Source organism: Miscanthus floridulus, chromosome 2 (assembly GCF_019320115.1).
Source record: "Miscanthus floridulus cultivar M001 chromosome 2, ASM1932011v1, whole genome shotgun sequence".
Lineage (NCBI taxonomy): Eukaryota > Viridiplantae > Streptophyta > Magnoliopsida > Poales > Poaceae > Miscanthus > Miscanthus floridulus.
In genome coordinates, this window is record NC_089581.1 from 167,111,725 (window position 1) to 167,254,230 (window position 142,506).

The window sequence follows — 142,506 nt, forward strand, 5'->3', positions numbered from 1 at the left end:
TGACTTGATTCATTTTCCATGTAGGATTGCTTCCTTCATAAAGTTTATTATAGAGAATCACTTTCATTCACAAAATCACATACCCCCTCTCTCCCTAAAAAAATCTATTCTAGTTTTATGCTAAGTCAAACCCATCTTAAGTTTGACTAAAGTTTTATATATGTAAAAATAATTTATGATACTCCCTCCGTTTTTATTTACATGCCACGTTAGTTTTGTCATAAGTCAGACATTATTATCTTTGACCATCAATTTTTTTTAAAAATTATTATAGTTTCACAACATATGAATTATACATTGTGGAAGTATTTCTCGTAGTGAATCCAAAAATATAAATCTTATGTCATTCACCTACATAAATTTTTTGGATTTTTTTTGCTTTGAATTTTTCCCTGATGAAATACAACAGTAAGAAAGGGAACGTAACGTAGCTCACGACGTGGCATCAAAAATGCACCGTGCCATCCAGTTGGCATATCTTGCTAGTCATCATGCCAAGTCATCCACCAACGGTCCTAGCTGGTTTATAAATCTCCTGTCTCCGTCGGCAACCTTGTTGGTTCTATATAAACACCACGACCAGAACACGTAAACTAACCCAAGAAAAAACTTTCTCGGAACAATGTGCGGAGGCGCCATCCTCGCGGAGCTGATCCCGCCGACGCGGTGCGTGGCGTCGAAGCCGGTGACCGAGGGCCACCTCTGGCCGGCAAGCTCCAAGAAAGCCGGCATCGGCAGCGGCAGCGGCAGCAACAAGAGGCACCACCACGAATACGCCGACGACGACGACTTTGAGGCCGCCTTCGAGGAGTTCGACGACGACTTTGACGCGCACGAAGACGACGAGGACCACCCCGACCACTTCGTGTTCTCCTCCAAATCCGCCTTCTCCCCAGGTATGTAATTCCGTCCATTCGAGGGTGCAAGTGCAATAATCTGTATGGACAGAATGCTATTCACGCGCGTCCTTAATTGGGTTTATTTGGGCCTGACGTTAGCAAGAACTGCATGCTAGATTGCTAGTGTAATCTCAAGGGAAAGAACTCTTGTGTATAGCCCACGACGGGCGCGGTGCGCGGGCGGCGGCGAGCCAGAGGACGAAGCGCGGCCACCGCCACTTCCGCGGCATCCGGCAGCGCCCCTGGGGCAAGTGGGCGGCGGAGATCCGCGACCCGCACAAGGGCACCCGCGTCTGGCTCGGCACCTTCAACACCGCCGAGGACGCTGCCTGGGCCTACGACGTGGAGGCCCGCCGCCTCCGCGGCAGCAAGGCCAAGGTCAACTTCCCCGCAGCCAGCGCGCGCGCACGCCGCGGCAAGGGCAACCCAAGAACCGCGCCGAAACCGCAGCAACACCATGCTGCTGCAGCACAGGCACAGCCCACTCTGCTTCTTCGAGGAGAGAAGGGGCAGGAAGGGGTTGCCGTGAAGCCTGAAACTATAGACACGTTCGACGTGGGCAGCTTCTTCGACATGACCTTCCCCACCTTCCCAGCCGCACCGCCGGCCATGGAGAGCACCTTCGCCGGCAGCAGCGCCACGTTGGAGACCGGGAGCCCCGCGAAGAAGCTGAGATGCGAGGACGACTCGTCCGAGGGGAGCGTGATGGGTGGCTCCGCGCTGGAGCTCGCTGACGAGCTGGCGTTCGATCCGTCTATGCTGCTGCAGATGCCCTACTCGGGCGGGTACGTTTCCCTGGACGGCCTTTTCGCCGCAGAGGCCGTGCAGGTGCAGCAGGATGTGAACAACGACATGAACGGAGTCAGCCTGTGGAGCTTCGACGAGTTCCCCGTCGACGGCTCTGTTTTCTGACGTACCCTATCTATCAGCTGTACTTCTACTTGGTTGTAAGCATCTGAATTCATCACAACCAATTCACCACGCTTTCTGCTCCTTATTGCGTTCGTCTACTCGATCTCCCTTTGTCAGACTCTGTTTTCTTGGTTCAGGAAGGACGTTGGTGTTCAACCAATCAACCGGACGATCGATGCGGCTGATGGCGACTTGGAGACTATTGCTTACTACTAGTTCTATTTGCTGCCTTGTGTAATCATTATGTGATGGTACTGCTTGTGTGTTTGCTCGTTGGATTCTGCATGTGTACTGCTGCCGGCCTCCTGACCATCAGATTGTACTCCACTCTGAATATTTGTACTATATACTGGTTTGGTATTTCCTACTGTTGGTCAATAATCCTATGAATTTGACCATGTCGGCTATGTTACTCTATATTGTACGGTTGTGATTGTTATGTCAAATAAGCTTGTGAACCTGGTTCTATATATGGTATCTTGTTTATGAGTCACCTAGCCTTCCCCTGCCATGTTTGAGTTGCAGTACTATACAAGGGGATCATAAGTTTCTGAATCCTGTCAGAAGTTGAACAATTTTGCTTTGTTGGGCTACACTGCCAATTTTGCTTTGTTGGGCTACATCGCAAATTTCCCTATTCCTTCCGCTTAATGAAATACTGTGATTGTTATGTCAAATAAGCTTGTGAACCTGGTTCTATATATGGTATCTTGTTTATGAGTCACCTAGCCTTCCCCTGCCATGTTTGAGTTGCAGTACTATACAAGGGGATCATAAGTTTCTGAATCCTGTCAGAAGTTGAACAATTTTGCTTTGTTGGGCTACACTGCCAATTTTGCTTTGTTGGGCTACATCGCAAATTTCCCTATTCCTTCCGCTTTCGCTTCTCTTATAATCTGTCTTTTTCAGCTTGTTTTTTCAGCCGGATCAGTGTTTTTTTCTCACGACAAATCAGCCGAAACAATGTTTCGATTTGTTTTTTCAGCGAAGCGAACGGGCCAGTACCTCGTGTTACGGTCAAGGAAAAAAACAAAATTCCCTATTCGTAAACAGGGGGAAAAAGCATCACACTATCTGACATGCCAATTAGCACGCCTAATTCCTGACGGAGCTCAGAGAACACAAACAGAGTGTTTTTTTTCCTTTTCATCAGACGAACAGACATACAGTATTCTAATGCACTCGCAACTGTTCTTTGCCAGTTCGTTTAATTCGATGACACATAATGTTGACTTCCCAGAAATAGTTTTCGGCTGGTTGGCTCGTCTTTTTTCCAGCCGAAACAGTGTTTTTATCTCGTAAAATTCCCATATGAACAGTAAAATCCAGCGTGAACAGTGCCCATTTCAGTCTAGCCGAACAACTTGCGTCTTGCGACGGGTGCGAAAACCGCCTCGCAATCCGGTGGGCACCTTATCGGCACAGCTAGTTTTCGCAATCCGGTGGGCACCTTATCGGCACAGCTAGTTTTGGACTCCTGCATGGGTATAATTTAGGCTGCAAAGTTGCTGAAAAGAAAATAATTTAGGCTGCAATTTGCACATATCTTGTTTGCCTCGGTATGTTAGCGACAGCGACCTGGCTCAACTACGCTCCAAATTAAGTTGAGTTGCAGGATTCTCAAGCAAAGCATTGAAATATTCACAAGTGGTGGCGAAAAGGCAAACGCCTCATGGTCATGGGGGCAGCTCGCCGAAGTCTTCTTCAGGCCTGCGTTTTTTTGGCTGCCACTGCCAGTTGAGCGCCACGCCATTATCACTTTATCAGTCGGCAGCAGCGTACGCTACCTAATCTGACCTTCAGAAAAACTGCCAGTTGCGCCAGGCCGGCCATCTGCATAATGGAATCTGCCCGCCATCATTGGCCCGTTCGCTTGGTCGTATTTAGTTTACAAGTCATAGTTTATCAGTCAACGAATAGTATTTTTCTCTCACACCAAACTAGTCAATAGTACTTTCAGCCATGGCTTATAAGCCAAACAAGTCCAAACGAACAGAGGATGAGGATTCTCCCAACACATAGCTGTCTAGGTCCTGAATAATTCGTTTGGCTACTTCCACCTGTTCCATTAGCTAGAGGATGAGGATTCTCCCAACACATCCTAATCCTATGAAAAGAACAGAATTTGGTCCTTGTAATTCCTACTTGTAATAAGTTTTCTCCGCGAAAAGTTCGTGGCACGCTTATCCTTTCCTTGGCAAAGAACTTGCAAGATCAATAGAACCATGCATCAATGATTAAGCATCTCCTAGCTTCTTCAGACTACTGCTACTTGTCCATGCATGTGGAGAAAGAAAAATGCGATTGACTGTTAACAAGTTTGCCTCTAGGCAAGGATTGTAGCCTGTGCAAGATATTTTGGATGGTTCCGTAATTGCACACCCGGAAACGCTTCTGATTGATCAACCATTCCTTGGAAGTAAAGCCTGGAAGAGGCAGGACAGGAGCATGGCTTTTCTGAAGAATTTGTTGCGTCGTAATCTGAACTGGCTGAACATAACAGCATTCACCTGTTCATGTGGAGACGACAAAAAAAGAAACAAGTGCAAGTGATCCATCACTTACATGTAAAAGAAGGGCTCAGGGGCCTCGCTAAAATCGCCTCTTTCTGCCGAAACCAATACAGTCGATGCAGCCAGTTCTTCAGAGTTGAGGCGTCATCAGCTTGGACAGGGTTTCACCTGACAACTGACAAGATCAAATGAGGAAATGTACATGGCCCTGGATGCTATAAGTAGTAATGCCACGCCATGTGTGTACGCATCAAACCAGCACTTTCTGCAAAATGGAGTAATGACATGGTCTTATAGAAGTGATGTGGGGATGATGCACCTCGCGATTCCGTTCTTTCTGCAAATAGCTGTAGGTGATGCAAGTGTGCAAGTGGCAAGTCTGTGGGAGGAGAAAACCCAGGGAACTCTCGGGACGCCTATGGCCCGTGGGCCGAAAAGTGGGTGCCCATGGTATTGCCAGCAACGATCCGACCAAACCACCAGACAGTGCCACAGTGGCGTTGCTTGCTCCCCTCCCCTCCCCTCCCCTCCCTGACCCCTCGTTGTTCAGCTCGTGACTCTGTTATGTCTGCAAATAGCTGCAAGTGATGCAACTAAAGCATGCAAAGTAAACGGAAAGGGTCTTGCTACGGTACTTCTATTACTTTGTAGAAAGTAATAGCTAACATGTGTAAAAAAAAAGTTAACATCTGTGCTCCAATCAATTTCCTTCACGTTCCAGGCATAAAAAAGCTAACATTCTCTCTAACTAATCTAATCAAAACAAGTAACGTTCCAAAGTTCCAAAAAAAAAAAACAATTGTCACATCCAAGAAATCACGCATGCAACAATAAGATCTACATGAAAATTTTTCTTACATATAAATAAAGATTTTCTCCTGTCTATCCTATTCTATAAATATTTTTCCTTTTTTTATCTTATTACCTCCTATGAGTTAATATGTGATAATAACTATCCAAATCTAATTAAATAGATGGCTTACGGTTATTTGGGAGTACCATAGCGAAACCCAAACGGAAAACCATGGGACTCCCGCTCCCAGACCACCTACCTTCGGCTAAAAAAAAGACCATGTATGGTATCACTATCGAATAAGCAATTAAAGAAAAACGGGGAAAGTGAAACGCTCCAATCGGTGTTTTTCGTGACAGCTTCTATCTTCATTTCGACAATCACATAATTTGCAAAATGTTGCTTATATATTTAGTGACTAAATTGCATCCATGACTCTCCATGGCATGGCTCGATCTTACGGGCGAAAGAGAGCTCTGGTTTGAGAGGAGACATGATGCTTTGATCTACCCACGGGAGTGGAAGTGGATTTTTTTTTTAATAATGGAACGAGGTTGAGCCTCTACATCGTTTGACGACATATTAGTGGACTTGGATTTAGGAGGATTTAATGGGATCGTCGACACTCACAAAATTTGTAAATTCTTTAATAAATTATTTTCCAAGTTCAAGAAATATTATATTGTATAATAAAGTTGGATCCAATAACCCGCCACCAATATAATAGTGTAATTTATGGGGATTTGAAGTCTCCTTTGACTCTTTGGCTCTCACAACCTATATCTTTTATCTTTATTATAGTAGATTTTCTACATGTTGGCATGTTGTTTTTTCTCGCAAGGGAGTGGTTCCACTTTCCATGTAAATCATGGTTGCATCGAATATTTCTGGGAAAAAAAGATGGATTTGAAAGAGAGCGAGCCCCCTCCCCACGCCCCGGCGGCGGCCGCCCGGTCGTCGTTGGCCACATCCCCCTCGGCAGTGGTCTCTCGACCGTCGTCGACCCCCACCCAGCTTGTCGCCCATACCCCCATAGAGTTGGCAGCGGCCTCCCTGCCCATCCCGACCCCACCCTGCCCGACTGAAGAAGCTGAAGAAGTGGAGCCGGTGGGTTGGGGAGATGCAGACGACATTGAAGACGAGCCCCAGCCCGCCATTGATGAGGAGGAAGCTGAAAAGCATACCAGTCTTGCCGCGGAGATTAACCCGATGACCTCTGCTCTGCTTCCAAGGGCGTCATCGGTCTCTGCGGTGGGATCTGCCGGATCTAGTGACGACAAGATGGAGGCGGCCTCAATCCACCTGCTCCACGCCGGATCGATGGAGGACGCCTCGATCCACCCACTCCACGCCGAATTTGATGACGGTACGCCACCAGCCACCTCGATCCGCCTCCCTTCACCCCCAACGGTCCTGCCATGCATGAGCGGCCCGAACTGCTACACAGTTGAAGCTAAAATTGGTCTTATTGCTGCCTGATCGGGAGCCACCGTCGCCCCTCCGTCATCGCAAGCCGGTTTGGTGCTGGCTAGACCTAGCGCACTCCACCAATTTGGGATCCTCCTTGAATGCGGCGTCTTGCTCCAAGCGGCCGTCCATCCTGACTTGGAAGGGCCTTAACTCCAACCCTGGCGGTCGATGGGAGCGTGGAGAGCCGTCCCATGTTAATGAGCTGTAGATTAAAGACCTTTCACTAGATTGGCAAAAACTAGAAAAAAGCATTGGTGGAGGTAGTCTACACCTCTAGAGCAAGACGGCGCCATGGTCATGGCACGTAGGAGAAGAGATGAACGCGTTGTGAGTGCCCGCAAGGCCTTTAAAAGCCAGGTTGCTGGCCGCTGCTTTCGATGCCTTGCCTCTGACCACCGAGTTGCCTAGTGTAGAGATCTCGTGCGATGCCTCAAGTGTAGAGGGCTCGACCACATCTCTCATGATTACTGAATCCTCAGCCACCACCGACCAATCTCCTGTGAACTTCAGTCTCACCTAACCTTCCCCCTGAAAACATCCACAGCCGAATTACCTCTCCCCTCCCCCATCACTCGGCCGATGTTGCGATGCCCCTGCCTCCACCCAAACCAACGCACCCACCACCTCCTGAGCCAACCCACCCAGAGTCCCAGCCGCCTTTGGAGATGGAATAATACATGCTTGGGTACGCCCTCAACTGCCCTGCACACAGTAGTGTAGTCTTGGTTGCCACTGACGCCATAACTAGAGAGGCCTAGCAGCTAATGCTGCATGTAGTGACCATCATCATGTCGTTAGGGGGCAACCAGGCTAGCACACTAGAGATGACTCACGCCTTGAGCAGGCAGTTACATGTGCCAAGACATGACATCACCATTAGCCGCCTTAAGCCAGGGGAGTTCATTGCTGTCTTCAAGCTTTCCCTTAAGAGAGACCATGCACTGTGCAAGGGCTCCGTTCTGGTGGGTGAGACTGTCCTCCCACTTTGCCCTTGGCGCCCTACTAGGGGTGCCATGGAGACTACATGGTGGTTCCACGCCAAGATCACAATGGAGAATGTCCCCTAGAGGCATGGAATGAGGATGGTGTCAAGTTGATCCTAGGAGACTACTGCATCCTTGATAGGCTGGACAGCCGCATGATTGCACATGAGTCTTCCAAGTTCCTCACTTGCTGGGCATGGATGGAGGATCCAGACGACCTCCCTAGGCTCATGGGATACTCCTTTGCAGAGCGTGTAGGGCAGGCTGTGGAGATTATTGGGTTGTCATCGCCAGCTCTAGTCCCATCTACACCCCAAAAGGGGAAGATTGGGGAGAAGGAGATCCTGATCCACCTCATCGGGTGTGAGGATTAGCGTCCCTAAACTCCGAGTGCATTGAGTTTAGGGGCCTCCTTTGGAACGGGGAGCACGGTGCCAACTTTCATCCCCTTTCCCTGGACGTTTGATGTACTAGATGGAATCAGCCGGTGGCTGATAGGAGGTGACCCTAGCCCTGTTGTGCTCTAGTCCCCTCTCCGAGGCATAGGGACCATGACTACTGAAAGGATCAAGATGCCCAAGAGGGGGGGGGTGAATTGGGCTAATTCGAAATTCTCTTGCAATAAACAAATCCTACGGATAGCCCAATTAACCCCTTGTGCCTAGAAAAGTGTTTCTATCAAACTAATGCACAACGAACTCACCACCTATGTTCCAACCTTACTCAAGCAAGCAATTCTATGGATGTAAAACAAGTATTGAATTGCTTAAAGTAAATACTCAAAGTAAGTGCTCAAAGTAAATAGGGAGAGAAAGGAACGCGGCGATGTTTTGCCGAGGTATCGAAGAGTCGCCACTCTCCACTAGTCCTCGTTGGAGCACCCGCGCAAGGGTGTAGCTCCCCCTTGATCCGCGCAAGGATCAAGTGCTCTTTACGGGTTGATTCTTCGACACTCCGTCGCGGCGAATCACCCAAAGCCGCTCACAACTTTGAGTTGGGTCACCCACAAGCTCCGCCGGGTGAACACCAAACTCCCAATCACCACCAAGCCGTCTAGGTGATGGCGATCACCAAGAGTAACAAGCACGAACTCTCACTTGACCACGCGAAGACTAATGAGACGATGGATGCACACTTGGCTACTCTTGATTTGCTAGTGAGGCTACTCTCTTGGATTCTCAAATCACAAACACCTCACTAGGAACTTGCTCTTCTTGGCACTCACAAACGTGTTTCTCAGCTGTTGGAATGAGCAAAAGTTACTCCACTCATGAGTGGAGCTTCTATTTATAAGGCAGCCTGAAAAACTATCCGTTATGAGCTTCTGCGGGGTGACCGGACGCTCCGGTCGTGATGACCGGACGCTCCGGTCAGTTCTACCCGCGAACCAGTAATTAAAGAGTCGACCGGACGCTGGCAGGGTCCGGTCAGCACTGACCGGACGCGTCCGGTCGCATAAAACCCTTACTGGAACCTTACTGGACTCGACCGGACGCTGAACCCTCAGGGTCCGGTCGCACTGACCGGACGCGTCCGGTCACACTTTTCCAAGTCTGGACCCTTACTGGAGTCGACCGGACGCTAGCTCTCAGCGTCCGGTCACACGACCCTCCAGCGTCCGGTCACAACAGACTTAACCACCTCAGTCAAACAAACTGACCGGACCCTGCGGCCAGCGTCCGGTCGCACCGGAGCCAGCGTCCGGTCAGTGTTTGACCCTCCATTCACTTTCAACTCTCGATCATATGTGAATGAAGTTTGCTCCAAAGGATCTTAGGCATTCATAGGAGCTACCTAGAGCTAGTTTTAACAAGTGTGCACCACACCTAACTCACTAGACTCAACTAGGTCAAGCTACCCGTTCATACCCCCCTTCATAGTACGGCCAAAGGAAAAACAAAGTCCTAAACTACTCTAAGTGTCTCTCCAACTCCAATCGACACTTAGAACTAGTTATCCTTAACCTTGTCGTCCATCCTCTGAAAACCGAAACGATTTCCATCGTAGGGGCATGACAACCTCGATTGCCCAATCGATCTCCATTACCATGACCTAACTTAATTGCCTCTGCAAAACACACGTTAGTCATAGTAATCTTGTATTGACATTAATCACCGAAATCCAACTAGGGGCCTAGATGCTTTCAATCTCCCCCTTTTTGGTGATTGATGACAATACCACCTCGAGTATGTTATGGAGTGAGGTTTTTGACGGGCTTGGTTCATATAAGCTTTTGTCAATAAGAACAAAGAGTTAGTCAAGCTTATATGACCCAAGCCAACACAATGTACTCAAAGGATATGAATTAAGCATGAGTACTAATAATAAAGCTCAATTGCTTCGAAGTATAAACGCGGAAGCAAACGCAAATGAGCATTACACAAATGATATGACATATAGATAAAGCAAAGTAGAAATCACACATGTCAAATATCACAATCACGTAGATAACACTATCACATATATATAATAGTATGCATGAAAGTAAACACACGAATGCATAAGTAATAGTGTATCACACAAATAAAACTCCAAATGTATATAATAATCTAATACTAGATAACTAGCTCCCCCTAAAGCTCGCTCCCCTTGAGTCTACATACTCAAAACCATAATCTAATACTAGATAACTAGCTCCCCCTAAAGCTCGCTCCCCTTGAGTCTACATACTCAAAACCCTCTCCCCCTTTGGCGTCAAACACCAAAACCTAAGGGTCGGTCGGCGGGGCTGCAGCGGACGAGTCGGGCGCTGAAGTACGTGGAGCAAGATGGAACTGGGCGCCATCATCATCTGATCCTGAGCTCTGAACTGACTGACCCTCTGAAGCAGGAAGTGTCGCTGAAGCGGTCTGGGTCTGAGCTGGGGCTGGTGCTGCCTGTGATGCTGCAAGTAAGTCTGTCGTAGGATCTGACGAGGCGACAGACGAGGGGAGCCTCTGAGTGGTCATGATAGGTGGAGCTGCTGTAGATGGTCCGGCAGTATGCATGTGAGGCGGAGTAGGCATGCCGGTCAACTCGCTGAATGATGCTCCAAGACTCCTGGAGACTGACGACTCAGGCACAAACAGCGAGGAAGACTGCTCTGGTGTAAAGCCCGTCTGAAAGGGCGTGAACTGCGGGGCGACACCCGGTGAGGCTAACCACTGGGACACCTGTACTGGAGGTGACGTGAACTGAACTGGAGGCTGTCCCTGACTCTGAAGCCCGATGGGCTGTACTGCTGGAGTCGTCGAAGTGGTAGGAGGCTGTGCAAGCTGGGGCGAAGTCTGTGGCAGTGGAATCCCAATAGCCGTCACTACATGCTGCATGAATCCCATGAGCTGCTGCTGCATAAGTAACTGCTGGTGCTGAAGGAGCTGCTGCTGCCGCTGAAACTCGTCCTGACGAGCCTGAAACTGTGCAAAGTTGGCAGCTGTCTCCTGTGCCTGTCGTGTCTGATCCTGCTGCATCCGCTCAAGAATAGCAATGAGAGCGGGGTCTGTCTGTGGTGCAGGTGGAGCAGAACTGGAGCTACCGGCCTCTGCATCGTGTCTGCGAGGAGGCATCTGAGGTATAGGCTGGTAGTCGTCATCGGAGCTATCACTGTACTCGCTCACCTCCTGCTGTGCCTCTAGCTCCGCCTCCTCAGTAGCTGCAATCCCTCTGATGATCTCATCCTGCTGAGCTGCAGACTCTGGTACGTCGGGGCGACGGCTAGGCTGACTGGGTGCCTGAGGAGTGGCGTGTCTGATCCTCTGTGACAGGTTGTAAGCTGGGAACTCTGTGGTGGCAGCTGTATACTCATCCATCATGCCAGGGGGCTTATCCATCACAACTCTGCGAATAAGGAAGGTGATCCAGTGAGCATAGGGAAGCTGCCTGCGACCCTTGAATCCCTCAGCGATAGTATCCTCCATCTCAGAAAGAAGGAGGTCCCAGATGTCAAACACTGTCATCTGCATGATAGCATTGAGAAGCCAGAGCTGTAAGCGAGTCAGGCCCTCCCTGTATCCCAACCTGGGAAGCAGTGTCCTCCTGATGATGGCCTCTAGTATCCTCGCTGTAGGAGTCAAGTCACTGGGGTTCCTGCTCGACCCCTCACCAAATGGCTCCTTGAAGCAATGCCGCACTAAGTCTGTAGGGGGTACCAACCCTCCATGGGGACGCCTGGGAGGTCCCTGCTGTCCATAGCAAACCTCATGCATCCTTATAGGTTGCTCCTGTAGTCTCAGTATCTCCCTGGCTCTGCCACTAGTCACTCTATGGTCTTTGCCGTTGAAGGCAAAGTGAATGAATCTGTGATGAGGATCAACATAGAGCGAGGCATAAAACTGACGGACCCAAGATGGTACATATATCCCCGTCCGTCCAATCAGATCTGACAGTCCTGGCAAATATGACAAGTATTGCCGAATGCCCTCTCCGGCTGCTGCCACAATGGACTCTATCTGACAGACCCTCTGTGATCTGAACACTGCCCCACTGTTAAGATATGCATTGTAGAAATCCTCATGCAGTGGCGTGTAGAACCCCTCAGCTGCTCTCTCATCCCTCCTCGGAGGAAACCAGACCTCAAACTCCACAAACCGCAGCTGCTGAACCTGCCTGGCTGTAGCGGCCCTCAAGTCGAGGTGAACCACTGGAGGCGGACCCTGTGAAGGACGTGAACCCCTGCGCCGTGTCACTGGCCTCGGTGGAACTGCAGCACTGGTACGACTCGAGCGGCGTAGCTGAGGTGCCGGCTCGGTCTCCTGACTCTCCTGAGTCTCCTGGGCTGGCTGAGGCTCTGCTGGTGGGGGCTGCTGCTGTGCTGACGGACCCTCCTCAATGGCAACCCGTCGTCCTGCCAACGTGGCAGTCCCAGCTGGACTACCATGACGACGCTCAGCCTCCTCAATCGCAGCTCTGAGTGCGGGTGAAACTGGCTGATCTGCAATAACAACTCCGCTGCGGGTACCACCTCTCTCTGCACGCTCTGCGGCCTCTGCAACAGCTGCTGCTCTCGCTGTCTCGGCGTCGGGGTACTTGCGCTTCTTGGATGTTACTTGCTTGGTTGACTTGCCCTTGGATCCGGCTGGCTGACGAGGCGGGGGCCTCCGATCATCATCGCCTGGGCCACCACCAACATTCTTGGTGCGAGCCATCTGAGCTGACAAGATGGTGAACTGTCGCTGATGAAGATCAACTGTCAATCTGCCGCTTTCGAGGCTTGGCCTCGATCCTTACTCGCGAGCTTGGCTCCGAGTTTACTGCCAACTGCCAGACGAAACACAACGGAACCGACTCGCTGCACGATAGAATAGATGGATATACAAATAAATACCATATATCTAATAGTTGCGAAATCCTAATAGAGAAAGCAATGTAGATGCGAAATTGAATCGTATGGCTTTCTACCTGACGAAACGCGAACCGAGAAGAGGTAAGATATCACGCGGGGGATTCTCGGAACCGGGCTAGGGACAGCGGCGCGGGGTTCGGTGGCGCGGGACAGCGGCGCGGGGCTCGGTGGCGCGCTAGGCCGGGGCACGACGGCGCGGACGCGAAGTGACCGGCTATGGCGGCGGCTCCGGCGAGGCAGCGGCGGCGCGGCTTGGCGAGGCAGCGGCGGCGCGTGCGCGAGGTAGGGCGCGAGGAGGTGGCGGCGCTGGTTGGGTCAGAAGAGAAAAAGGAGATCCGGATTTATAACCCCCAACACGTGACAGAGAAGGAAACGGGAAAAAGAGTCCTTAAGACGCGCGAGATCCATTGACCGGACGCTCCGGTGGTAGCGACCGGACGCTACCACCCAGCGTCCGGTCGATTCCAGAGAGGTCCAAATCCTCTGGAATCGCGACCGGACGCGTCCGGTGGTCCTTGACCGGACGCAGGCAGGGTCCGGTCAGTACAACTTTGTCATCCTCCGATCGACCGGACGCTGAACCCTTTCTGACCGGACGCACAGACGCAGCGTCCGGTCACTCCTTCAACAGCAGTTCACCTCCTGTGAACTGACCGGACGCTGGACAGCAGCGTCCGGTGCAGCGTCCGGTGCACCTTTTTCAGCAATTCTTCAACATACCTTCGCGCTACCTGTTCCCAATCAAGTCCCAACTTGAATAAGATCCAAATAAACACCAATTGGGACTGATGTGAGTGACCTCTCTCAAACCCTCATATTTTTCAAAATATTTTGCCTTAGGCTATAATTCTTTTTAAGAAAGTAGGCAACAAGAGGGCAAATGGAACAAAACGACAAAACAACATTCATGCAAATGTAATGCTTGTAAGTAAATCTAGTTGCTTGTCAAGTTTGATCCAAGGTTAAGCTTCTTCACACGCTTTTCGGCGGTTATCTTAACCATGTTAGACAAGCCCTATATGCATTGCCACAAATTAAACATGTTGTATTTTACAATGAATGCAAGGGACAACACAAGCTCAATTTTTTGTGAAGTTACTAAAATCAAGTACATTGAGCTCGTTCCGCAATCTACAAAATGCAGCTTCATCTAGCGGTTTAGTGAAGATATCCGCTAATTGATCTTCGGATCTTACACCTTCTAGTGATATATCATTTTTGGCTACATGATCTCTTAGAAAGTGATGGCGGATATCTATATGCTTGGTGCGAGAGTGTTGAACCGGATTATTTGCAAGTTTTACCGCACTTTCATTGTCGCACAAAAGAGGTACTTTCTCTAGAACTACTCCATAGTCTAGTAAAGTTTGTTTCATGTATAATATTTGTGCACAACAAGCACCCGCGGCAATGTATTCCGCTTCGGCGGTGGACAAAGCCACACTATTTTGTTTCTTGGAGGACCAAGACACAAGAGATCTACCAAGCAAATGGCACCCTCCGGATGTGCTCTTTCTATCAACTTTGCATCCGGCGTAGTCCGAATCGGAATAGCCAATTAATTCAAATAAAGCTCCTTTGGGATACCAAAGGCCAATGCTTGGTGTGTGCTTAAGATACCTAAGGATTCTTTTTACGGCAATTAAATGTATTTCCTTAGGACTAGCTTGAAATCTAGCACACATACACACACTAAACATGATGTCGGGCCTAGATGCGGTTAAATATAACAAGCTACCAATCATAGAACGGTAGAGAGTTTGATCAACCGAGTTACCTCCCTCATCTAGGTCGAGATGTCCATTTGTAGGCATTGGGGTCTTGATTGGCTTACATTCATCCATCTTGAATCTTTTGAGAAGATCTTTTGTGTATTTCTCTTGAGAGATGAAGATGCCTTCTTTCATTTGCTTGACTTGAAAACCAAGAAAGAATGTAAGCTCACCAATCATTGACATCTCGAACTCCTTAGACATCAATTCACCAAATTCTTTGCATGAGTCTTCATTTGATGATCCAAAGATGATATCATCAACATATACTTGACAAATGAAGATATGCCCATCAAGCTTCTTGGTGAATAGTGTGGTGTCGACCTTCCCAATGGTGAAGCCCTTCTCAATGAGGAAGTCCCGAAGGCGCTCATACCAAGCTCTTGGGGCTTGCTTAAGCCCATATAGTGCCTTGGACAACCTATAAACATGATTAGGATATCTAGGGTCTTCAAACCCGGGAGGTTGATCAACATAGACTAGTTCATTAATAAAGCCATTTAAGAATGCACTTTTCACATCCATTTGATATAGTTTCATTTCATGATGTGATGCATATGCAAGAAGGATACGGATGGCTTCTAATCTTGCAACCGGTGCAAAGGTTTCTCCAAAATCTAAACCTTCAACTTGAGAGAACCCCTTTGCTACTAGTCTTGCCTTGTTCCTCACAACAACACCTTGATCATCTTGCTTGTTGCGGAACACCCACTTCGTTCCAATGACTCTTGCATCTTTTGGTCGCTCTTCAAGATTCCAAACTTCATTGCGAGTGAAGTTGTTCAACTCTTCATGCATGGCATTGATCCAATCCGGATCTTTAAGAGCATCTTCTACCTTGGTAGGCTCATAGCAAGAGACAAAGGAGTGATGAGCAATAAATGAAGTAAGTTTTTGAGATCGAGTCATCACCCCCTTTGTTGGACTCCCTATGATGAGATCTTGTGGATGATCTTGTAGGAGAGGTGTATTTCTTCTATTGACCACTTGAGGAGGAGGTTGTGGAGCATCAACATCTTGTGCTTGTACCACCATTTGCTCATGGGAGATATGAGTATCTTCATTTTCTACTCTCCCAACTTTTTCACCATCTTGTGGTACATTTGATGAAGAAGGTTGGTTAATGACTTGTACATCATCTTCATCATCTTTTGGCTTGATGTCTCCCACCGGAATGTTCTTCATAGCCTCCCTCAATGGTTCATCACCTACATCATCAAGATTCTCATGTGCTCCTTGGGAGCCGTTAGATTCATCAAATTCTACATCATATGTTTCTTCAACCAAGCCGGTGGCATGATTAAATACTCTATATGCTTTGGACTTCAATGAGTAACCAACAAGAAAACCTATATCACAACGCCTTTGAAACTTCCCTAGGTGTTGCCGCTTCTTGTAGATGTAGCACTTGCAACCAAACACCCTAAAGAAGGAGACGTCCGGCTTCTTCCCATTGAGCAACTCATATGGTGTCTTGACAAGGAACTTTTGAAGAAATAGGCGGTTGGATGCATAACATGCGGTGTTGATTGCTTCCGCCCATAGAGCTTCGGGGGTGTTGTACTCATCTAGCATTGTCCTTGCAAGAGTGATCAAAGTCCGGTTCTTCCTCTCAACTACACCATTTTGTTGAGGAGTATAGGTTGCGGAGACTTCATGTTTGATTCCAACTTCATCACAATAAGCTTCTATATTTGTGTTGTCAAACTCTTTGCCATTGTCACTTCTTATCTTCTTTAGCTTCACTTCAAATTCATTTTGAGCTCTCTTGGCAAACTTCTTGAAACATGATGCAACTTCGGATTTGTCATGAAGGAAGAACACCCATGTATATCTTGAATAGTCATCCACAATCACAAGACAATAGAGATTTCCTCCCAAACTCTTGTATGTTGTTGGTCCAAATAAATCCATGTGTAGGAGTTCTAGCACTCTTGTGGTTGACATGAAAGCTTTGGTTGGATGAGTGTTTGCAACTTGCTTGCCGGCTTGACATGCACTACAGAGCTTGTCCTTCTCAAACTTCACATCCTTCAATCCTCTTACCAAATCATTCTTCATAAGCTTCTTGAGTGAGCTCATCCCAACATGAGCAAGTCTTCTATGCCATAACCACCCAAGTGTTGTTTTGGTGAATAGGCAAGTTTTCAAGTTTGCATCTTCGGAGGTGAAGTCAACTAGATATAAGTTGTTGTATCTAAATCCATTGAATATCACTTGATTGTCATCTACTTTGGATACAACAACCTCCTTTTCGGTGAATAAGCATTGAAATCCAAGATCACACAATTGCCCAACGGATAGCAAGTTGAAGCTCAATGAAGCAACATAGAGTACATTGGAAATGGAATGATCATTTGATATTGCCACTTTGCCCAATCCTTTAACCTTGCCCTTTGAATTATCTCCAAATGTTATTTTCTCTTGTCCATCTACCTTTTCATCTAGTGAGGTGAACATACGAGGATCACCGGTCATATGTTGAGTGCAACCACTATCAATAACCCAATGACTTCCACCGGTCTTGTAGTTCACCTACACACAAGAGATTCAAGCTTTAGGGATCCAAGCTTGTTGAGGGCCCTTCACCTTCTCAACAAGTGACTTAGCCACCCAAATTTTCTTAGGCCTACTCTTGTTGGGGGGACCTAAGAACATGACTTTCATCTTTCCACTCGAATCTTTTCTAAGCATGTAGTGAGCATTGAAGGCAAAGGGTCTAGCATGCTTGGGCAAGGGTTGTGGTGGTGGAGTTTGACACTCATGAGCAAAGTGGCCTTCTTGTCCACACTCAAAACATCTCTTTGGCTTTGGCTTTGGCTTTGATTGTTGGTGTTGAGCTTGAGCCTTCTTCTTCTCTACACTTGCCATATATCCAATGCCACTTCTATCCATCTTCATGACGGTATTCATGAGTAGCTCACTTTGGAGATGCTTGCCTCTAGCAAACTTGCTCAATCCCACCTTGAGATGCTCTTTCTCCATCTTGAGCTTCTTATTCTCTTCCTTGAGAATATCATTGTTCTTCTCCTCCTTGAGTTTCTTGATTTCTTCTTTTAGCTTCTCATTCTCAAGGATCACCTCTTTGTCATGATCAAGAGTTTCTAGCACAATGGTGTTGTGACTTTTCATCTCTTCAAGATCTTTCATGAGCTTCTCATTTTCACTCTTGAGCTTGACAAACTCATCATAGTCATTGCACTCAACCACTTGCTTGCCCTTGCTACTAGATCCATGCTCAATGCTTTCATCAATTAAATCATCACATGAGGTAGCTATATCAATCTTAACAACATGGTTAGTAGCATCATGTGGCTCATTTGGTAAGAATTCTTGTGCAATAATAAGAGTATCATAATTGATCTTTAGAGTTGTATATTCATCTTTTAGCTTATTGTGACTAGTGATAAGCTCATTGTGCACCCACTCAAGTTTATCATTTTTATCTTTAAGCTCTTTCTTAGAAGATTTGAGCTCCTTAAGTTTGGATGATATGGAATCATTTGTTTCTTTGAGCTCATCATTAGTCTTTTCTAATGTATCACACTTAGCTAAGAGTGAATCATTTTTAGCATCAAGTTTTTCATTTGTAGCTCTACTCTTTCTAATGATCTTTGTATATTTTCTTAGTATTTTGACAAGATCATCATATGTAGGTGAGTCATCATCATCGCTATCACTATCATCATCACTAGCATGTTCATCATCACTACTATCATCACTCTTAGTTACCTTGCGTTCACCTTTGGCCATAAGGCATAGGTGTGTAGAGGATGATGGCGATGGTGGTGGTGAAGATGCAAGATCAATAGCAATGGCGGCCACCTTTTCATCGTCACTCTCATCATCGGATGATCCACTTGATGAATCAATGTCCGTGAGCCAATCACCGACAATGTAGGCCTTGCCACTCTTCTTCTTCTTGTAGAAGTCCCTCTTTTTGCCATCTCTCTTCTTGTATGGCTTGTTCTTCTTCTTTTCATCTTCATCACTTGAATCATCTTTCTTGCCCTTGTTCTTGAACTTGTCTTTCTTGGGCTTTGTGCATTGATGAGCTAGATGGCCAAGTTCGCCACAATTGTAGCAATCCATCTCGGAGATTGGCTTTCTTCTTGAACTTGTGAAGAACTTCTTCTTCTTGCCATCAAACTTGATGCCACTCTTATTTAGCCTTTTTAGCATCTTGGTGGTCTTCTTCACCATGAGGGCAAGACTTTCTTCATCATCTTCATCACTTGAGCTCTCATACTCAAGTTTTGCTTTGCCCTTGTCTTGGCTAGCTTTGAATGCTAAGTCCTTCTCTTTCTTCTTTGTAGAGGATGAGCCGTCTTGTGGTGTGATGTGCATGTACATCTCATGAGCATTGATCTTTCCCAAGATTTGTGTCGGTGTAGCGGTGGAAAGATCACCTTGATGTAGCACGGTCACAATGTGCCCATATTTGTCAATGGGGAGGACACTCAAGATTCTTCTCACAACATCGGATGGTGACATTTGAGTAAGTCCAAGCCCATTGACTTCCTCTACAAGAACATTTAGTCGAGAATACATCTCATTAGCACTTTCTTTGGGAAACATCTCAAAAGAATTTAGCTTTTTAATCACAAGATGATAGCGTTCCTCACGCTCACTCTTGGTTCCCTCATGGAGCGCACAAACGTCCGACCATAGTGCATGGGCGTCTTTGTGGTTCCTTACACGATTGAACACCTCTTTGCAAAGGCCTCTAAAAATGGTGTTGCGAGCCTTTGCATTCCATTTTTCATAATTTACTTCATCGCCTTGAAGTTGGGCGGCATTCCTAGGTGCGGGGAACCCTTGGGAGGCGGCTCTAAGAATTCCAACATCTAGAGCTTCTAAGTATGCCTCCATGCGGATTTTCCAATATGGAAAATCATCTCCCTCAAAGATAGGAGGAGGACCATCCCCGTGAGACATCTTGCTCTAAGCGATTAAGCTTAAAAACGTGAGCACGAGGCTCTGATACCAATTGAAAGGATCAAGATGCCCAAGAGGGGGGGGGGTGAATTGGGCTAATTCGAAATTCTCTTGCAATAAACAAATCCTACGGATAGCCCAATTAACCCCTTGTGCCTAGAAAAGTGTTTCTATCAAACTAATGCACAACGAACTCACCACCTATGTTCCAACCTTACTCAAGCAAGCAATTCTATGGATGTAAAACAAGTATTGAATTGCTTAAAGTAAATACTCAAAGTAAGTGCTCAAAGTAAATAGGGAGAGAAAGGAACGCGGCGATGTTTTGCCGAGGTATCGAAGAGTCGCCACTCTCCACTAGTCCTCGTTGGAGCACCCGCGCAAGGGTGTAGCTCCCCCTTGATCCGCGCAAGGATCAAGTGCTCTTTACGGGTTGATTCTTCGACACTCCGTCGCGGCGAATCACCCAAAGCCGCTCACAACTTTGAGTTGGGTCACCCACAAGCTCCGCCGGGTGAACACCAAACTCCCAATCACCACCAAGCCGTCTAGGTGATGGCGATCACCAAGAGTAACAAGCACGAACTCTCACTTGACCACGCGAAGACTAATGAGACGATGGATGCACACTTGGCTACTCTTGATTTGCTAGTGAGGCTACTCTCTTGGATTCTCAAATCACAAACACCTCACTAGGAACTTGCTCTTCTTGGCACTCACAAACGTGTTTCTCAGCTGTTGGAATGAGCAAAAGTTACTCCACTCACGAGTGGAGCTTCTATTTATAAGGCAGCCTGAAAAACTATCCGTTATGAGCTTCTGCGGGGTGACCGAACGCTCCGGTCGTGATGACCGGACGCTCCGGTCAGTTCTACCCGCGAACCAGTAATTAAAGAGTCGACCGGACGCTGGCAGGGTCCGGTCAGCACTGACCGGACGCGTCCGGTCGCATAAAACCCTTACTGGAACCTTACTGGACTCGACCGGACGCTGAACCCTCAGGGTCCGGTCGCACTGACCGGACGCGTCCGGTCACACTTTTCCAAGTCTGGACCCTTACTGGAGTCGACCGGACGCTAGCTCTCAGCGTCCGGTCACACGACCCTCCAGCGTCCGGTCACAACAGACTTAACCACCTCAGTCAAACAAACTGACCGGACCCTGCGGCCAGCGTCCGGTCGCACCGGAGCCAGCGTCCGGTCAGTGTTTGACCCTCCATTCACTTTCAACTCTCGATCATATGTGAATGAAGTTTGCTCCAAAGGATCTTAGGCATTCATAGGAGCTACCTAGAGCTAGTTTTAACAAGTGTGCACCACACCTAACTCACTAGACTCAACTAGGTCAAGCTACCCGTTCATACCCCCCTTCATAGTACGGCCAAAGGAAAAACAAAGTCCTAAACTACTCTAAGTGTCTCTCCAACTCCAATCGACACTTAGAACTAGTTATCCTTAACCTTGTCGTCCATCCTCTGAAAACCGAAACGATTTCCATCGTAGGGGCATGACAACCTCGATTGCCCAATCGATCTCCATTACCATGACCTAACTTAATTGCCTCTGCAAAACACACGTTAGTCATAGTAATCTTGTATTGACATTAATCACCGAAATCCAACTAGGGGCCTAGATGCTTTCAACTACGATGATGACAACATGGGACCTCAACCATGCGACAATGACAGTAAGTCCTCCAGAGTCCGACAGCTTTTCCCTAGAGGATGCTCCTCCGAACGTGTTGTCAAGGTGCGCACGTGTTTGCCCCTAACCTATCCCTAGGCGGTGATGCCGGACATGGAGTAGCTAGATTGAGGGCATTCCTAGACTCGCTAACCATAAAGGTCCATGCACGGCCGAGACCTCCTCCAACAAGCTGCCAAGGACTAGGAATGTCGTTGTTCCTGCTCACCGGCCACCTAGGGATGATCCGGAAACATCTTGACCACCCTAATGATCTCCTACTCGGTGAGTCCGGACCCATTGGTTGAGCTATGTAGGTTTCCATCTGTGGCTAGGGGCTGCCACTTCTAGGAGGAGGACCCAATGATCTAGGAGTCCCTCTTCTCCTAGAGGGGCGACACTTCCAGCCCCTGCTACTCACTAGACGATGACAGGGATGTGCCCAGGCCCCAAGTGTATGAGCCAGTCTCGGCACTTTGGATCACGGGCAACATTCTTTAGGACCAACACACAACCTAGCAGAAGATCTATTTTGGGCCTAGAGTTTAGCTGATAGAGCTCTGAGAGTAGCTAGGCTGGATGGCTCGCCAGGAGAGGCATCTTGGCCTAGAAGCCCAGCAGGCAAACTTGACTAGATTATTAGACGATAGCCAGGTCGAAGACATCTTGGCCTAGGACACCAAGATGGACATGGATCCTGCCTCTGCCCTAGCGGGTGTTGGTGGAGGGTCATCGGTGGGGGACAACCTCTACTCCTTGGCCCTTGAGGGAGGGGCAGTGGACGACTACAACACCTAAAGCAATCCCCTATGGAGGAGATGTAGGACGACCGCAACCTCTATGCTGACCACTTGGATGGGGCAGACTCTGGGCGCAACTTCTATTGCTCTGTCTTCAAGCGTGTCCCTACCCTGGTGCTTCCACGCCCGACGTCTACAACCCCCAGGACAAGACTCAGCCATTGCGGCAAACTACGAAAGAGCATGGCTGCCACCCCACTCAAGACTATGACTCATGGCCCGCCCCTCGTTGGTGTGGGTGGCTGAACACGTGCAGCACAAGCTCATGTGCAAGCTTGACTTTGTCAATGGCAAGTCTCGGCATCGGATGCGGCAGTGAACGTCTACATTGACATGTACAAGGACAACCTCCTAGAGCAGGCGGTCAAGGCTCTGAGGGCCACCACATGCCTGGGAAACAAGAAGCTTGCCAAGACTCTGGCTACAATCACGTAGTGCTCTGATGTGGCAGACATGGAGGTCCCTTGAAGACTTAGAGGCAGTCAGCGATGATGTGTTTGAGTGGTCTATGAACCATGTATCATAGCTTAGTGCCAACACCAACCGGTCTTCTACGAATCAAGTTAGGATTGCATGTGTCTGTGACTTATGTTAGAATAATCTACTGCTTCCTTGTGTGAACACACAGCAAGAGAAGACGGCGCCGAAAAGGCCCCTTGCTGTGGTACTATAGCCACTGTCAGAGGCAGGCGCTGAACGGCTCACCTGCCGCACTATAGACATATGCAAGGACAGGCATAGAAGTCAGTCCTACTATGTTATCTAGTTAGTGTTACAGCATATGCGCTGTACTAGGACTAGATGGATAGAGTTATATAGATAGACTTCCACGGTAACTCAGTAAAGAGAGTTCAGATTTACCATCTCTCATACAGGGCTTCGACCAACGTTGGTGTCTTGTACTATGTGTGTATGTTCTGTTCTTCCTCTTCTTCAACCTCGAGCTATAGTGTGTGGGGACAGACAACGCTTGTTCATGGTCGGCTTAGCTAGTGGGTGCTCGGCAACACTAGCGGATGCTCGGCAAGACTGGTGAGTGGTTCACTCACCTAAGCCAGTGATCCTATGGGCCAATAAGTGGTATCAGAGCCGTACAAGCGCCGTCATTAGACTAACCGCTGGCGATGATGGACGGCTTAGAAATGGGCGACAGCAGTGGCACTGTTGTGGCTACCCAACCATGATCGAAGGTCGTTGTTGGCATGGTGTGGGAGGTCAATGGCACCAATTGGCCGACGCTGACTCACACCAACTATGAAGAGTGATTGGTGACCATAAAGGTCAAGCTCAAAGCCAGATGGCTCTAGAATGTTGTTGATAAGGGCACCGACAATGAGGAAGATGACATTTCAGCGTTGGAGGCTATTCTCGCTGCTGTACCGATGGAGTACAAGGAGCTGTTGGGGGCGAAGAGCTCGGCTAAGGAGGCGTGGGAGGCTATTGTGGTGATGCGCATCGGTTTCGACCGCGCAAAGAAGGCGATAGCCCAGCTTCTGAAGTAGGAGTACGCCAACCTCAAGTTTAAAGATGATGAAATGGTGGAGGACTTCTCCCTCTGTCTATAGATGCTCATCAGTAAGCTAAAGAGCCATGGCATCACCATCGATGAAGAGGAGGTGGTCTCCAAGTACCTCCACTCCATGCCGGTAAAGTACATCCAGATCGCTCTCTCCATAGAGATGATGCTAGACTTGTTCACCCTCACCATTGAGGATGTGATAGGCCATCTACAGATGGTGGATGAGTGCCTAGAGCAGGCGACATCAACAAAGGACAGCGGTAAACTGCTGCTGACGGAAGAGGAGTTGGCTGCTTAGAGGAACTTTGGGAAGGTAGCCTCCTCCAGCCATGGTGACGATGGCAAGTACCACGGCAAGGCTTCTTTGGAGAAGAAGAAGCAGATCAACCCCAACACCTATTAGCGCTGTGGGAACATGGACCATTGGGCACGGGAGTGCCCGAATCACAAGCAGGAGAAGAAGGCTGAGGCTCATCTGGCGTAAGTTGATGACGATTATGAGGCCACTATCCTGATGGTGATGTTCTATGCACTGCACAACGTCGAGGCCAAGGAGAGGGAAGAGGCAAAGATGGTGGAAGGACCTGGGAAGGCCCTGAAGGTTGTCAACCTCGACGAACCATGCACCCAAGTCCACCTCGGATGTGTGGGCGCCGACTAGGAGCAACAGTGGTATATGAACTCTGGTGCCAACAACCACATGACGGGCTCCAAGGCATCCTTCTCCAAGCTTGATGACGATGTTATCGGTATGGTGAAGTTTGATGATGGCTCAAGGGTGGCTATCCAAGGGCGCGACACCATCATCTTTAGGTGTCAGAATGGAGAGCACCATGCACTAACAGATGTATATTATATCCCACAGCTACATTCCAGCATCATTAGCATTGGTCAGCTAGATGAGCGAGGTACTGATCAAGGACAGAGTCCTTAGGATTAGGGACTAGGAGCAATGACTTCTCGCCAAGGTGAAGAGGTCCTTGAACTAATTGTACCTGCTCGACCTGAAGGTAGAGCAGCTGGTGTGCCTAGCAGCAAGGCACACTGAGGAACCATGGATGTGGCATGCCTAGTTCAGACATCTCAGCTTCGACACGCTTGGTCAGCTGAAGAAGATGGTTTGAGGGCTACCCCACATCAAGCATGGAGGTGAGGTGTGTGACAGTTGCTTGGCCAGGAAGTAGAGGAGGCTACCATTCCCAAAGGCAGCCAAGTATCGCTCAAAGGACGCTCTCGAGCTCATCTATGGTGACCTCTGTGGGCCAATCATGCCAGCTACAAATGGTGGTCAACAGTACTTCCTCTTGCTCATGGATGATTGCAGTCGCTACATGTGGCTGCAACTCTTGATGAGCAAAGACGAAGTGACGGCGGTGATCAAGAAGTTCAAGATGTGCGCGGAGGTCGAGAGCGGCAAGAAGCTCCGTGTGTTGAGGACTAATCAGCGAATTCACTTTGGTGGAGTTTGTTGCGTACTGCACGGATTAGGGTATGGTGCGACACCATATCGCGCCGTACTCGTCACAACAGAATGGCGTGGTGGAGCGACAAAACCAGACGATGGTCAGCATGGCCTAATCCATGATGAAGGCCAAAGGCATGCCGGCAAGGTTCTAGGGGGAGGCGGTGACCATGGCGGTGTTCATCCTCAACCGTGCTCTAACTAAGGCCCTGACGGGCAAGACGTCGTCTAAAGCTTGGTATGGACGCAAGTTGAGCATGTCCTTCCTCTAGACATTTAGCTGCATTGGTCACGTCAGGAAGACGAAGCCAGACCTCACCAAGCTAGAGGATAGGAGCACACCCATAGTGTTCCTAGGCTACGTAGAGGGTACCAAGGCGTATCGGCTCTACGACCCACGCGGAGACAAGGTGCTTGTCTTATGCGACGTCGTGTTCGACGAGAAGGTGGCTTAGGACTCGAGCAGTCCAAGCACGGGGGAAGCTAGCGGCTTCACCAGCACCTTCATCGTTGAGCACTTGGTCTTCCACGGTGGTGGAGACACTAGGGAAGAGGTGTCGAGCACTCTGGAAGGGGTGCCGAGCACTCCAGCGGCAAAGCTAAGCACTCCTAGGGTAGTACCGAGCACTCTAGGAGGAGTGCCGAGCACTCCTAGAGGGATGTCAAGGATGCCAGGAGTGGTGCCAGGAGGTTCTGTAGTGGTGACGACCACTCCAGGACGGGTGATGAGCACTCCTGTGGCGGAGCCAAAAGGTCATGCAGTGGTGCCGACCACTCCAAGACTGAGGCTGAGAACTCCTACAGTGGCGCCGAGCAGTGCAAGAGTAGTGACAAGCTGTCCAGAAGTAGTGCCGAGCACTGCAACTAGGATGCTGAGCATTCCAGGTGTTGTGTCAAGCACTCCGTCAGAACAGGGAACTCCATCGACGCTGATCGAGTTCGCCTCACCTCCAAGTGACATCACTGAGTTCGTGGATGCCTTCCACGAAGGTGAGGAGGTGCGGTTCCGCAGGCTAGACGACATTGTCGGTGGCACAGAACCCTCAGCACTGGCTGGTCGGCTGCTCAATGATCAAGAGTTGCCACTTGTTAGCGTAGAGGAACCACCTACGTTCGTGCTACCCGAGCAGGACGAAAACTAGCGACGCTAGAGGAGATGAAGGTGATCGAGGAAAATGAGACATGGCAGCTCATCGATCCACCTCCAGGATGCTGTCCGATCAGCCTGAAGTGGGTGTACAAGGTCAAGCAGGACGAGCTCGGTGCCATCGTCAAGCACAAGGCATGCCTCATCACCTGAGGCTTTGTTCAGCGCGAGGGCATAGTCTTTGAGGAGGTCTTTGCGCCAGTAGCACGCATGGAGTCGGTCTGTTTGCTACTAGCCTTGGTAGCAGCAAAGGACTGGCGCGTCCATCACTTAGACATTAAATTGGCCTTCCTCAATGGTGAGCTGGCGGAGACGGTCTTTGTCAGGCAACCTCCAGGTTTTGCCATCAAGAGAGAGGAGCACAGGGTGCTCCGACTGCGCAAGGCGCTCTACGGGCTGCGGCAGGCCCCACGAGCATGGAACGCCAAGCTTGATGCCACGCTGGATGAGCTTGGGTTTCAATGGTGCGCAACCGAGCACGCACTCTACACATGGCGATGGGGGAAGGAGGAGCTCATCATCGGCATGTATGTAGACGACTTGATCGTCACCGGCGCACGCACAGAGGACATCAACAGCTTCAAGCGCGAGATGGCGGCTCGTTTCGAATGAGCGATCTCGGCGCACTCTCCTACTACCTCGGCATTGAGGTGAGACAGGAGAAGGAGGAACTCACGCTCGGTTAGAGCGTTTATGCCTCAGCTGTTGGAGCGGAGCGGAATGGCTGAGTGCAAGCCATGCGTGACTCCGATGGAGGAGCGGCTAAAGCTGACGAAGGCCAGCACCGCGACGAAGGTGGATGCAACACTCTACCAGAGCATCGTCGGCGGTCTGCACTACCTAGTCCACACGAGGCTGGACATTGCGTTCGTCGTGGGCTATGTCAGTCATTTCATGGAGGATCCCAGAGAGGATCACTGGGCTACGGTGAAGCGGCTACTGCACTACGTCAAGGGGACGGTGGATCAAGGGATCATTTTTTCCAAGACCGACGGGAATAGGCTGCAGCTCACTGTGTTCAGCGATGCAGATATGGTGGGGGACATCGATAGACGACGGAGCACCTCTGACGTGCACGTCTTTCATGGTTGTCACTGAAACATAAGGTGGTGGCGCTATCTACGTGCGAGGCAGAGTATGTAGCGACGGCCACAGCGGCGTGCCAAGTTGTGTGGTTGCGCAGGCTACTGGGCGAGCTGACCGGCGTGGAAGCTCACCCACCAGCACTGATGGTGGACAACCGGCTCGCCATCGCCCTCGCAAAGAATCCGGTTCTGTACGACCGGAGCAAACACATCGACGTGAAGTTCCACTTCCTCAGGAACCTTGTCGATGAAGAGCAAATCGTCATCGAGTTCGTCGAAATTGATCGGCAACTCGCGGACGTCCTCACCAAACCGCTCGGATGTCTTCGACTCACGGAGCTGAAGGAGATGATCAACATGAGAGGGTACAAAGGATATCAGTAGGATTAGGGGAAGATTGTTAGAATGATCTACTACTTCTTTGTGTGAACACACAGCAAGGAAAGGCGACGCCGAAAAGGCCCCCTGCTGTGGTACTATAGCCGTTGTCAGAGGCAGGCGTCGAACAGCTCACCTGCCGCACTGTAGCCACATGCAGGGACAGGCGCAGAAGTCAGTCCTGCTGTGTTATCTAGTTACTGTTACAACATGTGCGCTGTACTAGGACTAGATGGATAGAGTTGTATAAATAGACTACCACGGCAACTCAGTAAAGAGAGTTCAGATTTGCCATCTCCCATACAGGGCTTCGGCCAACGCTGGTGTCTTGTACTGTGTGTGTATGTTCTGTTCTCCCTCTTCTGCAACCTCGAGCCATAGTGTGTGGGGACGGACAACGCTTGTTCATAGTCGGCTTAGCTAGTGGGTGCTCGACAACACTAGCAGGTACTCGGCAAGACCGGTGAGTGATTCACTCATCTGAGCCGGTGATCCTGTGGATCAACAACTTATTCCTGGGAGCTGTGGACAGTTTGCTGGCTGGGAGACAATGGTGGAACTATAGGGCTATCTCCCCTAGTTGAACCTATTATGATGGTTGTGTTGTTGTGTTCTTTTGGTTTTAGAAACAAAGTTTGGGTTGCTGGCCAATTCTTATATCTATTATTTCATTGCCTGCGATTGGTGTCACTGACAGTTTAAATGGATAGTGAGCCTAAGCTCCTGAACTAGAATGTGAGGGGATTGAACAGTGCATCAAGAAGGGAAGCAGTGAAGATGATAATCCAACAAGCTAAACCAAAAATTGTATGTCTGCAAGAAACAAAGTTGTATAGCATATCTGATCACCTAGCAGCCGAATTTTTGGGCTACATCTGCTGAGGGTATGAATACTTAGAGGTAGATGACACCAGAGGTGGGATATTAGTGGCCAGGGACTAAGACTGGATGTCAGGAGAGCTGCCGGTCAAAAGGAGGTTCTGAATTTCAATGAAAATGACCATCAAGCTAAGTAACATCTCCTTCTGGATCACTGTAGTATATGGGCCAACTGAGAACAGCGAGAAATCCCAACTTCTATTCGAATTAATAAGTTGCCAGCCAAGTGAAACGACCCCATGGTTATGTCTAGATGACTTTAACCTCATCTGTGAAGCTAAGGACAAGAATAATAACAACATCAACAGGAGACAAATGAGAGATTTCAGGCGGGCACTTGATGCAAGTGAGCTGCTAGAAATAAAGCTTATTAACCGCAGATTTACCTGGAGCAACAGTCAAAGCAATCCAATGCTGGTTCACCTAGACCGTGTCTTCTGCAAGAGCTCTTGGGACAAAGCCTTCCCACAGCTAAGCCTGACAGCCCTCTCCAGCTCACTCTGTGATCATTACCCATTATTCCTTTTCAATCACCTGCTTTCGCCTAAGAAAGCAGCCTTCCGCTTCGAGCGGTTCTAGATGCGAGCACCAAACTTTTGTGAGATTGCTGAATCAGCATGGAGACAACCAGCTAGAGGCGACTCGGAGATGATGAGATTGCATAACCACCTCGGTAGTACGGCGCAGGCTCTCAAACAATGGAGCAAATCCTTGTTCAGCAATGCTAAACTGCAATTTCAAGTTGCCAAAGAGATCATCCAGTGTCTGGAAACGGCCCAAGAAACACGCGTGCTGGACGCTGTGGAGTCCCAACTACTCAGAGATCTAAAGCACCAGGTGTTGGGGTGGGCAGCCATAGAAAGGTCACCAAGAAGACAAAGTTCAAGGCTTATCCACCTGAAGGAAGGTGACGCTTGTACAAAATTTTTCCATGAGAAGGCAAAAGGGAGGAGGAAAACAAACATGATTGCTTACCTGAAGACTGATGATAACAATGTGGTATGGAAACATGAGGAAAAAGAAAATACCGTGTTCCAATACTTCAGCAGAGCCCTTGGTACTAGAGTGGACAGAGGTTGTACCTTTGATTAGGACCGGCTCAACCTATCCAAGAGAGATGATCCATCTATGGACGCTCAGTTTTCACAGGCTGAGCTCACCAATGTCGTTAAGGAGCTACCGGCAGAGAAGGCACCGGGCCCAGACGGATTTACGGGATCCTTCTGCAAACACTGCTGGCCTTTCATAAAAAAACGACATCATTGCTACGATGCAATGCTTCTATGATCTTCGAGCAGGTCCGCTTGAGAAGCTAAATAGGGCATCCATTGTTCTAATACCGAAATCGGGAGTGGCTGAAAATTTGAGAGACTACCAGCCCATTAGTTTGATACACTCATCTAGGAAGCTAATTACCAAGACAATGGCTATCTGCCTCTCCAAGCACATTGACTGCTTGATCTCCAATGCTCAAGGTGCCTTCATAAAGGGACGTTGTATACAGGATAACTTCATGTACGTGAGAAACTTGGCAGTGGACCTACCATAGGACAAAGACACCGATGCTCCTATTCAAGCCGGATATCTCAAAGGCATTTGACACCGTATCTTGGGAGTATATCGTTGAGCTTCGGGAACACAGAGGTTTTAGCCCAAGGTGGAGAGATTGGTTGGCACTGCTATTCAAAACATCTCATTCTGCAGTCCTGCTAAATGGAGTTCCTAGGAAAAAGATCAACCATGCCAGAGGCCTAAGACAAGGTGACCCCTTATCGCCATATATTTTCATCATGTCCATTGATATACTCCAAAGGGTTTTGGAGCTTGCAACTATGGATGGCGCCCTTTCCCCGCTGCGAGGTACAAATGCGAAACTGAGGCTGTCCCTATACACCGATGATGCGGCCATCTTTTTGAATCCCATACAGAGCGAGGTCCGAACTCTATTCACAATTCTAGAGAATTTTGGAGCTGAAACTTAACTTACAAAAGCGCACGGTGGAGCCAATTAGATGTTTGGAGCTCAACTTGGCACAAATCCTTGGCAACTTTATGGGACAGCAGGTAGGCTTCCCAATAACCCACCTAGGACTACCACTAACATTAGGACGCCTAAAAGTTGTGCACGTCCAGCAGGTCCTGGACAACACAAGAAATAAGCTAGCAGGATGGCAAGGAAAACTCTTGAACCCAGTTGGAAGGAGGGAATTAGTAAGATTTGTGATGACTGATATCCCCATATACCTCCTAACATCGCTAAAAACACCCAAGCAGTTGCTAGAGGATCTGGACAAAGCATGCCGACGCTTCCTTTGGGCAGGCGATAAGGAAATCTCTGGAGGAAAGTGCAAAGTAGCACAGCCGTTTGTGGCCAAACCTATACACTTCGGTGGTATAGGCATCCTAGAACTGGAAAGGTTCAGCAAAGCTTTGCGCCTGCGGTGACTTTGGTCTGCTTGGAGCAACCCGGACCAGTCATGGATTGGATTGAAGCTACCTGTAGACTCGGCGGATTTGGCACTGTTCTCAACAGCCACAAAGGTTACAGTGCGAAATGGTAAAAGGCTTCATTCTAGAACTCTAGTTGGCTTAATGGCAGATCACCAGCTAGCTTGTTCCCAAGCCTTCACAAACACAGCAGGCGAAAAAAACAGGACAATAAGAGACGCCATCGAAACATTGGCATGGATCAGCAGAGACATAGCATACAGCTTGAACAACGAGTTGATCAATGATTTCAAAAACCTCTGGAACGCAATTCAATCAACGCAACTTAACCTGGAGGACACTATAGAGGATGAAATAACATGGATACTAGAAAGCTTAGGACAATACTCAGCTAGCTCAGCTTATGACATTCAGTTCGCCGATCAGATTGCCTCGAATTTTTCCAAACTGATTTGGGAAACCTGGGCACCGCGATGGTGCAAATTCTTTTTGTGGTTGCTACTACAAAACAAGATCTGGACAGCAGCGCGCTTACAACTTCGAGATTGGAAAAATAACTACTTCTATGCACTATGCAAAAGGAGACTGAAACGGCTTCATGGAATGCCCCTACTCAAAGGAAGTCTGGTGCCTCGTTGCAATTTGGTCTGGCAACCCAAATTTACATCCTTCGCAATGGAATGATGAACAAAGACATGGGGGAATGGTGTCGTGGGGTCGGAACCGCGGCAAGCATTGTTGTTCGAGTCGGTGTCAGAGTACGTGTCTCCGATGGCTCGGGTGGACTCAAGAACACAAGAATCATAGAGAGGACGCAACGGTTTATCCTGGTTTGAGCCAATCGGTGCCCTACGTCCAGCAGCTAATGATCCTTATACTCAAAAGCACCAAAAATTGGAGGGTTAAAATAGGGTTGTAGAGAGATTTGGTAGGAGGTAGCTCGGTGTTAATCCTAAGGTTGTCTCACCGCCGGTGGACTCTTCCCCTCGTCGGAGAGGAGGAAGACGACGGGATGCGGTGGAGGAGCTCTCGGTGCCCGTCTCTGGGTTGCCTTGCCCTCGATGTTGAGCAGAGGCCAAGGAATGAAATGGAGTGGAATGATCTGTCTTCTGATGATCGTCCACCCTAGGTCCAACCTTATCCCTTATATAATGACATATGTCGGGTACATGGCGGTTTAGGGGAACTGGTCTATGGTCTACATGCGCCGAAGTCCTAGGAGGGCCTTGTAGCAACGCGTTGTGGACCATGGCGGTGTCGTGGAGCCAAAGAAGCCTTGGGCATCGTCCGGCTGCTCTGTTCTAACACTCTGCGTGTCAGGCTGTGTAAGCTTGGACTGGCCTCCCCCAAGTGGACATTCTGGAGTCTTCTTAGCGGTAAAAGAGGTAGGCTTGAGGGGCTGACGCGCGGGCCGGTGGTCTCCGAGCCCCTGGAGGCCGCTAGGAAGCTTTGTCTTCTTATGTCATGCCCCGTGCGTGACCTTGTTGGGAAAGTGGCCAGCAATGCCGTGCCCAATGGGCAGCGTTGGGGAGCCCCCGAGCCTTGGTAGCTCGGGGCGTGTATTCTTGTGCCCGAGCCTTGGCCGGCGTCCTTGGCGAGGCAGGAGCCAAAGGTCGGGCCGAAGTGTTGTCGTAGACCGGGAGCCTCAGGGCTCGGGCAAGCCTCCGAGCCCCAAGCGGAGGTCGTGTTGGAGTCAGGCTCGGCTGGGCTTCTTCTCGAAGGGTGCGCGTAAGCGTACCCGATGGGTATAGCCCCCGGGCGATCCTGGAGGGGTCGGTTGGGGGGTCTTCATCGTTCGGAAACCATTGGACCCGAGGCTTAACATACCCATATGTTAGGATCTCGTCAAATGGTTCTACCGACTGACCAATGCAGGTACCAAAAGGGCGCATACACTAGCATTTCTGACAGTCTGGTGCATTTGGAAGCAATGAAATGCGGTGTTTAGGGAATCAAGACTATCGGTGTAGGCAATATTCACCGAGATCAAGGATGCATGCTCCTTCTAGATTGCTGCAAGGGGAAGGTTCTAGCATTTCATGGTAGCTCAGTAGTTAGTGAGTAGTCAGCTTTGTTTCTCAACCTACGTAGTGCCACCGTGATAGGTTGCGCCCCTCGCTAAAGATGGCAATGGGCGTGGTGCCCGCGGATACTACCTTCTTACGCCCGCGCCCGTCAGCTAAATCTCTCGCCCGTGTCCGCGCCCGCGACCCGCCATGGGCAACAAACCACGCCCACGCCCTCCATCCGCGGGCATGAAATGCCCGCGGGCATGCCCGTGTGCCCGCCAGGTTGAGTATATACATAAACTATAGTGCATTACAAGAGATACGAAGATACATATTCACAACAAATCGTGTATATATACATATATTTGTTTGTAGGTCCCACATGTCAGACCTGTGGAGCGGGTCTGGCGGATAAGCGGGCGAGGATAGCAAATTTCTTTGCCCGCGAAGAACTATCCTCTGGGTTCAGGATGGTGCTCGCGCCCGTGCCCGCGGGCAAAAAGTGGTGCCCGTATCCTTGCCCATCGGGTTCCATGCCCGCGGGCATGCGGGCATTTTGTGCCCGTTGCCATCTTTACCCCTCGCGCATGTAATTGACGTTATTAATGCTTCTCCCTTCTTATTAATATAATGCCGGACGACCGGATCTTTCAAAAAAAAAACTTCTCTTTAGTAAATTTCTTGCTGAGGTGTTGTTGATTATGATCATGGTTGCTATTTGTATCATTTGCTCCAGTTAGATAGTTTATAATAAAGTTGCATACATTAGTTCTTTGTTACATACTTGCATACGATGGGGATTGATGTTCTAATGAGCTCATCCTTGCAAATATATTGCTTATTGTAAAGTTCGTACCACACTTTAATTGAACTATTGTTAAGCGGCAATTTTGTTATATACACATAGTTGTTTGATGAAACACATGTACAGTGATTATGCTGCTAGTTTTGCCCATAGAGTCATATGGCATCTATGGGCACGTGATCTGTTCATCGTTGAACAACTCACGACATGTTCACGTTCACCCTCGCCACGTTGATCTGGACCATGACCGTTGAGATAGGGGGAAAATAGTGGGAATAATCCTCACAATCACAAAGCAACTCTGGGTATTTGCCGTGAATTTATGACACGCGCCTATGTACAATCATCCAACATTGTCAAAAACACTTTATACATAGGTGGTGTATCGTTACGATCTTATACATACGATGTAGAAAACCTTCGTGCCTGATTTGGAAGTAAGGGGAAGACACATCCAGGGATGGAAAACTCTTCATAAATAACTAAATGGGTTATTCAAATAATATCTTTATGGAATTCTCACCCTGAAAAATGTTATGGATTTTAAGGGGATTTGAGGTTCCAAGAGGGGCCTCATAGTTGCATCACCTAACTATGCAAGTATCTAGGAGTAGAAAATCCATAGGATTAAGGATTCTCAGACCTTCTATGACAACCCATGGGCTGGTATGGCATCTATCAAGGATCAACTTCATATAGTAGCAATTGCTTCCCCTTACGGTGGCTGCTGCATCATCGTCCGAGCATTCGACTCGGAGCCCATAGACTGTGTGCGCCCACAATATTTCTGAGAAACCGGTGCGGGCTGCGCGGTGCGACGACGAACACGAGCCCACGGCCTTGGCCGGCCTACCTCACCTGGTTCCTCTATTTTTACAGTTCACACGCGTGCGACTCCCCGCCTCCCCTGTCCCTCTCCCGCTGTACTGCAGACCGGCAAACTTCGGCCAAGACGTCGAAGACGAAGAGCACGGGGAAACGATCGAGACGACATGTGCGGGGGAGCGATCCTTGCCGAACTCTTCCCCGCGCGGGTGCACCGGCCGCTAACCGCCGCCACGCTCTGGGCGGCGGCACTGAGCGGGACCACCACCGGCGGCAAGCGGAAGGCCGATGCTGCTGCCGTGACCGACGACGACGACTTCGAGGAGTTCGAGGCCGAGTTCCAGCTTTTCGACGACGCCGAGTTCCAGCTTCTGGACGACCAGGAGCCGTCTCCCGCAGCCGCAGCTTCGCTTGAGGCCGGCGGCTGCAGCTGCAAGCCGAAGGCTGCCGTTGCTCCTCTTGCTGGTACGATCAGTCAGACCACCAGTACACTCCAACATGGAGCGCGCGCTTTCCTGGCTATTTTCCAACCGAGCATCACACGCGCTCGCGGTTTTTCAGGTGCCTCCGCTTCCACGGATCCGACGACCCGACGCTACAAGAAGTACAGGGGCGTCCGGTCCCGCCGGTCAGGCAGGTGGGCTGCGGAGATCAGGGACCCGCGGCTGGGGCGTCGCGCCTGGCTCGGCACGTACCGCACCGCCGAGGAGGCCGCCCTGGCGTACGACCGCGAGGCCCGCCGGATCCGCGGGAAGAACGCGCGGCTCAACTTCCCGCTCATCCCGCAAGAGGGTCCCAGCCGTCACGCGCGCACGCCGGTGGCCATCGACCTCAACTTGCCGCCCGTCTCCGACGATCTCGACGCCCCGGCTCCGGCTGGTGACGACGATGGCACGACGGATGCCGACGGAAATGCGGGCCATGCAGGTAATATCTCGTGACAGCTTCCATCCATGCTAGCTTACACATGAGCAAACATATTCATGCATGCCTTGGCAGAGATGGCCAGTGTGAGCACGCTCCTAGCGCGGGTCAAGGAACTGATCGCGCAGGGACGACCTCACGACGAGCGGCTGGCGACGATCGTGCCTGAGCTGATGATGCACGGGAGCAGGGGCGAGGCTACAGCGGCCGGGGCGTCGCGGTGTGCGGCGTTGATCTCCGAATTCAGCCGTCAGATGGAGGAGATTGCTGCCTTGCGGAGGGACCTTGAGACACGCGAGAGGCAGCTTGTTCAGCTGGTTTCTCGAGTGCTTCATTGATCACTCCCTCCGTGATGTCTCAGCTCCATCCTCGTGCTGAAATGCTGGTGTTTGAAGAATTATTATTTGATTCCAGTGTCGTCGATGGATTATATATAGCTGAATGATGATTGTGAAGTTTGAACAATGTGTTTGTGAGAGAAGAGCACTAGAACAGTCCCAGTTACCTACTCTTACAGTTACAGCTCTGTTTGCAGCTTATTTCTAGAGTTTTTTTTTTTTTTGGAAGCTGGCTCCTAGAGAATCTGTCGGCTAATGGCTAGAGAATCTGAGTGTTTGGCGATCTGATTTTCTATAAGAAGGTTGTCTGTTTTGAGTGTGAAAGGACCTGAATGCTCTTGGAGGCTCGAGCGGATAATGTCTTACTTGATTGCTGAATAAAGGCATATTGCATAATTGGACTACTTTTTTGCATTTAGTTTAATAGCTTGGCTCTATCATTTCCCTTTTTTTAGATTATAAAATCCAGAATGATTAGCTCTTCATGCAACATTCAAAAATGTACATCTTGCGGTCAATAATTCACTTTCCCAATAATAAAAAGATTATTTCAGTGTCAATAAAATCAATCATGGCTATCAACATCTTGCAATTGCATATATGCACAAAATACACAAGGGATCAAGTTACTACCAAATTGATGAAGAACCAAACATATTAAAGAAAATACTACAAAATTTATGCTTTTCCCACCAATCATCACCAGCAATAATACAATTATTACTTGTAGGATCACTCTAGGCCAAATGCATTTAAATCGAGTGTCTTCCATGTTAGATTGTTGTAGAGCAAAGTGCATGGCCGGTCCCTAAACTTGTTGGGGTGTGTCAAACCGGTCCATAAACTCTCAAAACAACTACTTAAGTCCATAATCTATGTTTTTGTGTCGTTTAGGCCCAATCCGCTGCTGACCTCGTGGACACTGTCATCTCGTATTGCAATTAGCCCCTCCCGTACGTCAAACAAATCAGCCCCCTCCCAAACTATTCTCCGTCCGTTCCTGTCTGTTCGTGCTCCTCAGCGGAGGGCGGCGAGGGCATCGAGGGGCTGCGGCTAGAGGATCGATGGTGAGTTGGGGTTGTCCGTGCTAGGAGCAGGAGACGTTGGAAGGAAGCAATCACACTGGAGCCGTCTTCCGTCGCAAGATCGAAGGATGGTGGCGACGTTGCAGCCGAAAGGGGCACCTCCCCCTGTGTACGGTGAGTTTGATCCGTGCCTCCTCTCATTGAATCGTTGGATTTGGTAGGCTAAGATGTTGCACATGAGGTAGAAAGACAAGACTTTGCCATGTCTGGTCGTCGATTTGGAACAAAAGTTTAGGGTTTCGTCATTTTTGTTCTTCACTGCAGGGCACCTTATTTGGTCTATTTCTTGTCCAATCTATAGGTGGTTGTAGAGACAAATTCACAATCGAGATTCACCGTGGTGGTTTTTTCGTTGGTTCGGGGCATCTTAAATCATACATCGATGAAAGGGTGTCTTGGTTTGATCGTGTAGAGACAGATACATTCTCTCCTTTGTGGTTTCCAGATTTTGCACAGCAGCTAGGCTACCAGAGCAATGAAGACTTGAAGGTACATTGGCTGCTACCAGGGAAGACATTAGCAGATGGTCTTCGTCTCATAGTTTCAGATACTGACACCAATGTAATGGCAACATGTGCAGAGGATGTCAAAAATCTGATAGTATATTTTGTTCATGAGGATATGTTCAGGGAAGTTGATTGGGATGATGTTGCAAATCTAGTGACTGAATTGCCAAAGGCCATCAGCCCAAGCAAAGTGCGGAATGTGGAGAAGAATCCTAAAGAAAAGTTGCCTATTTTCTACACAAATTTGGATAACATAAGGGTGGATCAAGCTGTTGACAGTGAAGATGATGTGTTGTGGGACAGTGATAATAAGATAGAAGAGGGAGATGCAGATATGTTTGATGACCTTGTAACTTCTCATGTACAAGTTAAAGAGCACAAGAAAGACAAAGGCAGCAAACTAAAGACACTGGAGATATCTAGACCTGTACAGGGAAGTGATGAAGAGGATACAGATGATGAAGGTTTAGACCTTCTAGAATCAGATGGGAAAGGTGATGTGAGACTTAGGTTTTCATCTTTCAGTGAGGAGGATATGCAAAATCTAGCCTTTCATGTTGGCTTAGTGTTTGCAGATGTCCAGAAGCTTAGAGATGCCATCACTGAGTATAGTGTTAGGAATAGAGTTGAAATTAAGATGCCAAGGAATGAGAAAGCAAGGTTAAAGGCTCATTGTGCTGAGGGTTGTCCATGAAACCTTTATGCTTCTTTGGACAGAAGGACCAACTCTTTTATGATTAAGACTTACTATGGGATACACAATTGCCAGAAGGAGTGTGTTCTTAGGAGATGTACTGTAAAATGGTTGGCTACAAAGTACATTCACTCATTTAGAGCAAATGACAAGATGAGCATTACTAGTTTTGGAAGGACAGTACAAAAGTACTGGAACCTTACACCATCAAGGAGCAAACTTGCTAGAGCTAGAAGATTGATCATAAAGGCTATTCATGGAGATGAGGTGTTACAGTTTAATTCCTTGTGGGATTATGGAAATGAACTAAGGAGGAGTAACCCTGGGAGTTCTTTCTACCTTAACCTTCAGGGTAGCCTCTTTAGTAGTTGCTACATGTCACTTGATGCTGGCAAGAAGGGTTTTCTTGCTGGGTGTAGGCCCATAATTTGTCTTGATGGGTGTCATGTTAAAACCAAGTTTGGTGGTCAACTTCTTACAGCCAGTTAGTATGGACCCTAATGACTGCATTTACCCTATTGCCTTTGCTGTTGTTGAGGTCGAGTCATTTGCTACATGGAAATGGTTTTTGGAAACCTTGAAGGCAGACCTGCAAATTGACAACATATTCCCATGGACAATAATGACAGATAAACAAAAGGTATTGCTAACATATGAACACTCTCATTTCTCATTAATTCTGATTTTGTTTGGGTTACTAACTAAAATATGTTAACTAATTTTGTAGGGTCTAATTCCAGCAGTGAACCAAGTGTTTCCTGATTCAGAACACAGGTTCTATGTCAGGCATTTATATGCTAACTTCAATGAGAACTATAAAGGAGAAATCTTGAAAAAAACAGTTGTGGGCATGTGCAAGGTCGTCTTCAGTTCAACAGTGGACCAGAAATATGGAGAAGATGAAAGCTTTGAATGAGGATGCCTACAAATGGCTAGAGAAGATGCATCCTAACACATGGGTAAGGGCTTACTTCTCTAAATTTCCCAAATGTGACATTTTACTGAACAACAATTGTGAGGTCTTCAATAGCTACATTCTAGAAGCTAGGGAATTGCCAATACTTAGCATGCTGGAAAGGATAAAGTGCCAACTCATGACAAGGCACTACAACAAGCAGCAAGAGTTAGGAAAATATGTGTTTTTGCTTCACCATCAGGACAGGGTGTCTTCCAAGTGCATATAAAGGATTACCAGCACATAGTAGACATCAATGCAAGGACATGTGATTGTAGAAGGTGGCAGTTGACAGGTGTCCCTTGTTGCCATGCTATCTCATGCTTGAAAAGTGAGAGGATCCAGCCTGAAAGTGTACTTGGTAACTGTTATTCTGTGGAAGCTTTCAAAAATGCATATGGATTCAACATATAGCCTTGCAAAGACAAATCTGAGTGGGAAAAGGTAAATGAACCTGAGGTAAAACCACCAGTGTATGAGAAGAAAGTGGGTCGGCCACCAAAATCTAGGAGGAAACAACCACAAAGAAGTTCAAGAAAAGAATGGACCAAGGCTATCTAGGCATGGTGTGGTCATTCATTGCAAGTATTGTTCATATACTAATCACAATTCTGGTGTCTGCAAGCTGAAGAAGATGGGTTTCGGTTCAGAGGATGCAAAAAAAAATTAGTGGCCACAACACATACTACATTAGCACAGGAAGCTGAACAACAAGCTGCACAGGCAACCAGAGACCAGTAGCCAACACCAGAAGAGCAGCCACAAGAAGATCTCCCTATCAACCAAGAGCTGAGACAAGAAGGACAGACTGAAACCATGACACAAGCTAGTCAGATGTTGGGGGAGGTAATTTACAGAAACTGGATGCATATTAACAATGTTTATGTTAGATTATGTGTTAACTAGTAATTTCATGCATGACTCTCAATCCACATCACTGTCTCAGCCTCAAGGTTCACTGCCAGATTGTGTCTTCATAAGCTCTAATCAGCCTGTACCAAGACCTACACCACTGACGACATGCACAAAGGCAGGCAAGGCCACTACAGCAAGGAAGAGGAAGGAAGCAGGACCAAGCACCAGTGAAGGCAAAAGAGCACCTGCAAAGAAGAGTAAGGAAGGAAAAGAAGCAGCAGCTAATCTGCCTTGATGGACAGGAAGAAGTGGCGGCAACTCTTTAGAAATTTTAGGAAGCAGTAGCTAAGAACTTTTAGCTAACAAGCTGGTTTAGATATTTTGCTTTCTTATGTGATGCCTGTTACACTTGCAAACATCTAAACAATTTCTGGATGATGCAATGATGTTACACCTTTTGTGACTGCTATGAAATGCAATATCTATCAATTACATGCATTTCGGCACTGAAATGCCAATTACATACTTTTGGCACTGAAATGCAATATCTGTAAATTACAATTGCTGCTAAAATGCAATATCCGTCAACTACAATTACTGCTAAAATGCAATATATCCGTCAATTACAATTATGGCTGAAATTTCAACAAGAGCACATTACAATTGATGCTAAAATTTCAATTGCTGCTGAAATGCAATATCCTTTTTACATCCTATAGAAAACAAATACATTCAACTACAGCAATGACATTTTCAGAGATGTGTCTAGCTCCTAATGCCGCACTCTGAACCTCCTTTGCCTCTAGCTGCTTGTAACAAGAGCTAAGTATATGCACTGGAATCATGTTCCTTGATTACTGAATAAGCTGCTATGGTGAACTGTCAGTACAAGCCTGGTGCCTCCATTCTAGAGCGACACTACATTCTGCAGGGACTGCAGCCTATCTTGGTAGGAACCCGTGCTGTGAGACCAAAACCTCGAACGCCATCATCTTATCGCCTCGAGCAAAGCCGTTGCGGTCGTAGGAGACCTCGGAGATGCCCAGTCGCGTGGTGGCCGGGGAGGGACTGACGGCAGCGGTGTGGTGGCCAAGAGGGGCGACGACAGCGTTGTTGTGGCCGGGGAGGGGGCGACTGCAGCGCCGTGGTGGGCGGGAAGGGGGCCACGACAGCGGCGTGCTGGCCAGTGAGGGGGCGACGACGGCGGCGGCAGCATGGTGGTCGGGGAGGGGGCGACTGCAGCGTCGTGGTGGGTAGGGAGAGAGCCATGGTAGTGGCGTGCTGGCCGGCGAGGGGGCGACAGCAGTGGTGTGATGGCCGGCGAGGGGAGCGACCGCAACGGCGTCGTGGCCAGCGAGGGAGCGACGCATCGGATTGAGCTCTCAATTGCATCGGATTGGGCGTGGTACCAATTTAAAACAAGGGAAATGGACATAGGGGGGCTAATTGCAATACGAGGTGACGGCGTCCACGGGGTTAGCAGCGGATTGGGCCTAAACGACCTAAGTAGTCGTTTTGAGAGTTTATGGACCGACTTGACCCACCCCGAACAAGTTTATGGGCCGACCATGCACTTTGTTCATTATTGTATCTCAAGGTGTTCTATCTATTTTTGAAATGCCAAGCAAGAATAGTCCTCTTTTGTGCGTGCACTGAATTTGGCCTACAGGTTAGTGAATCGAACTCTGTTAAGATACTCTTGGATCTAATATTACAAGCAGAAGTAGCTACTTCTTTCCGAACAATATCTATGAAAAATATTGTTATCCTGCGTTGCATCCCACACGCTGCTATGACATTTTCCATCTACAATTTTACACATGCATGTTCAATGCGGAGTACAAAGGTAAATAAAACACGTATTTTGTTCTTATTCATAACAATTGGGCCTGAACTATTTGGATTTTAGTATTTTCAATGTATATTTATTCTAAAAAATATGTTTGGATAACTTTTTGATTTTTTTTATATTTTTTATAAAGTCTAATTGAACTTCCTGAATTATCACGAGAGTCCGATTTACCTCCTCCGTGGATGAGTTGGCACCACGTACACGACGATTGATGTGGCATCAGTCAGTCAAAACCAATCAACCTATTCGGTTGGCTGGTTCGTATCGTTGCTGATTTGTGAAAAAGTACTACTGGCTGATTTGTGTGAGAGAAAAATATTGTTCCGGCTGAAAATTTACGATCGTTTACGGCAAGCCACAGCCAAACGAACAGGCTGAATATCAGAACCGCCTAGGGAGGTAAATCGTTGATGGAGTGTCAAAAAAAAGTTTAAGGCAAGGTGACCCATGTCACCCATACTATTTAACATAGTGGTTGATATATTGACCATACTAATTGCCAGAGCAAAGGAAGCAGGGCAGATAGAAGGGGTTATTCCCCATCTAATTCAGGATGGCTTATCCATTCTTCAGTATGCGAATGACACGGTGATCTTCATGAGCCATGATGTTAAAAAAGCTGTTAATATGAAACTACTGCTAAGTACTTTTGAGCAACTATCTGGCCTAAAGATAAATTTCCACAAAAGCGAAGTCTTTTGTTTTGGACAAGCTAAAGATCATGAAGAGTTTTATTCGCAGCTGTTTGGATGTGCCATTGGTAAATACCCATTTCGCTACCTGGGTTTACCTATGCATTTTAGGAAACTATATAATAAAGACTGGAAGTGTATAGAAGAGATAATCGAGAAAAGACTTAGTAGGTGGAAAGGGAAACTACTTACAGTCGGTGGTCGTTTCGTACTCATAAACTCGGTGCTATCCAGTTTACCGATGTTCATGATGTCATTTTTTGAACTGCCAAAAGGGGTGGTGGAAAAAATTGATTGTTTTAGGTCTCACTTTTACTGGCAAAATGACCAGCACAAAAGGAAATACAGGTTAGTCAAGTGGGAAGTTATGTGTCAGCCTAAGGACCAGAGAGGTCTAGGGATACAGAATTTACAGATTTAAAATAAATGTTTGCTCAGTAAGTGGTTGTTTAAGTTATTAAATGAGGATGGGTTGTGGCAAGAATTATTAAGAAATAAGTACATTAAAAATAAGACTCTTGGAAGCTGTGAAAAGGAACCAACGGACTCGCATTTCTGGAAAAGCCTTATGAATATTAAAGATAACTTCATGGAGTTAGGACATTTTAATGTCAAAGATGGGACACAAACCAGATTTTGGGTTGATACTTGGCTGGGCAACAAACCTCTCAAAGATAGATTTCTTGCGTTGTTTAATATTGTAAGAAGAAAACAAGACACTATAGCTACAGTCTTGAGTTCCCCGGTACTAAATATCTCATTTCGGAGACATTTGGTGGGTGCGAACTTAACAAATTGGCATCGAATTGTAGCTTCTTTACAACATATTAACTTACTATAGGAAAGAGATGTGTTTGTATGGGATTTAAATGCCTCTAAGGCTAGTCTATGTATGCTGCATTAATTAACAATGGGGTGAAAGTGTCACAAGATATTTGGCAAACGAAGCTGCCAATGAAAATAAAAGTTTTCATGTGGTATCTAAAAAGAGGAGTGATTCTAACCAAAGACAACTTGGCTAGGAGAAATTGGAATGGAGACAAAAGTTGTTGTTTCTGCCATGTTTCAGAGACAATTCACCATCTCTTTTTTGATTGCTTTTATGCTAAATTTTTGTGGCGCTCTATACATATACTTTTTGGGATATCACCTCCCACAAATATAGATGATTTGTTCTATCATTGGTCTAAATTGGGAAACAAAAAGTACAATACATTGTTATTAACAGCAGCTTCCGCACTTCTTTGGGCAATCTGGATAACAAGGAATGAGGTGGTTTTTGACAAATGCAAACCAAAATCTCTTTTGCAGGTACTATTCCGAGGAACACACTGGCTTCGTCATTGGGCAAACTTACAGCGGCATGAAGATCTTAAAGATCAAATGATCTCTGTAGCACAACACCTAGAGACGTCGGCTTTAGATTTCTTTGGATCCAATGGTTGGCTTTCACAAATGCATGTTGGTTTTGTTTAATCAAAAACTTTTTACCTGTTCCGTTAGTCATGTGTATGGTTGTAAGTTTTACTTCAGCTGAACTTTGTGCCCAGGTTTAGAGTCTGTAATAATTGGTCTGATTCTATCCTGGATAGATGAAGCCGGATATTTTATCCTTTATCTAAAAAAAATACTAGTTTTCTAATTGTGGGAGGTAAGTCAAACTTATGTAATAGTTGAGTGAGGTGAAAAGGAATTTTTTTCCCATAGAACACAGAAAAGGAGTGTGTATTTGTTGCAGACTCTAATCTTGCAGCGCAGAGAAGAAGAACGGGTGGAGATGGGCCGTCCAGCCGAGAAAGGAAAAGAATCAACACAGGCGTGCCTTCGGCAACAGCTCTTGCTTCCGTCGCATACGCCTCTCCTCTGGAAACCCTTCTATCGCCTCTCCTCCGCCGCGCCGCCACTTCCCTCTCCCGTCGACTCCGACTTCCGCGCGAGATCGAGCTAGCGTTGGGGGTTCTTGAGACCGGCTGCGATGGCGACCGAGCAAGCGGCGGAGAACTACACGGTGGAGGACCTCGTGGCCCTGAACCCCTACAACCCCGACATCCTCAACGACCTCGAGAAGTTCGTCAACGAGCAGGTAAACCCTAACCACCGGGATGCTCTTGTCTCTGCTGGTTTTGCTTGCGGGGTTTTTAGATTCCGTTTTTAGCGGTGCTTGTAAATAGCGCCTTCTCATGTTTGCGTTTGAACGGTGGTGAAATCATGGGGTAGTCAGATGCTAGATTAACTGCAGCTTTAGTGCCAATCGTTGTATTTCGATGATACCGGGAAATTATGGATATTCTACACCTTTCTACAGCTTCAGTGGCTCTATTACTATCAGAATGGTGTTCGACTGTGTTTACCATAAGTGTTCAACAGGAGTTCCAAGAAAATAGATTAACCTTTTAGGTGTACTATCTAGGGGTTCTGTGGTGAGTGAAAAGGAATATTATTCTGATGATCATAATAGGCAGGTTTGGTTTGCCATTGCTGTTATAAGATGTTTTCAGTTCTATGATATGAGACAAATGGTATTGCTGTTGCAAAATGAAATATTTGGTGGATGATACCCATAAAATGAACCTCTTCAATCAATTCATTGACTGACAATTTTCTTTTAGGTCATAAGAAAACACATGCATTGTATTTTGGATTTTTTTGCAACATTAGTTTTGCCTAATGTTTTGATCCTTTTCTTTTGTCCTGTTTAGGTCTCGTCTCAAACATATAACTTGGATGCATTGTATTTTGGATTTTTTTGCAACATTAGTTTTGCCTAATGTTTTGATCCTTTTCTTTTGTCCTGTTTAGGTTTCGTCTCAAACATATAACTTGGATGCAAATCTCAGCCTTCTTTGCCTGTACCAGGTAACAACGAATCTCGAGGGAGATCATTTTACAAGTATCATGGCTCCATTCATATGTTTTCTTAGTTACTGGTTTCCTTTTGCAGTTTGAGCCAGAAAGGATGAGCATACAGATTGTGGCCCACATACTGATTAAGGTTGGAACATTTAGTGGCTACATTGGTTTGATTGATCGGTAGCATATCTGAGTTCACTTCTGACTATTTTTTGGCTTTGCCCATGATGTTCTGTTTACAGGCTCTCATGGCAATGCCGGCCCCTGACTTCAGTCTGTGCTTATTCTTAATCCCTGAACATGTGGTATGAAAATTTACATCCTGCCCTTTTAGTTGAATAGTATCAGATATGCTTTGTAGACCTAGAATACACACTATTTAATTATGGCTCATGCTTGATGAGTGCGCACAATATCCAATATTTATAGATATTTGGTAAAGAAGCCCCCACACCCGTGTTCGAATATATATTGTGCTCTGTGAGTTTGAATTTTTGCATGAAACAGACTAGTCTTGCAAATGTCACAGATGCAGAGATTCCATACAAGAGCTGTCCTGTTGCCTTTACATTTTTTGGCTACATTATTTTGTTAGTATATGTTGAGTTAACTTGTCTGTGTCTTTGTTTCAGCAAATGGAGGAGCAATTCAAGACATTGATAGTTCTTTCTCACTACCTAGAGGTACATACTTGGTCTAACTTATGTACACAAGTAAAAACTAGCGAGGGATCTATAGCTAACGTAAGTATTTTGCTTAAAGACTGCTAGGTTCAGTCAGTTTTGGGATGAAGCAGCAAAGAACCGCCACATATTGGAAGCAGTTCCAGGTAAATATATTTCTTGAGCCATTGAGTCTGAGATGTGCATAGTCTGTTAGATATTGTAATGTGAGCTTGTCGCATCAATCTGAGTCTTATTGCCCAGAGTAGTTATGAATGTTAAAGTTTTAATGTTCACACTGGATTCCTAGTAGAAATTTGAAATGATGTTCCAGTTGGGTAGTGCTTTTTGTCACTGGTGTTGACTGAAGTGTTACATTGTGTATTCGTGCCCAAGTAAATTATTTTGTGTATCTTCCCTGTTCTGTCACTTAGTGTTTGATATCTTTTATTCTCCTAGTCATTAAGTTTTCTTACTTATGTTAACCTCATTTTACCTTGGTTGTTTCAATGGGATGGGAAGAATGCCTGAGGGCTAGAATTTTCGGTGGATTTATTCAAACATAATCAGCAGCTGGATGATATTTTAGGCCAGGTGATATGCATTTTAACCTATGTCTTTATTTGTCCTGACTCTACATAATGTGCAGGTTTTGAACAGGCAATCCAATCCTATGCGATTCATGTACTTTCCTTGACATACCAGAAAGTTCCAAGGCCTATTCTTGCAGAGGTAAGACGTAATCCATGTTTAATTAATGTTCAAGTTCTTCAGTAAGTGCTGATGCCACATGAACTTGTTTTTTATATTCATATGCTTGGTAATGTTAGAAGCATACTAGACGGTTGCTGGGAGTATGCTTTATGTCAATTGTACCATAATCATTAATTAATGGCCATCCAGGTTGTGCTAGGTTTCCATGGGGTATGCTACATGGATGGTTTCTTGTTGATATTAACACACTTCTCTTTACAGGCAATCAACATTGAAGGTCTCGCATTGGACAAGTTTCTTGAGTACCATGCCGCGAACTCAGGTTGGGTGATTGAGAAGGGTGGGCAGTCTCAAGTGATTGTTCTCCCGCGCAATGAGTTCAATCACCCAGAGCTCAAGAAGAACACAGCTGATATCGTTCCGTTTGAGCACATAACACGCATATTCCCTGTCCTTAGCTGATTCAGGCGTACTGAGAGGTTTATATAAAACTCAGAGCGAGTGAAGCTTCTCTAAGCAGTTGTATCGTCTGTTTCGTAGTGTGCCGTATTTTGAGATTTCGAGATTATATCTCGGTATACCTGTTCTTTTTTATGGCTGAATTGGTACCTGCAACTTTATGATTATTACTACTCTAACGAAATGATCAGTTATGAGATTGGAATGCCCTAAATCCTAGTGTTTGCAAGGCTGCTGAACTGCTGATATTTCTGAGAAGACTGATCCTTTAAAGCGTAAGATCCATTGTTTGAGAATGTGTGATGGGAATGATAACGCAGTGGGGCAACCTTTCTAGGTGCTTTATTATTGGCAAAATTAGTTTCGATAATGCTGGGAAGCGGCTCAGTTGGTGGGCCGCGTCGCCAGCCTAATAACCTCAATCTTCTTTGTTTCTCAAAACTGCTTATTTCTATCCACTTGTTCTATCGCTCCTATCCGCTCGCTTGCACAGCGCGACATTTTGCTCATCCACTTATTCCTGTCCAATCTGTTCGTTTTCTTACCCCTCTTTTCTCTCCCCAATCAGCTCCCTTGTGCGCATCGAGCAGCGAGCAGCGATGGTCTGTGATGTGCCAGTGAGCTGTAGAGTGGCAGCGCAGAGGCAAGAAAACCCCAGCGACATACGGTCTGCGCAGTGGCAAGCTCGCGTCGACGCGGAGGCAGGTGAGCCCTGGCGGCAGTCGCTCGTGCACGACGACGCGAGGCCAGCGAGCCGTGCGGGCGACGGCGTGGAGGCAGGAGAGCTTCGCACAGAGGCGAGCACGTGGCGGTGCGGAAGCAAGCGAGTCCTGATGGCAGCCGCTTGTGAGCGACGACGCTAGGCCATCGAGCCGCTTCCGAGGCACAGCGCTCGGCCGCTGGGTCTGCTAGGCGCTCAGCGCTCGGCTGCCGACCCTGCTAGGCGTGGCGTGCTGCTGCCCTCTCCCAGTCATGCGGTCGCTGCCTCCCAGCCGCGTCGCGAGGCCGATGCCTCCCTTCCGCGTCGTGCAGCCACTGCCGCTGGGCCGCTGCCTCCGGTGAACTTTACACGCCGATGAGCCTCTATTTTTCCGAGCAGCAAGTAGATGTTGCGTTGCGCTGAAAGTGCATGTTGCAAGCATATGTTTCATATGTTTCAGGAGTATGTTGCAAGTACTTCATACGGATGTTGCAAAATTAGATCGGGAGCACATGTTGCAAGAGTATGTTTTAAATGTTTCGTCTGTTTTTAGTCTTATGTCGCAGTAAGTGTTTTCATGTTGTAAGTTGCAAGTGCTTCATGTGGATGTTGCATATGTTGCAGTGGCTATATATGTTGCAAGTGTATTGTTCAAATGTTTTAGATGCTTCAGACGTATGTTGCACGTGTTTTATCTAGGTGTTGCATATGTTTCACGCATATGTTTGGAAGTGTTTCGTTCGGATGTTGCATATGTTTCACGCATATGTTGTAAGTGTTTTATCTGGATGTTGCATATGTTCTGCAATGGCTACACACGTGTTTCCCTGGTGTTTCACACATATGTTGCAAGTGTTTCAATTAATTTCAGATGTTTGTTGCAAGTGTTTCATATAGATGTTGCAAAAGTAGATATGATGTTGCACATGTTGTAGTGAGACCTATCTATAGTAGCCACCTGCTGCAGCTGCTGGGTCCGCCTGCATGCGCGTAGGTGTAGAGGGGGCGCCACGGTGCGGGCGCAGGACATGATGCGCGCGCGGGCCACATGTGAATTTAACCTGAAGATTCTTTTAGTACCATGTGATTTTAACCTCTATTTTGACATCAAATATTTGTATAGCAATATGAAAGACTTCACAACAAATTTTGCAAATATTTCAAATCTAAGCATAGTTTAACAAGTTGCACATGCTTAATCAACCATCGGTGAAAGCCATGAGGGTTAGGATAAGGTCAGTATCTTCTTCTATATTTTCTGATTTTTTTTAACTTTTTCTTTAATTCATTTATCGGCCTTTAGCTAATTGAGTCTAGAACGTGGGCGCACTGTGATTTTGATTTTTTTTTTAAACTCCGAGTGATTGTCCAATGTTTGTGAGGAGCTTTGCATGACCAATACTTTTTTTTTTTTGCAAACATGTAAAAGCACAATTTTCATTAAGAAAACATATAACAATAAACTGTAGTAAACCTAGGCTTACTCAGCTGCGGACCAATAAAAGAAAATATAAGAACATATATCAAGGATAATACCTTTGCCCCAATGCATATGTTGTTATACTCATTCTCTTCTCATTAACTTGACTGTCAAATCAAATTTCATCCTACTTGTGCATTTAATCCTAAGACATAAGCTAAGGCGGGGCATTGGGAATGACCTAAGAGATAAGGTGGTTCTTATCATTGAATTAGCTAGTTCAGAGTAGGTATACACCGTCTTTTACGACCCTCGTTGAACGACGATTTTGGGAAGAGAGACATATTCATAACGTTTTTGTAGAGATCCGTGGCATGGACAGCTCTTCCAACAAACAACTAGGATGCAGCGAAATTTGGAGATAGTCGGATATGACTTCAAGTTCGTAATAATCAATCTGCTTGTGTTGCAAGACTTCCCTCATATACTCGATCCCTAGCTTTGTCAGCCTGCAAATTATGAACCAAGATAAAGAATTATATTTAGGCGATGGAAATATCAATAATTCTATGTATGCCATAGAATATCCCTTTCAATCAGAGTTTGGTTTTGCCAAGTGAAATATTCAGAAAAATATAATAATTGCTAATAAACTGCTTGTCAAGAGGTTCTGATCCTTTTCTGTGTTGGATCAAAATATTTGGAGAAGACAATTAGCCCTCTGAAAAACATGGCATGAAATACATGAAAACACGTATTCTGTTGGACTTCGTTACCTCAAATGCGAATAGGACCCTGGCGACACTTTATTTGAAAGATTTTAATAACACAAATCAAAGTGGATGAACATTTATTTCTTTTGGAACATTAAACCTACTGCCACTTTTTCTTGCCGATAAGCAACTAGTTAACGTTGACTATATGCTCCGATTAGTGACCACTCACCAAAAAAATATTGCAAATTAAACAATGGACCAGGTTATATGTTCCTGACATTATTTACCAAAATTAGTGAATTGGGCCTTCTATTTTTCTTGAGATTAGTAACTAGTGAACGTTCACTAAATCCTTATATTAGCGATGATCACTTGCTAAAAAAAATACAGCAATGTTTTTCAAAAATATTGAAATAGGATTCAAATATCGTTGACATGATTACCAAAATTATTTTTTTTGAAAGAAACATGATTACCAAAATTACTAATATAGGTTTCACTATTTGTTCACAAGTTCCAAAATTTGTTGAGCTAAGTTCAGATTTTCTTGCCAGCTTTTCAGAAATTAAAGAGCCAATTTTCAATAAGGTTGATGATGAATAATTATATAGCAATATTCTTTTCAGAATCAGTGTCTATATCCTTTGACACACCAAATAGGTTTTTTCAACACCCAACGCTAACTTGCTAAGGGATTAGAGAGAACCAACAATATTTACAATTTAACAGAGAAAGGAAAGCAATTGTCTCTCGTTTGTAGAAGTAAAATGATATGGAGAAGAAGCATAAAATAAAAGAAAAAGGAAAGAAGAGCCTACCATTTTCCGCCAGTTTGTCATTGCAGTGATGACTGATAGGAGAGTGACCTGTGTGGCCCCACCAGCTATCATGCCAATCCAAAACCCAGCTCCTCCTAGATGCAAAGCAAAACCGGCAACAAGCCCCACAGGAATGCCAACAAGATAGAATGCGCCCAAGTTAACATAGGCGCCTAAATGCTGCCAACCACAGCCTCTAGAAATACCTGATGAGACAAAAATAATTATGAATCAGGCCCTTTATGTAGTTCTCTTATTTATATGCAGGCCCTTTATGTAGTTCTCTCATTTATATGATGCAACTGAGTGACTGACAATACATTATTGTTGGTATAGGTACCTGAAAGGACTCCTTGGAGGTTGTCAGTAAGAACTGAAATTGAAAGCAATGGTACCATTCTGGTGACATAATTTACAACCTCCTCCTCATTGCTGAAAGCAATTCCGACGAAATGGCGCAACGATAGAAGAGTTACGCTCAACAGAACCGCCGTGCAAATTATAATGGATAAAGCGATAATTACTACTAAGCGGGCACCGTCTGGGTTCCCTGCACCTAGTTCATTTGACACACGCACGCTGAAACATGGACACAACAGATATCAGGTTAAGTACGCAGTAGAGAGCGATATAATTAATTTGATAAATGATGGTAACAAGATATGCTTACTCCTACCTTGCAGCTGTTCCAATGCCATATGGGAGATTGTACACCAATATTACTGTAGAGATACTGTTAAAAAAGGACATTGCCTTTTTAGATGTTGTAGCACATGATTAAACGGCTTCATACATTTATGATTATGCTTACCATATAGAGAGCACAGAAGTTTCAAGTGCTGCATTTGGTAAGATCCCAGAAAGCAGAACAAGCAGCTCATATGACCACCATTCAAGACTGTTATCAAGAAAATTGATTGATATCACCAAGAAAATAAGAAAGTGCAAGACTAGAAGCTTACGAGATCTAAAACACTTTTTAGGTTACTCTAAGTACATGCACAGTACTCAAAGTTTATGAAGAAGAGTATAAACAGGATGTGCAGTCTGAACTGTAGAAACTGTCAAAATGAAGGCATTGTCTAAATGGAAATATGAGAGTAACATTTACTTACCAAATCATAAGAGCCGAAGGTACAGCCAACCGCATGAAATTGCCAATCCCTTGAAAAGCTTCCCACGTGAATGGAGCACGAGTTTTCTCACAAGAAGGTGATAACTTAATGTAAAGACCAAGAACCGTGACTTCAACCCAGTCACAGATGCTGACTGCAAAAGCAGCTCCAGCATTACCCATCCCAACTTTGTAAACCATGAACCAGCACAAAGGAATAAAGACAACGAGTGTAGTCAAGGAGCTCAGAACCATGGGAAAAATCAGGCTCTGAGATTGCAGGAACTTTGAAAGGCATTGAGCTACACTGAAGGCGAATAAACCAGGGATAAGCCACAAGGCATACCTCCCGGCCTCGCTCGCTATTTGTGGATCCTGACCTATGAGAGGAAGTACGTCTGGGATGAAAACCCATATAATGGCCATGGGTAAACTCGCAATAAGGAGTACAATTATAGACCTGTAGGTATATAAAGCTACCTTATGATACTGTTCTGCCCCGAAGGCCTGTCCACAGATAGTTTCCAATCCGGATGCCAGTCCCATCTGATTGAAAGAACAAATGTATCAGTATGAATCTACGGAAATATAAATATTACACAGGGCAAGTATAGAGGCAAATCATTGTTTGATTCAACTTTTGTCAGCCTGGTCTTCAAATTGGTTATTCCATCCGCAGGTATGGTTTTGTAGTTCAAAATCGGAGTTTAGCGACAGTTGAAGGGCTAAAAGGGATTTGGAAGCACAATTGTCAGTATTTGTGGTACAGTTACCGTCTGATCGAACTCCAACTACTCAGGTTCTGTAAAAAGCTAGGCTACTAGGATTACTGACTGTAATAAAAACAAAAGAGAGTACACAACTCTAAAAGTCAGTACAAAGCTTACTCGCATTCTCCAGTTTGGCAACAGATCTGTTGGCTGTTTGCAAAGGGAGGGAAAGGGTCCGTGTTCCAAGTTGGGGTGAGCTGTTTTGGGTTCTGTCAAATCTGCGTGGCAACGGGATCGGCTAAACTTTGGTGACCATCACGCTCCGCGTGCCTTTGGACCAAGTACGCCATCAGAGCAAATGGGATTAGACGTCACCGGATACGAATATGATCCGGTCCGATCAGTGGGCATCGTCATTCGTAAAATGTGAAGCAGCAACAGGACCGTGCATCCCACAAGCATCTAGTGGTACCAGGCCGCACTCTGCCAATGCGATCGAGGCACAGGGGGCTACAGGCTACAGCCGCTAGACTTGGTGCACCTGTGTGCCACACGTTCCAATCAGAGGAAGACGCGCTCAAAAGCAAACGGCATCCATCGATCGGCGAGGACCCATGACGAACGCGGCTAGCGGCTACGGTATTCGGTGGTAGAGTACATGACGAGAATCGAGAGCGAAGCACGCACCAATCGAATCCCCTTGTTTTCTCCCCGACGAGATCGAGCTTACGGCCAAGAGTTTTGAATTGTTTTTTTTTTTTAAAAAAGGAAACGAAGAACAGCCCAACCGCCCGAGGGAATTGAATCGACGCTTACGAGGACGCTGAATCCGGAGACGTTGGTGAGCGAGTTGGCGATGGCGGCGCCGGCGAGGGGCACCTCGCCGAGGTGTCCGACCATGATGGTGGAGATAAGCTGCATCATGAGCTGCAGCAGCGCCACGGCGATCATGGGCGCCGCCAGCGCAGCCAGCCGCCCGGCCTCCGCCGTCGCCTCCGCCCACCACCCTTCCGACGAAGCGCCGCAACGCCGCCACCACCAGCAGCAGCGGAGGCGGCGCCGATCTCCCACGTCCGCCTCCGGGTCCTCCTTCCCCTCGCGCGGGTGCGCGAGCAGCAGCGGCGCCTCGGAAGAGCCCATGGCTGCTGTAGCCTCTTCCTCGCGCCGGCTAGGTCGGACCTCGCGGGCACGCCGCACGCCGGCACGCACGACCAAGTTTGCAGGGCTGGATGTTTGGTGGAATCGTGGAGACTACCCGCAGGGTGTATGTAGTGTCCAAGATTTAAGAATGGATTTGCCGTGGAAAATGAATGGAACGCGAGACAGTTAACGGCCGGGCCGTGCAAGGAAATGCAAGGGATGAGATGACGCGGGATCCGAAGCACGCACCAAGTGTGGAGGGTCAACAGGGCAAGGGAAAGGGAGGCTGCTACTCCGGCGTTAAAAAAAGCTTTCCTTCCGCCGGCCATGCGTCTGCTTCTATCCCTGTAGCCATGAAGAAGCGTTGCGTCGAAGTGCTCCTGAATCCTGAGACCTTCTATCTGTGCAGACGGTAGCTACAGAGACTGTTGACTGGGACTTCCTCCATCACAGATGTAATTGTTAATTCCCAAAAAAATTAAACACGTTCAAATTTGATCAAATTCATATAAAAATGCTAATAGTATTTATAACACCAAACAAGTATCGGTAGATTAGTTCTAAAATATATATGCATACGAGACCAATTTGGAAATATAAACATTGATATTATTTTCAATAATTTTGATTAGATTTGAAATTTTAAAAAAATGATCGACTTACCTAAAATTTAGAATTGTATTTTTTGGGGATGAAAGAAGTAGTATTAACTCAATGTAATCCTAAGCTTCCACCGAGTCAAAAAAATTCTCAAGTTCAAATTTATATAAAAAATATATATCAGTGTAACTATATCAGATTTGTATTAGAGTAGTTAAAAATCATTGTTCAGATATTATTAAGTTTGAATTTTTATATGCGTGTGCGTCTTATAAAATGAACCGGAGAAAGTGTTTTCATATTGCAAGTAAAGAATCACATCAAATATATGACACACCGAAGTTTTAAGGCGAAGGCACGTTCTTGTTGCGTTCACTTGATCACTTGATGCTATGTCCAAACATCATACTGTTCTTGTTTTCATGTAATATCGGTATAAATTGTTCACCGCGCTTGCAAGCGTATCTCATCTCCGGTCATTGGAAGTTGGAGCAAGGAGCAAGGGCCCTTGGCAGTACTTCAGCTGAATAAAGGTTACCAAGGCCGCGTTTAGAAGCCAAAATTTTTTGGTTTTGGGTACGGTAGCCCGTTTGTTTGTATTTGGTAATTAGTGTCTAATTATGGACTAATTAGGTTCGAAAGTTTCGTCTCGCGATTTCTCACCCAACTGTGTAATTAGTTTTTTTTCATCTACATTTAATACTCCATACATATATCGCAAGATTCGATGTGACGGGTAATGCGCAAAAAAAAATTGGAAACTAAACAGGACCTAAATCGATAGCATAAGCTGTAATTTCATTGGCTACGGAGGAGCCAGAGCAGCGCGCTACCGCTACCCATCTAGCTAGTCTCGCACAGTCGCACGGACCTCAGGAAAGCTCCCTCTCTCTCAGCTTTGATGATCTGCCTGCGCTTGCTGTTTTTTTTTTCACCTCCTAAACTTCAGTTGCTGTCCTATCGAATATTTAGACACATATATAGAGTATTAAATATAGATTAATTATAAAATTAAATATATAGATTGAGATTAATTTGCGAGATGGATTTTTTAAGCCTAATTAGTTCATGATTTAACAATATGGTGCTACCGCAAACATGTGCTAATAACGGATTAATTAGGCTTAATAAATTCGTCTCGCGGATTACTGACGGATTATGTAATTTATTTTTTATCAGTATCCGAACACGACACCTCATGTGACATCCGATGAAACATCTCTTAAACTTTACTCCCCGCATAAACACCCTTCTTTTAACTTCCACCTCAGCTAGCGATTTGGAATTTTCGTTGAGGACGCCCAAACTTAAACGTCAATTGAATAAAGCCTATCAGCATTGGATGTAGATGGTGTCGGTATCAGGACTACTTCAATTACGGCCATGTTTAGGTCGCCCAATTCAGCGTCAAATATACTGTACCATCATGTAGCGCACTGTAGTATTTCGTTTGTATTTAATAATAATTGTCCAAACATTGACTAATTAGGCTCAAAACGTTCGTCTCGCAAAGTACAACCAAACTGTGCAATTAGTTTTTGATTTCGTCAACATTTAGTACTCCATACATGTACCGCAAGTTTGATATGATGGAGAATCTTTTTTTTGAATAGTGCCAAAATTTGGATTTTGGTGGAACTAAACATGGTCTACCAATGAATAGACAATAGACAACCTGACAAATCACTCAAGTATATATAGAAATAAAGGTCTGTTACCGAGATGTAGCTTGGGGGTACTTAATGTATTAACTATAAAAGGTACTCCCTCCATTCCAATTATAATATGTTTTGGTTTTTCTAGATACATAGCTTTTGCTATGCATATATATTATATCTACATAAATAGTAAAAAAATGTATTTAGAAAAGTTAAAATGTCTTTTAATTTAAAATGAAGGAAATAGTAAACTAATGAATTATTTCTTGATACATTTTGAATCAATGGCTTCTTGCAAAATAAAAGTTAAATTTGTCATCACCTAGAAAGATAGTTAGATACTCCACCGGCTTTCGAGCAGCGGATGATCCCATCTCCCCTTATTACCCATGAGAAGAGATCTACTTTGTCATTCAGCTTTCAAAGGAATGAGGGTGTTGTCAAATAGGAGCACCTAAATACTCCCTTTGTTTGTTTCTATAATGTGTATTAGGATTTAGAAAATGTCTTTTATCAATATACTTTGCCCACCAAATTCCTTTTTTAATCGAGGGTGGCCCTCAGTTAATCATATAATATATCATCGCTCATTGCAAAAAATACAATTTATATACTTAAAAATATGTAAGAATAGAATATACTAATATTAGTTTTATAAAAAGGGTTAAGGTGCTTTCGTAGAAAATGGATTATGGTGGGCTTTGGATTCCTAAATTGGATATTCTTTTCAAAAGTTTTTTTTTAGAATTACACGGTACAACACAGACGCCCACAATACGCACGCACACTCACCCCTATGAATACACAAACCCTTCCCCGATGAGTACTTACGAAGGACTGAGCCGGCTGATCTCGTGTCTCGCTGTCGACGGGGACGTCGCCTAGCATTGAAAGCATAGCGCCGTTAAATCCTAGAATAAATCCAGAAAAATACGAGCACTCGTACCAAGTCAAGGACCCCGGATGGGCAGGTTCCACCACAAGAAACCTAACTACCTGATCTATGGCTTTAGAGTAGAACATAGGAGTCAAATAAAATCAAACAGATAAAAGTGTGTAAATTAAGTTGGGGTTAGATGTGAAGCGTGTTTTTTTTTTTTTTTGAATTCATCGACAACTTAAAATGGGTAAGTCACAATCACCAATTGGTGGCACAGGCTGCACGTGCATCACTAATGGACCGAAATATATAGTACGGAGTAGATGGGAAACACATAGATAGGCCCATATTCTACAACGGCCCAACAGGCATCACTACGTCTCTACCGAAGCTTTCCTAGGGTTTTTGAGGCGTCGCAGATAAGAGATCCCCTCGTTGCATTCCCCCCGAGCGCCGCCACTCCCGACAAAGAGCCAGACTGCCCGACCCCGATCCGGCGATCCCTCTCCTCCCCTTCGTTCGCGCTGCCAGCCCCAATCACTCACATCCCCATCAACCATGGCGGCAGCAGCAGGCGGAGGCGCGGTGCGCGCGCTGTCTCAGAAGGAGCAGGACATACAGATGATGCTCGCCGCCGACGTCCACCTCGGCACCAAGAACTGCGATTTCCAGATGGAGCGCTATGTCTTTAAGCGCCGCACCGACGGTACGTTCCCCCCCCCCCCCCCCCCCCCCCCCCCCTCCGGGCATGCGAATCCATGTGGATGTAGACAGCAAGGAGGCCGCTGGTGCTCCATTCTTACGGTTCCAGGCTTGAATATCCTGCGTAGATGGGCTGTGAACTTGTGTCGTCGTATTTGTAGTTTATGCTATGAGCTTTAGATTGTTCGCAGTAATAAGCAGAGATGTATTCTTAGTAATTCAACTTCCAGAAGGCTAGTGCTATGGCGGCATGAGGCTTGTAATGGGAATCTAGTAATTAGTTGTAAACTGTGGTGCAATGTAGCAGCTTAATAGCGCTTCACCGTCAAGATGAATTGTTTTGCGAGATATGCATTCCTGCTACTGTTTTTATCAGGCATCTACATCATCAACCTTGGCAAGACATGGGAGAAGCTCCAGCTCGCGGCGAGGGTTATCGTTGCCATCGAGAACCCTCAGGACATCATTGTCCAGTCCGCCCGTCCCTACGGCCAGCGTGCTGTCCTCAAGTTCGCGCAGTACACCGGAGCTCATGCTATTGCCGGGAGGCACACCCCTGGTACCTTCACCAATCAGCTCCAGACCTCCTTCAGCGAGCCTCGCCTGCTCATCCTTACTGACCCAAGGACTGACCACCAGGTGAAGACAATTTCACTTTCAAAGTTCTGAAATATGCATTGAGTGGACAGTGCAGTGTGATGGTGAACTAATTGTTATGCTGTAATTGTTTGCAGCCAATCAAGGAGTCTGCTCTGGGGAACATCCCGACCATTGCCTTCTGTGACACTGACTCTCCCATGCGGTATGTCGATATCGGCATTCCAGCGAACAACAAGGGGAGGAACAGCATTGGATGCCTGTTCTGGCTTTTGGCCAGGATGGTTCTGCAGATGAGGGGCACTATCCTCCCTGGGCACAAGTGGGAAGTCATGGTATGCTAGCTTATGATGCTGTTCAAAATGACATAGGACATGCAATGTGCATACTTTTTTGGTATCCTTTGCATTCTTATATGATAATGTTGTCTGCAGGTTGATCTGTTCTTCTACAGAGACCCAGAGGAAGCAAAGGAGCAAGAGGAGGAAGCTGCCGCGGCCCCTGACTTCGCCCCAATCACTGATTACCAAGGAGCTGATCAGTGGGGTGCTGAGCAATGGACATCAGATGTGGCTGCGCCGCCTGTTGCTCCTGGTGCTGATTGGGGTGCTGCTCCAGGTAACCTGCTTATAAAATTTCCTCATCTTTGGTATGAAACATGTTTAGCTGGCAATATTGTGTTTAGACGAGAACTATGACTCAGACATTTTACTTTACACCGAGTTACTCTTCTGCAATTTCATTGTGGTAATAACATGAAGGATTCTCATTTCTGTTGCAGCTCCGGTTCCTACCGGTGATGGCTGGGATCAAACTGGGGCCCCAGTACCTGCGGATGGCGTCGTTCCTCCAGTGGTTGCTCCGACTGGTTGGGACCAAGCAGCCCCGCCCACTGCCCAGGGCTGGGAGTAGACTCGGACGTTTTCTACGGCTTCAATTCAGTATCATTCCAAAGTCAGACGGCATCTTTTGTAGCTAACTAGTTATGCTTTCTAGTTGAACCTGTGCCCCTGTTATGTTTTTAAAATTGCTGCTATGAAAGAGCTTATGAAGATGTGGTATAAAGAGTCCTTTTTGTTTTCTGTTGATCGCATTCCATGTATTGGTTTGACGTGTAGTTCTATATGATACTTCCAGTTGGTTGAGAAAATGTGATTTCCATGGATCATATATGGATATTACTACACCTTTTGTCCAAGTTTGATTTAGTAGCTGAGAATGAGAGATGTCCTGCAGCTTTCTCAATGGACTGGAGGCATCTGTATTAAATATCGTCCTACAAACTCCTTGTCCGAGAAGATGATTTTCCGCGGCCGATAGAGTGGCTCTGGTGGGCAAGGAAAATGAGTTTCAGTTTCTACATCGTTCTGGTTCTCGCTGTTGGTTACTGCCCTGTTCGCTTGAACAGTATTTTTCCGTTGAACGAACGGTGTTTTCTGTCACGACAAATTAGCGTAAGCGTCTTGTCTGTGTCACTGCCTTTATCCCAAATTATAAGTTATTCTAAAAATCTTGAAGAGCGAAAGCATCTCAAGTTGTACTAAAATTATAGAAAAAATTACAAAGATTTATGACACCAAATAAATATACTATAAAAATATAATTAACGAAAAATCTAATGACACCTAGTTGATATCATAAATGTTATTATATTATCATATAAATTTAGTCAAACTTAAGATGTTTTGATTCTCCAAGATTTTTAGAATGACTTATAATTTAAGATCAATGGAGTACTAACCATATTTCATTGGTAATATTTTAATTATATTGTTTTTTATAAGGGTATGTCTGTCGCGGTTTCGCGAAAGAGGATCTGTCTTTCACTGTTTAGGCTTCGTCCAGGCGTGAATACTGTGTCCTGTCCAGTCACCCAGGGCGTGTTTGATGTCCTGTATCTGGCAGGCCTGGCCGGCTGGCCTAGCTATGGCCAGCCAGAGCTAGGTCGAAATGGTGCTAAGTGTCCGTGTTTGGTTACATGTTCCTACAGAGGCGAGCTCAGTTGAGAACGTGTTTGGTTATCTGTACCGAAGAGTATGGTGACCCTGGACTTAGAGCATGGTAAGGTTACCCCTAAAACATTGGCATTGGCATTTCATCGAACACATGCAGGTCGTCTCCGCGTTGGCAGGCTTCCTCTCCGCGGCGCGCGCGGTGTCGCCTAAGGTGGTGTGCGTGATGGAGCAGGACGCCGGCGACAACGTGGCCGACCTCGCGGCGCGGTTCGAGGAGGCGCTGCACCACTACGCGGCGGTGTTCGAGGCCCTGGACGACGCGGCGGCCGGCGAGGCGCACCGGGCGCGCGAGGAGGAGCGGGCGGCGGTGGATCGCGTACTGCTCTGGGAACATGACGCGGCGTGGTGGTCGGCGACCACACCAGCCCCGGCGGCGCCGGGAGCGCCGTCGAGGTGGCCGTCAAGAAGTTCTCCCACGCCAGCACGCAGGGTCAGAACGACTTCCTCGCCGAGCTCAGCATCATCAACCGCCTCCGCCACAAGCACCTCGTACGCCTCCTCGGTAAGCTAGCTAGCCCCACATTCTCGCTGTCCTCCGGCCGCCGTCCTGCTCTGGGAGGAGGTGAAGGACGTGCTGGCGCGGGACGGGTCCGAGCGGCGGGAGCGGCACGAGCGGCTCCACCAGTGGGCCGCGTGCATGGCGGGCGCCAGGTTCGCCGGCGTGCCGCTCAGCTACGTGGCCAAGATGGAGGTGGACGCGGCGCTGCGGAGGTGTGGGCTGAGGGGATACGAAACCAGAGGAGTGGAAGGCGGCTGCCTCCTCCTGTGCCGCCATGGATGAAGAAGAGCCGGGGAACGAAAGGGGGCGACGAACACGGCGCCGACCGCTGGTGGTGCGTGATACGGTGAAAGCTGCGGCGAGGGAGAGGAGGTAACGCTATCCTCAGCGTGGAGGCTCAAGCCAGCCAGGCCCAAAAGAAACGGCCCTTTTTTTCCGTTTCCTGGGAGCCAGGAGAGAGAATGGAATTTGCATCGTGGGAGCACGGCTCACGAGTGGGCCAATGCCACCAAACACGAGCACTGCACCCTGGGAGCGCAGCCAGGCCCATGGGCCACCCTTGCAAACACGCCCCCAGTCCCTCTCCCACCGTGTAACCTGTTTCATTTGGATGATCCCTCCGAGGTCCGAGCCTTTGATGGTTGTCTGGCCCTACGTTCTTTAATCACATTGGTATAATAAATCTTTAATCACATTGTTATAGTAAAAAAGGCGCCAGACTATTCAAAATCAGCACTGAAATTTGAAAAAAAATATAAAAAATCAGGAACCATCCCCCACCGTACTGTGAGATAAGAAATGATTTGTAAACTATGAAGTTATAGTAAATATGGTGGGGTGGGGGGATTCAGTCATGCGCATACATGAACATCGTATGACTTCTAAACACACTAGTCGAAAAAAAAGAGACTTCTAAACACACTTCAATAATTCTACATGCTTATGACTCCTCAAGCAGCTAATTGGACAAGTCTGAATGATGTAAAACTTGATAACATATAATACTAGACATGTAGAGCACAAAAACTCGTGTCATCTTAAACTTGATATTACATTTTACATAAATAAATATTCATCTTTGTTGGTCTTAAAAGTGCATCTAGCCCTTTAATGGGTTTTGGATGATTGAATGACAACGTGATTAAAGGTTTAACCCGTTTGCTAAGTGTGGACAGGTAATAGGTTATCTCACCAGTACTTAATGAAAGCCAAAATGATGTGTTGTTGTATAAACAATCTAGTTCAAGCACAAGATAACAATGCAAATAGAATTCATACAAAGGCTTACTTATTGTGGAATTTTCATGTACTATGTGAAAGCAAGCTCATAAGAATTAATTAATGAGACATAAGGGATTGCATATGGAATGGTCTCATATTTGATGCTTGCTAAATTGAAATAAAAAAGATAACAATACATGAATGGATGATTCAACACAAGATGTGACTTGATGGCTTGAGATGGTGAAGATAGCAAGGAAAGGCTTCGAGGTACTAAGCAAGGGTGAAGGGCAAGCGACGGCTTGGCGGCCGAAGAACCTAGTTATGGTGAAGAAGAAAGTACTTGCATTTAGTTGAGGTACTAATCAAGCTATGATGGTCATGTCTATGTGGAGGATCGAATCACTATTAGAGTGTTTGATGGAAGTGACTTGATACATTTGGGATTATTCAAATTTGATGACTGGAATCAAGTCACGTGCTCAAGATGGCTATGCTCAAGTGAAAAGATCAATATCAACATGTTGGCACCCTCACTTGATGAAGAGTGGAATACACGGCTTCGGTTGAAAGAAATCAACTCAAAAGATTAAAATTCGTTATACTTTTAAATTTGAGTTAATAGAAATGTCGTACTGTTAAGAGGGATGCATCATGTTGATAGATAATGTTTCATAAGTGCTCAAGCCAACCCATATAAGTTTTTAGAGTGTTTGAGAGACAAAAGAGCTAACTGATTTTTACTGGTCTGGTATACCGGACACGCCCGGTATTTGCCCAGCAATGACAATATTGTTGATCTCGAGTTGGTTCGTCGGGAGTTCCGATAATGGTCGGGAGTTTCGACATCTCGTGCTTAACTGACTTGGAGAGTTCACTGTAGTGGTCATACCGAACGTGTCCGGTATGGACGGCCAGAAGCCAACGGCTAGTTTTCAAATGCCTTGAGGGTCGGGAGTTCCGACGTGAGTCAGGAGTTTTGACTGTCGGAAGTTCTGGCATGAGTCGGGAGTTCCGATACCTCACATACTTTAACTCAGTTACCATAGTTTTCAAATGTGTTGAGGGTTAGAAGTTCTGACGTAAGTCAGCAGTTTCGACGGTCAGAAGTTTCGGCACTCATCAGGAGTTCCGACGCTTCACAACGTTACTGTAACTCAGTTACCATTGGCGCAGTGTAAGGGCAACGGCTATATAACGGCTAGTTTTTCTAAGGGGGCTATAAATACCCCCCAGCCTCCACCTTTAGAGGCTGCTGATTCTGCTGATCCTCTAGCACGTTTTTGAGCTTTGCCAACTCTCTCAACCCTCTCTTAGTGAGTATTTGATCAAATTTGCCAAACCAAATTGTGGATTGAGTGAAATTCAAAAATAAAGCAATCTAACCACTTGAGCACTTGTGCATATTGTCAATCTCATGATTCGCATTAGTTACTCTCGGACTCTTCGGTCCTAGACGGTTAGGCATCGCCGGAGAGCACCTGAGAGATTGTGGCGTGCCTCAGAAAGTTTGTAACGGTCAATTCCGCCGCCTCAGAATCAACTAGTGGAAGGAGGAAAAAGAATTAGAAAAGACTTCAGCTAGAGTGACCTTCATGGTACCCTCTAGGGCTGACCTTTGCGGGGTTGCCCATAGCCCCCTCAACGGAGAGTAGGACTCGAACAAGTCCGAACTTCGGTAAAACAAATATTGTATCTCAATTTGCATTTCATTTGATATTTGTGTTGCTCCAGCTCTTGTGCAGGTTCTCTATGTATATTGTCATCTCTGTAGGTGTCTGTAGTTTGGTTTGAAGATAGAAATCGAAAGGAGCAAGTTTGGGGCTGATCTACAAAAATCGTGTATATCGGGCACGTCCGGTATTAGAGCTCAGGGATGAATATTATTTGATCTCTGTTCTAACTTTGTGTTGCAGGGTTGTAGCTTCTAGATATATTCTTTATACCTTATTTACTCTGTGGCTAATTTGTGAGAGGTGGTATTACTCTTAATTTAGAGTTTCTATTTTGGAAACTCTCTTTTCTAATTGTTTCCGCATTTAAAGATGTTAATTTTCAGAAATACCTATTCACCCCCTCTCTAGACGGCATCCTAGGTCCTTTCAATTGGTATTAGAGCAAGGTTCTCACCTAAAGCTTCACCGCCGTGAGAAAAGGATATCGACGTCTATCGAGTTGGAGCCGATGCTTCTCCAAAATGATGGTTCAAACTTTCTACCTTGGTCAATTCATGTACTCAATGCTTTTAGGGATATTAGTCCTCTTGTTGAGCATATTGTGGATGCAAGCATAACTCTTCGTATAGTTGATTGGAGCAACTACAAAAATTTATCAAAAGAGGAAGAGATATGTGTGCAACTCAATGCTCAAACTATTAATATCATTTTGAGTACATTAAGTGTAGTGGTTCAAGATGAGGCAATCTTCAATGGACAACCACCTCCAGAGAGTGCTCATCTCATTTGGACTAGACCTTTTGATTTATACGGAAAATCCAAATATGATGATGCACTTGAGATCGAGTCAATGAAAAGTATGTCCATTGTGTCTTCATACAGCGAAGAAGCCTCATAAGATCTCGAGAGCGCCGAGCTGGAGCAAGAAGTGCAAGCAATGCATGACTTGTTGTCTGCCTACACATACCGGATGTGTCTGGTATGCCTACCGGACGTGTCCAGTATGGCCGAGGTAGCAGAACAGTAAGCAGCTATTTACAACGATGCTCAAACCTGGTGGCAACCAAGTGATGAGTCAACCTTATTATCTCATGATACTCATCACTTATGTCTCATGGCCAAGAAAAGCAAGAAAAAGAGTAAGAAGAAAGATAAAAAAAGGAGAAAGCACAAGTAGATGATCAAGATGAGAGTGATATTGAAGTTGAAGACAACTACAACCTTGATCATCTCAACCGCAAAGACAAGTTCATCATTATGAAGATAGTTGAAAAGAATGGTGAGCTTGAAGAAGAGATTGAGAAGCAAGAGCAATCACTTCAAAAGCAAGAATTGTTTCTCATCTCTAAGATGGAAGAACTAAAGGCTCTAAGTGAAAGGTATGAAAAATTGTCAATTGAGCATGCTTTAGTTACTAACTCCTCTTCTAGTGTTTCACAACTAGAGAAGGAAAACTTTGAGGTCAAGGAAAGGCTAGATGAACTATCAAGCAAGTATAATGTGCTACAAGCAAACTATGTTCATCTAAAGTGCTCTCATGAGAAAGTAGTAGAATCAAGCATCATGCTTGAGGTAGCTCATGAGGTTGTGATCACATCGGTAAAATTTTCTCAACCTCTCACACATTCACTCACTACTACACCATCTCAATTAAATATTTCTTGTATTAATGAGTGTGCTCCTCAAGCAAGCCAATCTTCAATTGAGCTAAATCTTATAGAAAGCATAGAGCTCAAAAAAGAGGTGAAAAAGTTAAAGAAGGATGTGATTTGGTTGAAGGGTAGGGAGAAAGCACAACCTTCTCAAGATAACCATGATAACATGGTGAAGAAGCTTGAGAAGTGTTCAAACCTTGTTTCCTCCAAAGCCCAATAAAAGAATCACATTTCAAGTAAGGCCAACACAACCAAGAGCAAGAAACATGGAAAAAGGTTATGCTATGGTTGTGGATTATATGTACATGAGTAGGCAATGTGTCCACATAAGAGTTGGGCCGACAAGTGTGAAGTGACCAAACAAAAGGCCTCAAACAAGTTGGCCAACCAAAAGAAAAGTGATAGACAAAGCGCTTGTCTCATGAGCAAGAAATTGGGGCATCCTACCAAGAAATGCCCAATGTACAAAGAGGCAAGAAATGAAGCCAAGTTGCAACAAGAAGATGCTATGGATGCAATGAGATGGGCCACAAGGTTGATAGATGTCCATACAAGCAAAACAGACATAGAGCAAACAAAGGCCGCATATGTTGTGCTTATAGAAGAAAGGGACATCTAAGCTATGAATGCCCAAATGGTAACGCTCCTAAGCCGAACACATTTGTTTATAATGATAAGCTTAGGAAGACCATAAATGGAGTTAGCACTAGCAAGGTGATGTGTTCACCATAAACTAGTGCTAAAGCCATTTGGGTGCCTAAGCACTTATTGACTAACCGAAAAGGACCCAACAAGAGTTGGGTACCAAAGTGTGTTTAGGTTAATGATGTAGGTACTTGGTGATGAGATGAAGGCTTCGGGGTGGTTGAGCAAGCAATTTGATAATATTCACTCAATCTATCAACCAATTCTTATCATAATCTCTTATATGGTTGACCCAAAGATAATTCATTAAATATATCATATATTTCATCCTCACCATTGGTAACAAGTACCTAAACCTTATAGGATAGCCACCTTATTCATTTTGTGTTCAATAGTTCATAAATAGGCATATTTATGAAATATTGAAAGTGGATAATTAAAAAGTATTTTATTTTGCCATATGATGCTTTTAATGGCTCTCTAGTGGAGCAATTTATTTGTTGAGATGCAGGGCATAAAATAAATACTATCGCTAAAATGAAGAATCACAAGCAGTGGGTTATTTGCTTCTGTCCTGCACCTATTGGACGTGTCCTGTATTACTATCGGACGTGTCCGGTATGGACAGGGACAGAAAGCAAGTGTTTCTATTCTGCGTATTCTGGACGTGTCCGGTATACCTACCAGACGTGTCCAGTATTGTAGGAACCAGAACACTGATAGGATTGCAACTGAGTCTTTGATCCATATATTTTTATATATCCTTAATTTACTCAGAAGCTTGTGGTTTATCAAAACTAAGTGGATTGTGAGCATCTCTTAAAGTCAAATTTAAATTTGGAAAATTATTTAGTTGTGGTTCAAAATAGAAAATTGACTCCCAAATTCGTAATAGAATAAAGTGCTAGTTAAAAGTCATTCAAATTGCTTAAAGCACTTATTTAGAGAGAGCTCAGTTTCTATTTTGCACCTTGTGGACTAACAAATTTATCTAGCACTCTTTGTAGTCCTTTGGAAGAAAAAGTGATTTCGTATCTAGCATGATTATTTGGCAATTAAGGTCAACATAAAGATTATCATGCTATGTATCTTCTTAGTGGTATTCTTGTGGGCTCAAGTCAAAGGTATGTTTTTACATACATGTATTGTAAGTGCATCTAAGGCCCTTTATATGTTAGAATGTGCATTTGTGTGACATAGGAGAGATGTTTTTCAAAACTCATTACTAGCATGTGTAGGTGGTGTGAATTTGAAAAACTATTTGAATCTTGATCTTTGTGACCTAACCTTGTCATGTGATAATTATAGCTCTCCTTGATTGTTTGATTAGCTAATTACACATGACATGGCTTTCTTAAGTCCACAATCTACTATGTCTCACAATCTCTCTCTCAAGTGATCAAAATCTATATGCCAAATATTTGGAAAAGAGAAGTGCTACTCATGGCATTTGGATAAGAAAAGTATTTACACCTTGTTTGGATCAAGGATATACATGTTTTGGGATCAAGAAATGATATAGAAGGGGATTGGAATTAAGTAAATAAAATTTGGAAAAAGATCAGCCAGCCCGCAAATACCGGACGTGTCCGGTATGAGTGGGGCTATAAAAACGGCTGGTACCCCTTTGGCCCTGATCCTCTATCTCTCTTTTCTCTCCTCCAAGCCGACGCCACCACCTCTGTTCCACCATATTGGCGATCGAATGATTCCACCGTGAAAAGGAAGAGATGGAGATTGGATCGAAGGAGATTTGCATCAAGATCGAAGACTCTGGGACTTGGATTTCTAATCGTATCTTTATTCACTCTCACAAGGTACCCTAATCCCGGACCTCATCCGATCTAAGCGATTAGGGCATGATTTTGGAATTCCTTTGGTAGAGATGCTACATTACCTGTCTAGAAGCAATGCCTAAAGTTTGGATTGGATTGGTTGAAGATTGAGCGAAGGACCCTGGTTAGGGTTACTGTCTGCTCATACCGGACCAGACGTGTCTGGTATGGGACATCAGAGCATATTTTGCTCCCTTGTTTCAATCTTCTCGGTGGTTGATTCTTAGGACTAAGTGTAATTGTCTATTGTGTTTTGTGAATCTTTTTGACCTAGTTTGGTTGAGATGATTATAAAGCATAGGATAATTACTCTTATTTCTATGTTTCAACTAAAATAAGCTATCTTTTGGGCATGTATCTAAAATTCATTGCAAATCTTTGGATATAGGACAACAGCTATGAGCGGGAGACAGGAGCCTAGGTCCAAGCATAGGCATGATCCAGCTTTGGAGAAACACAAGAAGCCAAGATAGGAAATGCATCCTAGATTCAGTCAGCAGAAGCAGGACAGTAGCAGGAGACCCTCTAGAGCCACTAGGGGCACTCCACAGTACAGAGAGGGTGGTGATGGTGATAGCAGCCCCTCTTCTGGTGATGAAATTGAGGATTACAGACTTGAGCACAGGAAAAGGAAGAGCACTGATAGAGACTTAGACAGAGAGTTAGATGATGGTGACAGTTCTAAGGAGATAGAGGAGGAGCGGCAGGCACCTCTAGTGCACCACCTAGGTCAGGGCATGGACTATGGCCTTCTTGAAGTACATGCTCCTGTTTACCCAACTATGTTGTTAGAGTCAACTACAAAGGAAAGGGTATGACTATGAGAGCAAGAGATCAGAGGAGGATTGATCCTAGGGGTTTACCTAGGATTCAGTATGATCATTGCTTTCACACTATGTTCCATCTGGATTATTATACTAGTGTGATACTTGCTAGAAATCCTATGGTAGCCAAGTCTCAGTGGATAGATTGGAAACATGTCAGAGAGCTATGGAAGTCCTCCATTAACTATGCTATTGCCACTTGTCAGCGCACAGGTGTATACATGCTCATGGAGTTTGTGCATGATTGGAACTCTGAAGTCATTATACAGTTTTATGCCACTCTATTTGTGGAAGAGGAGCTGAGGCGTATGCATTGGATGCTTGAAGGCCAGTGGTACAATGTTGACTATGATGCCTTTATAGCTTTTCTTGGCTTCTCAGAGGAAGACCTTTAGAGAGACTGGATGCCCACAGAGTAGGTGTTACCTCCTAAGCAGCTCGCCTACATGTACCCACCAGGAGGTGAGAGAGAAGCAATGGGAAGGTTCTAGGTCTTCACCCTACCTACAGATACCTAGACATGATATTTAGGAAGACCATTAACTACAAGAGAGGAGACAAGGGCAACATTATAGATTATTCTAGGAACCTACTCCATAGGATGGCACCTAATGCACAGCCATTCAGTGTGTTTGACTTTATTTGGTCAGAGATCAGGAGTGTGGGAGAGAGGCCCCTCAAGGGCTATGGATTTGCACCTTACATCATGTTTATGATTGAGAAGGTCACATGACACATATTTGAGTATGACAAGAAGCATAAAGTCTTAAAGATTATAGATGACTTGACAGAGATTGGGGTACCTCCAGTAAGACCTAGGAGGAGGAGGAGCAGCACCAGAGGTAGATTCACCTATAGGTGGTGCAGCAGCTAGATGAGCTTCTCCTCTACCACATGCTCCTTCACATTCTTCTTCATGTCGCCACAGTCTTCCTTCTCCTATTCACAAGATGTTTAGTGCTATCTTTGAGATGTGCAAGGACATATGGACCTGTCAGTAGAAGGAGAGGGAGGCTAGGAGGAAGGATACTCAGACCTTGAAGCAGATTGCTTCTAGACTTGAGCTTGATCCTCCTAGGTCTCCACTATCAGATGAGGCAGCTAGTGAGCCTGAGACTAAGGAGCAGCAGTAGGGCAGGTACGACATAGAGTTTGTTGAGTTCCTTCAGCGACAGCAGCAGGCACCAGAGCACCCTAACACTTTACCACTATAGGCTCGTGTGCCTACTCACTCTCAGCCACGTCCTAGTGCAGTAGACGAGTATGCTTTAGACTGGTAGAGTGACCTCATAGGTAGTTTCGGCTACTACGGGTCTGGTGGCTATGACCCGTCTGGTGTGGGTGGTTCTCGTCCTTCCGGTGCTCCACGCTCAGATGATGAGGATGTCGGTGGAGATGAAGATGATGATGAGTGATCATAGCTTTTAGAGACAGCTTGCAGCCCCTTTGTCCTTAGTATGTCATTGTTGGACCTTTATGATGATAGATGATAAAGGGGGAGAGAGACTGATTAAAGCTTCAGGATAGTTTCATTTGCTTATCTTTGTACCTAAAAATATGTACTGCAGGTTGTAGTTTCTTGAGATTCTTTTTAAATTATGAGCTTTATCTATGTATCTCTTGAGACATGATCTTTATTTATATTATATTAGTGGCTCATGGACTTGAGAAAATGTGAAATGAGTGCTATGTATGACATACATGTGTTGTATTTATTTTCATAAGGACCATGCATGCTAGAATGAAAATATTTGATGTGATGCCTTTATATTTATTTTTGTGTGATATATCTTGTCATATGCATCACGGTTTTACTTTATCACACACACATGCACCCCATGGATGTAATGATTTAGGGGGAGTCTCCCATATGCTTTAGTATATGCAATTGATATTTGAAGTCATTTTGTGAATTCTAATCATAAGCACATATTAAGGGGGGCCTCTCATAAATCATTGAACCCAAAAAGCTTAAATGTTTATATTCTTTGGTGAGCTTTAATTAAGTTGTCATCAATCACCAAAAAGGGGGAGATTGAAAGTGCATCTAGCCCTTTAGTGGGTTTTGGATGATTGAATAACAACATAATTAAAGGTCTAACCCGTTTGGTAAGTGTGGACAGGTAATAGGTTATCTCACCAGTACTTAATAAAAGCCAAAATGATGTGTTGTTGTATAAATAATCTATTTCAAGCACAAGACAACAATGCAAATAGAATTCATACAGAGGCTTACTTATTGTGGGATTTTCCATGTACTATGTGAAAGCAAGCTCGTAAGAATTAATTAATGAGACATAAGGGATTGCATATGGAATGGTCTCATATTTGATGCTTGCTAAATTGAAATGAAAAAGATAACAATACATGAATGGATGATTCAACATAAGATGTGACTTGATGGCTTGAGATGGTAAAGATAGTAAGAAAATGCTTCGAGGTACTAAACAAGGGTGAAGGGCAAGCGACGGTTTGGCGGCCGAAGAACCTAGTTAGGGTAAAGAAGGAAGTACTTGCATTTAGTTGAGGTACTAATCAAGCTATGATGGTCATATCTATGTGGAGGATCAAATCACTATTGGAGTGTTTGATGGAAGTGACTTGATACATTTGGGTTTATTCAAATTTGATGAATGGAATCAAGTCACATGCTCAAGATGGCTATGTGAAGGGACCGTGACGCCTAAGAGGGAGGGTGAATTAGGTAACTTAAAAGTTCTAACTCTAAACTATGGCCTCTTTTTCTAACCTTAGCAAACCTATGCAAAAGATAAACTATCTAAATGTGTAACTACGGTTTTGCTAGTGTGTTGCTATCTATATCGCAAATGTAGTAAAGTAATCAATGTAAATACGGAAGCTAAAGAGCAAGGTAGAGATATGCAAACTCCCATCGACGACTCCGGTATTTTTACCGAGGTATCGAGAAGCGCATAAGCTTCCCCTAGTTCTCGTTGGAGCCTCTCGTAAGGAATCCCTCGCAAGGGCCAAGCTCCCGATCAGGTAACTCCGTGGATAGCCTCGGGCCTTCCCCACGCGCAAGTGGGTCTCCGACGTGTCTTTTGGCAAGCCTTTCCTGGATGCTCCCCGCCATCTTCACTATCAAGCTTCTGGCCAAAACGCCGCGGGCCTTGTTCCCTCCAATACACAGTGGCGGCCACACCACAAACGCAGTTGGTGTGATCTCGCAATACTTCAAGCCCCTCCGATGTACAACAATGGTGCTCGTAAGCACCGGGTGGTAAGAGGTATGCAAACCTCACTAAACACTAGGCCTAAACCTAGAGCAAGCGCATAAGCGGTGGTCTAATCAACCTAAGCACTTCGTAAAGCACTTACGCTAATCACCTAATGAAACACTAAGCACTATATAAGTGGAGATCACTAAAATAGTGTATCAACACCCTTGGTATGTTTTCTCAGCTCCACACACTTTAAATAGCCGGTTGGGGGTCTATTTATAAGCCCCACCGAGAAAGTAGCTGTTGGGGACAAAATCTCGCTTTTCTGCTACTGACCGGACTCTGACCAGCGTCCTGTCAACACTGACCGGATGCGTTCGGTCACAAAAACAGCTCTCTAGAACCTTACTGATGTTGACCGGACTCTGGCACTCAGCGTCCTATGCAGCGTCTGGTACAGCTCCTATGCATCGGAGCGTCCCGTGCAGCGTCCTGTGCAGCGTCTAGTGCAGCGTCCTGTGCATCGGAGCGTCCTATGCAGCGTCCTGTGCCCTCTGTGAGCTCGTTTCTTCGCGATCTTGCGTCCAGCTTGGTTCCTATCTTCGTGCTTGGACTTTGCTTGATATCTTGTGTCTTTTCTTGTGCTCCTAAGGTCTTGCTTATGGTGTTGATCATCGGATCATCACGTCGCCTTCGTCCAAGTCACGTCTTGCACCCTATTAAACTACAAAACAAACACTTGCAAATTTATTAGTCCAATTTGGTTGTGTTAGTCATCAAACACTAAAATCCAAAGTAAATGGGCCTAGGGTCCATTTTTCTTACACTATGCTCAAGTGAAAAGATCAATATCAACATGTTGGCACCCTCACTTGATGAAGAGTGGAATACATGGCCTCGGTTGAAAGAGATCAACTCAAAAAGTTTAAATTCGTTATACTTTTAAATTTAAGTTAATAGGAATGTCGTACTATTAAGAGGGATGCATCATGTTGATAGATAATGTTTCATAAGTGCTCAAGCCAACCCATGTAAGTTTTTAGAGTGTTTGAGAGACAAAAGAGCTAACTAATTTTTGTTGGTCTGGCGGTATTGATACCGGACGTATCCGGTATTTGTCGAACAATGACAATATTGTTGATCTCGGGTTGGTTCGTCTGGAGTTCTGACATGAGTCAGAAGTTCCGACGATCGGGAGTTCTGACATCTCGTGCTTAACTGACTTGGAGAGTTCACTGTGGTGGTCATACCGTACGTGTCTGGTATGGACGGCCAGAAGCCAACGGCTTGTTTTCAAATGCCTTGAGGGTCAGGAGTTCCGACGTGAGTCAGGAGTTCCGACGGTCGGAAGTTCTGCCATGAGTCGGGAGTTCCGACACCTCACATACTTTAACTCAGTTACCATAGTTTTCAAATGTGTTGAGGGTCAGGATTTCTGACGTAAGTCGGTAGTTCCGATGGTCGAAAGTTCCGGCACTCATCGGGAGTTCTGACGCCTCACAACGTTATTGTAACTCAGTTACCGTTGGCGCAGTGTAAGTCATACCGGACGTGTCCGGTATGCAGGTATGGTAACGGCTATATAACGGCTAGTTTTTCCTAGGGGACTATAAATACCCCCAAGCCTCCACCTTTGGAGGCTGTTGATTCTGCTGATCCTCTAGCACGTTTTTGAGCTTTGCCAACTCCCCCAACCCTCTCTTAGTGAGTGTTTGATCAAATTTGCCAAATCAAATTATGGGTTGAGTGAAATTTAAAAAGAGAGCAATCCAACCACTTGAGCACTTGTGCATATTATCAATCTCGTGATTCACATTTATTACTCTTGGATCCTTCGGTCCTAGACGATTAGGCATCGCCGGAGAGCACCCGAGAAATTGTGGTGTGCCTCGGAAAATTTGTAACGGTCGATTTCATCGCCTCGGAATCAACTAGTGAAAGGAGGAAAAGGAGTTGGAAAAGACTCCGGCTAGAGTGACCTTTATGGTACCCTCTAGGGCTGACCTTAGCTGGGTTGCCCGTAGCCCCCTCAACGGAGAGTAGGACTCGAACGAGTTCGAACTTCGGTAAAACAAATATCGTGTCTCAATTCGTATTTCATTTGGTATTTGTGTTGCTCCAGCTCTTGTGTAGGTTCTCTGTGTATATTGTCATCTCTGTAGGTGCCCGCAGTTTGGTTTGAAGATAGAAATAGAAAGGAGCAAGTTTGGGGCTGATCTGCAGAAATCGTGTATACCAAACACGTACGGTATTCATACCGGACACGTCCGATATTAGAGCTCAGGGCTGAATATTATTTGATCTCTGTTCTAACTTTGTGTTGCAGGGTTGTAGCTTCTAGATATATTCTTTATACCTTGTTTACTCTGTGGCTAACTTGTGAGGGGTGGTATTACTCTTAATTTAGAGTTTTCATTTTGGAAACTCCCTTTTTCTAAGTGTTTCTGCATTTAAAGGTGTTAATTTTCAGAAATGCCTATTCAACCCCTCTCTAGTTGGCATCGTAGATCCTTTCAGATCTTCAAATCAACATCAGCATATATTGTGACTTTTCCTTGTTCTCTTAGGCAATATATCAATGTATGTATTCAGATTTCAGTTCACTGCTTTGAACTAGTGAAGGATCATGCTCTAACATATGTTAGAGTATATATATGGTTGAATGAACTTTTCTAACTCTGACTAAAATTATAGAAAAATACATCAATATCTATAATCCAATTAGTTTCATTAAAATCTCGACCAAACATATATTTTGGTTGTGTGTTTATTTGAACTTATGCATGTCAATATATTTTTTCTAAAAAATTAGTCAAAATTTAGTAAAGTTTTTGACTTTGTACAAAGTTAAAATGGTAATAATTTGGAATTGAGTATGGTTTAAATGTGTTATGATAGAAGGCAAAGGTTCCTAGCAGACCTGAGAGTGCTTAAGTCGGATGGTGACATTCATGTGCTACTTAGAATGGACTGGATGACAAGCATAAGGGTTTGATCTCCATGTGCTGCTCACCAAGATCAGTCACCCTGGGCACCTATGACCTATGTGGTATACGGAGTACAAATCGATGCCAGTCATAGGTTAAAGGAAACTGTGCTTCACGCTTTGAGAGCTAAAACAGTAGCAGAGTCCAAGAGTACGTCGATGTATTTTCGAAAAAGTTGTCATGAATGTTGTCACGTAACCATAAATTGAGAGCCACTTTGGAATAGCTACACTTCTTGATTCTTATGGGCAGCAGGTGAGAATCGATCAGTACTGAAGTGATTTGTGTAGCAAGTGAACGGGGAGTAGCGGAAAGCGTGGAGAGTGGGTTTTTTTTAAGCTGCCAGCTCGTAGTGTAAATAGAGAAGTGATTCTCGTTAACTTTCCACCGAAATCCAGTGACATTTTAAGCGTTTAGCATGGCTCCGTAGAAGCCAAGAGTGAAGCTAGGGCTAGGAGCTATACCAAAAATGCACTGAGTTTGTAATCAATCTAGTCCCTAAAACTAGTCCGATACCCAAGAGTCCGTACATAATGGCATCCCGCCTGTCGATGAATCAAGAGAACTCAAGAAACAACACGTCAACACGAGAGAACATATTAAATAAATTAAATCTAAATTAAGTTTAGCCTATATCAACACGTAACATATAATAAATTAATTAATTAATGAAGAAAATCTAAATTACTCCCCTTGATCTATGTCAAGATAACCCCTAAACTAATATTTGGCTCAATTTATTTCCTCCAACTATTTTAAATAGTTGATCTAATTTATCGCTTAACAGGATTTGTTATTTTGTTTCCCCATGTATAGGTTGAGTTTTAGTATCAAATTTTTTTTAGATATAGAGGACGTCAAGCTATGTTAAAAAAATACATCTTAACTTTTCTCCTTTATTTTGGTAGCTTAGGAAATTTAACAATAAATTAGCACTAGAGATACAATATCACACAAAACACATATAATAATGAAAAGTTCATAATGTTTTTCTAAGACAAAATATGATGTCCTGAATCGCCACACAACAGTTTTGAAACTAAATCACAACGTCGCCCCAACGTGACCTGTCGTCAGCAATCGTAGACGAAGAGCGCACAGAAACAATTATGAACAGACACCGCCAGGAAACCGAACAAGTACCAAATATTTATACTTCTTTAATAACATACTAACTATTTACAACAAAAGTATTCTTTATCTATGTGTTTTTTCTCCTTTTTCTAATAGATTTTCCATTTTTTTTCCTTTTTGATAATTTTCTATGAAGGGGAACGGGTAAGCTAAACTAAAAGAATCAGATATATTTTGCCTATTTATTGTCTAAACTATGGTCAAAATTTTCACCATAGCAAATTGAATCCTGTACCCAATCCAACCACCAAAATCTCCATCCGACGAATATCAGCGTTCAAGCGTTCAAGCCTTCAAGTGATCACAACCATGCCGATGCGAGCCTTCTCCCATGTCCACCATCTCTTCCGCTACGCCGCCTCTGCAGGCAGATGCACCTAGCCGTCAGCCATTTTCGTCTGCTCTATCCGCTAGACATCCATTTCCTGCTGTGTCACAAATTCTACTGAGCTGTCACCAAGACAAAAGTCCAGGGCCTAGTAGCAAAGCATGCCTCCATTCGCGACCCAGTGCGCAAAGCGGTCAGAATAGTCCCGAACGTCTGAGAGCTGGCTGCTCGAACGGGAAAGATCGGTGTCATCCCTGCCCTGGTAAAATGAACAATGTTCACAGCATAAAGTTTAGATCTGAGGAAAGCCGAGTAACCAAAAAATCAGTTGATTATAATTCTCATTGCATGCTCAGATAGATAGCTCCGAAAAAGAAGTTCAGATAATGAGGCTAACCTCATCAATGTGTCCTTGTTCACTGTATGACGTAGATGATTCAACACTGATCACATCCATAGGTGAATTGATCAGTGATGACCTGCAAATCACGGATGTGATACATCTTAACAGTGCAAGGAGAGTAGTAGGATATGCAAATTACTAGAAGTCTATTTATGTTACCTCTCAAAAACTTCCTCGTCACACGAATTCCCTGAAGATGACAACAAATCAAGGTCAAGGAAATTTGAAGAATGCAATTCAGGGTAACCTAATCTTTTCAAATAACTCTGCCGCTCTTCTGACATGGAGTATCTTCCAGGCACTGTGCCATAGTTCATACTGAATATATATAAAAAAGACACAATTAGCTGATTAGCTCATATTGCATTCATGTAGAAAACAAATTCCAGTGGCCCACCAAATTCATGCAGGTAATGACGCACCTGGAGCACGGGTTAGGTTCGCATATGGAGATCTCTGGCGCAGAATCAGAAGGTTCTCTAATATCATCCAGCTGTTGCATTGGGAGCAATTCTGTGTTGTTTGATTCGTTGTTACAGTTAGTTATAGGCAAGCTGTTCTCCAACAGTATGTTACCATCTGATAGTGACCTCTTTATGAATGATCTGGTTAAACAAGATGAGGATTGATAAATTAGAACAGTCTAAAGAACCAGTACAAGAGTAGCACAATTGACAGAACTACCGGCTGAGTCTAGACTGCAAAAATATCTAGTTTTTGCTGTCCTAAGTTCTTGTTGCCCTATATTTTGCAGTTTTAAACAATATCCAGTGTTCCCAAGCATTACATCAGTTGCATAATCATTTTGACAGCTCTCATGGAACAAGTGGTTCTTCTTGAAACAGGGTAAAAAAAAAGTACTTTTTGTTGCTCTAAGTTCTCGAGGCCTTTAGATTTTGTACTTTGAAATAAGGTCTATCGATCCATGGTCGATACATCAAAATCCTAGCTAACTTTTTCATGTGGAAAAATGTGATTTTCACAAGTAGAGAAAAATGCTTGTGTTAAGTAGTAAACTATCATACTAAAATGCAAAGTGTATAAATAAAAGGTGAATATAAGATATAGACATTTCAAGAAATATTGGAAGCTTGTAATCTGCACCTTCCAATCTCTTCTTTTAAAGTTCCTTGCCTCCCAATGTTGTAATGCTGATCTGAGTCCAGCTTCCACAATGCAGGTTTCCCTTGCTGAGGTTGGAAATGACCTAAGAACCTGCATTTTTTTAAGGACAGGTAATAAGCTATCTTGTGATGAACATACAAATATCAATGCTTTCCACTGGTTCAGTTATTCCTACAGATATTCTTTTGCAATATATTCAGAAGCATACATGTTTATAGCATCCTGCTTCTCGTGATCAGTGTAGGCATTATTGTAGTAGCGTTGAAGGGTTCGAAGGAACTCCTGAGATTGGGTTGCTGCCTTCCATTGGCCCCTTTGCTCACAGAAGATCTATGGCAAATATGAGTAACATGACATCAGACTGATATAGTTCAACAAAGATATTTGGAACATCAAGTGGTCTTTTTATGACTAGTTGACTTTGACTTTCTTGGTACAAGAGAACCACTTTAGAAGAAAGAAATGTAGACATAGTTCAGAGCATTTTACATATCTGTCAGGGACCGTTTGGATCCTTTCATTTTGGTGGAATTGGAATCTATTTAATAGATTAGGCTATTTGGCTTGGAATTTAAGATTCCACAACTTTCCAAAGTTCACATATAAGCCTATCTCAAATTCATAGGGTGGGAGCTGGAAATTGATTCTATAAATCACCATTCTATGTTTCTATTCTTCAACTTATAGCACGCTCTACAACTCGCTTCTCTATGGTAGAAACACAACATATAAGCATCTCCCTTGCATGGCTAACAATACTATACAAATATATTGGGAAAATTCCGTGCATGCCACTGAATGATTCCACAATACCATGGAAGCCACTGAAAAATAAGTCTGGACATGAGTGCCATCGAAAATGTTTCTACGTTCCACGAGTGCCACTGCCGTCAGAACCGTTAGGATTCCCTGCCGTCAACGAGAGCAGATTGTCTTCCTTTTTTCAAAAATCCCCCAACTGCCCTTGCCATCAGGAATGCGACATGCAAAACTAGTTGGGGGCCGCGTATTGTTCCTGGACACCTGTTGCTCGCGATAGAATAGAAAGAAAAAAAAACGCAAACTCGAACCGAGGCGGGGCAGCGGCAGCAGATCCAGGCGGCTAGAGCAGTGATTCCCCGGCAGCGGCGGCGGCAGATCCCGGCAGCGGCGGTTCCCAGGCGGCTCGCGTTTTCCTGGCGGCGGCGGATTCCAGGAGGCTCGTGGCTGCCAACGCCGCGTGGATCTCGGTGCGCGGCAGCCGGCGGCGCGCGGGTCCTGGCCTCGGCACGCGACTCCATCTTGCCAGCACGCGGGTCCCCGCCGCAGCACGCAGGCACCGGAGGCGGCGCGCGTCCAAGCGGCGACGCGCGAGCGCACAGGTCCAGGGCGGGATGGCTTCACCGGAACCTGAGCCTTGTCGTCCAGATTGGCTTCTCGACGGGTCAGTCATTGTGCTCCCTCCACCTCTGTGGCTCTGTGGTACTGTTGAACCCTAGATAGCTATAGTTTTGATATTGTGTTCATCTGTAGGATGGATCCGAAAACAAGTTTCTTCCTTGATATCCAACTGTTTGGTAACAATACTAGAGTGGAGGGTGGCTGGTATAGTTTCAGCAAGGTTGTAGACAGTGATTATACTAATTTCAAGGACTTCGTTGATGACATCTTGCATTCCTACCCTAGTGGCTACAATGATGTTGTCAAACTATTCTACCTTGCTGATGAATCCCATGTAGAAATCAGAACAGACCAAGACCTGCTTGCAATGTTTGCTAAGCATGAGAGCTCTAGAGTCATCCTCATGTCCATTGGCTACTTCGATACTAGGAAGCCACATGTTCCTATTCCTGATTGGAACATATCCAATGCTATCATCTCTGATGTTGTGCCTTGTACACCTTCCTTGCCACAAATCCTCCTCTCAAAGCTATCACACAAGGCACCCAACCTACAGAAACTGATTCCCATGCTACCCAACCTACTCAAACAACTGACGACACATTGGAAACATATCTTGTGAATCCTTTCCCACAAAATGAGCGTGTTGGAGATGATGATGATGAGGTTGAATATAGTGATCATGAAACTGCATGTCCTACACAGCCAACAACCGAAGCAGACTATGTGCCCAGCTCTGAATCTGAACTAGAATCAGGCTATGGAACTGATGATGCCTCATCTGATGAGGAGCAGCAGGACCCACCCCAGCCTATAGAACCAGAAATTGTTTATGATGTTAATGACCCACCAATGGAAGTAGGCAGCATTTATCCCAATATGAGTGTGTTTAAGTTGGCTATTGCTCAGCATTCAATCAAGCATGAGTTTGAATATAACATTGAGAAGAGTGATCCAGGGAGGTATAGGGCACATTGCTCTTCCAAATCAGAAGGGTGTCAGTGGAGGATCCATGCATCAACAATGGAAGACAAGGTTGCAGTTAAGGTAAATCATACCGATTTTTATAAATGCGAGTCCTTTCCATTTATTTTACATGTTTATGATGCTAATGACATTGCTGGCTTTGTTTCACAGGTGAAGAAAAACCCCTATGGTCATGAATGTGGTAGTACAAGGAGGAGTGGAAAGGTGAAGCAAGCCACTCAGTTTTGGGTTTATGAGAAGGTTAAGGATTGGTTAGTGGAAGATGCCAGCATTGGACCTAAAGAACTGCAGAGAAGGATCAAAGATGAACATAAAGTTGTTGTGTCATATAAAAGGGTTTATTATGGTAAAGAGTTGGCGCTGAAACAATTGTTTGGTGATTGAGACAAAAGCTTCAACAACCTGTACAGATTCAAAGCAGCAGTTGAAGAGGCATGTCCTGGCAGTTTTGTCATCATAGATCACTATACCATCGAGGAGAAGATCAGGTTTAGAAGGCTGTTTTTTGCACTAAAACCATGTGTCGATGGTTTTCTTAGAGGATGTAGGCCCTATTTGGCTGCTGATAGCACATTTTTTACTGGTAAGTTCAAGGGTCAGCTAGCAGTAGCTTGTGCAGTAGATGGGCACAACTGGATGTACCCAGTTGGACTTGGAGTGTTTGACTCCGAGACAACTGAGAATTGGAGTTGGTTCTTTCAGCAACTCAAGGATGCTATAGGCACACCACCAGGATTATCGATATGCACAGATGTAGGTCAAGCAATCATGGCAGGGGTAGCAGCTATTTTTCCAAATGTAGAGCATAGGGAGTGCATGGTGCATTTAGTTAGTAACTTTAAAAAGAGGTATCATGGGAAGGTATTTGATAAAAACTTGTGGCCTGCTGCATATTCTTGGAATTCATACTATTTTAACAAGCATTGGCATGCAATGGCTGAAGCTAAACCTGCTGCAGTGAAGTATCTATGGCAAAATCACACCAAATTGTGGACCAGAAGCCAGTTTTCAACTCTCTCCAAGGTAGATTATGTCACTAACAATCTAGCGGAGAGCTTCAACAACTGGATCAAGATTGAAAAAGATCGGAACTTAGATGATCTTATGGATGTGATCAGGCAAAAGCTCATGGTCAAGTGGAATAAAAGAAGGAAAATTGCAGGGAAGATGGATGGCAAAATATTACCTCAACAACTGGATCTAAATCCTTGCTGGTTACATGTTTATGATACAGGTATGCTATTAACCTTAAGGAGAGAACTTGTACATGCAGAGAGTGGCAAGTTTCAGGAAAGCCTTGCAATCATGCAATTGCTATGATCACTTCTATTAGAGGTCAGAATCTTGAGGATTATGTGGACTCCTACTTCTCAGTTGACATGTTGAAATCAGCATACGAGGAGGTAATTCCAGCTTTGCCAGACAAGTCTCAGTGGCCTGAGTCTCAGCATGGTTTCTTCATGCATCCACCATTGCTGAAATCAACTTCTGGAAGGAGAAAGACACAGAGGCATAAGGGCAGTGCTGAAGGTGGGCAAGGTAGAAAAGGGAGGCACCAGTGTCCAATTTGCAAGCAACATGGACACCACTGGTGGACCTGCAAAGATGGTGATCCAGAAGACAAAGCTGCCATGCTTGCAGCTAGGTATTATCAAACTGAGATCTCTATCAAACTTCATAACTCTTGCATCCTCTATATATATTTCTTGTAAATCTGTATTTTCCAATTCATGTAATGAAAAATGAATAATGTTGCAGAGGACCTCCAAAATCTAAGAAGACAAAAACAAATGAACCTACAACAGAATTGAGCATTGATGCACCCTCTCTACAATCTGCACCAACAATGACATTCCCTCCTGAGACACCAATTGAGTTGGCTGCACTTGTTACCAAGAAAAAGAGGACACCATCATCATCATCAAGCTCAATCAAGTAAGTAACCTGACTGTAATTCTTTTCAGCTACATGGAGAAGACATGTTCACTATCCCTAACTACCATACTATTGTCCTCATTATAGGATGTCAGGGTCTGGTTCCAACCAACTTGAACCAATGGCCCTAGCAATCATGCTTCCAACTGCAGAGAAGTCGACTAAAGGAAAGTGGGGCAAGGCCAAGCTTGTGCAGGATAAGAAGAAGGCGCCTACTCCTAGAGATAGTCCAGCGATGTGCACTAGAAGCAAAGTAGATCATTCCATTCCTGAAAGCCCAGCGTTGCACCAGAAGCAAAAGGAAGCTAGATGTCTAATTGTTGTGTGTTCTCTTTTGCATGATATCTTCTTTTGGATTGTCTCTGTGGAACTGTTAAAGATCTGTCATGTTTGTTATGTAAGACTTGATAAGTGAACATGGGCTATCTTTAATATGCGCACCTAGAACTTATGTAAGACACGTCTATGTAAGAGTTTGCCATGTGAGACCTGGTTGTGAACCTATGTTCAACTTGGATAAATCAGTGTTTGTTAAACTTGGTTATTTCTATCTCTAAATTTTTCTTGTCACTTTATGTGCATTTACATGATATGCTGCTACTGTCTATGTGAGCCACTACTGTCCATGCATTTATATCAGCCAAAATAACAGCAATGCCATTATTCATGCAGTGGCGCACGTAGAATTTGAATTTTTCTGCACATCTATGAAGGAGGGGCATAAGCGTCTTTTTAGGCTGGGGATAACTGCTGTTTGTTGCAGTATAGACGGTAGTGGCACACATAGAACCATAAGAGTATTTTCGATGGCACTCATGTCCAGATCAATTATTCAGTGGTTTTCCTGGTATTGTGGAATCATTCAGTGGCACGCACGGAATTTTCTCAAATATATTCCATATACAGCCATATTAGCTTAATTAATGTGTCTAAATTATAATTTATTAGAATGAATTCAATTCCAAGGATCCAAACGGGGCCTCAGAGTATTCAGATGCCACAAATTTATGTTGCTTATATTTACAAAGAAAGAAGCACAGCCTTATGAATTAAGCCTTTCAGTAGTGAAAAATGTAGAACATGTTTCCAGAGTAAAAGCTAATATAACATGAGATATACCTTGTTGTGAGCAGCAGAACCACCATATTGAATAGCTAATGTATCACCCATCCGTTCATAGAAATCCATCAGATCATCAGCCAGAGGATCATGCAATTCAATTTTCTGTGCTACAGTAAGCCCCAATACATGAAGTTGACGCCCTAAAGCAACTAAACCATATGCAAATTGTGCAACATTTGTGCGATCCAAGCAGTCTATGCAATTTGTCCTGAGGACACCCTTCTGTAATAAAAGAGGTGCCAACTTAACTGCACATTCAGTTTGATCTCTGCTACTTCTGTCATCACGTGGTTTGGCAACAGTTTCTTCTCCACTGTAATAAAAGGATAAAGGGTATTAGGACTGAAAAAACGACCAATTACAAATGTACAAAAAATTTGTGATCTCTAACATATGAATTTGGCATAAATACTACAAGTTGAACTTGTGCATTTTTAAGGAAAAAATATCGTAGTAAACTTTAGAATGTTCCTAAGTAGACCATAGGCTACCTTGAGGTGTCATCAGGTTTTGTTGATGTACTTATTTCACAGTGGAGGAATTCAGTTAGATCCAACACATCTGATGCCACCTTGTTCAACAGTGCAAGCACATTGGTTCCTTTCCTGAAAGTAGCAGGTAGTACTTCACACAAAGGTACATACAGGATGATTGTCTGACGTTGAAGGAGCAATCTTACATAAGATGCGTTTGGAATACAATGCATTACCTTCGAGAAAGCTTACTCAGATCCATGTGTAAAAATTTTAGACGCTTGTCATCAGGTAGGCTCTTGTTAATGTAATGGATAGCCTTTGCAAATTCTGCACGGAGCAGAGATTCACGGGGCTTCTTCTCGCGGGTCTGATTGAAATATAATTAAGGGATTCAAAGGAAAATTTCAGACTTATAACAAAGAGCAGAATGCTATCAAGTTGGTGATTAAACCCTCAGATATATAAGTCAGTGACAATATAAGCATAAGTGAAGACATTCACATCAAAGTATGAACAACATTGATGCTGCACTTGCCTTTATTAAGTTCAAGATGATTATTGGATTCCCATATCTAAGTGCAAGGTTCTCAAAATGAAGGCGAGTCGCCTTGTAGTCCACATCAGGTTTTACTGTAACAGCAACACATTTAGAATATCAGATGAGGTAGTCAACATACAAACTCATAATAAACCAAACTGAATAACTTACATATAATATCTGGTCTAATATTAAGCCTTGAAGTTTCCTGAAACCAGACAAGAGGTATCGATCCTCTATGTTGTACAGCAGAAGCTATCTGAGTTGGGATTCCATCAGATGTGTCTTCAAAAACAATCTGTTCAGTCTCAACATCATTGGCTACCCTGCCCTTTTCATTAACGCCACGTTTCAAGAATCTATAATTCAAAATGAATGCAAAAACTTTCAGCAAAAGGTTAAAAGCCTGAAATAAAAGTAACACGGAATGACAGAATTGGCTGCTTGAGTGTGTGTTTTTTATCCAAATTAAACTATAAAGCTAAAGGCTCCAAAATTGTAACACAAACCTGGTTCCGGCAAAATGTCGCGAGCGCCTAGCTATAAGGGTCAACCAAAAATCCTTGCCAGATACAGAGAGCTTCGACTGTCACACCAAAACAAATGTATTAGCATGTCTTCATATGGCACTTTATTTGCATATGTAACCAGGACTGCCATTTTTTGAGATGTTTTTGCTGTCCTTGGACTAGGATCAAGAGACAGTGCCCGACACTTGTGAGAAAAATCAAATTGGCTAAAATATAGCAATGGAATTTCATAATGAAGCATTAGGAAAAAAAAAGTTTATATGATGTTACCCTGTATCAGCAACATATATAAAAGATCGATTAGAAGAACTGAATAAAAATAATAACAGTCTGCTGAGACTTACGAGCAAAGGTTTCAACTCAGGAAAGCCTCAAGCAGCTCAAACTGAAAAATGTCAGCAGGTTATACAAAGCCATGCCTTTGCAAACCTTGTTTCAAGCTTTCACTATATATCAGTCATGAGACGTGGAGTAAAACGCATAAGTTAGTGGGGTGTCATTGAGTTAGCAGCAGCCCTACTTGTGGTCTTCAATGATGAATAGACGGTACTGGTGATATGGATAAGCTCATAATCAGAATTTTAAAGGAGGGATCAATTAACACACTAGCAAAGGAACTTTCAATTTAGTTACCGCGGAAGAATATACCTGTTTAAAAAAGCCATGGACTAAGGCAACAGTCCAACAGGTATTCTTGAGATGATTCCGAATTGCTCGTGTCAGAAATTCATTCCATACACACATTGTTTCATAAACAACCTGTCCAGTATTCTTCTCGGTTATGTTCTTCTGAAGGCTGCGCATGATGTTGTAAGAGTAGCTGAAGAAGAAATCCTTCGAAAGATCAACTGAGCAAAGCAGGCGCTTATATCTACAGAAATTGAGAGATGAGAGCATAAATCTCTTCATACAACGAAAATGAAAAAAAAAATTGAAAAATATACTTGTTATGGATATGGAACGATGAATGTTAATAAGTAGAATACTACAGGAGCAAGGAAATTTGAAACTTCTCTATATACCTCCAACCATATGAGCAACTTACACATGGCTCAGAACTGCAAGAATTTCCATTATGTATATTGGCTATATGAGTTGGATGTACGTTGTTTCTGAACAAACAAATTTATACACAAAGGAGAAATGGAGCTAAATGCACACAACGAACAAAATATTACTGTATTATTGTACAATTGAACAAAAACATAAAATGGAATTGTCCATGTTCTACTAGAACATGAACAAATGAAGAAAACTGGAATGACATTATGCAAATCAATGCAAAACAATACAGACAAGGAGGGAGGGGGTACATCAACACCAAGAGTGCCTCAACACAACATAGCAACCAAAATGAGATCAAATATGTGGAAAGAAAGCAACCAACAATGAGGTAGATGAATAGAAAAGCTATAAAATGTACACTAGATAGCAAGCTGGCATTATTGATAATGTTAAGAACCACTGATGGAATTACAACAGGCAATACACAATATTTACATGTTGAAAAATAAAAGACCTGTTCTCATCCCTAGAATAAGCCACGTTGGGCCAGACTATAACACTTGGAATTGCAATCATTTCGCTCTTGGCAACGGAATAAATTTCATGTCCGCATATTGTGCCAATTTTCCTTCTCCTGGTTATTATAACCATGTAATAAGGACCAAGAAACTTTACAAAACCTGAATAAGCAAATAAGTAAATGTTATAATTCAAAGTGAAAAAAAGAGAGTTGTGATTGATATGTTCGACAAGTGTCAATTTATGTTGCATTACCAACTATTCCGTAACATTTTGTGACAAATTTCAGTCCACCAGTCAACTTGTTCCCCTCATGGATCCGACAAAGCAGTTCTTGGCATTCATTCTCCGTGTAAATAGTTGGATCCTCCTCGACGCCCAGCTCAGTGGACTCCAACCGATCAATTTTTAGCACCCTCCAGTGAATCCCGGTCTTGTCTCTTCCAATAAGATAAAATTTCTACACCAAAAAGGCGTACACATATTAACTACAATAAAATTGAGCAATAAATAAAATGCAAACGAGCTTTCAACATCAAGCCTCATCTGCAAAAACCAATGGAACAGTATACAAGGAAAAAACATCTAAAAATGCCTATTGTCTATTGTATCAATATTGAGGTCTTCATGTCTAGATCACAGAGCTAGACATCCTGGAGACTTGAAAAGACATATGCATATGCAAACGAAAGCTGAAACCTTGTATTTTTGAATTGGCATAACACAGTCAAAGCAGAAGGCTATTGCACATTAGGAGCCAAACTACACAACAGTAAAACCAAAACATCATTCTAGCAAACGGTTTAATACATCTGAAACAATTGCAAGGAATAAGCAAAAAGGGAAACGGCCTTTTTGTTTTCATTCTCGTTCCTCCATTGCAAAAAGAAACAAAAGGATCTTTTGCAACCTTTTTGCAGCCTTTTTTCCCTTTCCAGTAACCTAATTAAACAGAGCGAATCATAATGGATACCCATCACGCGATGGTAATATTAAATCACACAAGAATTCATCATAAACAGAAGTTTAAAAACACAACCCTCGTAACAAGTCAAACACAAGATGTTTGGTGTCATAGGGATCTCTAAGTTCAAACAGCCTTAAACTGGAACCAACAGAGGAAACAAGATTTGCAAGAGATTCGTACCGATCTGGTTTCGTAGAGCCGAAACTTTTGAAGGAATTTGCAACCCGTCATAACCTCCATCGGATCAGATCAACAGACGACGAGAGAAATTGATAAAAACAAAGACTCAGCTCATCGTCGGCTGCTTCAAATAGAGCATCTTAGCCCCTAAGAAACACAAATGCTCTGGAGGAGAAAACCCAACCAAAGCTTCCACCTTTCAGATCAAGGACGCCCAAACTAGCGATAAACGGATCCAAATCGATTCAACTCAACCCAGCGACCAGAGATTTCCCGCGCCTTTGGATCTACGGCACAGGACCGCCCGGCGCCCGCACCACAAACCAAACAAATTCGCTGGTACGGTCTTAGGGCCGGATGGCTCCGGTCCGCGATGCAACCAAAATACGTCGTAAAGAAATCGATCTAAAACCGAACAAGAAGAAATTTCGTATGAACTCTCACAGGAGAGATTTGGGGAGGAGTGGTTCCGCGCAAACAACGGCCGCGGGAAGAGATGTACCGGCAACAGGCGAGGCTAAATACTCGGAGTAAAAGAACGGATTTTTCTGGAGGTGCGGAGAAGGGAGGGAGGGAAGGGGCAGCGCACAGCCACATGAAGGCTGGCTGGCGACGACGGCGTCGTCCACAAAAGCGCCACACGCAACGGCGAGCGAGAGTGGCAAGGGGGGCAAAACCGTGTAATCATTGAAGGAGCAGTATCTTTTTCGGTATCTTTTGGTGCTGGCACGCCCTAGTTTAGCGAACAACTTCTGTCTCGCCTCGTCCAAGAGGAAAACGGTAAATGTCCGCTTTTTCTGGCATGACGGAGTAAAATGATGCTACTCCTTTTTTTTAGAAAAGAGACGAGAAAATGATGCTGCTCCATTATGTTTTTTTTTTTGGAAACAAAGATGCTACTCCATTACGAGTGGTAAGAAAGAAGAATTCGAGACCACGTGGAATTATTCTAGCAAACAGGATTTTTTTTCAATTTGATATTCGAATTTGAGCCTTTGACTTTGTGGGTTTTCCTTTTAAACCTTTCCAATGACTAAACTAGCAAGTTAGTTGGAAACATAAATGGTGGAAACAATCTTCATGAAAGAATTCTTAAACAAGATGTTATATTTTCTTAAACAAGAAGTATTTTTTTTTTAAAGAATGCATATGACAAGCTTTTAAAGCTGGAACATTAATATAAGCTTGGATGGATCTGGCAGAGCACTGGATTTAGGAAGTTGGTTCAGCCACTACTAGAGGAGCAAACATCCCATATGGTACTATTAATGCAATTCGACGTACAAAAGAAGAGAAGAGGGAGGAAGCGTGTAAGCAAGCCCTTGTTTAGCTACCCTCAAAATTCAAATTTTGGCACTATGCAAAAAAAAAGATTCTCTGTCACATCAAATTTGCGGTACATGCATGGAGTACTAAATGTTGACGAAATCAAAAACTAATTGCACAGTTTGGTTGTACTTTACGAGACGAATGTTTTAAGTCTAATTAGTCAACGATTGGACAATTATTACTAAATACAAACGAAATACTACAGTTCCGCGAGTTTCCGGCGCGCCAATTCGGCCGGCAACTAAACGGGGCCCAACACAAGATACTACACAGCTTTCTGAAAGAGGAACCAAGAGCTGGAAGCTACTTCATCAGTTCATCTTAATTGGCCATGAAAAGCTGAGCATTTGCTACAATCAGTGGCCGATAATACTATGATCTGTTGGTCAGCAAAAGAAAAAAGGAGCCTTTTTCTGCAAGATTTCGCTCACCCATTGCACAGTTACTACTACACACGATATATTTTGAATCAATCGTTGTTACTGTAGAGGTGCAGTTCAATGTCAATCAACCAACTACCTGAATTGACAACTAGCCCCATTCGCTGGTCTGAAACTTGGCTGAAATTGGCTGAAAAACACTGTTCTGACTGAAATGTCGTGAGAGAAAAACACTGTTCTAACTGAAAAAAGAAACCAAACAAGTTAAGTTTCGGACCAGCCGAACGCCCCGCAAGTCTTGTACCCTTTACATGTGTGGAGTGAACAGCACTAGCGGTCTATTTGTTCCCCAGGACCACTGAAAATCATTTCCTCACACACAACTCTAAAGAAAATGCAGCAGGTCGATGCTGTGTGAGCATCTGGACACCGAGGGGCAGAGAAGCCATTCTGAACACATAATTTTTTTTTGTGTGTGTATGGTTTCAGTCCATTAAACACGATGCTTATCTACAAACCAGCCCATCAACATCGTCATGCATGATCCAAAGACAGCTTTTTTTTACACGGTTACTGTTTAACCCATCTGTCCTACTAGGTGCTATAGATTCCAGACAGGTGTTTGGGAGAAGGGCGCCTCAGAACACGAGCTCTGAATGTCGTACGTGCGTTCCTCAGAGTCCTTTTGGTTGGATGCTTCTCCTCCTTTTCGGTGGCCTTTGACCTGCTTGCTTTTTTGGGCAGCTCGCGCGCGCTGCTTGTGCTTCACCTGTGAACGCAGGCACTGTGGAGTGCGACACATTGCATTTGTTTGGTGTGTGTCCCCCTCCCTCTTTTCCACATGGATGGATTTGATCTGAAGCGGAATTAGTGGCCGTGAGCATGGCCATGTAGCCAAGAGCGATGCCAGGGGCACAGTGCAGTGCCTCCTTTTTGAAATGTCCCTTTTCTGGTAGGTGGCTGTGGATGCAGCAAGTCTACAATTATATGCTGCTTTTCGTGTAGTATTTTCCATGTCAGTTCTTTTCTGAATTTGAGAGATCGATGGACAGTTAAAAATCCAGAGGTTTTGTTATAAAGGGTTTCTTTACTGGTCCGTGACGACTCACGTTATATGCAAATTCTGAAAGTTTGCTGATAGGGAATGGAAATTTTGACCCGTTGCTTGTCAGCCTATTCGCTTGCTCGTATATGATCGTGGATTATAAGCTAGAACAATATTTTTTTCTTACACCAAACTAGTCAATAATAAATAATTCACGATCGTTTACGATGAAACGAACATGCTGTGTATTTGCAATTGGAGATTGTAAGACCGTCGAAAAGGCCTCGCAGTCACTGGTCAGCAAGAGACGGAATCTGTTCGGTCGGTTCATGCATGTCCCACAGTACTCCCAGGATCTGCAGAAAGCTGCTACAGTGTATGACGTGAAATATGACTTGAGGTTACTCCATGGCCCACGGCACAGGGCCTGATTGATCATAGATCATCAAAACAAGTACACTAATCGTAGATGGACTAAATTTAGTTTATATCCCAAATTAACAATTACTCTCTCCGATCTAAATTATAAGATATTTTAGTTTTTATAGATACGTTGTTTTTACTATGACAACATATCAAGTGCAAACCAACCAACATATGCAAACTTGGAAACTAACAATCAGGACCACTAGATGCTGATCCAATGGATGGGGTGAGGAGGCTTAAGCGCAAAAAAATCTCATCCCTCTCCCTATCCATTGGATCAGCATCCAGTGATCCTGATTGATAGTTTCTAAGTTTGCACAGGTTAGTTGGTTTACACCTGTACGTTGCCTTTTACTATATATCTGGACATATTATATATCTAAGTACATATATCTAGAACAAAACAATTTATAATTTGAAATGGATGGATTAGTTTACTAAACTAAACCAGTATTAGTTAACTAAATTTCAATCACCTAATAAATAGGTATATTAACCAGTGAACTAATGACTAGTCTTAGGTGTGATAGCTTTTGTGTTACTCCCTCGAAAAGAATGTAAATCTCGTTTCTAGATGACTAAATATGTATTTAAAATACTAATGTTTATGATGCATGATGAGCATCACTAAATTAATGTATCTTCATAATAAAAATATTTATTAAATAATATTTTAAAAATTTTAGTTAAATTTAATATTGTTCAACAATTGCAGTAGAAAACGAAAATTTGTATTCTTTTTGACCGATGGAGTATATATATACTCCGTAGGCTTTAATTGTGCATCAGTGCATGGGTTCCATTTCCATGTGGTGCTAGCGACGACGAGAAAGACGCTGATTAGATGGTTCACCAAGCACCAAGCAGTGAGTGCCAGCTCTACCTGTCTCAGGCCCTCAAGTTCTGTTCATAATCATTACATATAGAGGTCATCGCCAGATTCGCCAGACGCCAGTTGAGCACGTGGAGACATGCATCACTATTCTACCAAACTTCGTCGGTAAATGTCACGTTCGCTTGGCTAAGAAGGCTATCTCCAACGATAACACCTAAAATATAAGATTTATTTATTTTTTGATAGCGCTACAGATAAAAGGTTCAATACATATTCGGCATCTTCTCCAACAGCAAGATCCAAAAGAGAATCCTTTCTGTAAATAGGTTTCTAGGAGAAAGGATACTCATATTTGGGTTGTGCCTCTCGGGCAACCTAAAATATGTCTTCCGTATAGGTATTCTGTTGGAGGCTGATTTGGGGTCTCTTACTACCCATTTTGAATTTGGGTCTCCTTATTGGAGACAGTCTAAGGAGTTGTTTGGTTCTCTAGTCGTTTCTAAAATTTATGTCACATCAAATATTTAGATACTAATAAGGAGCATTAAGTATAGATTAATTACAAAACCAATTATATAGATGAAGGCTAATTTGCGAGATGATTTTTTAAGCCTAATTAATCTATCATTAGCACATGTTTACTGTAGCCCCCGTTGTCAAATCATGGGCTAATTAGGCTTAAAAGATTCATCTCGTAAATTAGTCGCAAGTTGTGCAATTAGTTTCGTAATTAATCTATATTTAATACTCCATGCATATGTCCAAACATTCGATGTGACAGGAATTTTAGGAGGGACTGCAGTAACCAAACAGGACCTAAGCCATGACTAAAAGTATCGTTGGCTGATTTATTGTGAGAGAAAAATATTATTTGTTGACTGAAAAAATACAGCTTATAAGCCAAGCGAACAGGGCGAAAGAGTCTCGGATCTTGCACGCATACATGTACATAAGCCAACATCCGGTTTAGTGGATGTTGGAATTCGAGAACTAAAAATTAACCCATAACATATCGTGGGGTAATTAGGAATGGATTTGGGTCAAATTCACGTGCAATTGAATTTGGATAACACTATTTACCATAATTTGAATCCAAATACGGATACAATGTCGAATCCGGATTCACATTGGAATATCAATTGATTTTGAAGATAACCTTGTGTATTTGCTTATCGGTAGTTGTATGCATATAGGAATTTAAATGTACAACTATATAACACCTAAAGACCAATATCTAATATATATAAATATTTCTTAATAAAAAATTTAAATATATAGAAAGTTCATAAATATATAAATAAACAAGTACTTTAAATGAATATGATTAGCCACAATAAAGTTAATTAAACTGAACCTTTATATATCGCTAATAATATGAAAAATATCGTAATGACATCATCCACAGAGGTCCCTTTTAAATAATTTTAAAAAGATGCATATAATCTATTATATTAAAATTATTAACATTTCCATTGTTAGTCTTAGTCATAAATATAAGTTTTAGGTTTTAATGGGTACTTTGTTCTTCACATATACAGGTAATGTCAAATATCTCACAATTATTTCAAATATGAACAGGGAATTAGATAGAGAAGAATCATAAAAACGGATTTGGATAAATCCATACTAAAATTCCATGTTAACATTAAAATGAATACGAAAATTGGGTTTTTGGACTTTTAAACATCTAGATCCATCAATAATAGTCTAATATGATGAACTAAGAACTAGCTAGCCAAGGGCTTGGCTAAAAATTAGCTCTCCTATTTGATAGACTAGCCTGTTCGGCTGAACTACTTTCAGCTTGTTTCAGATTATTCTCTCACAGAATACTATTGAATCATCCGAAATCAGCCAAAATCATCCTAAAGTGGATCAGCCAAACAAGGCCGACATTAATTATCGGCCCATGGAATCCAAACTAACTTGCCATGTGAAGAACTAATTTGCGAAGAACTAATAAGTTTAGCACTTATTAACCTTTCTATTTACCCTCTCTGTGATGTGAAGAACAAATTTGCGATGTGTTTTCCCTCCATTCATCTACGATGTGATGAATTGATCAGTGATGTGTTGAATCTCCCTCTCTTTCTCTCTCTGATGCGGATGAATCGATCTGTGATATGTTGAATCTTTCACACTCTCCGTGCATCGTATTACATTACTAGCGAGTGCTGGAGCAACAGCGATGGCTAGCGTGCAGATCCGATTGTTTTATTTGTTTTCCTTATGTTTATTTTAAAGGCCAATCACTGCTAGTTGTAGTATTGATGGTGGAATCATGTGCCTATCACTACCAACAATCTACTCGAGTAATGGGCTTTTGAAACCGGCAGTGTTTGCCAATTTTGTGGTAGTTCATTACTAGACAACCCATATATAGGGCTTGAATCTCCGATCATGGGCTTGTTTGGATTCCAGCAAATTATGGAAGCTGGCTTCTAGAAGCTAACTAGGGATCCAAATAGTTCTAACTTCTAGCCAACTTCTACAATCTAGAGCCTCCAGATTCCACAATCCAGTAAGCTAAGGAAACCCAGCTTCTTTCAGCCTTTGGATCAATTTTGACCAATCTGCCCCTTGCTTTTTGGTCCATCCAGTATAAAGTTTGAGGGTATTATGGTAATTTCTCTCTATAGATCCATCTACCTCACCTTTTACCATGCAAGGATCCAAACATGTCTCTCAACTGGCTCGTATAATCCAGCTTTTAACAATATGGCTTTTAAAAGCTAGCTTTTACAGTCTATGGGTATCCATACGCAGCCTATATTTTCATATATACTGCATAATTTCTTGACTCATTATTCTTGTTGTGTAGTGACGTGATAGTGAGGTATACCATGCACATTCCCCGACCGTAGCTGCGTACAGCATGAGCCTGACAGATGAGAAGCGGCAGCGCTAAAGTGTCCTTTTGTTTTTCCGTTCTGCATGCGCTCCACTGTTCACTCATGTTGGTGCCTGCCGAACGGTTCGCCGTGTTTGTCCTCTGATTTGGACGTGACACTTACGAAAGCTCCAGCTACTTAGCTCGTTCGCTGATCGGAGCTGATAAGTCCGATTGACACTGATTCAGTGTGAGAAAAATACTATACATGACTTATAAGTGTCGGCTGAAATCAACAAGCGAATAGACTGGGTTTTGTTTCGTTGTGGTACTCCTTTTTTTTTTTACCGGCGGTACTGTGGTAGTACTAGTACATGGCTGCATCTCCTGTATCGTCCAGATTTTGAAGTAATCTCTCCCAACAACCGAGTGCCACGTGATCATTGTGGAGTGCACCTGACTAATGCAGGAGATATGCATACGTACGCCGTATATTGGACACTGTTTCAGACAAAATGGTAAAGGTCAGCAGTTTGGTTATTCACGTTGTCCAAATAAACAAGCCAATGTGAACACCAGGTGACCAGCTAGTAGTAGTATATGTTTACTTACCTATGAAGAATTAATAATACACGCTAAAAAACACGAGCAATGTAGTAGTGATGTCAACTGATCGACGTTGCTAATTTTTTTTTAAAAAAAACTGGGAGTTCAATTCAGACCCGGACCAGTCGAGAACAAATAAACAGACATCTTGTGGCATCTATATATTGTGTCGTGCTCGCCACTTAAACGAACGCCATTGGCCCACCCTAGACTAGTAGACTACTGGTAGTAGTCCCATAATTTTACTGGGCGAAATCTCTGCGTCGGCATCGGCGACTCACTCGTTCAGCAGCTAGCTTGCTCAACCACCACGACACATGCTCCGTCGACGTGTCCGCGTCACTGGCGCTAATTAAAATATTTCTTACGCTTCTCGCGTCCCCTTCGGATTGCATGGTCAAGTCAATACAGGTTGCAATGAAAAACAAAAATACAGGTAGCTATGTAATGCACCCGTCACCCGTGTTACCAATAATCAGTTTTCTATCGTGCACCCTGAAACGCACTGACACGATCACGCAACATGCAACCCGGAGGAGCTTCTTACAGCACATCTCTTGTTTCGTCAGGACATACCAGAAATGCTTGCCCTGGAGAAAATTCGATGGGGGCAAACGCACCTTTGGGTTTCCCTAGCTAGTATCGACAGATCATCTAGGCCACTTTCAATTCGTCATTATCTCTATCTCTACAACTAAAATATTCATAACTATTCCGTCCACAGGTGCGACATCAAAGCCGCTTCATGCAATCAGACCAGGAAGGCAACGCGCACTCGCTCCATATGATCAGATCAATCCCCATAACAGCCGTAGCAAATTAGGAAGGCAAAAATCAATTCTCGTAACAATCGTGATCAATTCCTAGCAAATCAGGAAGGCAAAAATCAATTCCCGTAACAATCGTGATCAATTCCGCGATCACCCCACGCCGCCAATTTTCTGAGGATGTTTATAAAACTAGAATACATGCTTGATGCGACTAAATCATTTTAGCTATATCACGGGTCAACAAAAATTTGTGGATGCAGGGAATTTATATGTATTTTTTGTTGCATGGCTTCTTTGGCACTTTGTCATGTTGCAAGGTCTAACTATTTCGTTCTTTGCCGTGGCTTTGTTAACATGCATTCAAGTCATTTTCATGAGATTTGACTACGAGATCCCGACTTTGTTGGTTGATCGTTGTAGATTACTTTGATGGGTTGAGTAGCTCTTTGTACGACACTTTTGCAACATGTTCCTTGTCAGTGGTGGCTTTCTTGCCAGCTGTGGCTGCAATTTTGCAGTTGAGATCATAAAATAGAAGTAAAACATGTTTGCCAATTGGATCAGAAAGAGTTTTTAAGATGTTACCACTCACCACAATCACTGGATGTTACCACTCCTGTCATTACATATTGGTAGGGCATCGTCGTACCAACACGAAGTGGAAGATGAATAAAATAATATGAAGGATAGATCAATATTGTCCTTTGTATGAGATGGATTTCTTGTAATACCATCTTCTCTAACTTTACTGGAATATAATATAGGAAAGCTGCATTGAGAGTGCTGCCCTTTTATTGGGTATTGGCTTATAGATTTTTTTACTGGTTATGGTATAGAAGAGATGAGTATATATTTCAATGGTTTAAGGTGTTTTCTTAAGGTGATTGATGGTTCCCTTATGGAGACTGTTGAAGAAAAGCTGAGAAATCTGGTGAAATATTGCAATCACATAAAGAAATAACACTCACAGGCTAATATGCATGATTACGCTTAAAATTATTGTGATATTATTTTGTTTCCGTTGCAATGCACGGGCATGATCCTATAAAGAAAAGAAAGAATAATAATGTACAATCTGAAAAGATTAGGGTAAAGGAGTAAAAGGGAAATTAAAAAAAAAGAATAAAAACAATTTTGTATAGATGTTTCAATTGCCCATGACTTGTTTTCTTTACTTTGCCGGACGGTCCGTCCCATTGACCAACACAGTGACCGTCGGACATCTACTATGTATTTTTTTTCTGCATATCGAGTCATTTTTGCTTTGTTTCTTCACCGGTCACTGTGTTCCTTCTTTTCTTGCATCCCTAGGACCTATCATAACTTGTCTAACATATCTTTAATACATATGTTAATCCTAAACTTGGGTTATCATCTCAATTACCAGAATTAAAAGACATAATCATGGGCATGTGATCCTTACACACTTGCTTAGCAACTTCGACAAGGGTTTTGACACGTTAGCTAACGATTTCAGAATTAAAGGTTGAAAATTAAACTTTCAGTTGAAGGTACTAATGTTAATGACTAATACTACTTCAATCGACAACTAATCTATTAATATACATCTATGTGATATAAATTAAAATCATAAGTATTTTATGAATATAATAGCATAAATCTTGTATTATAGAAACCATGTATCAATAAAGAAGTTGATGTCAAGCTCTCTACAATTAATAGATATGTCCAAAGTAACAAAAAAGAAAAGAAAAGTTTTACTTAGGATAAAATCTAAAATGAACAAAAACATTAGAAAAATATTTTCCAGATCAACACAGTTATTTAAAGATGATGTATAGATTTCAACCTTTCAATTATGGTGAAAGTTCAATTTTCAACCTTCAATTTAAAAACCATTACCGACATGTCAAAACCGCTCATCAACTTTTGATAGTTCGAGAGTGTCTATTGTCCGATTAGTTTAGGGTTGAAAGCTGTCCTACCATAATAACAATTGGATGCTGAAAAATGGACTATGCCCTGTTCGTTTTGCTGAAAAGTCATGGCTGAAAGTAATGTTCGCTGATTTGTTGTGAGAGAAAAACACTATTCGCTCACTGAAATAGTACGGCTCATAAGACAAGCGAACAGGGCCATATACCTTTTTGAAAATAGAGGAATACCCAAACCTCTCTTTCATTCTTTGGAGAACACGCAAGATAATATTTTATTTTGTTTTCCATCTGCACGAATTGGTGTATGAACAGAAAATACAACGGCAATGCTGCATGTATGATATGGTGACAGTAATGACTGAACTGCCTAACCCTATCGTTCAACCGTTACAAATTGATTTTTTATTGGAATTTACCATGTGACTTAATCATGCAATCGTTGACTACGGTTAGCGTGCCGCAAAGCCTGCACCCACCTGCAGTATACTCCTATATTATTACTATTAGGAGTCTATTTTATATATAAACTTATGCATTGCTTATGTTCCGACAAACGTAACCGCCAAAACCGTAGTTGCTATTGACCCCTATCGTCTTGCGAGTTGCTATTTGCTAATGACTGGAGCTGGAGCAGCGTTTCAGAATGGAATAGAGTAGCTCAAGTTGATCATGGAGCATGTGTGGAAAAAGAAAATATCTGGAATAGAGCAAGCAGACGTGAGGCCAATCTGGCAGGATCGACAGGACGCCGATCGACGCTGCCTCATCGCTCGCGCTGAACGCGTGGTTATTTGATGGAATTTATCTATGCTTTGGACAGGCCTTGGATTTGGATGGAAGCCAATCCGACCCCACGCATTGGACAATGGACAGACAGTCACAGACCTGGCGGTTTTCTTGGAACGAACCGGCAGCGGCGTGTCGTGCTCTAGCTGCGCCCCGGTCGGCGATTAGCTAGCCGGATTGACACGTGATTAGACGCACTGATATATCGCCGGAGTAATTAATCGCCGAGTTGGTCGCAAGACGCGGTGGGTGATGACGTCGTAGTAAACATTCTCGCTTAATGCTTATATATTAATTAACCATGGCACTAGCTAGCATGCCGCACTTGGCGGGGGGATGCTGACTTGGCGAGGATCAGCTGGACCAATGGGATGGATGCATGGCGTCAAGGGACGGGGCAGCGTGGCCCAGCTCGATGGTGCATTCGTTGATGACGAGATCAACTTGACAGGTTCGGTTCCATCGTGCCAACTTCAACTAGCTAGTGCTGAATATAATATTTTAAGTCTGGTCGATCTGCTGCTCGCTACTGTGGAGCCTCTTCGCTTGAACTTATCAGCAGGCTTATCCGGAAAAAAAAAAAGACACTGTGAATGAGACGTACATGAGGCTCACATGCAATTACTGCTGTGACAGTTGAGTCTGAATACTGTGACACTGCCGGCTACCATCTTCGCGTCCCGATGGGTACATAAACAAAAATCTGGACCACACAGGCGGATGGCTGGCTGCAGGAGCGAGGGTGATGTATACTCCTACCTACATGCGTGCCGCAGAAACGATATGACGACGACGACGACCGAGAGCAGCAGGCAGGAAGCAGCAGCAGCTCACCGGACCTGTCACCGGGGCTCCATCGGGTTGCATGTAGCGTTCGGTTACCTGAAGAAACGGACGCTCACGTATGGCTATCCACCTTGTCGGGAGCCGGCCAGTAGAGGATAACGATGATCCATTCCAGTCCAGTCGTGGTTATCCATCGACGGCTCTGAATTTTTACTTTTGGGTTGGGCCATTGGGGCATGCATAGCCTAGCCCCTTTTTGTATTGTGATATACATATATACTCCATATATGTCCTGTACTGATCAAAATGATGTTGTTGTTTTCTAGTAGTATAAAAGAAAGAAATATGCAGATTGCAGGCTATCTTTAAGGTGGCTGACTGGATTTTCGGTTCTGAATAGCGAGCGAATTCTGATGTATGTAGTACAAAAGGATTGCGCGCAGGAAAAGATGAGGTTGAAAGCAACAGCTATGGAGATCTCCAGTATCCATTGGTGGGTGGATGTCTTTAGGAGGCTATCTGCTACACTTTTTGCTATCTGTCGGAATTTTTCATACAAGCAAAGCAAAGCATGGTGTCTGTCTAGAAATGGCTATCGCCTCTTTCTCGCCCGTCTCCTCTGTTTTATGGTGAGAAAGAGCAATCCAGATTGAACACCACAAAGGCGAACAAAGCCAGCCTTGGGCCCTCCCAGCCCAGCCCGCTAAAAGAAAGTGCGAAGCGCGGAGAGGAGACGAGAGTAGATAGGCCCAAGCGAGCCGAGGCAGCCCGGCCGTTTTCCAGTGGAAAGGTGGTGTGCGTTGACAGGCCCAAGCGAGCCGAGGCAGACCGGCCGTTTTCCAGTGGAAAGGTGGTGTGCGTTGGGGAACTCGCAAAATGGCCCGCGCGAGGCGGCAGAAGCTGCGTGTGCTCCGAGACTGGACCGACCGCGTCTCCGGCGCTTGAGCGGCCCTGAGGCGGCAGTGGGCCAAGTCGTCGTAGCCGCGGCAGATTTCATGCTCTGACAGGGGCACCGAGCTTGAATTCTACTACGTACACGACGAGTCCACTGCAATCTGCATCCTCGACGGCGACGGGCGTACGCTGCCGGCAGAACGGAGGCCGGATCGTCGCTGCTTCTCTTCTAGTAGCAGCGCGGCACGCATATGCACACGAGCCGGAATGGGCAAAGTCGACGACGTCGACGGCCTGGGTCTTCCTCGGCGATCTAACCTGCATAGCAGCATCTGCCGCCGTGCCACGGGGTTTTTAGTTTGTCATCAGTAGAGGCCAGGCCTCCTACGTACGTGTTTGAATATAAATAAATACGGAAATGATCTCGGACGTTGCTCCGTGATCCCCCCCCCCCCACCCCCAAAAAAAAAAATCTCCCACCCCTGGTACTTATCCCCCACAACTTCTTCGTGCTTATACGCCAGGCCCCAAAACAGCGTGGCCGCTCATTGTCCGCGCCCCTTCCCCCACCGTGAGCTCGTCGCTGCCACGCCATGCCCCACCGCCCCGCGCCCGTTTTAGACACCCATGCCGCTCGCTCCCTCGTCGTGCTGGTGGGGCTCGCGCGCCACAGCTCGCCGCCGGCTCTGACCCCGACGGCCGGAATCGCCGCCACGCGCCCGTCCCAGACACCCGTATCGCTCACTCCCTCGCCGTCAGTCTCCCATAACCGTCGCGCATGCTGCTGACCCCGCCATGGCTGCTTGGGCGCATGTGCTGTGGCGCCTTAGATCTTCCACGGCCGAGCCAAGGGCACTCACGAGCGCGGGTGGTGCTCGCGCGCCATGGCTCGCCGCCGGTGTAACAACCCAAAAATCCACACACCAAAAATTCTAACTGAAAATTTTTTGTTTAAAAACCTATGTATTGTTAAGTGACATGTGTGGAACCCAAACCCTAGTTTTGCATTAGGTGCAACCCAACTAGGTTATATCATAAGCAGAGCATGATGCATTGTCACATGTGTATTTGAAACTCCCATGAAATAGAATCTTGCATGCATCTTAATTCAATATGTGATTTGGATTTTATTGATTTATGTGATGAGTAAATAAACCCTCATAACAATTGTTAAATTCCTTGAATTAAATCAATATCCAGATTTTGAAAAAAAATGCCTTAATAAAAACCACAACTATTTTTGTATAACAAAAATAGTCAATAATATCCCTAATATATGGGAAAGGTAAAAACCACCATGTATGACCCTTGTAAACCACCATCAAGCTAATAAAACCTAAGACACTTTGACTAAACCTTGACTTAGTAACTAATTGTTGAAAACAGAAAATAGAAAAGCCTTCAAGAAATACCAGAAAATGGCAAAGGCCATTTCGGCCCAAACGGCCTGCCCAGCCTAGCCGAGGGCCCCTCCTTCTCACTCCCCCGCGCGCCAGCCAGAGCGGGCCAGCCCAACACCGTGGCCCAGCAGCACAGCGCAGCAGCTGCAGCCTTCCCCGCTCTAGGACAAACAGACAGGTGGGCCCTCGTCGTCAGTCACACAGCAACAGGGTCTTCTTCCTCCCCACGCCGACCTCTCCCTCGACTAGGAACCGACCGGAGCAGCAGGCGCGGGCCCGGGGTCACGCAAAGAGCATGACCCTGTCCCCTTGGCGTAGCGCTCACGTGACCCCCACGACAACTGCCCTGCGCCCGTGAGCCGTCTGATGCGCATCGCGCATCACCGCCGTCCGATCAACCGCCATTGGAGAAGCCTGGAGCTTCGCCTATAAAAGGAGGAGCCCGAAACCCTAGCACCTCACCACACCTCACCGCCGCCGTGTGGTTCGCACCAACACACTAAGCCGAGGGACGAGAGGAGAAGGAGAGGCGTGGAGAAGGACGCCGCTGCCGGAGCAAGAAGGGAGGAGCCGCCGGCGCGGAAGACGGCGAGTACCTCTGTCTCGGCTCGGCTCTACTACACCGTCGACACCGCACCACCACCATCGCCTTCGAGCTCCCCACGGTGAGCCATCTTGCTGAGACCACCTCCCTAGCCAAATGGAACGTGCACCGCCATGATCGAAACCTTACTGAAGCTTCGAGCTCCGGCCGAGCCCAACTGGTTAGCTAGGGAGACTGCCATGGCCATGCTTACCGAGACCCAGGACGTGCCATGCGCGTTGCCATCAGCCAAAAGGGGGACCCCAGCCATGACGTCGTACATCGGAGCAGGAGCGCACATGCACGGGCACGCTCACCATGGCCGAGAGCACAACCATGGTGAGACAACCGCGTCTTCTATGTCGCGGTAAAGGCGACGTTGACACCCTGACTGGCTCCGCCATGACGAGAGACACACCGCGCTCACCTTAGCCGAGGAAGAAGCCCACCAGAGCCCTGCGTTGCCGCACCGCACCTCGTCCGAGCGCCACCGCCTCTGCTTTGCTCCCACCACCGTGGCCAAAGCCACTGGGAGCACCAGGAGCTCCTTCAACACGCCCACCACGGCCGTAGAAGCACCGTGGAGCTCACATGCTCCTCCAACTAGGCTCTCGCTACCACTGCAGCCCTGTCCATGCACGCCGACGAACCCACGGCGCCGTTCACCATGGCCGAAACCCTAGGAAGACCTAGCCGCCACCTTGATCCCACCAGTGCACTTGCTGAGGCTTGGCGACGCTTTTGCCTACCTTAATCGCGCACCAGTACCGCCCGAGAGGCTCACCGGTGAGCTCACCGCCAGCGAGAGCGTCGGGGACGATGGGGAATTCTCCTCGCCTGGTTCACATACGCGTGCACTCGGTCCTAGTGAACCAAACGGAGGAGAAGGATCGGTGGACCTGGACTACGTAGACCGTGTCTGCGATCCATGAACCAACATCGCGTAGTCCACCATGCACCGGATTAGTGGACCAGAGCCCAGTAGAGGCCCAGGGTCGTGACGTGGCCGCACCAACGCCCAGTCGAGGCCCGGCCTATATTGACCATTGACCGGTCAACATTGACCGTTGACCGGGGCCACATGTCAGTGACACCGCCATGCGGGACCCACTTGGCAGAGGATGAAACAGCTGAGATGACGTCATGCTGACGTCAGCAGCTCTAGCCCCACCTGTCAGTGACTGTGATCCGTTGACCGTTGACTCACCCGTTGACTTGACGTTGACTTTGATCAGACCCACATGTCAGTGACCCAAGAGCCTCTGGTCCCACCTGTCTGTAGCTGATGACGTAGATGACGTAATGCTGATGTCATGATGACGTTAGCGGGACCCCACCTGTCAGTACCAGAGTCAAGACAATGATGTCATGCCGATGTCATGCTGATGTTAGCATGCCACGTGGACCAACAGGAGCGTGACACGTGTCAGCACGATATTAATTCAGCCTTTTCCCATTTTAAGAAATGATTTAAACTTCAGAAATTCATAACTAATTCATATGAACTCGGAAAAATATGAAACCAGGACCAAAATTCATCTAAAAATCGAGCTCTACGCTATGGACCCATGTTTGTGTGCATTTGGCTCCTTTGAATTTTCATTGCTTCTTTGTGCTATTCTATAGACGTCGCTAACACGACTATAATGCGATCGTTTGTAGACTCAGAGGAGAACTAGACGGACGAGGACCGAGAGTACCGTGAGGAGTACGGAGATGACTACACTGAAGGTGCCATATCCCACCCAATCTCGTAGCACCTATTACGCATGGCTAATATAGAACTGCTATTGCCTTACTTTATCGTTATTTTCACACTATGATAGGACTTGCATGGTAGTATGCTTTCTTGATGGCCTTTACCTTGACGCAACCTTACCCCTACTGAAGGGTCGAGATGGCGGACTAGTGGGGGGGTGAATAGTCTTTTCTAAAATTAATCACGTCGGCTAACCGAAACAAGTGTGGAATTATAACTATCGGTCTAGCCAAGACTACACCTCTCTATGTTCTCTAGCACCTTCCAAAGATACTAATCAAGCAACAAAGGTGCCAGGCTAGCTAGAGCTCACCTAACCAATTCTAGGAGCAAGGTCACACAAACCTATGCCTCTAGTACTTTAAGCAATAAGAGAGCTCCTACACATGCTAGTAAGCAAAAGCTCAAAGCCAACTAAGCTCACTAGCAATGCTCAATAACAAGGCAACCAATGTCAAATTAGAGAGCGTAAATACTTAGCTACACAAACTAAGCAATGTGACTAACAAGGTTATACAAACCAAATTAGCCACACACGGGAGCTACTTCTATGCTACACAAGCAAGAAGGTAACTAGTAAGCTACACAAGCTGACTAATTACAAGAGCAACAACACAAGCTTAATGTATATGAAAATAATAGCAAGCTTGTGTAACGGGGATGCAAACCAACGGGAAGAACAAGGTTGACACGATGATTTTTCTCCTGAGGTTCATGTGTTTGCCAACACGCTAGTCCCCGTTGTGTCGACCGCTCACTTGGTGGTTCAACGGCTAATTAGCATCACCCGCTAAGCCCGCACGTCGGGCACCGCAAGAACCTACCCCTTGAGTGAGGGTAGCTCAATGACACACTTTACTAGAGTTGCTCTTCGTGGCTCCCACAGGACGAGCACAATGCCCCTCACGAGCACTTCTCCGGAGCGCCGCACAAGCTTCTTACGGGCTTCGACGGAGACCACCACCAAGCCATCTAGGAGGTGGCAACCTCCAAGAGTAACAAGCACCACCGGCTTGCAACTCAATCTCCTAGTGCCACTCGATACAACCTAATGATGCAATCGCACTAGAATCGCTCACTCATACAATCGAATGATCACTATCAAGTATGTGTGAGATGAAGGGCTCCCAAGCACTCCCAAGCATGGACACTAAGTCCCCTGAGGTGCTCAGCACTAGCCATGGCCGAAGGCCACTTCTATTTATAGCCCCAAGGGCAAAACTAGCCGTTACCCCTTTTTCTGGGCAACTGTCGGGTCGACCGGATGCTCCGGTCATGTTGATCGGACCCTGGACCATAGCATCCAGTCACCCGATGACAGCCACGTGTCACCTGCGTTCAACGGCATTCTTCCAATCTCAACAGTCATCTTCTGGCCGGACACAACAACTTCAACTGACCGGACGCTGGACCTCAGCGTCTGGTCGTTTACAGTAAGGTACCGACCTTGACCGGACGTGTCTGGTCGCACATGATCGGACGTAGCCCAGCGTCCAGTCACACTCTAGCTCCTGCGTCAACATGACCGGACATGCCCTGCCAGCGTCCAATCACTTTTAGTGCCAGCGTTCGATGCACTCTATGAGACTTTGTCTTTTCTATGTAGGGCGCCAGTGGAGTTTCTTCACCAAGTTGATCCACATCAACTCCAACTCCATCTCCTTTGTAAATGTGCCAACACTACCAAGTGTACACCACCATGTGTATGTGTGTTAGCTTTTCACAATCATTTCCCAAAGGATGTTAGCCACTCAACTTGCCACGCTACTCGATCCTAGCGATGATGCAAAGTTAGATCACTCAAGTGGCACTAGATGACCGATATGCAAACAAGTTTGCTCCTCTTGATAGTATGGCTATCTATCCTAAACTTGGTCATAAACTTCTCTACACATTTATGACCGGTGAAATGAAATGCCCTAGGTTATACCTTTGCCTTGCGTATTCCATTCCATCTCCTCCAATGTCGATGCAACACATGCACCAACACGATCAACAATGATATGATCCACTTCATATCATCACGTGATCATATTGGTTCATCAATCTTGACTTCACTTACTTTTCACCGTTGCTTTCGTCCATCGGCACCAAGTCTTACTCAAGCTTTACCGCCACACGGTCCATCGCTCCAAAGCCTTCGACTTACCCTTCATGCTTGCAACCGGTCCATCAAGCCAAGTCTTGTCTTGATCTTCTCCACCTTGATCACATGACTCAATGTCATGTCTCGTATGCATTTAAGCTCCTTCATCATCACATGTATGAGCTTTGCAACATCTCCAAGCCATTTTCATCTTCATGGCATATGTTGCTCACACACATGTACCTGTGGACTAATCACCTGTGTATCTCACATAAACACAATTAGTCCACCTAAGTTGTCACTCAATTACCAAAACAACACAAGGACCTTTCACCTGCTCACCCTGCTGTTAGGCTAGTCACACGCACGCTGCTATATTTCACTGCTTATTATTTCTACTACGCTTATATATACTATATTGATATGTGGTGGAAACTGGAGTTATCTGGACTATGGGAAGAGTGTTGCGTGTGTGACTTGGGTGTGTGGAGGGTAAGGGTTGTGTCAACCAAGTTGGAGTATACGATGAGCCTAGGGCAAGTCTTGCCATGAGGTGCTACCTGGGCACCCCTGGAATGAATACCTGTGGTGGGTAAATGGTGATATGAGGTGGCCCTGGGTGTGAACCTGTGATGGGAGGAGCCCAAGGTGGAGGTCCTATGGTGGCATGGTAAAACCCTAATGAAGACATTCTGGCTTGGTCATCTCTAAGGACTTACTAGTACTCAGACTCACCGGGAAGCCTTACGTACCACTCGCCTTATATGGTGCGGGATGGCCGAACTACTTGGTAGGATATTGCCACTACTGCTAGGTTGATAGCAGACAGTGCAAGGAGGTACGGGGCGCGGAGGATTTCCCCCACACCCTTTCGAGACTTCATGGAGACCTTGTGGACCTGGCTCATGACTCATAGTTTCAGCCACCCCAGACTAGACTTGGGGTGTACCAGGGCTGAATGGTAGAGTGACATTATCCTAGGCTAGCAAGCAGCCGAAATCAGCCCAGTTGACGACAGTCAGTGAAGAAGGCAGATCTTGTGGTTATGTAAAACCTCTGCAGAGTGTATAGTTGAACGATCGATACATATGCCGACTTGTCGGCTATGGACCTTTCCTGGATTTCACTTAAACTAGATAGCGAGATGAGTCTTTCTCTTCTTCCCCGTGAGAGAGTGTCGATCGTAGCCAGGGGCTACAGGCCATGAGACAGTGCCGAGAGGGAGTTGGCCTGTCGACTGAGCGATGGTATGGTGGTGGTATGGAGATGGTGGTATATCAATCCTAGGATCGAAACCTAGCTCTAGACGGAAAAAGGGGGTGGAATGTGTGTGAGAATGGTGTTAAAAAACTTGACCAACTACTATTATATACTTGATATGCTAATACATAGGAAACCCCAGCCTTATAGGTTCCTTTTGATTATATCAAACTTGCATCCAATTTCTACAAAGCATTGCTCATAGGGTGGGAGTGGCCAGTACAAATCGTACTGATAAACTTTGGCACACAAGTTCTGCTGAGGAGTATAGCTCTGAGGAGTTTGACGGTTGAGGGGTTCGTTCCTACGCTCGAGTTTTGGCGATCTTATCTCCAAGCTGTTCTGGATGAATGATACCTTTGATTCCGCCAATGCGACGATGCAATAATTTATGTAATTCTGTACTTTATGTACTCTGGTATTATCGTTGTATGGATGTGGTATTTGACTGGAATTTGGGTAATATGATCTACAACGGTCATAATACACTTTGACTCTGTGGATTTCCCTTCGCGGAAATCAGGTCGTTTCAGCCGGCTCCGACCCCGACGGCCGGAATCGAACAGTCCGGCCTTCCCCTCCTCTATGTTGCATATGTATGTTTCAAGTGTTTCAGACGTTTTAGATCTATGTTGCAAAAGTAGATCGAGGGATGTTGCACATGTTGCATATGTTGCAAGTGTTTTCAGAGGCATGTTGCAAGCGTTTGTTCAAAATGTTTCATCTATTTTCATATCTATGTTGCAATCAGTTTTGATCTGGATGTTGCATATGTTGCAACAGTATGCTTCCAAATATTACAGTCTTACGTTGCATGCGTTTGTTCAAAATGTTTCATCTATTTTGAGATGTATGTTGCAATCGGTTTTGATCTGGATGTTGCATATGTTGCAATAGTATGTTTCCAAATGTTGCAAGTTGCAAGTGTTTTGTTTTGGATGTTTCATGTGTTTCACGCACATATTGCAAAAGCATGTTTCCAAATGTTTCATCAATTTTCAGTCTTATGTTGCAAGTTTTTTATGTTGTTCGGCCAGGGGTGAGCGGGGGCCGGCGGACGGGGCACGCGGCGCACCGAGGGGTCGACGGACGGGGGTGCTACGGTTAGGGCATGCTGGGGACGTGCTTGTCCCTAGCTACTCATCCCGGTTCCTGAGTGCCGCCCGCGCGGAGAGAGATGAGGAGGTCAGGGGCGACCGACGGGTGTAGAGACGAGGGCGGACTGCGCGCGTGGGGCAGGGCGAAGGCGGACGGGGGTGGGCTACGGTGGGCTTGTGATTGGAAGCTGGTTCATGGTTTGATTCGCTGGGACTGGGAGTTACGTCCGAACACGCTGCGGGCGCCGAACGTCCGGGCACTAGCTAGTGCCTCCGAACACGTGCAAGACCGATGCATACGGTGGTTTTTTAATTAAGGAATATGAAATACCCACATTGATAGGTAAATGAGTATAGCCCTTCAATACAAATACTCGATACCTAGACTACACTTCACCCTAAGGCAATACAAAAGTTTGGCTCGTGGGCTTTGTGCGGGTCGCGGACGAATCAGACGGGGTCTAGCAAATAATATTTACCAACAACGATGGCCGTACCTTGCAACGTTTTCCAATCAAACTCGGTATACTATATAGTTAGACGTGTCCTATTCGAACTCATGAAATTGATCATGAGTTCGAGTTACAGATGAGACAATAAACCAATTAAAGCTCTAATATATAATTCATCATACCATTTTTAGTAAAATTGACTAGCAACTCTTATGCTCCGGTGAATGGATTGAGGGACACACGGAGAAAGATAGGGGTTGCGATGGACAATTTTTTTTTTAGAAATGCTATACACACACGTGTGTTTTAGCAAAAAAACACATGAATTTTAATCCACCGGATCGTGGCCTCGGTTTACTGTGTCCGTCGATCTACAGTGCACTAGAAGTGCACCATGACGCGACACCACCAGCAGTGCGCCATGACGCGACACCAGCAGCAGCAGTCCGTCAGATCTGCGACGCGACACCAACAACAGCAGTCCGTCAGCACCGGCCATGCAATGAAACCAACCCCTCTGTATTTTGTCCTTCCATAGAAAAAAATTATTTTCTGTGATATATGATTTGTGATATGTGGATCTGTGATTTTGTGATTGTCTAAAGATAGAAGAAGACTAGAGGTAGAAGAAGGATGGAGGCTGTTGGATTTTAATCTTATAGTGCAAAAAAATTCATAGGTTGAAATTGTATAAAACACATGGTTGTGCAGTAGACAGATTCTTTTTTATGGAAGATATTTTCGCTCTTTAATACTCGCATAAGTCAGTTCCCTGCAATGTAACGGGATATACAACTTTTTGTATGATGATTCCAATGACTTGCAGTTGGATGGTTTATTCAATAATCACATCATGCATTTTCGTTCATCTTGGAGTCGAACGTCGTATTGTACATGAACGTGCACTGCTCTAACTCGTATAGCTATGCAAGGCTTCCGAGATTATCCAATAACCGTGTCATCCATTCCAATAATTCGTCTGGATCATACTCCCCACCGTGTCTTGACACACTGCTCTAATTTATACGAGCAAGGGACAGAACGAAGGACCACGAAAACACTCGGCAATTTAATATTAGTTATCTTAATTTTGACCAAGTTTACGGAGAAGAGTGATAATATCTGCCACATAAAAAAGATAAATTATAAAACTACGTTCCATAATCTTACTATTACTAATTAGAGGCACCAACAAATATTTCATGTTAATTCTCACCAGTTAAAAAAAGATAAATTCTAGAAATCCTCGCAATAATAAAAAATAGTCTTTAATTTGGTAGACTCTAATCATCATCGTTATTAATTGCATTGGACCTATTTTGTACTTCTATTTTACAAAAAAAAAGTCTCACCTCTGAAAAATACATAAAGTACCCCTTACTTTGCATCTAAGTATTACCCACCCCTCTGCCATTGTGAAAGATAAATCAAAAGCTTGCAACAACTAGATTAAAAGTTGAAAGCAAAACTATAGGTTCATGATGTCATAGAAAAGGATGATGAGCTTATACTTCCTCCATACCGGTAATTCAAATCGTTTTGGATGAGACTTTGGTCAAATATTAGGAATATAAATCATGAATAACCTTTAAGTTGTTGAGTTTGGAAATGTGAAGATCATATGAATAGATTTGTCTTGAAAAGTATTGTCGGTGTTTCGGACCGGGGGATCCTCAACCGACTAGTGAATTTGTTCTGCGTGCTCCCGATTCCGGATGGTGATGCAAAGAGACACAAGATTTATACTAGTTCGGGCAATCGGTGCTCTACGTCCAGTCTGAGAGATCGAACTTGTATTCCTTGCACCAAAGTGCTCGTAGTAGGGGGTTACAAGCTAAGGGAGAGAAGGAACTGGTCCCAGGTCTCAGTAGGGTGTCGTGTGGGTCGTCTGAGACGTTGCTCTCAAGCGACTGGAATATGTGCGCGTGTGTTATCCGGTCTCCCTCCTCTAAGTGGCACAAGTCCTCTCCTTTTATAGTTGAAGGGAGGACAAGGACCGTACATGTATTACTATGCGGCGTCGTGCCAATAGGGGTGGCATGTCCGAGCCCTGTGGCCCGTTCCTGTGGCGGCGTGGTCGTTGGAGTGGTCCGTCCTTGGAGTACTGGGGCGGCGTGGTTGTCCCATCAGATCCTGTGCGTCGTGGGAGCCCCGGGAACGCCTTGGAGTGGACACGGCGGCGAACGTGCAAGCCACTGTGGACGGACTGTGCGCGAGACCGGGACTTAGTTGGTGCCGAGGCTTGCACTGCGGTGGGGAGGTCTCGGCAGGCACGAACCCCAAGATCGCCGAGGCCCTGGTGTGCAGTGCCGAGGCCTTGAGTGGGCGGCTGATCGTGGGTACAGCGTTAGGACACAGTGGCCGGTAATCCCCGTTGTACCCTGTCCCAGCCGGTATGGCATGGATCGTGGACACAGTGTTAGGACATAGTGGCCGGTAATCCCCGTCGTGCCCTGTCCCGGCCGATATGGCACTGATGCGACCTCGGGTCGCGTCGGCCATTCTGTGGCGTTGAGCCCCCGTCCGGCTGAGATTGCGGGAGTGGTTGAAGTATTAATGAGACATGACGTGCTGTCGGGAGGTTGACCGAGGTGGGGGCGACGGGCTGCAGACGAGCCAGCCTCGAGCGGTATGGAGAATGAGGCCTCGCGCGAGACGGAGATAGGGCTCCTTGCTGAGGCCTCGCGCGAGAGGCCTCGCGCGACACGGAGAATGCACCTCCTGTCGAGGCCTTCTATGGAGAGCCTCGGGCGAGGCGGAGACGGCGTTCCCTGCTGAGGCTTTCTCCGGAGAGCCTCGGGCGAAGCGGAGTTTGCGTCAGGATGTCAAGACCTTCTACTCGAGGCTCGAGGCGAGGAGGAAAAGGACCCGGTGGGCTCGGTCATGGCTCGTGAGGGGCCCACGACTTGCCTTCTAGTTTTTATTTATTAGATGGGACTTTAGCGACCCTTTCGATGTTTGCTTGGGGTACCCCGTTCTAAGGTACCCGACAGTAGCCCCCGAGCCTCGGGGGGAGTGCGTGCACTCCCCCTGAGGGCTTGCCGAAGCTTGTTTTATACCTACCCCGTAGGAATTGGGGTTTGTTTTTTTTGAGGTTCCGGTGGGTGCGCGCGAGCGCACCCGCCGGGTATAGCCCCCGAGCCCCTAGAGGAGTGGAGTTACTCCTCCAGGGGCTTTCTTCATTTTTGTGTCTGAACGAGCAGTTCTTGTTGCATTTGCCGAGCCCCCAAGCGCAAGTTCGGGTTGCGGAGGTCTCGGCGAGGCTGCAGGAAAAAGCCCTCTAGCCTCCGCACAGAGCGAGAGGTTTGTCAGGGGTCCCCTGACTTTGGGTATGATCCTCACGCTTCCTTTTGCTCGGAAGGAGGGGTGGAATGTGCCAGGCTACCCTCGATGGGCACGAGCATGGATATTTCGGTGAGCTGTTAGCGGGTAGTCCGGGTGGAGGCCCGAGCCCCATTCACTGGGGGATGGCTAGTGGTCCAGAGACGCACTCCAAGAGTACCAGGGGGTTTCTCTAGTGGGTGCCGAGGCCGTTCGCGGGCCTCGGTGGCTCGGTGCCTCCCTATAGTGGGATCCCATTCGGATACTTCCCCGTTGGTCTCGGACACAACTTAGGACGCCCCGAGTGACCGTTCGCTCGGGCCTGGGCCATTCGTAGGCTCGCCCCGATGTTGTCCCTGACTCTGTTGCCCTGGGGTGGCTGTCAAAACCTTTTGGAGGCCTAGCCTTCGAACCCCTGGACCGTAACGGGCTTGGTGCCCTTTATCGTGTTTGTAGCGAAACCTCTAGCGCGGTTTTGGACTGTTTGTCTACGTCTTGGGTGTTCTGACCCTTTCATCTGATCTTCACATGTCCTTTTTGTTCGGATGGAGGGTTAATTTGCCGAGCCCATTCTGGTCTCGGCAAGGTTGCAGGAAGAGCCCCTAGCCTCTGCGTGAGAGGGCCGTTGGGAGTTCTCCTGACTTTTTATACGCCCCTCGCGTGTGAGGGTTTGTTTGCTGAGGCCCCTTTGGACGCGAGCCCGGGTCATGGGGTCTCGGCATATTTGCAGGAGGAGCCCCTAGCCTTTGCATAGGGCAAGAAGGCCGTCAGGAGTTCCCCTGACTTTTTATGTGACCCTCGCGCTTCCTTTTTGCTTGGAAGGAGGGGTGGAATATGCCTCGCTACCCTCGATGGGCACGAGCGATGGCACTTCCGGTGAGCTGTTATCGGGTAGTCCGAGTGGAGGCCCGAACCTCGTTCGTTAGGGGACGACTAGCGGTCCAGAGACACACTCCAAGAGTACCAGAGGATTTCTCTAGTGGGTGCCGAGGCCGTTCATTGGGCCTTGGTGGCTCGTTGCCTCTCTACGATGGGATCCCATTCGGATACTTTCCTGCCGGTCTCGGACATGACTTTGGGCGTCCCAAGCGTTTCGCTCGCTTGGGCCTCGGCCCCGTATAGGCTCGCCCGTAGTCGCCCCTAACTCTGTTATCCTAGGGCGGCTGTCGAAACCCTTTGGGGTCCAGCCTTCGAACCCCTGGATCGTAATAGGCTTAGAGCCCGATTCCTTCCTATGAAAGGAACAGGCCGCGGGGAATATCTTCCCTATTGGCTCGGCAACGGGTGGCGCGCCTTTTGAGGCAGTTTCATGGGGAGGCGAAATGATGCCTGCTGCCATAGTGGTCGAGCATGATGTGATGGACGGGACGTAACTGTCCTCGCATTTAATGCGGGAGACATGGGCGCGTGGGCCACCGAAATTGGCTCGTGGTTAACCACGCCGGATGGGGGAAAACCTCCCCGATTTCATCGCCCGTTCATTTCGCCTCCTCCCTGCATAAATACCTGAGGGATCTCACCCCTCCTCGTCTTACCTTGCCTGTACTAGCACCGCCTCCACCGAGCCGTCACCAGAGCAGCAGGTGCCGGGAAGAAGAGGAGAGAAGAGCGAGCCCAGGGAGAAAGTGAGAGCGTAGGAGGGAGAGAGAAAAAACTCACCGCCGCACCCGATTCCTCCATCGCACCCATGGCCAGCAATGTTGTCATTGTCGAGGTAGACCCTTGGGATCTGTCGGACGTCACCGAGGAGATGCTCCAGTCGCTTGTCGACGGTGGACTCCTCTGCCCAGTGACAGACCCTAGTAGGCCAGAGTGGATTGCTCCGTACGGCGAGCTAGAGCCGAGGCCCCACGACGGCTATGTCGTGAGCTTCGTCTCCTTCCATGAGCGCGGCCTTGGTGTCCTGACGGACCGGTTCATGCGGGCGCTCCCGCACTACTACGGCGTGGAGCTCCACAATTTTAATCCTAACTCCATCGCTCAGGCGGCTATCTTCGTTGCCGTCTACGAGGGGTATTTGGGGATCGCTCCCCATTGGAAATTGTGGCTCCACCTATTCCGGGCGGGGCATACTACCAAGCCGACGGGCACGTCGGGTAAGAGGAAGGCATCGAGGGCCGGATGCTGCACTCTCCAAGTGCGCCAGGACCGCCTGCACCTCTACATCCTGGCCCAACTCGTGTCCTCCAACCGCCGGTGGTACACGAGTTGGTTTTACCTCCACAACAACGACAGAGGACTTCCCCCCTATACTGGGCGGATTGTGGAGAGTTGCCCGGAGAAATGGAAGTGGAGTGTCCCGAAGATCGACCAGCCCAAGCTGGAGCCACTCCTAGAGGGGCTGGCGAGGCTGCGGGGCCATGGCCTCACCGTCGCTGTGGTCGTGGCCGCCTTCCACCACCAGAGGGTGCTGCCACTGATGGCTCGGCGGTGGCGGCTGTTCGAGATGAGGCCGGGTGAGCCCGTTGAAGGCACCCGGATGTCCTCCTCTGCCCTCTCCGACGAGGAAATTCTCCGTCGGGTGGGGGAGACAGTAGATGCGAAGTTGAGGGGCGGCAACCTGACCCCCTTCACGATGCGACCATCGTGGGGGTTCCTTTCGCTGGTAAGTCAATTGCCACTGTAGCCTCTAAGCCTCCTTAATCTCCCCTTATCCCTTGTTTCCTTATGCGCGTTTGTTGTTCCTTCAGGGGATGAGGGACGTGTGCTCCTCTCCGTCGCCCGTTCCCGAGGACACGGGGCGGCGGCAATCAACCGTGCCCACGCCGACGCGCAGAAGAAGCGAAAGGATGCTAAGGCGGCGAAGCGCACGAAGCACATCCTTGCGCGCGAGGCATTGGATAAGTGCTGCCGTCACTAACGGAAGGATGGTCTCCTGTTGGAGGAATCCCCGTCGATGTCGTTGTCGATGGAGGCCTCGGACGGGAACGACAAGGGCGAGGGAGGGCGAGGTCCCCTAGACCACCTTCCTGACGTCGTGGAGGTGGCGCTCGGGGCGTCGGCAAGCAGCCCGCACCCCTAGGAAGGGGAGGAGAAGCGGACCCAGGGCCGGCGGTTGCTCGCTCCGGGGCCGAGGCCGACACGCCCAAGGCGCGGGCGTTAGGCAAACGCACCGTTAGCCCGGTAAGCTCGGTGGCCGCGGTGGAGCAGGTGGCGGTGGAGGCGACGCCACCGCCCCCATAGAGGACCGAAGGGGCGCTAGGGTCCACTGAGGACCGATCGGCGTCGATGGATACGGATGCGACGCCACTGCCGCTGCCTCCACCGTTACGGATGAGGTTTGCTGTGGCGAAGCGGGGGCCGCCCCGTTCAAAGTAAGTGTATTTTTGGAAGGGTCATAGTGTCTTCCGTTCGCTTTTTTGGTCTCGCGCTGACCCTGAAGGTTAATTTTCTTTAGTCGGAAGCGGCCTGTGGACGACCTCCCCTTGGCACCCCTTAAGGCGCTTAAGGCGAGCCCCGGCTCCTCCGCCCACTGGGTGGTGGAAGCACAAGCCGCTATCCAACGCGGCGCGGCGTCGACGAGGGTCGACCCAAAGGGACTGGCCGCCCAAGGAGGGGTTGCCGAGGCGGCCCCTACACAGTCAGATGGGGCCATCGTGCCCTTTGTTGCCGAGGCTCCCGGGGCCTTCGAGGCTGGGGCGATGAAGGCCACGGCGCCCTCGACCGCTGAGACCGCAGTGGCCGTGGTCGACGTCTCTACGTCTGCCGAGGCCACGATGGCGGAGGTCGGAGCCCCTGAGACCGCCGAGGCCGTGATTGCAGAGGCCGGAGCCTCCAAGGTCACCAAGGCCATTGTGATGGCAGCGAGGCCATCTGTGTACGAGGCGGGGATGCAGGCGGCGGAGGCCTCGGCTGTGCCCTTGGTTCAGGGCTCGCCGTTGTTGCGAGAGAGCGCCCGAGAGACGGAGGTCTATATGATTTCCTTCGATAATACTTCTCGGGCGCGGGAGGTGGTCGACGCCGAGGAGGCCAATGCCGTGGAGCGGCCGACGCCACTCTTAGATGAGGGAAGCTTGGCCCTCGTGCGGGTTCGACCCGAGCCCCGCGGGTGGGATCACCCGAGGGTACTGTGGCGGAGCCAGGACGACCCTGAGGGGGAGCTTCTGTTCGCCCTCGAGGATGCGGCCGAGGGTGGGCGCTGGAGCACCTTCGAGCAGTACCTCGAGCTGGCGGAGCGGTCGCTACGGATGGCGCTGTCCATGGTGGCCGACGAGCTGCCTGGAGTCGCCCAGGTTCATGTTTTCCTTTCTCTCGTGACGTTGTTCTTTTCTTGGTTTTGTCACAATCGACGACCTTTGTTCTGCCTCCTCAGGAGCTCGAGACCCGGTCCCTCGGGAAGTCGGTCTTCCTCCGGCGGGAGAGGGGAATCTAGGACCAGCTTCAGCGGCAGAGGGGCCTTCTTGCCGATGCTAACGAGCTTCTGTCGGCACGAAGCGCGGAGGTGGAGGACCTCCGCCTTCGCTATGCTGACGCGAAGGTCGAGGCGGCCACAGCCTAGACGTAGCTCACCCCCTTGGCGGCGCGGATCAAGGAGCTAGAGGAGGAGCTTACCCGCACCGTCAGCGATCGGGATGCCTTCAGATCCCGGGCCGAAGAAGCGACGGCCTTGGGGAAGGCCCTCACCGGGCAGCTGGGAGCAGAGGAGAGTGCGCACCGGCTGACCAAAGGCGCTCTGAATGAGGCCCTTGCTTTGGTTGAGGCCTCGCAAATCGAGGCTATGGTTTTGAGGGAGACAGTCGAGGGTGAGTTCTAGTCCCCTTGTTTCGTTTCCTTCTCCTTATGTTCGCTCCCTAACTTCTTTGTATGACGTAGAGCTAGGGAGTGAAGCTTCTAGGGCGGCCGAGGCCTCTCGGGTTGAGGCCCAGCGGTTGAGGGAGAAAGCCGAGGCCTGTTAGGCCGAGACCCAACACTGGGAGCAGAAGGCCAAGGGTGAGTTCCGTGGGCTTCCGTCCCTAACTTGGGTTGTTTTTTCTCTGGCTCGACCTCATTCCATTTTCCGCGGTGCAGAGTCAAAGGCAGAGTTCGCTCGGGCCACCGAGGCTTCCAGCGTGGTGCAGACAGTGCTCGACACTGAGATCGAGGAGCACGAGGCATTGAAATGTGGTGCCCTTTCCGCCTGCGAGGCCTTGGAGGTCGAGGGGGTTCAGTCAGGCAGCTCCCTTGGGAGTCGCTTGATTGCGCTAAGCAGCCAGATGCGCGAGCGACTCCGAGGGGCGCTGCACACGGGTGTCAAGCGGGCGATGGCCGTCATCTCCTCTCACTACCTTGGCATCAACCTCCTGGCCATCAGTGATGGCTATGTTTTGCCTGATGATGATGAGGAGGCCAACGCGGCGGTCGTGAAGCTGATGGAGGCGGCAGAAGGCCCTGGCACGGTGATGGCGACGCTCTTTGAAGAGGAGGTGGTTCCTCCCCTACCATCTGCTGGTGCTAAAGGCCCTAAGCCTTAATCTGGGCCCCGAGGGCTATGTAAAGATAGAACAGGGGTTATTTTTGTATCATAATGTTTGTGGCCGTCGAGGCCCCTATTTCTAAAGTATTTGTGTTTCTTAGTTGTTTTTCTCATGCTTCTGAGCCTTTGTCCTCTATTGCTTCTGATCAGATTTCGTTTGCAAAACACCCCTTAGGGGCCTAAGCCGTCCCTTGAGCGAGAGGTAGTGAGGGAGTGCCGTAGCCCAGGGGCATAGGCCGTCTCGCGACTCTACTGGCCTCTTGCTTAGGAAACAGACCTTGGTCCGAGGAGTCTTTACAAATGATTTGTCAGAGCCTGCTAGAGTCTTGGCGTAGGAATTTTTGCGAAAAACAACTAAAGAATGGTGCGTGGGACCTAGGGGGAGTCCCCCATTTAGCCCCTGAGGGAGGCTTGGTTCTACCGAGGCAGAGCCGAGTCTCCCTTGTCGTGTTTATTGTACTGCCGAGACCTACGATGGGCTCGGGGGGTTTCTCGAAAAATAAGACCAACTAAAGAACGCTTTTTAATTGTATTTCGGGAAATGATATATACAATGCTTGGAAATTTAGGGATAAAAGCGACGTAGCTGTTCTATGTTCCAAGTGTTGGTGAAGATTTCGCCCGTCTCATTGGCCAGCTTGTAGGTCCCGGGCTTCAGTACTTGGGCGATGATGTACGGTCCCTCCCATGGCGGAGTCAGCTTGTGGCGACCCTTGTTGCTTTGTGCTAGCCTCAACACCAGGTCGCCTACCTTCAAGTCTCGGCCTCGGACGTGTTGGGCCTGATAGCGCTGTAGGCTCTGCTGGTATTTGGCCGAGTGTAGTAGCATGACGTCTCGGGCTTCCTCTAGCTGATCAAGCGTGTCTTCTCGGGTGGTGCGGTTACTTTGTTCGTTATAGGCTTGCAGCCTCGGGGAACCATATTCCAGGTCGGTGGGGAGGATGGCCTCGGCCCCATAGACTAGGAAGAAAGGCGTGAATCCCATGGCTCAGCTTGGAGTGTTCCTTAGGCTCTAGATGACCGATGGGAGTTCGGCGAGCCATTTCTTGCCAAACTTTTTCAACCGGTTGTGAATCCTTGGCTTGAGGCCTTGTAGGATCATGCCGTTGGCACGCTCCACTTGGCCGTTGGTCCTTGGGTGTCCTATGGCCGACCAGGCCACTCGAATGTGGTGGTCGTCACAAAATGTCAGGAACTTTTTGCCGGTGAACTATGTCCCGTTGTCGGTGATGATGGTGTTGGGGACCCCAAACCTGTGGATAATGTCAGTGAAGAACAGCACTGCCTGCTCGGATTTGATTCGATTGATCGGACGAGCCTCGATCCATTTGGAGAACTTGTCGATTGATACCAGTAGATGGGTGTAGCCCTTGGGGGCCTTTTGTAGAGGCCCAACCATGTCGAGCCCCCACACGGCGAACGGCCATGTGATGGGGATGGTTTGCAGGGCCAGGGCCAGGAGATGTGTCTACCGAGCGTAGTACTGGCATCCTTCGTAGGAGCACACTAGCTTGGTAGCATCGGCGATCGCCGTCGGCCAGTAGAACCCTTGGCGGAAAGCGTTCCCTATGAGCGTCCGAGGCGCCGCATGGTGCCCGCAGGCGCCTGCGTGTAAGTCCCAAAGCAGGGCTTGGCCTGCCTCGACACTGATACAACGTTGGAGGACACCTGAGGGACTTCGCCTATACAATTCGTCATTGTAGAGGGCGTAGGTCTTGGCTCGGCGCGCGAGCCGTCGCGCTTTGGTTCTATCGTCAGGAAGCTCCCCCCGATCAAGCCAATCGAGAAACAGGACTCGCCAATCTGCGTCCTGATCAGTCTGCGGAGGCTCGGCGTTGACTTCCATGACCTCGGGCTCGGTCGAGGGGGTCTCGACAGCAGAGGGGGCATCGGGCTTTGCCATGGGCTCCACAGGTGGGCCCTCCTCTATTGTCGAGGTGCAGCCGATGGAAGGTTTGTGGAGGTCTCTGGCGAAGACGTTTGGGGGGATCGGGGCTCATGCTGAGGCCATCTTTGCCAGCTCATCGGCGGCCTCGTTGTATTTCCGTGTGACGTGGTTTAGTTCGAGACCGTCAAACTTGTTCTAGGCGTCGTACCATCTTGCAGCAAGCCTTCATTTTGGGATCGAGGCAGTTTGACTCCTTCATCACTTGATCTATGATGAGCCACGAGTCGCCTCAGACATTGAGGCGCTGTGCCCCAAGCTCGATGGCGACTTGCAAGCCATTGATGAGGGCCTCATATTCAGCCATGTTGTTGGAGGCGGTGAAGTGGAGCCGCACCATGTAGCGCATGTGTACCCCAAGGGGCGAAATGAAGAGCAGGCCCACGCCTTCCCCGATCTTCATCAGGGATCCGTCGAAGTATAGGGTCCAGCACTCCGTCTGAATTTGAGCAGGTGGCAGTTGGGTATCTGTCCATTCAGCCACGAAATCGGCCAAGACCTGAGACTTGATCGCTTTTTGAGGCACAAAGGTCAAAGTTTCCCCCATAAGCTCGACAACCCACTTAGCTATCCTGCCCGAGGCCTCCCGGTTATGAACTATCTCGCCCAGGGGGAAGGATGATACCACAGTCACTGGGTGCGACTCGAAGTAGTGGCGTAGTTTGCGCCGGGCCAGGACCACAGCGTAGACCAGCTTCTGGATGTGGGGGTAGCGTGCTTTGGTCTCGGAGAGCACCTCGCTGATGAAATAAACAGGTCATTAGGTGGGCAGAGTATGCCCTTCTTCCTGCCTCTCTACCACTACGGCGGCGCTGACCACTTGGGTCGTTGCGGTGACGTAGAGTAAGAGGGCCTCGTCCATGGCCGGGGGTATCAGGATGGGAGGATTGGTGAGCAGCCTCTTGAGTCTATCGAGGGCTTCCTCGGCCTCGGGGGTCCAAGAAAAACGCTCGGACTTTCTCAAGAGTCGGTACAGAGGCAACCCTTTTTTGCCGAGGCGCGAGATGAAGCGGCTCAGGGCCACAAGGCATCCCATGACCCTCTGCACTCCCTTGAGGTCTCTGATTGGTCCTATGTTGGTTATGGCCGAGACCTTCTCTGGGTTGGCCTCAATGCCGCGTTCTGAGACTATGAATCCCAAGAGCATGCCTCGGGGGACCCCAAACACACACTTCTCGGGATTGAGCTTGATGCCCTTCTCTCTAAGGCATTTGAAGGTTATCCTTAAGTCATCGATGAGACCCTCAGCTTTTCTGGTCTTGACCACGATGTCATCTACGTAGGCCTCGACGGTCCGCCCAATGTTGTCGCCAAAGACCTAGGTCATGCATCGTTGGTACGTGGCACCTGCGTTTCTGAGGCCAAAGGGCATCATCATGTAGCAGTACATGCCGAATGGTGTGATGAAAGAAGTCGCGAGCTAGTCAGACTCTTTCATCTTGATCTGATGGTAACCAAAATATGCATCGAGGAAAGCGCACCCTACGGTGGAATCAACAATTTGATCGATTCGAGGTAATGGGAAGGGGACCTTTGGATAGGCTTTGTTCAAACTAGTGTAGTCTACGCACATCCTCCATTTCCCATTTTTCTTCTTGACCAACATGGGGTTAGCCAACCACTCTAGGTGGGACACTTCCTTGATGAACCCGGCCGCTAAGAGCTTCTGTATCTCCTCACCGATGGCACTATGCTTTTCCTCGTCGAAACGGCGCAGGCGTTGCCTCGCCGGTCTAGATCCAGCCTGGATGGGGCATGCTCGGTGACTTCCCTTGGTATGCCCGGCATGTCCGAGGGACTCCATGCGAATATGTCAGCGTTTGCATGAAGAAAGTCAACGAGCACGGCTTCCTATTTGATGTCGAGGGTGGCGCTGACCCTCAGCGCTCGGTCATCGGGCCAGGTGGGGTCGACCGGGATGAGTTTAATGGTTTCAGTGGGCTCAAACGCCCCTGCGCGATGCTTGGAGTCAGGCACCTCGCCATTGAGTTGGTCGAGGTGGGCGATGAGGGTCTCGGCCTCTGCAAGAGCCTCGGCGTACTCGATGCATTCAACGTCGCAGTCGTATGCATGTTCGTACGTGGACTCAATCGTGATGACACCGCTAGGGCCTGGCATCTTGAGCTTGAGGTAGGTATAGTTGGGCACTGCCATGAACTTAGCGTAGCACGGCCACCCCAGAATGGCGTGGTAGGCTCCCCCGAACCCGACTACCTCGAAGGTGAGGACTTCCTTGCGGTAGTTGGAGGGGGTGCCGAAGCAGACAGGAAGGTCGATGCACCCAAGGGGTCACGTGCGCTTCCCTGGCATGATGCCGTGGAAGGGTGCGATGTCGCCTCGGAGCCTCGACCGGTCGATCTCCAAGAGCTCCAGGGTGTTGGCATAGAGGATGTTGAGGCCGCTGCCTCCGTCCATCAACACCTTAGAGAGTCGGGTGTTGCCGATGATCGGGTCGACGACCAGTGGGTACTACCCAAGATTCAGAATATGGTCAGGGTGGTCATTTTGATCGAAGGTGATCGCCTCTCGAGACCAGTTGAGGTACTAGGGGGTGGCCACCTTGACCGAGAAGACCTCTCGGCGCTCCCTCTTGCGCTATCGCGCCGTAAGGCATGCCGAGGGCCCACCGAAGACCATGAAGGCATTGCGTACCTTGGGAAACCTGTCGTCGTTGCCTTCATCCCGATCACCGGTGCCCTTCTGCTTGGCGTCATCATCGGGGAGCCCGAGCCTGGCGTAGTAATGCCGCAGCATGGAGCAATCCTCAAGGGCGTGCTTGACCGAGCTTTGGTGGTAAGGGTAGGGTTTCTTGAGCATGTCGTCGAAGGGCCTAGGGCCTTTGAAGCCTCGGGGGTTCTAGCATTCCACGGCTGCGACCAGGTCAGCCTCCAGGACCTCCTGCTTCCCCAAGTGCCCCTTTTTCTTTCTCTAAGGGAGGTGGGAGGCTGAGGCCTCGGGGGCCTCGTCTCTCCGCTTACCCTTGGTGTCAGTGTCGGGGAAGATGGCTCCGACAGCCTCTTCACCCGAGGCGAAACTGGTGGCGATGTCGAGAAGCATGGCAGCAGAGCGCGGCATGTTCCGACCTAACTCTCGGACCAAGTCCCGACAAGTGGTGCCAGAGAGGAAAGCTTGGACGATCTCCGAATCGCCGACGCTGGGCAACTCGGTGCACTGTTTGGAGAAGCACCGGATGAAGTCTTGGAGAGACTCGTCCGGCTTCTGGCGACAGCTCTTAAGATCCCAGGAGTTCCCAGGGCACACGTATGTGCCCTAGAAGTTCCCGACGAAGATCCTAACCAAGTCGCGCCAGTCATGGATTTGTGAGGGAGGAAGGTGCTCGAGCCAGGCTCGCGCCGAGTCTGACAGGAGCAAGGGGAGATTGCGGATGATGAGTAGGTCATCATCCGTGCCACCTAGCTGGTAGGCTAGGCGGTAATCGGTAAGCCAGAGCTCTGGGTTGGTCTTGCCACTGTACTTCGCGAGATTGGCCGGCTACCGGAACCGGGTGGGGAAAGGAGCAGCGCGGATGGCCCTGCTGAAGACCCAAGGGCCTGGCGGTTCAGGGGAAGGACTACGGTCCTCCCCACTGTCATAGCGACCGCCTTGGTGTGGGTGGTAGCCCTGAGCGGGCCCCTCGTTATCGTGGCGTCGTCGCCTGCTGACCACCTCATGATCTCCCTGCAACTCGCGTCGATTGCCGAGGTGGTCCAGAAGCACGGGGACCCTATGGGCTATTGGCGCTCGATCGGGCTCAGGACGAGCTGGGGCTTCCCTGTCCTGCCGAGGCAGTGCCGTGGGAAGGTTCGAGGCGCCCCCATGCTGTCGGGAGGCGGAACTCTCGGCCTGCTGAACCACAGCGGTCTCTAGGAGATTGCGGAGCTCGCCGCGGACCCGCTGCCCCTCCATGGCAGAAGGCTCGGGCATTGCGTGGACCAGCATCGCCGCAGCCGTGACATTCTAGCTGGCGCGATGGAAGACTGGGGGTTGCTCACTCCCATCATCGTCATGGATGCGGTGATGCACATCGTGGGCCCTCCGTCAGGCTCCCCCGCCTTCGCCGCGGCCTCACTGTTCTTGTTCGAGAGAATCTCAAAGCTGCTGCAGAAGGAGTTGGTCTTGTTCGACCTTGGCTTGGAGCTCATGGAGCTGCTCTAGGTCTGGGCATTGAGGTCGTGCAAGAGCGACGTTCTCATTTCGTGCGGCCGGCAGGACATTGCGTGGGGGCGTGGCGGTGCCCGCTCCTAGACAAAGCGGGGAGCGGCTACCTGCCCCCTCATCCTCTTCACCGGCCCTCGGCATCCCGAGCCTGACGTGAAAACACTCGCGAGTGGGGTCATAAGTGCCTTCGTCGTCGGAGTCGGAGCAGCCGAGGCAGTAGTCGCTTGTGGCCAAGAACTGGCGCAAAGCCCTAGGTTCGTGGAGTCCAGAGAAATCCACTCCGAGCCATGCCTCATCCTCATCCGAGGGGTCAGCGTGGGTGCCCAGGTCGAGAGCGAAGCGCTGGCGACATTCCGAGGGATCCTCGTGAGCGGCAGTGTAAGCGTAGGCGTAAGAGGCGGCGGCATTTCTCAACCCAAAGGGGTATGGGGATGGTGCCGTTGCCAGATTCTGCTCCGCCGGGGTCGGTTCTTCAGGGAGTGGTGGAGCGGAGCTTGATGACTGGGCATCGCCGCATGTCACCGGCGATTTTCCTTTGTCCAAGCTCAGGATAGACAGGTCCCTAGCCAAGGACTCTGTGCCAACAGCTGGTCGTAGGATATCGGTGGGGAGTGGCGCGCCGCCCCGGGCTCGCGTAGCGCTGGGGTGGCCTTGCTCGCGTTGTGCCTGGCAAGCACGGCGAGAGTGGCCGCCCAGGCGCCGCCTGCGCATGGGCTACTGGTGCGTAACTTCATCGTCGGACGGTGGGGCTCGAGGTGTGAGGAGTACCATGTCGTACTCATGCCCTAGAGACATGAACTCTAGGCTCCCGAACCAAACTACGGTGCCAAGACGCAATGGTCGTACGGGGTCTGCCACCTGGAACCTGCTGGGATGATGAAACTGACACGCAGAGGCCCCTACCTGGCGCGCCAACTGTCGATGTTTCGGACCAGGGGGTCCTCAACCGACTAGTGAATTTGTTTTGCGTGCTCCCGATTCCGGATGGTGATGCAAAGAGACACAAGATTATACTGGTTCAGGCAATCGGTGCCCTACGTCCAGTCTGAGAGATCGAACTTGTATTCCTTGCACCGAAGTGCTCGTAGTAGGGGGTTACAAGCTAAGGGAGAGAAGGAACTGGTCCCAGGTCTCAGCAGGGTGTCGTGTGGGCCGTCTGAGACGTTGCTCTCAAGTGGCTGGAATATGTGCGCGTGTGTTATCCGGTCTCCCTCCTCTAAGTGGCCCAAGTCCTCTCCTTTTATAGTTGAAGGGAGGACAAGGACCGTACATGTATTACTATGCGGCGTCGTGCCAATAGGGGTGGCACGTCCGAGCCCTGTGGCCCATTCCTGTGGCGGCGTGGTCGTTGGAGTGGTCCGTCCTTGGAGTACTGGGGCGACGTGGTTGTCCCATCAGATCCTGTGCGTCGTGGGAGCCCCGGGAATGCCTCGGAGTGGACGCGGCGGCGAACGTGCAAGCCACTGTGGACGGACTGTGTGCGAGACCGGGACTTAGTTGGTGCCGAGGCTTGCACTGCGGTGGGGAGGTCTCGGCAGGCACGAACCCCAAGATCGCCGAGGCCCTGGTGTACAGTGCCGAGGCCTTGAGCGGGCGGCTGATCGTGGGTACAGCGTTAGGACACAGTGGCCGGTAATCCCCGTCGTACCCTGTCCCAGCCGGTATGGCGCGGATCGTGGACACAGTGTTAGGACACGGTGGCCGGTAATCCCCGCCGTGCCCTGTCCCGGCCGGTATGGCGCTGATGCGACCTCGGGTCGGGTCGGCCATTCTGTGGCATTGAGCCCCCGTCCGGCTGAGATTGCGGGAGTGGTTGAAGTATTAATAAGACGTGATGTGCTGTCGGGAGGTTGACCGAGGCGGGGGCGACGGGCTGCGGACGAGCCGGCCTCGAGCGGTATGGAGAATGAGGCCTCGCGCGAGACGGAGATAGGGCTCCTTGCCGAGGCCTCGCGCGACACGAAGAATGCACCTCCTGCCGAGGCCTTCTGTGGAGAGCCTCGGGCGAGGCGGAGACGGCGTTCCCTGCCGAGGCCTTCTCCGGAGAGCCTCGGGCGAAGCGGAGTTTGCGTCAGGATGCCGAGACCTCCTGCTCGAGGCTCGAGGCGAGGAGGAAAAGGACCCGGTGGGCTCGGTCGTGGCTCGTGAGGGGCCCACGACTTGCCTTCTAGTTTTTATTTATTAGATGGGACTTTAGCGACCCTTTCGATGTTTGCTTGGGGTACCCCGTTCTAAGGTACCCGACAAGTATTTTCATAAAGATTTACATATATCACTTTCTAATAAATATTTTTATAAAAATAAAAAGTCAAAGTTATGCTTCGGAAATCGTGTCACTGTCCAAAACGACTTGAATTAGCAATATGAAGGGAGTATAACATAAGCTTAGGTTTTAATTAAAACATACCACGTGCTATAAAAGAAATAAATATCCTAAAAATTTTAACCAGATGGTCCTAATAGAGTCTCTATGTTAATTTTCACGAAGCCCGCTAGGAAAAAAAAATCCGTACTTTAACATTAGCTAGGGAAAGGTATATATAATCAAAGTTGGACGACGTGCCTGACGAAATCAAATCAAACCCAAAGACGACGACCGGATGTATTATCCGTGCATGGCTTTAATCTGCAAGTTCGTCCATTCTCCAGATGCATAATTGTCTAGTCAATAGGGTTTGATCGAAGGCCGCGCATACTCGTCAAGTTCGGTTGATTTTCAAAAAAATTAAGAGTAATAACGACGTTCTTTCTTCTTCGATCCGCTTGTTGAATCTTGACGTGTGTACTGTATGTACGCGTGAACATAAATATTTTGAATTCCAAGCTCATCAACTTTCAGCATCGATAGTTGATATGCATGCAATGCTTGCATTTGGCGACGTTTCATGGTCAGAAGTCCCCTTTGCAATTGCTTAGGCTATTTGGAGTGCATACGTAACGCAGAAATAAAGACCAGCTGTTGTAGATAAATGTATATACAATTATACATACATCTATCTAGATGCATTGATTTCGGGAGTCCGGTAACCGATCGCTCCAAAACAAACTCCAATTTTGTCGTCTTTTTTTTAAGCAGCAGGAGAGGTAGGAGCCCCTTTTTTTTTGTCGTCTTATAATTACGACCTAGCCAGTACATGCATGCAGCTAGTAGAGACACCGGCCATGTTCGCTTGTCCTATGAAGTCGTACTATTTCAGTGAATGAATAATATTTTTTTTTCATAATAAATCAGCGAACGGTATTTTCAGCCATGGTTTTTCAGCAAAGCGAACATGACCACTTTATATAGATTAGTTCATGTGGTGGATGGATGTTCAAATTACTTTCAAACAAAGGATTGTTCGATGCATTCCGACGCGTTTGCTTGCGAATTCTTTACCTTTTTTGGAGTCAGCCGAGACTCTCAACTGTCTAACACAATCATCTTATACCTATACGATGCTGAATGGTCAAAACGCAAAACCATGCACTGTGCTATGCGCAACCCACGGATTTGACTAGCTCGTTGACAGTTGATACCCAACATGCAAGAGCAAGGCCATGGCAACTTGCAAATAAACTAAATTAGCTTACCTGCCTCCATCTATCAAGTTGTCTTAGTACATTCATCCAAACTTACCAATAAAATACATCAGTCTAAGGGGGGTGTTTTAGATTCCAACTAAAATATAGTAGTCAGATAAAATAAGCTAAATGTGATCCAAATACCCCAGATTATTTGTTAGACCACCGGATTATTATAATCCTATATAGTCCGTCTCAAAACCTGTTTTTCAGATTATAGGTCATTTATTTGTACTTCAACTAACAATAATCTATCTCTACAATCTTGGAATCCAAATAATCTAGATTATCATAATCCAGAATCCAGAATTACCATAATCCTTAGTCAATTAGCACTAATGTAACTAAGCAGCTGACTTTAATTTTAATTTTGTGACGCTACGACTTTTTTTTATTACACTATGATGCTTGATGCCTACTTGAAACGGGGACTACAACATTCTATATATAGCTGTTTAGCTAGCTACTAGCCTACTAGAAGAGCTAGTATTTGCTTATATGCGATAATGTAAATATATAGTAATCAACGGTATTCTATACTTAACGTATACACGAAGAAGGTCAACTCTTAGTTAAGTGCTATAGTAGTGTCGTTGCTAACGGGACTGTACTTCGTTACTCGTTAGTATAGAATACTTTGACCGTTTTGACTTGGCTTCATCATATTTTAGATACCATTTGTGTTTTGGAGCCATTGACTTTGGTTAGCTTGTGGGAAACCGTGTATTTGTTTGATGTGTATGGAGAACCATATTCGCTTGTCTCATGAGCCGTACTATTTCAACGAAATAACAATGTTTTTCTCTCACAACGAATCAACGAACAGTACTTTTAGCCATGGCTTTTCAGCAAAGCGAACATGGCCGAACATTGCTGTGTTGGCTTGTCACAGGAACCCATAAGGTTGATTTCTCCCCTTTTTTCCCTCCATGCACAATTTTTTTTGGTCAAGATCACATTTTACATGCCCATTTAAAAAGTTCGCTCATCGTTGGGTCAAGATCACATTTTACATGCCCATTTAAATGGGCACAGTTTAAATGTGATTATTCTAACCTAGTTTTTTAGGAAGTCGGCGAAGGGGATGGTGTGTGTGTGGTGGGGGTGGGGGGGGGGGGCGTGGCGCTACTAGTAGGCTGCTAATTAAAAGCTGTGTTCGCCTAAATGGCCACTAAATGGTAAATGGTGGTAAACTGTTTTGTTTAGGGGGTAAACGGAAATTAAACGGTTGACCATTTAAATGGTAAAAAAAAACGGTTTAAACGGAACGGAGATAAACCGTATTAAACGGGCTAAACAACTATTTAAACGACTGTTTAGGCGAACACGAGGTAAATCTAGTTCAGTTTTGTATGGATAAATTTGTATACTTAAGTTTATTATATTTATAAATGTGTACACTTGATATGTTACATGCATAAATATCTATATTTGGTTCTTTTCACATGCATAAATATATATACATACCAAAATAATTGATTTTTACTCGGATACATATGTATAAATGCTAGAATACTTGATTTTTTACATGCACATATATAATTATATGTATTTTTTAAAGTACAAAACCGTTTAGACCGTTTAACTTCATTTAAACACGGTGTAAACAGCCTAAACGCTAAACAAAGAGCGACCGTGTAAAGACCGTTTACCGTTTAGGAAAACATTGATCAAAAGTTTCACTAATTTCCAAATATAAGAAATGTTCAAATGCAATGTGTGAAGGTCTACATAGAAAGATATGAATATAGGTGGGTGGGTGGGGTGGGTGTGAGAAGGAAAACAACAACAGCAATAATATCAAAATCACCCCTTTCTTGTTGAGGTAGTATCATTTATCAATATTAGTAGTGTTTGTCAAGTTTGCTTCATTTATATTAGTGCGGATACATTTTTTATTATTTTAGAGAATGGAATAGTTAGATCTGACCTGGGCATCATCCGATGCTTACAGCCTTAGTGGCAATAATTATAAAATTTTAATTTATAAACCATATGCGCAGACTTGTGGCATGGTCTTAATTAGGATTCACACGCACATATATAGTACTTGAAAACAGAGAGAGTAAGACAATGATCACAATCTACAGACATCAGAGCATTTGAGCCAGGCACATGCCAAATAGGAATAATCTATTGCGTGTACATATACATACGCATATACTCCATTTATTGATACGTTACAAGAAAAAATGAATTACAGGGACATGACATGAATGAAATTCAGTTGCAGTCGTCAACTCCTTTGGTGTACAAGAAGCACTAACTACCTTGCTCCACATGGTCCAGGCTGCTGCTGGTATATTTCCCCGGCCGGACATCTCGCGGTGGCGGTCGCGGTCGCGGTCGCGGTCGAGACGAACGAGCGAGACCACCATCAAAGTCTACATCAGGTCCTCTACCAAACTCCCATGACCTACTAATTAATCTTCTCCAGATCATTATTTAGCTATAGTAGTCCTTAACTTCTTCACATACTACTAGTATATATATATAAACCAATAACGAATCTTGAATCATTATTTTGCTACGCACACGTGTACACACACACACACACACACACACACATTAAAGAGTGTTGGGTTGAATGAATTTGTGGCAGTGGTGGATTAATTCGATCAGTCTTCCTTGTAGTCCTGGTTGTTGTAGGGCGCGAAGAGCTCGGCGAGCCAGTTGCCCTTGCGGAGAACCCTGGAGCCGAGGTCAGCGCACATGGCGTCGCTGTCGTGGATGCTGTAGGTGGAGATGCAGTGGCGGCGGTAGAAGCGCGTGGTGCGGCGCATGGCCTCCGCCTCGCCGTCGACGTGCCGCACCATATCCTCCACGCTGGGCAACGCGAACCGGCCGCCGAGCAGCCCCGCCAGCCAGCGGCAGCGCAGCTCCGACGTGTGCAGGTTGGACACGCTCTCCACGTATCCCACGAACGCCATGTTCGGGATCAGAGGGTGGATGGTGCCGCTGCAATGAGGAGATGCATGCGAGATCAGGCAATGCCATTTAATTAGTTTCACGGTTGCTGCGCAGCAGCATCAGTCATGCATGAACCCTACGTACCGGTAGAGCGGCATCATGCCGGACCTGTCGACGACGAGGCCGCGGAAGGGTTCCGGCAGGACGGCGCGGACCTTGTCCTTGCCCTCGAATCCGGTGGCGAGGAAGACGAGGTCGGCCTCCACCTCGGTGCCGTCGTCGAGGAGGACGCCGTTGCGGGAGAAGCACCAGCCGCCGGAGGCCCTCTTGAAGCGGATCATGTCCCGGTCCGCCATGTCGAAGAAGCCGTCGGGGAGGATGGCCATCTGGCAGCTGGCGTAGTCCTCCACGAAGGGGTGGTCCGGGCGGAGGCCGTACTTGTCCAGCGGGAGCTTCCACGCCAGGTAGGACTCGATGAACTTGGACACTCCCGCTCTCTGCATGCATGCAATGCAGCTCACACAATTAATTAATTATATTCTTCGTGCGACAAAGAAAACAAATTAATGATGGTGACAAGCTGCTAGCTACGAGCTAATAGTATGTACGTGTACGGTCGTGTCTCTAGCATGCACACATGTTCATTAGTAATTCTGAGATCGATGTTCACATGCATGTACATACCAGTGGTTTCATGAGTGTGCAGAGCACGGAGCGGAGGAGGCCCTGGTTGGGGCGCTCGTACAGGAACTGCGCCAGGCGGGTGGAGTAGAAGAGGAAGAAGGGCAGGCCCCAGATGGAGTAGGACGGCACCACCCAGTGAAGGGTCCTCACCAGCATGGTGCAAGCCTCGCCTCCCTCCGCACCTGCAGCATTTGCACGCACGCACAAGGTGGCGGTGCAAATTAAACGACCACAAAACCAACGCAGAGTCAAATCAAATCATATAGTAGCCGCGATTGCACACAGTCAAAGTACTGTTAGAAATCATGATGAAGCAAGTGGTAGGCAGTACGTGTGTGGTATAGTAAGGGGTGTTTAATAAAGAACATTAAATATAGATTAATTATAAAATCAATTATATAGATGGTGGCTAATTTGCAAAACGATTTCTTAAGCCTAATTAATATGTCATTAGCACATGTTAGTGTAGCACCACGTTGTCAAGTCATGGATTAATTAGACTTAAAAGATTCGTCTCATAAATTAGTCGCAAATTGTATAACTAATTTTATAATTAATCTATATTTAATACTTCATATATATATCTAAACATTTGACGTGACAGAAATTTTAGAAGCGCACCTAAAAACCAAAGAGGCCTAAAGTGCATAGACTGACAGACAGATCCGAGCGGGGAGGCGAAAAGTCAAAAGGTGCGTACGTGTTGCGTTCAGTGTACTTTGAACCTGTACTAGTAGTAGGAGTCTAGATGGAGTGTACGACGGATCAAGACAAGAGTGACCTTTTCTGGGACTAGCTACGATTGGGTCTCCCAATTCGTTGCCCTGCCTGCCCACACCCACATGTTGCTGTCACAACGAGCGACACGCCCAAGTACAGCCGACATACGGTCTTACTCGTTCATCAATTTGTTTTTTTTTAGATTTTGTATATGACGTCGTGCTGCATGCCGGCCAGTTGATGATGAACAGAAGTAGTATTTAGCTCTGTGCATGCTAGTCACGCTGTAGGACTAACCACAAGTTGCTGTGTGATTACCACTTGTGGTTGATTACTGCATGCATAGTCTCTAATTGTACGATTGATTCAAAAGCAAGTTCTTAATCGATTATTAGAATTATCCCTCTGTAGCAAATTTGCATGTAATACGCGGGTTTGTTCGCTGAAATTACGAACTTTGCGGTGCAAGTACACTACTGATCGATAGATGTGCAGTTCAGTACGTTGTAGTAGTAGCGTATTTACGACGCATGTATACCTTGGTTGGCCTGGGCGCATTCAAGCGCTAGATCGATGGCGCTCTTCTTGTACCCGACGACCACCACCTTCTTCCCCCTCATCAGCTCCACCGTCTCCTCCTCGCTGAGCTTGCAGTAGTCCAGGGAGTGCATCACCTGCCCCCGGAACACCTCCGGCCCCTTGCCCGGCGGGAACACCGGCATCCGCGGCACGTCGCCGTACTTGCCCGCGCACATCACCACGAACTCGAACTGGTAGTACTGTGTAACAAAGTCCGTGCACGCAGAATTGTTAGTCGAGAACAACAGAGATCGAACGGAGAAGCCGGTGAACAAAGCGAATTGTGTGCGTACCTGAACGGTGTCAGAGCCGGCGGTGGCGACGCCGACCTCCCACATGGGCTTGCCCTGGAGCGGCTCGCCGGTGCCGCTCCAGAGCTCCGTGAACCCGCCGCCGCCGCCGAGGAACTTGATGTCGACCACCTTGGCGCCGAGCATGATGTAGCGCCACAGGCCGAAGGTGTCGGCGTAGCCCTCCAGGTACTCGATGATCTCGGCGTGCGTCGGGAACGTGGGGTCGTCGCGGTTGCGCCACGAGTAGTCGGAGAACTCGTAGTCGGGGCGGGGCGTCTGCAGCCGGGTCGACCGGTACACGCAGTGCTTCCACACCCCGCCGATGGACGCCGTCGCCTCGAACACCACGGGGTCGTGCGCCGCCAGCTGCTTCGCCGCCGCGAGGCCGCTGATGCCGCCGCCGATGATCGCCACCCTCGACCGCGCCGGCACGGCCTGCCTTGTGCTCCGTGCCTGCTCCTGCTGCTGCTGCTGCGCCGCCATGACGGTGCTTGCTTGCTCGATGATTATGGGATGCGATGCGATCGAGCGGGATGTGCAGCACTAGTGCTTCGACGACGGCGTAGGCGTAGGATCGGAGGCCAAGAACGAGCGAGCGAGACAGAGCGCTAGCAACGTAGCTGCTGCTTGCTAGGGCTCTGTATGTAAGCTTGCTAATGGCTTTGTGAAAGAATGTGCGTAGCGGGGCGTATTTATAGGGCCCGACTCTGCCAGCTAGCGCCCGCCAGCATGTGAGCTTCCGCTGCGTGTCACAGAAAATGGAGGGAAACACTGCAAAGAAAAATCACATGAACAAACAAAAATGTAGTACACACAACACAAGGCATCACTCGAGGGCATGTGCTACTGGGGATGGTGTGTGGGCTTAGATAAACTCTTTTCCCTGACATGAACAATTTTTAACTTGATTGAAGAAGCTTATTTCTAATTATAATCCAATTTAAAAATAATATTCTATCATAACTCACCAACCATATAAAAAAGATTATATATACTTCCTCCATTCTAAATTATAAGTCATTTTTATTTTTATAGATATATGACTTTAGCTATGCATATAGATATAGGTTATGTCTATATACATATCATATGTATCTCAAAAAAGCTAAAATGACTTATAATTTAGAACGGATGGAGTATATGTCAATCATTGCAATGCTTAACGTATCATGACAGGTAAAAAGAGTAAAAAATACTAGACCGATAAGACTCAGTTTCTTATTATAGAACTAAACTAGTACCTAATTCTAGACATTGACAAAGTTTATCGCTCGGTACATATATTAGTCCCCTTACGCCCATGCATGCACTCACCTATAAGACTGTAAAATTGTTTCGTCATCTCGTCTTTTTAAAATTATATATTTGATTTATATAGTTAATATAACAGTGGTATATAGTTTAAATGTAATCGAATACTTGAGCGGTAATTAAAGATTTTTTTTTAATTTTAACACTTTTTGATAACTAATTTTAAATCTAACACTGCAAGTTTTTTTTAAACTAACACTTTTGGCCGCGCCTATTGCCCAGGCACGGCCGAATGCCTGTGCCGCGCCATGCATGGTGGCGCGGCAGAGGTCTAATGTGGCGACGACCAGTTTCGGTGACCGTTGGCGTGGCAGCTCTTGCCGCGCCCTGATCCGTAGCGCAGCAGAGCCGAATAAATACCGCGCCCAGTCCCGCCTGCCCGAGCAGCAAGCCCACCTGGCCGCCGCGCTTGCCGCCCGGCCGGCGGTACCTGAACGGTTTAATCTGAACGCGTCGCGCCGATAGTGGGAGTTATTCTAAGTATTGCTTGACGTAAAATCAATAGTAGATTTGTTTCTATCTTTTATTGAATTTTTTTCACGGCCGAATAGAGAATTTGATAAACCAATAATTTATTTTCCGTCCTTCATAATACGGTTAACCACCAATTTAACTAATCGATTATGAAAAATTGCCATCGGCGTTGAGATACGCCGGGACTGCCGGTTCCCGAACTAGTTGATACTTAATCTCGCCGGCAGTGCTGCCGCGACGCAAAGAAACGAATATAAAACAGATAAATAAAGTTCGTGCACAAGTTGATAAGCTGCCACATAACATTTTCATTGTTTTGACATAAGTTTGACATAACATAACCAAATAACCCCGCAAGTTTCGGACGCCAATATTCGTTTGACCTAACAAACTAAGACCCAGGAGTGTAAGGATCCATCGGACGCCTCTGTCTCTTCAGATTTGTTGGCAACACATTGGGAGTGTAGCCAACGTCGGTATGGTCACGTCGACGGTGCGTACGGCTCATACCCTGCAAGTATATGATACACACGATTACTTATAATTTTTTATGATCGTTAGTTCATGGAGCCTATGTATTTAAATAAACTATCTTTGATAGTACCTGTGAGGCTCCTTGGTACCAAGCGGGGCACCACCTAGCTGAGACATGCTGATCTCGTGCTGTGGCCAATCGTCCCACTGGTCGTGCTGTCTGCGGAAGCCCGGGGGGTCGTCGTCCTCGGTTGCAGGGTCCTTCCTAGCGCTATGATGTGGTGGTGTACGCACCGCGGAAGTGGCACCCGACCGTGCCGAAGTCATCGGCTGAGAAGAGCCGACTGGTGTCCTCAAAGAGGCTGAAGACGTACCACCCGACCGCGCCGGGAGTGGCGGTTCCTCATAAGGAGTGTCCATGCAGCTCAGCTTCTGAGCTAGCTTCTTGTAGCTCTTCTTCACCTTCTGCATAAATAGACATTAAAGTTAGTGCATTACCTAAACACATATACACTAAAGAAACATTTTCGGAACGGATAAGTTTATGTTACCTCCACAAAAGCCACGAGAACGCCTGGCCCCTAACCTCTAGACTCGTGAAGCTGAAACGCTGCTTCGTTGGATAGCCTTGACAATTGTGTCGCCTGGGTACAGAAATGCGGTTGGACAGTTTTAGTACACATACTTAATACCAAAAGGATAACAAATTATACCATTCAAGTATATTATCACTTATCTTTGAAGCGGGACTCTCTCCAGCTGTGTGTCATCCCTAGTGGTAACATCGTACACATCTTCGATGACATCTTCCTCTGAGTCCTCGTCAATCGCCATGTCAGTGTACGAGGGCTTGATATGTGTCCTCGTAGACCTATGAAGCCACCACAGGTACTCGTCGAAGGTGTGCTGGTCATGTGGAGGACCCACATGGGCCGGATGGCGTATCCTGTTCTGCCATAAATGGATGCGCGAGTTGTGTGTTGCGTGCCAATCCTTGGTCTTGTACCTCTTCCTGCGGTCATACCTGCAATAAAACGATATTAGTTGTACCACACACCTCTGGATTATAGCATTGTTATTAATCGATAACGCACCCGTGCAATTCTTGGTTGGTGGAGTAAAGCGGTGGTAGGCAGCCTGTCATTCTCCCAAACTATCTGCATACCCGGATAGTCAAGTGAATCTCGACCACATGGAAGAAAATAAGAGGGACGTCGCAGCGATACTCGTCTGACTCGTCTCTAGTGACAGGACTGAGATAGTCCTGGAGCTCCGGAGAATCCCAAGGACACCAATGCACCTGAAATTTCGTAATTGAGTTAGGTTGTGATATAGTCTACATCGAACAAGACACATGTATGATAGTAAAGAGAGTGTAACCTGGTGCTGTGTTAGGACGTCGAGACCGTCCGTGTACTTCCTGTACTTGCGCCTCGCATTCCCTCTAACTAACTCTGCTTTCGTCCAGATATACATAGTTGTAGGAAGTGTATCCTGCCCGTTCCATCGCTGCATTGAACACGATAATGAATTAGCCATTAATAATGAATCCATATATAACTGCCTTCAAGAATATAGTGAACCGAAGTACTAACTGGTAAACCATTATTAAGGGGCCTCCCAACACGTCATCGTTCCCAACACCACACCTGAAGTAGGTACGAGCAACCCCCAAGGTTCGCATATCCTGAGGTGCGACAGCAGGCAATGCATAGCTGTCGATATGTCCATGCCAGGACTGCGCTACCCTAGCTGTACGCCGCTATGTTCTCCCACGGCTGTCGTAGTATGTCAAGGAACATCCAGCTGATCGTGTTGTCTGAGACATCTGGGAAGAGGAAAGCACCAAGAAAGTGCTAGAGTCACACACGAGCGAACATGTCGATCAGAGCCTCCTCAGCCTGTGGGTCCAAGTAATCAAAGCGCTCCGTGATCCAGGATGACGAAACCCCAGAACTTTTCCTAAAATTGACCAAAGAAAATGAGACCCCATGGCTGCAGGAAAGCAATGCAAGTATTAAATAGGCTTAATTACTCACTTATTTTTCTTGGAAGCATCGTCGTCCAGTGAAAGAAAGCCAGTAAACTGAGCCACCAGCTCCCTCCAGTGATCGTTGTCAACTATCCCTATCACTGAAAGTTCCCCCAACCGAAGGCCTAAAATAGCATTCACGTTCTGCAATGTCAATGTCATCTCGTCACAAAGTAGGTGGAACGTGTGGGTCTTAGGCCTCCACCTGTTATAAGAATAGAACGACTGTTAGTTGCCTCAAATTTGTTTAAAGAAAGTTTATGTACAAAGAATACACTCGCACCTGTCTACAGCTGCAGTAAGTAGTGCTGGGTCAAGAGGCGAAAGACCGTGGTTGACAACACGGACAAGCTCGAGAAAGCCGGCACGCCGTATGTACGACGCATAACGCTCGTCCCACTGGTACGCCCTGGTGTGCGTGCGGGGCCTCAAAGGAGGCAATGACACCTCTGTGTCATTGTCACTCAAGATGTGTGCTCGGTGCTGGTCGTCGTACTCCACCTCAAGAATGGGGTACAACGGGTGCTGCGTGGGAGGAGCCATCCTGTTACGAATTGATAAACAAAGCGTTAGAGTATTTAAATTAACAAAATTTAAATTAACATTAGTAAGTTCACAAACAAATCACTAACCTAACTATCATAAATCCCTAAACCCAAAATCCTAACTATACTAGATAATAAATACATAATCAATCCCTAAAATACCTAAACCCTTTTGGGTTTAGAGTAAACTAGTATTTATACCAAAAATCCCTAACTAAATAACTAACTATAAACTAAATAATAAATACATAAACAATCCCTAAACCCAAAATCCTAACTATACTAGAACACACAACCTCAAACCTACGTAAATCACAAACAAATTCACTAACCTAACTATCCTAAATCACTAACTATCATAAATCAATACCAATCATAAAACCCTAACTATCCTAAATTACTAACTATCCTAAATCACTAATTATCCTAAATCAATAATAATAAAAAAATATGAAATCAACCATAACTATCCTAAATTACTAACTATCCTAAATCACTAATTATCCTAAATCAATAATAAGCAAAAAAAATGAAATCGAGAGGAGGTACCTTAGGAGCGGGCGGCCTTGACGCGCCGGCATTCGTGGCGCGGCCGGCGCGGGCGCTGCGCGACGGGAGTGGTCGGGCGAGCGAGGCCGGGTGGGCGCGGGCGCGGCGTGGTCGGGTGGGCGCTGGCGCTAGGCGCTGCGCGGCAGCTGGCGGCGCTGGCGGCGGATATAGATGGCCATCGGGCCGTGCCGTGCCGGCGTGGCATCGTGCCTGCACGGGCCACCGTGCCGGCCGTGCCGTGCCGCTGTCGTGCTCGTGCCGCGCCTCTGGCCCAAGGCACAGCCCACGGGCCGTTTTTCCGTGCCGTGCCGTGCCGCCCGATGAGCACGGCCAATTTCACCGGGCCGTGCCGGCCCATGGCCCGGCTGCCAAAAAAACCTCTCTTTTTTCATCAATTTTTCTAAGTGTTTCACTTTCACAGTTCACAGATTTTATTTCACAGACAATAAGACATAAGAGAGATATTATCATAATATCAAAATGAGCTGTTTGTGCAATGCTGCCTCATTAAAAACCTTTCTAGGTAAAACTCACCCTTGTGAGAAACCCTAGAAAGGAAAAAATAGTACAGCCAGCTCTAAATTATCAAAGTCTTAGTTCTATCATATTACAATAGCCAACATTAGTGGCAAAGTCACAGTGAGACTTAGTGAGTTCACATGATCACATCACAGCAGCAAGAAGTTCTATTTCTATCCTATTACAAAAGTTCATGTTCATCCATCTAGCTCCCTGTCCGGGTGCGGCGCTAGGTCCTCGCCGTCGACAAGGGGGGGGGGGATGCTGATCCGCCCCCCGCGTTGCGAGCCCAGCACCAGCACCAGCCTGAGCCCAACCCCGACATCTAGTTCCAGCACCGCCCCTCGACGGGTGCTTCGGCGGCCTGGCCATGTCCACTCCAGAGGAGGACGCGGCGTCAGGCACGAACCTACAACTCAAAAAGACAGAGACAGAGTGAGTAGAGAGAACAAGAACTGATGAGCAGATCCAAAGAAAGAGTAGGGTTAGGGTTAGGGAAGAACAAGACGAACCTGCGCTCCGGAGCCCGGTGCCGGAGATGAAGAAGCCAGAGCCAAAGGTGGGGAGGAGGAGACAACGATTAGAATCGACGGCGAGGTGGGCGTGATAGGGTAGGGAAGAAGAACACGAACTCACATGGCTCACGGTTCACCGAGAGCGAGAGGAGAGGGAAAGGAGGGAGGAGATGGGGACAGCCGGACGAGGTTAGCGAGGTGGAGTGGAGGAGCGCTGGCGAGGTCACCGGAGCCGAGGATGGGGCCGATGGCGGTGGCGGCGGTGGATCGAGATCTAGAGAAGAGCGAGAGCGAGGTGGAGCGAGCGAGAGAGAGACGGCTGCGCGGCGGCGAATGACGGGGTTAGCGAGGTGGAGTGGAGGAGCGCCGGCGAGGTCACCGGAGCCGAGGACGGGGCCGATGGCGGTGGCGGCGGTGGATCGAGATCTAGAGCAGAGCGAGAGCGAGCGAGCGAGCGAGAGAGAATGAGGATTAGGGTTAGGGATTGGGGAGGCCGGGAGGGAATGAGGGATTGGGGGCAGTCGGGCAGGGCTCCTGGCCTCCTGCGCTGCGCTTATATTTGCCGTTACCGGCCTTCGTGGGCTGCTGGGCCAAATGGGGCACTGGGTCGTCACCGTGCCGGTCTGCACCACCGTGCCGTGCCCGGGCCAGGGTGGCGGCCCAGACACGGCCTGGTCCATCGGGCCGTGCCGACACGGTCCCGTTGGCCACCGGGCCGTGCCGTGCTCGTGCCGGGCCAAAAGGCCGGGCCACGGGCCGTGCCGACGGGCCTCGGGCTGCATGGCTTTCTATAGCGGCGGATGGACGAGTGCGGGCGCTGGCGGCAGGTGGGCGGGCAGGGTGCGTGCGGGCGGGCGGCCGGCCATGCGGTATTTATTCGGCTCTGCCGCGCCATGGATCGTCGCGCCAAGATCGGTGGCGCGGCAAGAGCTGCCACGTCAACGGTCACCGAAACCAGTCGTCGCCACGTCAGACCTCTGCCGCGCCACCATGCATGGCGCGGCACAGGCATTTGGCCGCGTCAGGGCAATAGGCGCGGCCAAAAGTGTTAGTTTTTTAAAAAAACTTACAGTGTTAGATTTAAAATTAGTTATAAAAAAAGTGTTAAAATTTAAAAAATTCTAATTAAACCGGTAATGTCGTTTTCAGCTGCGGCAGACCTAGTCATCAATTTTTACTGGTTTCTTTTGAGCATGGATTCATGAATCTGACACGGGAACGATGACTTCGTCTCGTTCAAGGGCTCTTCCTGATCTCGAGAGAACTTGAACATAACTTTGGACCGGAGAAAAGGAGAGGCAGTAGTAATACTCCATGCTTGGGCATTTTTGGCTGCATGCCTATGCCTATATCTTGTTTGTCCCCTCGTGAAATAGACCGTCATGCATCCTTGTTGTGTTCTTTGTCCGGCCGCCACGGCCTGTCACACCACCGCCTAGCAGCTATTGCATGCGGACTATTCTTTCCCTATCACCGCGGTAAGGATTGGAAGCAACAAAAGTAAAATCCTATCCTATTGCCAGCAGCCCGACAAGTATTACCAGAATCCCATTGTCTGATTTCTTATATATGTATAATTGTATATGTCTTATTGCACTTAGAAAAGATAAGCTTGGTTTAATCATTTTTCTTTTTGCTTTGCGGTTTTGTGATTTTTTTTCTTTTTTTTGGAAAACTCAATACAGTTATGGTGCAGATACTCTCCTACACGTCTCATTCTATGAATGCACTCACACCCTACCCTTATGCTCTAAATGATTGAGTCTGATCGACAAATCTCGATATTGATGAAGTTACTATACATGGCTCGTTGTTGATGGACATGTCGCCTACCGTTGAAAAAATAATACTGTTAAATTATGGAATAAATTCAGACTGAGTTCTTATGGTGAAACCTGCCCACCTGTGTTAACACGGGTGTTGGTATTTTTCTAGATTTATTTTAGGATTTAATGACATTATTTTTAGTGGTAGGCGATGTGCCCATCGACAGAGATGCATCTACGATGACTTCGTTAATCTTGAGATTTGTTGGTTCAACTCAGTTTTTCAAAGGCGCTCATATATTAGAGAGTGTATGCATGCATGCGTTTTTCGAAAAAAAAAGTTCGCTATACCCGGTCTATTTGCAAATTAGTGGTGATATAGTGAGGTCCAATTATTTGAAAACAGTTCGATCCTTTTATATTTTGGGCCCCGAAAAGAAAATATCATTGGCGCTTTCACGCTTTTTCAGACAAGGAAAGCAAAACAGTCCCTGTCATGCATCTCCCATTTTTTTATTCGTCGCAAAAAAAGAAAGAAAAGAAAAAGAAAACCTTCCAATTTTGTACGAGCCTCGATTATAAAAATCATGTACGGACGACATCGAGTTATCATGTACCCACTTCATCATTTGATCATCGATGAATTATTGCTGGTCTATATACACGTACACTGTGTGTATGTACGCGCGCGCTTATGAACTGAAGAAACCAAGACTTTCTAGGGCTGACCTTGAACATGGGGCAACACCACCAGCTGGTAGTATCACTAACAGTACAAAGAATATTAAGTAGGTTGATCAGCAACACTATTAAATGTATATTACATCTGAACTTCCTCTGAAGAGACCTGATTTCAAGACATCTTTTGAGGTTTGGCCTCTGCGTAGACCATATACACATATAGTTTTCTTGGGCCGCGCCACATGGCTGATGATGATATATACGTAGCAGCATCTGTGTCCTACACATGGTCCGGTTCTATTGGTCTAAATAGATTGCATGCACTGCAGATATTAGTTAGGGATTACAAAATAAAAAACTATAGATACTGATTAATTGAGCATATTTGGTACACTAATGATTGTTTTTGTAATACTGTACTCCGGATTCCAAACATTTACCACGAAACTTGAACTACATTGCTTACCTGCTTCTCAATTTCTCATGAAGTGAGTTAGCTAGATGCGTACGTAGGCACACACGTATAGTAGAGAAATAAGTTGCTAGAATCTGTTTTATTTATTCGTAGAGATGATCGTCACAGTTCTTGGGTTGCCAGAAAATGAACAACAACCTACGTACGTACTCGCGGGAATAATATATTCAGAGTATTCAAAGGAGTTCTAGAGCGAATGGGGAGCTATATATGGTACTAGCTTCTTGTTGAAATTCAAATTGACCATTGAATTTCAACTGATGAGGGGGCGTGTGCATACATTGATTTCGATATAAACTAAATGGTGCATGCATACGCACTCCTGCATGACTCCTTTGACTGTTCCATTAACAAAACTGTTATTAGACAATCTAATTTGCGGCAATACATGCTTGCGCTATTTAATCCTCTATGTGAATTACCATTAAGCTTGGTGCCAATTTCGCCGACATTTCTTCTCTATTAGTACTCATCTTCTTCTTTAGTTTGGTTTGCGAGGCGTGCCTCTACATCATCCCATCCTGCAAAGAAAAAAACATAGAGAGAGCTTTCCACTCTGACTGAATTCTTCTCCATGCATATATATGCGTCCATACTCGTCATTCGTCAAGATCCATTCAGCTGAGACAACTAAACCGAGTACAAAAGGCTAGAAAAATGAATGCATCCATGTGTAACAATATTTTATCATCTAGCTAGCAGCTGTTAGCCGATAGCCTGTGATTTTTCACCTTCGGAACATTGAATAATGACGTGCGTGAATGAATGTGGTACTAGAAAACTTTGAAGTCTTGGAGACCATCGATCTACACGTACTGGACCATTGGACCGCGCGCAGAAAGGGAACACAAAAGACATACATATATACA

General features: G+C 46.5%; 8 protein-coding genes and 1 pseudogene across 10 annotated transcripts; 6 read left to right on the plus strand and 3 right to left on the minus strand.

Annotated features, from left to right (window-relative positions):
- The first annotated feature begins 573 nt into the window (after positions 1–573).
- On the plus strand, positions 574–2,297 carry LOC136540527 (ethylene-responsive transcription factor 1-like). 2 transcript variants are annotated; one of them, XM_066532529.1, is made up of 3 exons: positions 574–896; positions 1,057–1,846; positions 1,949–2,297. In XM_066532529.1, exons 1-2 carry the CDS (start codon positions 623–625, stop codon positions 1,809–1,811), a joined length of 1,029 nt encoding a protein of 342 aa, XP_066388626.1. In that variant the 5' UTR covers positions 574–622; the 3' UTR covers positions 1,812–1,846; positions 1,949–2,297. The 2 variants fall into 2 exon arrangements, with proteins under 2 accessions (XP_066388626.1, XP_066388627.1); XM_066532530.1 differs by having other exon boundaries at positions 1,953–2,297.
- Positions 2,298–22,296: 19,999 nt separating this feature from the next.
- LOC136537397 (uncharacterized) lies at positions 22,297–32,549 on the plus strand (annotated as a pseudogene).
- Positions 32,550–34,674: 2,125 nt separating this feature from the next.
- On the plus strand, positions 34,675–36,251 carry LOC136540528 (ethylene-responsive transcription factor RAP2-12-like). Its single transcript, XM_066532531.1, has 3 exons — positions 34,675–35,104; positions 35,201–35,566; positions 35,639–36,251. Exons 1-3 carry the CDS (start codon positions 34,807–34,809, stop codon positions 35,899–35,901), a joined length of 927 nt encoding a protein of 308 aa, XP_066388628.1. The 5' UTR covers positions 34,675–34,806; the 3' UTR covers positions 35,902–36,251.
- An 8,082-nt stretch (positions 36,252–44,333) lies between these two features.
- On the plus strand, positions 44,334–47,439 carry LOC136540529 (eukaryotic translation initiation factor 3 subunit K). Its single transcript, XM_066532532.1, has 8 exons — positions 44,334–44,623; positions 45,340–45,396; positions 45,482–45,532; positions 45,633–45,695; positions 46,023–46,073; positions 46,153–46,219; positions 46,702–46,784; positions 47,028–47,439. The coding sequence occupies exons 1-8, from the start codon at positions 44,516–44,518 to the stop codon at positions 47,226–47,228; spliced, it is 681 nt and encodes a 226-aa protein (XP_066388629.1). The 5' UTR covers positions 44,334–44,515; the 3' UTR covers positions 47,229–47,439.
- Positions 47,440–49,358: 1,919 nt separating this feature from the next.
- LOC136540530 (protein DETOXIFICATION 12-like) lies at positions 49,359–54,175 on the minus strand. Its single transcript, XM_066532533.1, has 7 exons — positions 53,520–54,175; positions 51,995–52,539; positions 51,691–51,777; positions 51,556–51,612; positions 51,220–51,458; positions 50,880–51,085; positions 49,359–49,854 (listed from the first exon to the last, which is right to left on the minus strand). Exons 1-7 carry the CDS (start codon positions 53,841–53,843, stop codon positions 49,798–49,800), a joined length of 1,515 nt encoding a protein of 504 aa, XP_066388630.1. The 5' UTR covers positions 53,844–54,175; the 3' UTR covers positions 49,359–49,797.
- A 3,190-nt stretch (positions 54,176–57,365) lies between these two features.
- Positions 57,366–59,464, plus strand: LOC136540532 (small ribosomal subunit protein uS2-like). The gene is made up of 5 exons (XM_066532534.1): positions 57,366–57,687; positions 58,060–58,322; positions 58,418–58,615; positions 58,715–58,898; positions 59,062–59,464. The coding sequence occupies exons 1-5, from the start codon at positions 57,540–57,542 to the stop codon at positions 59,190–59,192; spliced, it is 924 nt and encodes a 307-aa protein (XP_066388631.1). The 5' UTR covers positions 57,366–57,539; the 3' UTR covers positions 59,193–59,464.
- Positions 59,465–60,374: 910 nt separating this feature from the next.
- Positions 60,375–61,352, plus strand: LOC136540533 (scarecrow-like protein 3). The gene is made up of 2 exons (XM_066532535.1): positions 60,375–60,632; positions 60,855–61,352. The coding sequence occupies exons 1-2, from the start codon at positions 60,387–60,389 to the stop codon at positions 61,074–61,076; spliced, it is 468 nt and encodes a 155-aa protein (XP_066388632.1). The 5' UTR covers positions 60,375–60,386; the 3' UTR covers positions 61,077–61,352.
- Positions 61,353–75,947: 14,595 nt separating this feature from the next.
- LOC136535612 (phosphoinositide phosphatase SAC2-like) lies at positions 75,948–88,116 on the minus strand. 2 transcript variants are annotated; one of them, XM_066527935.1, is made up of 17 exons: positions 87,449–88,116; positions 86,557–86,761; positions 86,297–86,462; positions 85,426–85,648; positions 84,757–84,833; positions 84,419–84,606; positions 84,245–84,339; positions 83,943–84,076; positions 83,725–83,838; positions 83,231–83,546; positions 78,018–78,139; positions 77,789–77,899; positions 77,107–77,289; positions 76,844–77,002; positions 76,679–76,760; positions 76,408–76,540; positions 75,948–76,355 (listed from the first exon to the last, which is right to left on the minus strand). In XM_066527935.1, the coding sequence occupies exons 1-16, from the start codon at positions 87,506–87,508 to the stop codon at positions 76,430–76,432; spliced, it is 2,346 nt and encodes a 781-aa protein (XP_066384032.1). In that variant the 5' UTR covers positions 87,509–88,116; the 3' UTR covers positions 75,948–76,355; positions 76,408–76,429. The 2 variants fall into 2 exon arrangements, with proteins under 2 accessions (XP_066384032.1, XP_066384031.1); XM_066527934.1 differs by having other exon boundaries at positions 75,948–76,540; positions 87,449–88,115.
- A 41,174-nt stretch (positions 88,117–129,290) lies between these two features.
- Positions 129,291–132,931, minus strand: LOC136540534 (probable flavin-containing monooxygenase 1). Its single transcript, XM_066532536.1, has 5 exons — positions 132,297–132,931; positions 131,963–132,203; positions 130,705–130,886; positions 130,165–130,517; positions 129,291–130,068 (listed from the first exon to the last, which is right to left on the minus strand). The coding sequence occupies exons 1-5, from the start codon at positions 132,777–132,779 to the stop codon at positions 129,729–129,731; spliced, it is 1,599 nt and encodes a 532-aa protein (XP_066388633.1). The 5' UTR covers positions 132,780–132,931; the 3' UTR covers positions 129,291–129,728.
- Between the last annotated feature and the right edge of the window lie 9,575 nt (positions 132,932–142,506).

Coding starts and splice junctions, on each gene's coding strand:
- LOC136540527 (XM_066532529.1), top strand. CDS start 623: ATGTGCGGAGGCGCCATCCTCGCGGAGCTGATCCCGCCGACGCGGTGC. Junction 897..1,056: donor CAAATCCGCCTTCTCCCCAG/GTATGTAATTCC, acceptor TCTTGTGTATAG/CCCACGACGGGCGCGGTGCG.
- LOC136540528 (XM_066532531.1), top strand. CDS start 34,807: ATGTGCGGGGGAGCGATCCTTGCCGAACTCTTCCCCGCGCGGGTGCAC. Junction 35,105..35,200: donor TGCCGTTGCTCCTCTTGCTG/GTACGATCAGTC, acceptor GCGGTTTTTCAG/GTGCCTCCGCTTCCACGGAT. Junction 35,567..35,638: donor CGGAAATGCGGGCCATGCAG/GTAATATCTCGT, acceptor ATGCCTTGGCAG/AGATGGCCAGTGTGAGCACG.
- LOC136540529 (XM_066532532.1), top strand. CDS start 44,516: ATGGCGACCGAGCAAGCGGCGGAGAACTACACGGTGGAGGACCTCGTG. Junction 45,533..45,632: donor TGGCCCACATACTGATTAAG/GTTGGAACATTT, acceptor TTCTGTTTACAG/GCTCTCATGGCAATGCCGGC. Junction 46,074..46,152: donor TTCTTTCTCACTACCTAGAG/GTACATACTTGG, acceptor TTTTGCTTAAAG/ACTGCTAGGTTCAGTCAGTT.
- LOC136540530 (XM_066532533.1), bottom strand. CDS start 53,843: ATGGGCTCTTCCGAGGCGCCGCTGCTGCTCGCGCACCCGCGCGAGGGG. Junction 51,778..51,994: donor CCTTCGGCTCTTATGATTTG/GTAAGTAAATGT, acceptor TCTTGATAACAG/TCTTGAATGGTGGTCATATG. Junction 51,459..51,555: donor GGCATTGGAACAGCTGCAAG/GTAGGAGTAAGC, acceptor TCCATGTTTCAG/CGTGCGTGTGTCAAATGAAC.
- LOC136540532 (XM_066532534.1), top strand. CDS start 57,540: ATGGCGGCAGCAGCAGGCGGAGGCGCGGTGCGCGCGCTGTCTCAGAAG. Junction 58,616..58,714: donor GGCACAAGTGGGAAGTCATG/GTATGCTAGCTT, acceptor TGTTGTCTGCAG/GTTGATCTGTTCTTCTACAG. Junction 58,899..59,061: donor TGATTGGGGTGCTGCTCCAG/GTAACCTGCTTA, acceptor TTTCTGTTGCAG/CTCCGGTTCCTACCGGTGAT.
- LOC136540533 (XM_066532535.1), top strand. CDS start 60,387: ATGCAGGTCGTCTCCGCGTTGGCAGGCTTCCTCTCCGCGGCGCGCGCG. Junction 60,633..60,854: donor TACTGCTCTGGGAACATGAC/GCGGCGTGGTGG, acceptor CTGCTCTGGGAG/GAGGTGAAGGACGTGCTGGC.
- LOC136535612 (XM_066527935.1), bottom strand. CDS start 87,508: ATGGAGGTTATGACGGGTTGCAAATTCCTTCAAAAGTTTCGGCTCTAC. Junction 86,762..87,448: donor GGCTCTACGAAACCAGATCG/GTACGAATCTCT, acceptor TTTTTGGTGTAG/AAATTTTATCTTATTGGAAG. Junction 76,761..76,843: donor GACGAGGAAGTTTTTGAGAG/GTAACATAAATA, acceptor CGTGATTTGCAG/GTCATCACTGATCAATTCAC.
- LOC136540534 (XM_066532536.1), bottom strand. CDS start 132,779: ATGGCGGCGCAGCAGCAGCAGCAGGAGCAGGCACGGAGCACAAGGCAG. Junction 130,518..130,704: donor GCACACTCATGAAACCACTG/GTATGTACATGC, acceptor GCATGCATGCAG/AGAGCGGGAGTGTCCAAGTT. Junction 130,069..130,164: donor GGCATGATGCCGCTCTACCG/GTACGTAGGGTT, acceptor TCCTCATTGCAG/CGGCACCATCCACCCTCTGA.